The sequence below is a fragment of the Chiloscyllium punctatum genome, chromosome 36 (genome assembly GCF_047496795.1).
Source record: "Chiloscyllium punctatum isolate Juve2018m chromosome 36, sChiPun1.3, whole genome shotgun sequence".
Lineage (NCBI taxonomy): Eukaryota > Metazoa > Chordata > Chondrichthyes > Orectolobiformes > Hemiscylliidae > Chiloscyllium > Chiloscyllium punctatum.
Window position 1 is genome coordinate 334,545 of NC_092774.1, and position 144,179 is coordinate 478,723.

At 42.5% G+C, this 144,179-nt stretch overlaps 1 protein-coding gene and 2 long non-coding RNA genes across 3 annotated transcripts; all 3 read left to right on the top strand.

The window, feature by feature from the left end:
* The first annotated feature begins 9,667 nt into the window (after positions 1-9,667).
* On the top strand, positions 9,668-76,222 carry LOC140461060 (scavenger receptor cysteine-rich domain-containing protein DMBT1-like). The gene is made up of 21 exons (XM_072555844.1): positions 9,668-9,678; positions 22,259-22,365; positions 26,371-26,403; positions 27,091-27,405; positions 27,966-28,280; positions 30,201-30,518; positions 35,545-36,012; positions 36,097-36,153; positions 36,240-36,557; positions 36,676-36,717; positions 36,903-37,004; positions 38,350-38,457; positions 40,066-40,179; positions 63,589-63,621; positions 64,299-64,613; positions 65,173-65,487; positions 69,778-70,095; positions 73,728-74,045; positions 75,136-75,603; positions 75,688-75,744; positions 75,831-76,222. The coding sequence occupies exons 1-21, from the start codon at positions 9,668-9,670 to the stop codon at positions 76,220-76,222; spliced, it is 4,524 nt and encodes a 1,507-aa protein (XP_072411945.1).
* Positions 76,223-76,265: 43 nt separating this feature from the next.
* On the top strand, positions 76,266-78,083 carry LOC140460149 (uncharacterized). Its single transcript, XR_011953886.1, has 3 exons — positions 76,266-76,308; positions 76,494-76,595; positions 77,955-78,083. It is a non-coding gene; the product is annotated as an uncharacterized lncRNA (long non-coding RNA).
* Positions 78,084-79,702: 1,619 nt separating this feature from the next.
* On the top strand, positions 79,703-84,359 carry LOC140460150 (uncharacterized). Its single transcript, XR_011953887.1, has 3 exons — positions 79,703-79,782; positions 81,210-81,332; positions 84,156-84,359. It is a non-coding gene; the product is annotated as an uncharacterized lncRNA (long non-coding RNA).
* The last annotated feature ends 59,820 nt before the right edge of the window (positions 84,360-144,179 follow it).

Consider the following 144,179-nt stretch of genomic DNA (forward strand, 5'->3'; position numbering starts at 1 on the left):
GCTGCCTGAACTGCTGTGCTCTTCCAGCACCACTAATCCAGAATCTGGTTTCCAGCATCTGCAGTCATTGTTTTTACCTCTATGGAAAGAGTAACCGTGTGATGGAATCTTCTCCAAATGTTAGAATGGCAAATGCTCGCCATTTGTCATTACTGTCCTGGAGGGCGAACGGGCTTGATCCTTTGTTCGACTGTTCTTTGTTTTTAGAGATTAATAGAGTTGTAGAGTTGTACAGCACGGCAACAGACCCTTTGGCCTGAGACATCCATGTCGACCAGGTATCCAATATTAATCCAGTTACAAATGCTCGCATATGGTCCATATCCCTCTAAACTAGTGCTATTCATATATCGACCTAGATGTTTTTTAAATGTTGCAATTGTAGCAGCCTCCACCACTTCCTCTTGCAGGTCATTCCACACTTAGCCACCCTTTGCATGATAAAGTTGCACCTTAGATACTTCTTAAATCCTTCCACCTGACCCTAAACCTTTAGTTCCAGACTCCCCCACTTCAGAGAAAAGATCTTGTCTTCTTTCCCAATATATGCCCCTGATTATTTTATAAACTTCTATAAGGTCACCCCTCAGCCTCCAAGATGGGACGGCGGGGGGGGGGGGGGGGGGGGCGGAGAGGGGTAATATTGTGGCTCAACGAACCGCTGCTTTTTGTGGCAGTTTAGTCATTGAAGCTGATCTCCTTGAATTCCAGATGTCGTAATTGAAGTTTCAAAAGTGGTTTGCATTGGTTTGATATTTTGGGTGAAAATGATCAAATGAATTCCAATTTAAAACGAGGAGGAGAGACATGGTCAATGACGGACAAAGAGAGAGGTGGGGGGAGAGAGAGAGAGAGAAAGTGTGTGTGTGTGAGAGAGAAACAGAGGGAAAGAGAAACCGACACTGCTGTCTGACACTGCAGTGAATAAACACTGCTTCTGTGTTTGTTGTGTGTATTCAAGTATTTTCAGCTCTTTGATGCATTGCTTGCAGGATTGCATAGCTCTATCGATCGCTTGCTGCTTAGAATGTTTGTCATGCAATTTTTCTTGTTTGTTAATTTCACCAGGTTCGCCTTTCGTTTTTAGGTGCGCTCTGAATATCCAAAACAAGCAAAAATGCTGAGACTCTGACTGTTGGGAAAATTAATCACTGCCAACAGAGCAAGGTGCAGCTTTGGGGTCTGGTGCAGAGTGTGGTGCAATATCGGCATGGTCTTTCAAATTGCTGCCTGGGATGGATGCGTGGGGACTGAATGTACAGGGAAAAACATATTTGTGGTCTTTGTCAAAATAGGGAAGACACACAATTTTGGAGTTCAACTTTGATGGGAAGGTGGTGCAAAATTGTGGAGAGGCCCAAATTCCAGGGCAAGGTAATTGTGGAAGTGTGAGAACTGACATGAAAACACTTGAGAGATAAAATTTGAGGGCAATATTTCGCGGGCAAAATTGCTACTCATAGAGAGCCAGAGAGAAATAAAAAAAAAGAACAGTGATATAGAGAAAATGTCTGTGCCTGTGCAATGAGGGTCTCTGTTGATTTTGAGTGAATCTGCTGAAATGGGTGAAACACCCACCCAGCGTTTTCTCTGCCTGTCCCTCTTTGTTTTTAGAGTGATACTTTGCTGATTGTCTTGCTGATGTCTATTTCCTCATATGTGTCCCTGTGTTTTTGTGTCTGTGCTTCAAACTCTGACTACAATACGACACACTTTGTAGAGGAGGGAAGTTTGAATGAATGAACGAATCAATGAATTAAAAAAAAACGAATCAAAGACCCAGAGTCTCCATCATTGTTCAAAGCGATTCAGTGTCACCCTCTGGTGGCCTCCCCACGATACTACACGAGAAGCATTTTGTTTTGAGAAAGAATCATCGCCTGTCAATCTCTGAAGTTGCACAATGCTTTCATACAATGTCTTTATTGAATTGAATTGAATTGAATTTATTGTCTTGTGTACCGAGGCACAGTGAAAAGCTTTATCTTGCGAGCAATACAGGCAGATCACAGAGTTAAGTAGCATAGATAAGTAAATAATAGGTAAACAGCAGCAAAAAACAAAAACACAGGTCCAGGCGGATGATAAGAGTTTGAGAGTCCATTCAGTATTCTAACAGCAGCAGGGTAGAAACTGTTTCGAAACAGGCTGGTGGGTGTGTTCAGGCTTCTGTACCTTCTTCCCAATGGTAGAGGTTGTAGAAAAGCATTGCCAGGGTGGGGTGGATCTTTGAGAATGCTGCTGGCCTTTCCTTGATAACGGGCCTGGTAGATGGATTCTATTGGTGGGAGGTTGGCCTTTGTGACTGCCCGGGCCAAGTTCACCACTCTCTGTAACCGTCTCCGATACTGAATGGTACAGTTGCCATACCAGGTAGTGATACATCTGGACATAATGGTGTCGATGCCGCACATACAAAAGTCGGCACGGGTATTCACCATCATGCCAAATTTCCTCAGCTGCCTGTGAAAGAAGAGACGTTGTTGGGCCTTTGTAAAGAGTGCGTCCACATGAAGAGTCCAAGAAAGCTTGTTGTGGATGACCACAATAGCAAGCAGTTTTATCCAGTCGGTGTCGCCCCGAAAAATGAACAGAAGCAGAGGGAAAAAACGCAGTGTTGGTTTCACTCCCTCAGTTTTGAATTCTTTCCTCACTAAGCAATTGAGAGAGTAGATTACAAGAAAAATTACAAATTGCTGAAAGTACGGGAAGGTTAATAATGTCTCCTGAAAGAGCGATTCACTTAGACGTACCTGGATACAGTTGCAATGAAAATACTCTTTTAAACATGCATAATTGTCAGAATACTGTTCAAAGACAAATAATTTCCACATTGCAGAGGAAACAGACACGTTTCTGAACATGACCATGTTTCATTCTGAGGGAACATTTAGTACAATTCCACTGCACTCCGAACCAGCATAGTCTTTGTGTATGTCTATGTGTGAGTCAATCTCAGTATGGTGTGTTTGTGTGTGTGCAGTGTGTGTCTTTCTTGCTGCTATAAGATACGCCCGCTCTCGCTACAACGTTTTTTCTCACTCCTTTTCTCTCCCACACGTCCCTCTCCATCTTCGCTCCTCTCTCCCTTCCTCTATCTCCCTCCCCCTTTCACTTGCTCCCTTTTCCTCTCATTTTCTACCATCCCCCACCAATCCACCTTTCAAGAGAAGAAAGAGCAAATCAAATTCACAGCCCAGGAGGAGGCCCTCCAAGCCTGTGCTGATTCAAATCCACTGTCTGAACCTATCGCCCAATTCTTAAGGATCTGTATCCCGCTGCAATCTATCGACTCAAGCATCCGTCCAGATGCACCTTAAATGAATCTACTGTACCTGCTTCTACTACCTCTCCTCGCAACGCGTCCCAGGCACCTATCACTGTCTGTGTAAAGTACTTTCTGCGTGCATTCCCCTTAAACTTTTCTCCTCTCACATTGAACGGGTGACATCTCGTTATTGAATCCCTTGCCCTGTGATAAAGCTTATCTCGATCTATCCTGTATATACCCTCCATGATTTTGTAGACCTCAATCACGTCGTCTCTCAATCTCCTTTTTGTTCTAATGAAATCAATCCGGATCTAAACAATCCCTCTTCATAGCACCTTCCATGCCAGGCAACATCCTCTTTAAATCTTCTCTGCACCCTCTCCAAAGCGTCCACATCCTTTTGGTAATGTGGCGACCAGAACTATACACAGTATTCTAAATGCAGCCGAAACAGTGTCTTGTACAATTTTAACAAGACCTGCCAGGTCTTATACTTCATGCCACGTGCGATGAAGACCAGCAAACCATACGTCTTCTTGTCCACTCTATCCATCTGTATAACCACTTTCAGGGTACAACGGGCCTGAACACCCAGATCTCCTTGATCACCAACGTTTTCTAAGGCTAGCGAGTTTTCAGAAGATTTGCAGCTCAGCGAGCAAACCTACATCCAAAAATTTTTCAAAGGCTCTTCCATTTATAGGACAGTTCGCTCTAGAATTAAACCTTCCAAAATGCATCACCTTATAATTTGCCCAGATTGAACTCCATCTGCCCCTTCTCTGCCCAACTCTCCAGTCTATCTATATTTTCCTGGATTCCCCAGGCTTTCTACTAATCCACTAACCTTCGTGTCATCTGTAAACGTACTGATCAGACCAACAATGCCCTCTTCCAGATCATTTATGTATATCACAAACAATAATGGCCTCAACACTGATCACTGTGGAACACCACTGGTCACCTTTCACTGTTTTGATAAACTCCCTTCAACTAATACTCTCTGTCTCCTGTTGCTCAACCAGTTCCTTATCCACCGAGTTAGAACACCATTCACACCATGTAACTTCACTTTTCCCAATAGTTTACACTGGGAAAACTTATTAAATGCATTACAAAGTTTATGCATTTGACATCTACAGCCTCTCCTTCATCTATCAACTTGGTCATTTCTTCACAGAACTCTATTAAGTTGGCAAGGTACGATCGCCCCTGCACAAAAACATGTTGCCTCTCACTGATAAGTCCATTCTCTTCCAAATATAAATAGATCCCATCCCTCAAAAACTTCTCCATCATCTTTCCGACCACTGACGTTAGGCTCACTGGCTGGTAGTTACCTGAGCTATCCCTACTGCCTTTCTTGAACAGACGGACAACATTAGCAACTTTCTGGCACTCCACCTGTGAATAAAGATGTTACAAAGATATCTGTCAAAGCCCCAGCTATTTCCTCTCTCGCCTTTCTCAGAAACTTGGGATAGATCCCTTCTGGTCCTGGGGATTTGTCCACCTTAAAATCCTTCAGCCTATCCAACACATCCTCCCTCCTGATGTCATCATGATTTAGAGTAAGCAAAACTCTATCTCTAATCTCAACATTCACAGTGTCCCTGTCCTCAGTGAACACTGATGCAAATTAATCATTGAGAATCTCACCCATTTTCTCACATTCGACACGCATCCTTCCTTCCTTATCCTTTAGTTAATCAACTCTTTGGCGAGTTACCCTCTTGCCTCTTACATGTGAATGAAATGTCTTGGGATTCTCCTTTATTCTGCTCGCTAAAGTTACTTCATCACCCCTTCTAGCCCGCTTGATTCCTCGTTTACGATTTGACTTACTGTCCCGATATTCCTCCAAGGCCCGTTCCTTTCTTAGCTGCCGGGACGTTATGCACGCTTCCCTTTTCCTCTTGGTTCGTCGCACAATTTCTCCTGTCATCCAGGCTTTAAGAACCTTGCCTTTCCTATCCCTTGTTTTCAAAGGACATACCTATTCTGCAATAACTACAACATATCTTTGAAAGCCTCCCACATATCAAAAGTGGACTTCCCTTCAAATAGCTGCCCCCAATCCACATTTTCCAGCTCCAGCCGAATTTTGATATAATTGGTTTTGGCCCAGTTTAGTACTCTTTCCTGAGGACCGCTCTCATCTTTGTCAACGAGTATTCTAAAGCCTAGAGAATTGTGTTCACTATTCCCAAAGAAATTCCCCACTTGAACTTCTACCACCTGGCCTGGCTCATTCCCAAACACTTGGTCCAACAGTACCCAGATGGACTATTGACATACTGCTCTAGAAAATTTTTCTGGAGGCTCCTTACAAATTCTGTCCCATCTTGACCTCTGACACTAAGAGTATCCTAAGTTTTGTTGGGATAATTAAAATATCCTATCACCACCCATTGTTGCCTCTACATCTTTCCATGATATGTTTACCTATTTATTCTACTACCTCATGCTCACTGTTGGGAGACCTATACTACCCCCGCACCCCCCAATAATGTACCTGCACCCTTCTTATTTCTCAGATCTATCCATAATGTCTCACTGCTTAAGCCCTCCATAGCGTCCTCCTTTAGCATAGCCGTGATATCTTCCCTGAGCAGCAATGCAATTCCTCCCTCCCCACTTTTAATTCCCTCCCTGACCAGTCTGAAGCATGCATATCCTGGAACATTTAATCGCCAATCATGCCCTTCCTTCAATCAAGAGGCTGTGATCGCAATAATGTCATAATTCGAAGCACTAATCCAAGCCCGAAGTTCGTCTACCTTACCACAATGTTCCTTGCAAGAAAGCGTTAACACTTCAGACCACCAGTCCATTTGCGTTCATCTGCTCTCTACCCACTCTTCCTCTTGGTAATGCTAACCTCATGTTCCTGATCCCTGCTGTCTCTGGTTTCCACCTCACTGTCTACTAGTCTTCTCTTCTGGGAAACAGCCCTCTGCCACATTAATTTAAACTCTCCACAACAGCAACCCCCCCCGCCCCGCCCCCATGGACATTAGTCCCAGTCTGGTTCAGGTGTATAAAATCTAATTTGTAATAGCCTTGAGTGTCAAGTCCATAACTCCCTCAAATTAGCCACGCAGTGGAAAGAACATAAGAAAAAAAACATGTGACATGCTTCCGTTTATTGGTCAGGGCATTGAGTCTAAAAGCCAGGGAGAAATATCGTAGCTTTATGAGACTTCAAGACATTGCGTTCAATTCTGGTCGCCACATTATAGGTAAGTGGTGGAGGCTTTGGACAACATACAGAAGAGGTTTACAAGGATGCTGGCTGGATTAGATGGTAAAACGAGAGGCCAGACCAACTTGGTCTGCTTGTCCTTGAACAGCAGAGGGTGAGTGGACACTTTGCAGAAATCTATAAAGTTATGGCATTCACATATACGTTTGACAATCGGAATCCTTATCCCAGAATTTAAATGTATAATATTAGGCGTCATGAATTTAAACGAAAGGTTCAAGGTTCAACGGACATATGGGGGCACGTTTTTTACACAGAGTGATCGGTTCATAGAACGCACTGCCATGCATCGTACTGGAAGCAGATGCGAAAGGGGAGTCTAAGAAGCTTTTTGATCATCACATGAACAAGCAAGGGGTGGAAGGGATTGACCATGAGATGGCAGAAAGGAAGAGTTTATTTTGGCGTTACAATCAGCTCAATATCATGGGCCGAAGGTCCATTCTCGTGACGTACTGATATATGTTAAATGTTCGAGGGCAGCTCATCATTTATCATGTCTTTCCCAGTGGGCTATTGCAAGTGGTTGAGCGGGCTGAAATTTGTTTTTAATCATTCACTGGATGAGGGCATCGCTGGCTTGTGCCGTTATTTCTTGTTCATCTATAATAGACCAGAGCGCAATTAAGAGACATTGCTGTCCGACTGGAGTCACATGGATGCCAGACCAGGTAGAGATGGCAGTCTCTCTCCCGAATGGACTTTATTGAACAAAATGGGATTTTCGTATCGTCAACGATGTTTTGGTCATCATTACAGTCTTAATTCCAGGCTTTTAAAAGGATTTAATTTCAAGTTCGATCCTTTGCCTTGGCGCAGCCTTAGAGTAAAAAGAACAACCTTCAGAACGGAGATGAGGAGAAGCATCATAAGTCAGAGGGTGATGAATCTATCGACCTTATTGGCCCTGAAGCTTGTGGACGCCAGATCATTGAGTTTATTTAAGACAGAGATACACAGGTTTTTGATTGCTGAACGGATCAAAGGTTATGGGGAGAAGGTGGAGGAAGGTGTTTGAGAAATTTATCAATCTTATAGAGTTTATAAAATCATGAGGGGCGTGGATGGGGTAAATAGGCAATGTCGTTTCCCTGGATTTAGTTCTGTTCAGAACTGGAGGGAATATGCTTTTGGTGAGGAGATAAAGATTAAAAAGAGATGTAAGGGGAAACTTTTTCAAGCAAAGAGCATTGCGTGTCAGGAATGAGTTGCCAAAAGAAGTGGTGGAGACTGGTACAATTGCAACATTTAAAAGACATTTGGATTGGTACATGAATAGGAAGAGCTCACAGGGATATGGGTTAACTGCTGGCATATGGGATTGAATTAATGTGAGATATCTGGTTGGAATGGACGGGTTGGATCGAAGGTTCTGTTTCCATGCTGAACATTTCTATGACTGTATGACTCCAAATATGCCTGAACAGCACAGCAGACTTAGAACATAGAACATAGAACATTACAGCGCAGTACAGGCCCTTCGACCCTCGATGTTGCGCCGATCAAAGCACCCCTAACCTACATTAAGCCACTATCCTGCATATACCTATCCAATGCCCGCTTAAATACCCATAAAGACGGAGAGTCCACTACTGCTACTGGCAGGGCATTCCATGAACTTACGACTCGCTGAGTGAAGAACCTACCCCTAACATCAGTCCTATATCTACCCCCCCTTAATTTAAAGCTATGCCCCCTTGATGGACGGAATGGCCTGATTTCTGTTTATGTATTTTATCGTCTTATGTTCTTAACTGGAAACTAGTACCAAAGAACATTACCTTGGTCTGGATTTAGAGTTTAGTGAAAATATCACTGGGCTATCAACTTGCACAATGAGGATGTCTTAATAAAACTGGAACATGAATGTTACCCCTGATGACCTGGAGATTGATAGCGGGATGGGGGAGTGACTGTCGGTAAAATTGGAGATGCAGATACTCGCAGTAGATTAGATACTAAGCAGAAAATGTTTCCATATGAATAGGCAATGAGCGTTCCCCACACCCTGACTTCTTTTTCCTGAGCAAGACAGCTTGCTCACCCTTAACAATGTAAGCCACTCACAATTCCCACCCCGCTTGTGTTAGCACTAAAATAAGCTTAAGGCAGTCACTGTCAAGAATGGTTTCACCTTAATCTTTTCTATAATAACGACAAGCTCTCCAGTTGGTCTGCTATCATGCAAATGTTTTCAAACCTTAACTCCAAACCCTCAGTTAGAGTTCGCATCATTTAGGTAGATGTTGCTACCCCCACAGGGAATGTGAGATGAATTGAAAAATTTGCTGGTATCTCCGTTGCCCGGTTTCTTTTCCCAGAACTATTGAGTACATCGAATAATTGAAGTAAAGGGATATTTCAATGCACTCTTCAATTGATTTCTGAACTTCGTTTGGGTCACTGCATAAATTATGGTGTTCGTGCAGCAACTCAGGAGCTGTAGCATGAAGCCTAATTCCTGGACAAAATCGTATATCCAAACAGACAGATAGCCTAAATGCGACATTCGGTTCCAAATCGAATGCAGCATTATCATTGACCACAAAATGATGAAATTTGCTGAGATAAAAAACAGCAAAATTATTGATTTCCTTCGACTCTCCATTTCTGGGTCTCTGGCACTCTGGCGAATGAGTCTCCTGCGGGCTCTGCTGCTCACCAGAATGTGACGGATGGTGAAAACATTGAGCAGCAGAATCAGGACGAACGGGAGATCTGGAGTGAGAATGTAATGGAGAAACTCGAGTATGACCCAGAACTGAGATTCCTGAATATCATTTGTGACACGACAAAACCATGGCCTGTTTATTAGCCAATACTGATCTGTCAGCATAAAATACCAGAAAGTATTATTTAAACAACTCAGTACAATCACTGTTCCTAGAAACACAGGTACTGTTTTCTCATTGCAATATTTGCTTTTGACCTTCTGGCAACAAATAGCCAAGGATCGATCGAAGGTGAAAGCGACGGTGAACCAGACAGAGCAGTCAGTGACTGCATAAAGCAAGACGGCGTGGATGTTGCACACGTGGACCGAATACAGGAAGATAAAATAGACATAGTAAACGATTGGTATTTTTCTCAATATCAAGTCGATGATAATGACCAGTAGATCTGTCACCGCCATGGCCATCAGGTAATAGTTGACACATTTGGAGAGGCCACACTTTTTGCGAGATAGGATCACTACCGTTACTATGTTAACTGTGGGAAAGGAAAATAACCAATAAAATTGCACACGAGGGACACAAAACTTGATACAGCACGTTAGGTCTGGTTTGACGAACACCTTATATGAGTGTATCAACACTTCTTTATTCACGTAACCCGGTCTATTGCAATAAATGGCAGATTTTCCTTTGCCTTTCCTATAATATGCTGCACTTGCCTTCACACTTTCTGTGATTCATTCACAAAGACACCCACATCCCTAGGCATTGACGCACCGTGAACTTGATTCTGATCTAAATAAGAATTTCCCCTTTCATCTTGGTGGCCCCATGGACAACCTCGCATTTGTCCATATTAAACTCCAACTGCCACATCCTGTATCATTCTCCGAGCCTATCACTATCCATCTATGTCTATCTCCTCATCACTGCCTGCTTCCCCATCCATTTTAGTATTATCCGTGAACATTGCTATGTTACACTCTGTCTGTCATTGCAGATCACTTATTTCAATTCTCAGTATTTGAGATCCCAGAAATGAACCCTGCGGCACCCCAGAAGTTACATTTCGCCGTCCAGAGAAGGACGCATTTATTCCGACCCTCTTCTTCTATCAGCTGAACAATCCTCTCTCCCAAACAAAAGGACTACAGAACTGTCCTTTGATCACTTGAATTCCTAGGATTAAAAAAAATCTCCGAATAAATCGTGTCGGATTTGACCTCCTTGACATGAGATATTGATACTAAAGCACCCCCATGCTTCATCCAGCTAAAACGTTTCCCTTCCACGTTACAACTTAAGCTGGCTGACTTCCCTCTTTTCCGAATCCACCACACTTGCACAACTGCACTCGTTATGGTCACAGTGGTCTACCAGCTCAGAAAAAGGCCCTTCTGGCCATTTAGACGATGCAGCTTAAAACAACGACTGAACAATTCTAATCATATTCCCTAGTCCTTGGCTCATGGCATGGACTGCTTTGGCATCACAATTAGTTCTCTAATATGATGAAGATTTCTGCCTCTTGCAGACACTGAGTTCCACATTGTCAAAACACTCATTATTCCTTACCTCCCTGCTCTGAACCTTATGCCCCAAATCTTAATCTGTCCCGCCTGTTCATTGATCCCTACGACAAGGGGAAAGGTTTCTTCCTGTCTACACTACCCATATTTTGTACATCTCAGTTTGCACGGACCCCAGTCTATCCAATCCGTCCTCATCACTGAATCTCTCTAGGCCGGTCAACATCCCACCTCCTCTCCAGTGTCATCAAGTAACGATTATAATGTGGATTCCCAAAAGATCCGTGACAGTAGGCATGAAGAAGGAAGGAGTGAGCCTACGGTGAACCTGACTTTCTCTGGCGGGCTGGCAAAAATGCTGGCTCTCTGAATGTAAAACAGAATGCAACGCTTTGGCAGCATCTTCAGACTGTCAACTAACTTGATGGGGTCATCAACCCGCTCAGAAAAGCGCCATAGGCTCAAAGATGCCCAAAGCTCAGGTAAAACATCTTCAGGCTATTGTCTCTCTCCAAGATGAAAAAAAAACTCAGTGCTTGAATCGTAGCATTGTACGTTGCACAGTGAAAATATTCCTCAATGTTGTGAGAGTTCCAGACTTGACAAGACTGGGAGGGTGGAGATTTGTTGATGGGTGTTTCCTCAGTTACTGAGGAACTCTCAAATGCAGATTTGTATTATTATCAAAATCAACTCCCTGCCGTGGCAGGATTAGGACCCAGCTCCCCAGAACATTAACTGGGAACTTACAGATTAATAGTCCTCAAAGCCATCGCCAGAACTCAAATTGACTCGAGGTTGAAAGAGCGAGTGTTTAAATCAGGAAAGCAAAATGAGGAGAAAAGCCAAGAAGTGGGAGTTCGGATCAGTCATTCAATGGACCGAAGCTCCTATCCATTCTGTGGTGTCGATCTCGATGAAATGGTGCTCGGGGCTAGTTCGGGGAAAGAGATGCGACTCTTCAGAAAATCTATTAAGGGGAAAACAGCACCTTTATTTGCATAGGCTGCCTTAGAACTGATGGACGCACGAAAATAGTGTCATCATCACACAGCACGAAGACAAACCCGTCATCTGACTCATCCATGCTGAACAGGTTTCCCAAACTGAACTAATATTATTTGGCTGCAATTGGCCCAAGTGCTTCTAAACCTTTCCGAGCCATGTAACCATTCAAATGTATTTTACATGTTGTAATTGCACCAGCTTCCACCACTTCCTCTGGCAGCTTGATCTGTGAGCGAACCGCCCTCTCTGTATTGCCCCTCAGGTCCCTTTCATATTTCTCCCGCCACCTTAAATCTATGCCCTCTAGCTTGAGACTCCCCGACCTCGGAGAAAGGATCTCGGCTGTTCACTTTATCTGCGACCCTCGTGGTTTTATAGACCTCATCTCTCAAACTCCTCCACTCCAGCGAAAAAATGTCGCAGTCTATCCAGCTTCCCTTTCTCTCTCGAACCTTCCAGACTTGATAACATAATTTCAAACCTCCTTTGCATCCTTTCCAGTTTATTAACATCCTTCCTATAGCAGGGTGAGCGGAATTGAACGTCATACTTATAAATTGCCCTCAGTGGATATTTTGGCCTCAACAGATACATATCAGGAACGCCAACTACAGCTAGAATAGGATAGTAGACGCCTTGAATAATCCAAAGCACGTCCTGAATTCGAGATGGTAGAGATATCCAGCCCTGGGAAATCCAGTAAAGTCCCTCATAGAAGCTTCGATCCATTGTTATACTGACCCCCGTCAGAGTTTGATCACTCCCAGTGTCTGGAAACGTTGTTCCTCTGTTAGTGGAGGAGCTGGCACTCCAGCCGACACAGCCGGATAACACGCTGTTAGGCGCCGTTTACTAATAAAGGAGGAGAGAGGCTTCAAGGGACACAGCGAGGATCCGTGGAGACTGACTTCAATGAGTGATGCAAAACAAACAGTTGAATTAACCTCTTTCAGTCCAACAGGTCTCTGCATCACTCAAAAAAGGAACATTTGACCAGTCTCAGCGCCATGTATGTGGGTGAACGAGGAAGTGGGTGGGGGCAAGGGTCGAGGCATTGGCCATCACGTTTCAACTATTGTTTGATACACGAGTGCATTCAGAGTGCTGGAGAATTATAAATTCCACATCTTGTTTGTGAAAGAACTGTTGAGTTGTTTTCTTTTAAAATAATTTATCAGATTTGGGGTGTCGCTGGCTGGGCCCAGCATTTGTCATACCCTCTTAGTTATCCCGAAGAGAAGGTGCTGGCATGCGACTAGGATGAGAGGTGGAAGGAGAAGGGACAGCAGTTACATGTAACAACACCCCCACGAAAGTTATCCTCTGAACCACTCACCATCCTGTCTTGGAAATACCTGTGTATCGCCACTCCCTCATTGTCACTGGGATTGCATTCCTGAAGTTCATTTTGGTTTCTGCTTTCAACACAGGGACTGCAGCGGTCCAAGAATATGACTCACCCAAAGGTTTTCCACACACAACTTAACATATATGGAGATATGCATATATACAGATACACACCCACAGGCACATTCAAACCAACGCTCTCACAAAAACATGCACATAACGTCTTTTAGTGTATTCTCAGGAAAGGGCTTCAGCCGCTTAAAAGGTTCATGTTCACTTGTACAATAAACTCATGATGATTTTCCCAAAGTATCCGTGCAGTCATTAAATGATCATTTGTGAACATAAATGTAAACATCCATGTTTATGTGTTAGAATCAATATCGGTGAGTGAGTATAAGTAAGAGTGGAAGTGTAACCGAGTGTATCAATGAGTGAGAGTGTGAGGACAATTGTGTGTGCTTTTGTGTCTGCCATTAGTGAGTGCGTGAATGCAATTATCAGTGCTCCTCTGAGTGTGTCAGTCAGTGTGAGTACGAATGCAATCGTTTTCCGGATGTGTGTGCAATTGAGTGAGCAAGTGTGTAATTGTTTGTGTTTCCGCGTGAACGTCAACGTGAGTGTGATTGTATCAGTGAGTGCCAGAATGTGAGTGTAATAGTTCTTGCTATTGTGAGCACGTACGTGTGTGTCAGCGAGTGTGTGTGAGTGAGTGCGAGTGTAATTGTCTGAGTTCTTACGAATATGTGCAGTTGCATCGCACGTGATGACGATGGAGTAAGAAGGTAACTGGGGAAACACTCCAGGACAAAGTCGGGAATTTATTTGTGGAGTTGGAGGAAGTGGATGAGTTACAAAATGAATACTTCACGTCAGGGCTCATAAAAGAGAATGGTGGCTACATTCGGCAAGAATACGTGGATATTCTGGGGCAAATCAATTTAAAGAAGACGGCAGTTTTGGCTGTCTGAAAAAAAAGGGATTTCTAGCCCTAGAGTGTGGCGGATTGCAGCCCAGAATATTCAGCGATTCAAGTGACCAGGAAGATATTGAGGCTTTGTCAGATCTTTAGATCTTTAGTCACAGGAGAGAAGCTGAAAGACTGGAGAACAGGTAATGTTTGTTTAAGAAGAGTGACAGGTATAATTGAGGAAATTATAGGTCACTGAGTCTTACTTCTGTGCGAGGGAAGTCAGGGGAGAAGATTCTTCATGGCAGAATTGACTCGCATTTGGAAACGAACAAGGGAAGTACACTGCAAATGGCCGGACACTGAGGAGCATTTATGGACTAAGTTTCCTCCTTCGTCATGGATAAGCTTGTAAAGAAAGCATATGGCATGCTTGCCGTCAAAGTTCGGGGTATTGTGTATAATAGTTGGAAGTCATGTTGCAATGTGTCAGACTTTGATTTGGCCCCATCAGGAGTGACTTTGCACATTTCTGATCACTGGACAATAGGAAGGATGTGAAGACTTTGCAGAGAATGCGGAAGAGGTAAGCAGAACGTTGCCTGGATTGAAGTATTTTACCTTTAACGAGATTTTGGAAAAACTTGGTTTGTTTCGTTAGAGCTTCAGAAGCTGAGCTGGTGACTAGATGGAAGCATTTAAAATTCTGAGAGGCATGAATAAAGAGGATAGTCAGAACCTCCACAGGGTTGAAATGTCAAAGGTTAGGGACATAGTTTTAAGATAGGAGATGGAAAGTTTAAAGGAAATGTGCGAGGAAAGTTTTCAACATTTAAGATCGTATGTGTCCGGAATGCATTGCTACTGGAGGTGGAAACTTTAAGTGCGTTGTGCAAGGCAAGTTTTCAACATAGTTTTCAAGATAGTAGGTGCCTGGAATGCATTGTCACTGGAAGTTGAATGAGCAGGTATGATAGCAACATTTTAAAGGCATTTAGATAGACACATGAACAGGCAGAGAACACGTGGATGCAGACCAAATGAAGGCAGATGGGATTATTTTAGAATAACATCATGGCCAGTACTGACATGTTGTCTGAAAAGCTTGTTATATGCTATCATTTCTCCATTGCATGTTGTGATCATATCATCCTACGACGTGAGACATCAGTGGTTTTTCTTCTGTGCCTACTTCCCATCCTTTGCTCCCCGCTTCTGATTAATGTGATTTCCCATTTGTGCATCTGCCCATGGCAATGATTTTCAGGAATTGTACATGCTCCATATCTCGACTGGATGCCCGTTCACGTGTCTGTGGAGATTTTCCAAACAATGAAAGTCTTGGACAGAGGACATGAGAGACAAACTATACGCTACCATGCATATGTCAAGAACAAGACAACACAACTTGGAGTGATGAGAACACGAAGAAACTGAGAAGTGACATTTTTTTTATTTTGCAGGGGGATATTAGGATATGGAGGGCACAGCCTGGAAATCTGGGGAAGGCCCATTTAAAGTTTTCATTTCAAAGAGCATTTAAAGTTTTTTTTTATAATTGTACTATATAATAAGGTTCACGTTGGATACTGTCATTTTTGATCATGGTAATTTGAAGAGCCAATACAGACACGATTGGCTGAACAGCGCCTTTCCACACTGTAACAACATTGCGATTCAGTGATTCTCTGATAAACAGATTCTCTTCAATATTACATGGTCATTCTTCAATCCCAGTGCACGTTTCTTCAAACTAACTGGACTTCAAACTCATTTTTTCTGACATGCTGAAAATGTTCTCTCATACGTTTTTGCTAGTGTGCCAAGGTTAATGGAAATCAGCATCTCGATTCAGAATTTAACGTCTTGACATTTTTACAGATCCCCAATTGTTGTGAGCCTAGTCCTGAGACGAGCTTGCCCTGATGAAATACTCAATGGGATTATTTGGAGCCTCAATTCTTAATCCAAATTGACTGCGTTCTCCGTCTGGATGTTTTAATTTTAAAGAAGAAATTGGCTACAAAGCTTGAGCACAGAATTTACCACGGTTCCAGTTGCATCCTGCAAGACGCACAGTGACTGTTCTGTGGTTCCGCAGACTGAGAAGCTTCTTTTTCATACATTGAGCCTTTCATAAATTTTGACAAGTTTCAAATTATGCTCTGCTGTAAGACATACTTCTGCGTTTTTCCCAACAGCATGTTATGGTCCTCTGTGCAGTTCATTGCTTGGGAATGTCCTGATACCAGGACGTGTGTCTGTGTATTTTGCTTCTTTCTGAGAGATCAGATTTCTTCAGATGGTTGGCAAGTTGCCCTCGATCGTAACACAACCCACATCTGATGTGAAATTCTACAGCACACCTGTGAGTCATGGCTCAGGCGCTGCTTCACAGACAAATAGGGTAAAACGGCAGATGTTAAACGGGAAACTGTTGATAAAGTGAACTAATATAGCCAAAAGCGCTAAACTGCACCCAGTTTCGTATCCATGGAAACACAATCAAATTTCTGACGAGGGTGGCGATTTGAATTTAGAACAGAAACCACTGCAGACACTTGTGATAATTATGGTTTGAATGTTTAGATTCCATTCACTGTTATTCAGAACTGGAGAGGGCCGGATAATGCTAGCTTATGTGTAGTTCATCTAAGATGCTCGAGGGAGAGATGTGGGGAGGAAGCAGAGAAAAAGACAGAGACAGGTCTTACATTTGTGAAGGAGCGCCGTGGATTCTAAATCGATATTAATGATAAGTGTGACATTCAGGAAGTCACTGATCGGAGCACCTACAGTTTTTGCCAAAACACTTTTGTATCTTAGAAACAACCATGGTCCCAACACTCACCCTTCATAACGTCACTGATCACAGACTTACAGGGAGAGAAAAAAAAGACACTGCCACAACTTTCTTTGTCTTCTGTGATCAATCCAATTTTGTATCACTCACTGTGTGATCTACGGTTCCATAAGAAGTGGTCAACTGTGAGAGGGTAATTGGGCACGTTGACCGTTATTTCAACGTCTCTGTACTTGTAAAGTCCACAAACAGTGCGGAAAATGCACCACATGTATTCCTATGTAAACCACATGACAAATCCAACCAGGCCAAATATTGTCTAAACCGCATTCTCTCTGTCAGCAGCAATGTTATTGAAGGGGTCATCAACAGTGCTGTCAAACAGGAACGGCATAGACAGTCTGAGTTCCACCAGAGCCACTCAGCTCTTAAGCAAACACCAGAATACTGCAAAAATCAGCATATCTCTCTGCATCTGTGGAGAGAGAAACACGGTGATGGAATGCTCCCCAAATACTGGACTGGATGCAACTCCGATAAAATTCAAGAAGCTTGACCCCATCCAGATGAAAGCAGCCCAAGTAAACGGGGCCACATTTCCCATTAAATTCCATAGACTTCACGCTGGCAGGAGAACGATGAATGAGCACAATGACATCCCAATCTTTTCGAGAATTCCACCCTCACATCACCGTGTGAGTGACGAAGTCTCTGCCACCCTTATCGAAATGGCGCACCCATATCCCAAGATCATGACCCCTTTTCCTGGATACTCTAAACCAGATTAAACATCAAATCTACATCGTGTTTTTCAAGGCCAATAGAATTATTTACGTTTCAATGAGATCCTCTCCGAGGAATATGGACCCAATAAATCCAATGTTTCCTTACAGGATATACCGTTCTCAACGGTACACAATAACTCAAGAGTCTCTGAAACGTCTTGTGCAAGCACTGTGAAAAGATGTCTTTACTCTTGGACTGAACCCCTTGTTCAAAGAAGGTCAAATTAGCACTCACCTTTCTGTCTTGTACTTGTTTCCTTCCTTCCAGTTACGGGTGTATCGGGTCATCCACCTCTCTTTGTTCGCCATCACTAACGGAATTCTTAAATCTGGTGATCTGTTCTCTCCAATTTTCATTCAATGTCATTAACCTTACACTGATTCAAACATGACTGCATCTTTCATGTATTTGCTCACTGGCCCAACTCATCCTGTAAGTATTGAAGTGTCTTCTCATCATCGAACATTGAAATGTCACCTTTGATCACTCTCAGCGAAAATAGCAGAAGTGTGTCGTGAATGGGTCAGGTCCCAGCGTCGATTTTCCATCCGCTCCATTGGTCAACTCCTTTCACTGAGTATGCGCTATTTTACCTGCCTGTGAACCAATGCTCCGTCCTGGCAAGTATATTTCCTCCAAAAGCTTGTGCTTCAATTTTGAACACAAGTCTATTATGTTGGATCTTTACATAGGTCTTCCAAAATCCGTGAACACAACTTGGCTAAGGTATCCAATTTTCATATAATAGGTCCACACTCAAAAATTGAGCGCTGTCTAAGATAATATCCATCCCTCGGATGTTACCTGGCCACTTGTGCTTTTCCAGCACCACTCGTTTCTACTCTGTTCTCCATAATCTGCAGTCCACACTTTCTCCAAAGAATTAACCAATCTGTGTGCATTGATATACAAGATGTGTACTCACAGAGTAGTAAGGGCGTGGATGGCACTCTTTGCAACAGTAGTACACTCGCCGACTTTAAGGGCTTTTAAATGGTCATTGGATAAATATGAATGAAAATGTAGTTGTGTAGCATGCATATTTTTCCACAGATCAGCGCAACATCGAGGGCAGAAGGGCCTGCATTACGCTGTCATATTCGGTGTTCTACACTCTATAGATTTAAAGTCACAGTTGCCATGATGTGAGGCCCCGCACGTTTGGAAGGTGAGGAGTATCAAGAGGAAATCTGATATTTGGCAAATTTTAATGATTGTGCAATGTTGCTGTATTACACTGTATCCGTCCCATAGGAGCTGACAATGACTGGAGGAAAATCAACGTAACTTGTAATTTGAGCAGAAGTTTCAGAGGAAGAGAAAAGGAAAACAATCATTTCCTCTCGCAAATACGTTGCTGAACAAATTCGACCAAATGATAATGATTAGTTAAATATTGGTAGGTATACTGAGAAAGATGAGTGAAGCAGTTTGTCAGAAGACAAATAGAAATCAAGATCTGTGATTAGAAGACAATATGATCCTTGGGGAGCTACTTTAGATTTTTTTAAAGTTGGTTCAATGATTAACAATTTTTGTAAATGGAAAAGTGAAACTAAAAACAAAGGCAAACTTTTCAGAAAGACACCAAGTCGGGCAGCATCTGTGGGCTCACAAAACGAGGTAATATTTTGAATACAATGTGACTGTTCCGGAGAATGACAGTTTTACAAACCGTGGACAGAGGGTGAGGAGGTGAGACTGGAACAGATGGTCAGCGTGCTCAGAGAATAAGACAACAGGCCGCCAGTTATAGTAAAGGACAGAATTACGTCTCAGAATAGGTTGTGTTGATTGGGGGCGACGAAGTGAATGTTGGTCTGCTCTGCTGAGACCAATGCTGACAGGAGACGGATAGACAAAGAAGGAAAGGGTGACTTGTAATCCAGAGAAAGGATAGATTTTCTGCTCTGAAGTTGTTGGACTCCATTTTGAATCCTGAAGAGTGAACAGTGCAGAAGTGTAAATTGAGATGTTTCTGCAGCTGCTCGAGGAGATGTTGAGTTTCACAGCGTCTTCAATGAATCCGCAACCAATAACCTCCTGTGGTAGAGTGATTATACGATATGGATTCCGGAGTGAGGACTCGCTTCTAAGTTAAAATCTTTAACGTCATTGATCTCTCAAGATGAGCTGATTTTTGGAACCCGGTGTCTTTGTGCCCATTAATGGTCACATCACTTGTCATTGGTGTAGAAGACAGTGTTCAGTTCACAGTCCGCACACATCACAATCTATTGGTTGTTGGAAAGAAACACGGGCCTCTGTTCAAGCCGTGTGAAGGAACTAACAGTGACAGAAATCGAGGAGTTACTTGATACATGAACTGCTGCAGAGTATCTGTGAAACAGCATTCAGCTGATGTTCCGATTTGATATGCTACCACCGGCTGGGACGATGATTGTAACCCTCGTGAACTTACTTCTTCTGCAGCTGTTGAACTGTGAGTTATGGTTTACTGAATACATTCTCTTAAACATTCATGGGCCAATAATTAGTGACATAGATGTGGCAACAATATCATTGTCAGTCTGTGCGAGATAGAATATTGACATGAAATGGAATAAAAAGTATTTTGTCTTCATTTCTCTATGACTGTTCCTGTGGTGTCAGAGCTCCCCAACCTCCACACTCCCTTAAACTTCCAATGTTTGCATGTATTCGTAGCTTCTGTACAGCTCACAGTGTTGAAGACCTACTCACACAATTCGGGTGTGTTTGGAAACTGTGTCTGTCGCTGGTTTAAACGATGTGTGTATCCGGGAAAACTGCTTAACGCGATCTCACTAATTTACTAGTCAATATTTGGGAGAATGTAAAATAGAAGCTGATTATTTTGAATTTCTAGAAACTTGATGTGCCACTGATTATGGTCAGTATTTCTTCTCTTTACAATCCAATACTTTCTCGATCGTGATGCATTTATACAGCGCCGTTCACATCCTTAGTGAAACAAAGGAGCTGTGTGCCACTATGATACATTTTGTGGTTGAGACAGTCCTGTAATTTTGGAATCATGACAGATAATTTGTTCCGAGAGAACTGTTGGACTGATTGCTGTGATAAAGGACCCAGTTAGCTGTTCATCTGCGAATAATTGAAGGGTCACTTCACGCAAAACTACAACACTGCTTTCTGTCCAAAAATGTTGCGAGATCTGCTAAGTTATACCAGAAATTTCTCTTTTGTTTCTGATTTCCAGCACCCACTGTCCTTTCACGTTCTTTTTTCAGCCAGTTTTCTTATTCACTGAATTTGATCGAATGATTGTCACTGCCCAGTTCAATATCAATAGCTCCATTTCTGTACCAGATAGTGGTTAAAAGTTCAGTCTTTCCCGAATGTTATTGTTTTTCTAAAAAAGTAAACTTTATTCATAAAGTAGCTCTACATGCATGCATCGTCCCTAGAACGGGTCACGTCTGTACAGTAGTCAAAAAGTGTGGTGCTGGAAAAACACAGCAGGTCAGGCAGCATACAAGGAGCAAGACAGTCGACGGTTCGACCATAAACTCTTCATCAGGAAAAAAGATCCTATTTTCCAAACGTCGACTGTCCTGCTCCTCCGATGCAACTTGTTTCGCTGTGCTTTTCCATACCCAACCTTCTTAACTCTGATCTCCAACATCTGCAGTCCTGACTTGCTGCTACTTGTATACAGTACTGAATGACGGAAAAAGCAAAATTGGAGTTTGACTGTTCAACAAACACATGAAAGGCATCTCTTACTTGGACTTGACTGTATTTATATATATTTGAAGCATCGGAATGGTCCGTAACATGAATGGACCTGAAATTTACATTCAACAGGAACACCTCAGACAGTTGCCTATCGCCATTGTGCATTGGCGGCAGATGCTGGAAGGTTTAATACATCCCTCAGCACGTAGCACGCGACCTTGAAAAGTGTCAATCTGAAACACTCGGTCGGGGTCAACTGCTTGGTCTGGAAGACCACCAAGTATCATGGAAACCAAAGAGCATTTTTCAACGAGTTGGTTCTGCTCCAGGTGCAGTCAATGTTTGTCTCGGTGGATGTGACGGGGAACCGACCGTATAGCACTGAGTCCTGAATCCCCTCCTGAATCCTGCATCTTTCTCCGAACATCAATTGCAAAGGACCCTTCCACAAGGATATGTTTGAAAGTCTCCATTAGAAAGCACCGAGGTTTGCCGCACACTGGCCAGTTTTAGATGAGTGTTCTCACAGGCCATTCTCACCACCAGCTAAGCGATGTATTCATGCTCGTTCGAAAGTGATCGCGAATATGCTTTCTGCCAAATGACTTGACGTTTGCTCAGAGAACAATCCGATTGGTACACCTGTCTTCTATTCCCGCAGAGCCTTGAGGAGGCACTCATCGGTGTTCCAGCTATTCTCAGGGTCGTACAGGTCACTCAATGCTGGTTTTATGCTCTAGCCGGTGGAAATGTGTTTGACCAATTCGCTTTCTCTGTCAGGGGCAAGACTACTACATGTTAAGGCAAGGTTGAACATGACATCAGTTTGCTGGCAGTGAGATCTGCGAAGATTTTAATTTATTTTAAACATGTTTCCACATCTCTGGTGAAAGATGAGCCAAACTTAGTTTTAGGGAAGATCTGAACAGAAATATCGAGGCACTTTACTGGTCTTGTCTATTTTTGACTTTTATTGTTCCCAGTGTTATCACTTCAGGCAAACAAAGAAATAAGCAACTTTCAGTCTTCTCAAGAAAATCTGAGCAGCTGGAATGGTTGTCTGTGACATTTGTGTGCACTGGATTCTGTGGTAAACAGTAAACTTAGTGTCAGTAAAACAACCATAAATGCTGTGCCTACTGTTGATTGACCTCATGCACACATGGACAATTCTCTCAGATTATGCCTATATTCTGTATGACCATGGTGTGATAGTATACGCAGACCTATGTTACTTGCAGTCATGTGCCCTGTATTCGAGATTGATACAGAAATGACATGTCAAAGGAAATGCTGTTCACGCCATAATTTTCATCTTGCCAAGAACTGAAATATCCAGAATGAACCCTTTGCCTAATTTGATCTTGAGTGATGAGTGTGTTCGGGGACGATTAAACTTAGGAAATTAAACCTATAACTCTTTTCCTATATTTAATAAAAATATAGAAACTTCATCAAGCATTAGTCAGGAAACAACTGTGTCATTCAATCAGGATGGGGACTTATCAGTCCGGTACGTTAATTTTCTGTGTGGCTTTTTAAATGGTGAGCCAGCAGTTTTGTTAGATTGCATGAAGGAGCTTAGTTGAGTTGTTGCAGTTAACTTTGATGATGCCAGTTCAAAACGGAACATTGGTGATGAATGCTTTAAGTTGTTAAGCTAATCAAAAGGTTATACATGTCGTTGATTTGCGACGGGTGCCGCAAGCCTTTCAAAGTATGGTGTAGTTTAATGCAGCAATGTCAGTAGCGAACATTCTTTCACAGTCCTAGCTTGTATATTGAACAATTAGGGAAGCACATGGAATATGACCGGTTCAAGTTACATAAACCAGTTCAAAATTCACCTCGTACCAAAGTAATGAATATCTGATTTCTGAATCCACTGTTGTTATTCTTACAATTCTTTATTTGTCAAGAACAAATAATTGGGAGAAGTACTTTCAGGCAACATTTTTCAATTAAAAGTTTTCTCTTTTACTGAGACTTGAATTCGCTATTCTCAATTTAATTCTGCCACTTGGGTATAACGCAAAATTTAGTCGATTCATTTATGCCATCAACGAGCGAAATCATATCAAATGGGAGTTGAACAGATTGTTTAGTGTCTAAGTTTAGGAATTAACATATGTTCGGTGACAATTCTCATTCAAAGATCACAACAATTCCGCATTTTCGTTGGTGTCAATGCTTTTATTTCTTTAGATATCCCACCTAGTTTTACATTTAAGTGAATGACGATATCTCAGTAAACTTGAGATTATTTTTTGAAATCTAAATAAATGCTAAAAACAAGTTCAAAAACGATGTTCATGGCCCTCATGTGTAGTTGAAACAGACTGGAAATCAACTTGCCATCTTGCTAGATATCGCGTTTCAGCTTGAAGTATTTAGCAATCTGTGTTGGTGAAATAGTGTACTCGCACTGGGGAAGGAGCGGAGAGTGTTCATAGCATTGATTCTGGAGATGAGCGGGTTCGCTTATGAGGAGAAGACCAGAATTGCACTTAATGGAATTGAGAAGAATTAGGAGGGAGTCTTATAGAAAAACATAAAATTGTGAAGGGAATAGACATAAGTGAAACATGGAGGTTGTTCCCACTGGGGGGTAGGGGGTCGGGGTGGGGGGCGGTTGTGTGGTAAGTACCACAACCATTATATTGCGATTCTGTGGAATTCCCTGTCCCGTGAAACAGTTGAGACTGAATTGTGGATGTGGTTAAGTCAAAGATATATGAAGTTTTGCACAGTACAGGAATTTAGGGTTGTGTTGAACCGGCGGCAAAGTGTAACTGAATCCAGGAAAAGATAAGCCAAGATCTTATTGAAACTGGAGCAGGATTGAGATGGCAAGTTCCTTACTCTTGCTTCGATTTCCTACGTTTTTGTGCTCTTATATCGGAGTGAAATGTACAGAACACTGTCATTGCATTGACTCTCGCCTTATTCTACGTCGAAAACTATGTCTTCCACAATGTTGCAAGAGAAATACAGCCTAGACATTAAATTTTTCAAAAGTAGTTCAAAGGGCCAGAGCAGTTACAAATCAACCAGGATTATTCCATAATTACACACTGTCTCAAATCGCAACCACTGGTGCTTCTGCAGCCTGAGTTTGCATCAGTTCTCCCATTAGTTTGGGTGTTCATTATGATGCCACTGATCTGACGTGGATTCGTTGTTTTCCAAAACTGTCCAGTTCGTGAGGAACATCAAATGTCTGATAATTCACATTAAATGTAACGGGCTGTCTTGTACAACCTTATGCAGTGCTTCAAAAGATTTTCAGAGTTGTATGCATCCCCTTCGTTCGAGTAAACCAACTGAGCTCTTGAATGTTCGAGAATCTTGAGATGTACGTTACAGTGGACAAAGTAATATATTCAAATTCTCACGAATATATCAATTACAGAAACGTAAATGGGACAGAACAGATTATATCATGAGTGGTTCAAGTCAGTCTGAAAAGGTAAAGGCTCAGAAAGGGCAAAGCCAGAAGGTTTTTTTTGGATGAATGAGGGCAATATCCCAGTAAACGCATCAGACTGCAATGTATTTTTTTCGAATTTTACTGTTCGTTTTCTACCACTAAGTACAACAAAAAAAACAAGCAATAAAGATTTACCATTGAATTGTAGCGATATTGCACACAATTCGTAAGGAGGTAAAACGATCAGTTACATCGGTGAATGCAAGGGATAAGAGAAGTTGCGTATCAGGGATTCAATGAATCAGAGTGAGTGACCATCTGTTAACACATTGATAGGTGGCCGGGTGTTGTCTGATTGCCTGAAAGTAGAAATGAAATTATCTCAAGAACCAAAGCAAACAAATCGAGCTGTTTAGAAGTTTCAAAAGTAAAGAATTCGGAGGAAACTAAAAATCAACAAAAGTTATCGAACTTTGGAAGAAATTTTAAATTTATTAAAATTGGACATACGTTTGAATTCCATTTTCAGCTTGGGAGAGGAACAAAATATATAATTAATGAACATCATTAACGGGGCAAGTTCAGTGAACTCCTAATCATTTTCTCCAAAAAATGACAATAGGTGTTCATCACCATCCTGTCCCCAGTGCAGAAGACCGTGGGGAAAAGATATTGACAACGACAATTTTGGGGGAATAAGGAAAGGTAATGGAACAAATTCAGCAGTTTGCACAAAGAGGTTCCCAACGGCACTTGGACCGCATGATCTCCTTCTTTTGTTCTGACAAGTGGTTTGTAGCCAGTTACATATACAACCGTTTCTTTTGATCCACCATAAATCCTTATGTTCTGGAAGTGGGGAAAAGGAGAATTCCTGCTGGATATTGTCGATGACTGAATCTCGTGATGTTGCCGCCATGTCGATAGGGGAACAGGATAAAGCCGAATTTTAACGGTAGTAAATGCAACACTTTAAATAGAAACATACTTTCGGCACTTAGTTGCTGACGAAGCATTGTTAGTCAACATTTATTTCAGCATTGCTGATTGAATAAATTTCTAAACTACTGAAATCTTTGGATGGGGGCACCTTGCTATGGTCACTGGAGAGCATTTCTGCTCTCTCCGGGGATCATCACAATGTTGAGTAAGTCGGCAGTGCAGTAACAAACAGAAAGGTCATTGGGTTGGCAGTGTGCCTCTCTGTGTGGAAACATTTCAGATAAATGTAGAAGAAAGATGACAATATTTGATCCCTGCTGTAAATATGTTTCCTGTGTTGTCGGCATTGCATGTAAGGAGGATGTCAAATTTCCAAATACCACAGACTCAAAGGGTCATATCACGGAGACAGGCCTTTCCCAATAATATGTTCCGTGCCGACCAAAATGTCCGCCCACATTAACTCAATTTCCCTACACGCTGCCCATGTCCTTCTGAACATTTTCTATCCAAATATTTGTCCAAATGCCTTTAAAATGTTCTTTACATATCTGCCACAACCATTTCCACTGGCACCTCATTCCATGTGCGAATCACCGTTTTTTAAACAACTTTATTTTGCAAATTAATGATAATTATTGCCCGTAGCTGTTGCATTTATTTTCTTTATTCTTCAGCATTGCGTTGATTTTTAACACTTTAATTCCCTTCTCTCTCTTTCAGACAGACTTGTCGATACCCAGGCCAACAGTGCAGGTAATCACATGTTATTTTTCCAGGGATTGGAACCGCTATATTCTGATGTTTCTGCTCAAATACGAAGTGCTGGTGATAACCAGCATGTGTTAATGCTCACTCGTTGATCAGCTGTCTGTTCATAACAAAAAGGGCGGTGGTTGCACGACTTCTTCAGGTCTCTCACTTCAGGATTCGTTGGGGGGGGGGGAGGAGGGTGTAAAAGAAGCGGTTCCAATGCACTCTGCCAGTCTCAGACAGAAAGACAATACATGGAGATGCTATGAAGATTAATCTGCACACACAGTGCTGCTGTCGGCAATGTATATCAACGATTTCGCTCACTGTTGCGCAGTAACGTCATGATCACATGACCATACAGGTGGAAGTACGTTTCAGTTTCAGATATTCTCAGAGCGTGTCAGTTGTGTTTATTCGCCATTCAGCGCACCCACATCCCATGAATCAGTAATGCACATCTTCTCATGGAAACATTTGCCTGTTCCTCTCTGTGAGTGAGCATTTTTTTTAAAAAAAAGATCTTTGCCTGTCACCATGCACAATACATATCCTAAGGTATATTGTGATGGAGTGTATTTTTACCGTGACCTCACTCGAATTGCATTGTGAGCGTGGAATGCTGGCTGCAATACAGAGCTTTCACAATTGCACATTGATCACTTTAATGACCATTTCTATATTTTTCAGAGCCGATGAGTCTGAGACTTGCGAATGGGGGCAGTCCTTGCGCTGGCCGAGTGGAGATTCACTACAGGGGACAGTGGGGTACAGTCGATCATGATCTTTGGGACCTGCCAGATGCTGCTGTTGTGTGTCGGGAGCTGGACTGTGGGACCGCAGTCTCTGCCCCGCGTGTGGCTCACTTTGGACGAGGATCCGGACCCATTGTGACCTGGAATGTTCAGTGCAGCGGGACCGAGCGCGCTCTGAAGGAGTGTAAATCAAAGGGTTGGGATCACTACAGCATCTCACACGACAATGATGCTGGTGTCGTCTGTTCAGGTAAAAAAAACCTGCTGTACTTTCTGTGTAATTTTATCAAATTCCGGGGCTGTCAAAACAGAAAAGGATGTGATAACTGTCCAATACTTATTAACATAAAAACAACAGAATCACTGGTTTATTCAGTATCATTATTTAAACTGTTGAATACTTGACGGTAATGGGAGAGGTAAGTACCTGTTACCCTTTCCACTCCGGTGAAGGGGCAAGACAGGTGTCCATTGTGATGTCACTGAAAGCCACATTGAGAGAGCTGCACCGCTGGAACTATCAGACTTACAAATCAATGTTTAATGAGTTTCAACATTGTGTTGGATGGCACAATCACTTTGTATCGTTTATTTGCTGGATGAAAGTCGCGTTAACTCAAACAGCTGAGGGTCAGGATTCTGGGTAATGAACATGAATGTGGTCGACAGGGCTACAAAGCCACACAGATTGATGGAACAATTTATATCCGAATGTGCCAGATCTGCTATTAATCCAATGAATGTTCATCATTCAATAATCTGAGTTCGTATTGTTTGAACGTTTTTCTGATTCAATGCTTTTCTTTTCAGACCACATCATTCCGAGGTTGGTCCAAGGAAGTTCCCAATGTTTCGGAAGACTAGAGGTCCTGTTTGGTGACACCTGGAAAACAATGTGTGGTCTTGACTGGGATTTGAAGAACGCCAATGTGGTCTGTGCGCAGCTTCATTGTGGAGTGGCCGTGTCTGTTTCAAGCACTGCTCATTCTGGAGGCAGTACTGTGCTCATGGGGACTGAGGTCTTTAAATGTACGGGCAATGAGACTCAGCTGGGGAAGTGCCCTCGGTCTTCAGACACTCACCAGGATTGCAGTGGACACAGCAATGTCACCCTGATATGTTCTGGTGAGTATCTATATAATGTAAAAAGAAAGACATACTTTGATTTAATGTTTGTTAGAATGGTGGTGCTGGCATTGGGGTAATTGCTGTTAAAGTGACAAATCTAAACTATTCCTCCTGGCTTCCCATGCTGTCATGCACGAATTATAATGTGGTAAAATAGACACACAAGTATTGGAAATGAAAATGTTTCGAATGCTTTATAGCTGTGTTGAAAATAAAATGTCTTGGAGATTGTAAACTGTCTGCACCCAACATATTTTATTGTTTTGATTGTCTAAAAGTCGATCATTGCCGATAATATTAAGCATGGGTCAATGTCGATATATGAAAGTGAAAATCAGACAATTACCTTTTTAACAAGCCAATAGATTGTCTTTAGCTCTATCTGCCCTGAAAAAGATTTCAGGACAGCATTTCTAACCTGTTTGGAATAATTGTACATCAATCTTCGAAACAATTTCATCAGCAAGACTTTCTAACTTGCAATGATTTTCTGTCTGAAATCTATCATCTTGGTCATACATTTAACCATGGCATCCTGGACTATTTATGGGAGGCAAAAGTGATTCAGCTGATTCCCTGGTCTTTGACGTTTGTTTGAATTTATCTTGCCTTAAAGCTATTGTGGGTTTTACAATAGTCTCTATACTATCACTGCCTGATTTACTGTCATTCAAATATGCACGGCACTTTTTTTGCCACAAACCTTGTCATTTGTCCCCAATGTTTTTCTAAGAACCAGCTAACTGGAGCAGTTTTTTTCTTCACCTGCTTTCGTCCAGTAGTCATATTCTCATATACCCACATTTGTTACAGCTCCCTTAATTCAGGGCTATCTACGACCTGTCCAATATATCCGTGTCAATACTAGAAGCAGCTTCATATTGCTCGTCTCCACCTCCTCAAGGACCATGACACCCTTTGTGAATGATGTGTTGCACATGCTGGAACACAATGCTTTTCTCGTGGTCAAAAGACAGCTGGATAACAATCACCACAATGTCTCTGCTTCTGCACCAATTCACTCCATTTACAAACAAAAGATTAAATTGCATTCCTAGTTACTCAGCCACGTATACTGTCAAATTCAAGTGTCAAAGCTGCTGAGGCGCTCAGCCTGACTGTTTAAGTGCACTTCTTCAAAAAGTGAAGAATGAAAAAGTCAAAACCTCAGAATACATTTTTTTTGATTAGATTACTTACGGTGTGGAAACAGGCCCTTCGGCCCAAAAAGTCCACACGGACACGCCGCCCACACAGACCCATTCCCCTCCATCTAACATTACGGCCAATAGATGTTGGAAAGTACCAACATTAAACTACCAGCAAAACGTTAAAGATACACCTTTGCAAGTCTAATATCTTGTCTTGAAATGTGTAAACAAGGGGATAGTTTTCTTTTTGTTTTAATTTGGCCAGAGTGGGAAGGCCAAAAATGAATGCACTCAGTTTCCAGTACGTTGAGGGAATTCTCTTTGTATAGAAATATTCGAAAATATTGGCAGCATATCAGGAGTTGGCAACATCAGAATAACCATGACAACAAATGTGAGGTTGACAGAATTGAGGAAAATCATCACAATATCTAATCAATTAGGAATGACCGATATAGATGAGGCAGGAAGCACTTCAATTCACTACTTCGGGGCTCCCATCAGCCCACTTCCCAAAATCCATCATGACCTGTTGACAATTCACTTCATTTCACTGTTGCTCCATGTCAACGGTACGTATTCCTCCATATCTCTCCCAAATATTTGGAAAAGAAAGGCGATAGTAAACATGAAACTGTCTGAAAAGCTATCGGATAAGCCGTGAAAAAATAGTTTTTTTTTTAAAATGAGACTATTACTTGTGATTGTTAATTCTTGAACGTTTCAATTCAGTTTAACCGTGGTCCTAAAACATTTCGTAATGCAGATGAAAATTGGTGGCCAAGACTGGTGAATGGGGGAAGCCGCTGTGATGGCCGAGTTGAGGTTTACTACAATGGAAGCTGGGGCAGAGTGCAGGACACCCTCTGGGATCTGAATGATTCCCACGTGGTTTGCAGACAGCTGGGATGCGGTCATGCCTTAGAAACTTCGAAGACTTCACAGTACGAGGAAAGTGATGGCCGTCCGTGGGTGCATGATATCCAGTGTCATGGACAGGAATCTCAGCTCCGGGATTGTAGGATCTCAGGCCCATTGAATTCATCTGTCACCGACAGCAGTAACGTCGTCATCCTCTGTTCAGGTAAGAAGACGCGAAACAGAAGACCTTGCTTAAAACGATCAAAACAGATATCTGTCTCCTCAGAATGTGTATCACACGTTCTTCAGTATTAGTCCAGGTGAAAGCAGGCATGGGCCAGATGAATGGGTGTGAAAAACTGAAACTTTGCTTTTGGAAGATTGAAGTTGCAAAGGTTTTATAAGCCAGAAGTAAAACTGACACATGAGAGAGTTATCAGGAGGGGAAGAGGGTCGAATTAAGATGAGAACTGTGTGTTTGGAAGACCTTGATTTCAATCAATAGAGGTTTTATTTAGTCGGAAGGATTGTCTGATTCTTTGCAGTACTGGGAAGACGAAAAGGACAGAATGAATTTATTCGATAATTTAATTGAAGATGAATATTTTTGGAAAACACGCGTTTTGAGATGTGAAATATTGACACTGATAGCATATGAGACGTATTGCATCAATAATGGATTTGAATTTAGGGGCTAGTGCGGAAACACTGAAGACTAGATACTTGGAAATAAATGTTGAAATATCGAGGCAATGATGGCCACATGACTGATTTAGATGAACATCAGCAGTGATGGAAAATGAAAATGAATGTAATTCAGGAAGAAATGTTTGGGTGAGATCAAATTTCTGAAGAATGCTGAATGGACGGCTGGACAGGAAACTACCAAAATGTTCAAACGGTTTCAGAGTGAATGTTGGAGGGTTGATCATAAATTCCTAAATTAACCTTAAATTAGGTGTATGCTAAATACTGATGAGAGAAGAGTTCGGTGACAGAACGAAATTGACGGATGGCCGGATAGGCTAGCCATTGGGAGATGGAATTCAATTTCCATAAGTATAAGGACACACACTTGGGCATGACAAGCAAAGGAAGGTACTCTTTGATGAATTGTAGAACATTTCAAAGCAGCGAACATCAGAGGGAACTTGATGGGTATGACCCATAGATCCTTACAGTAGAGGGACAGGTTGATAAACTGGTCAAGAAGGAATCTGGAATATTTGCCTTTATTGTCCAATACATTAAGTATAAGAGCGGGGAAGTCACACTGAAAGTATATTCAACTTCATTTAGGTCAAAGACCGATTAATGAATGTAACTTTGCAATCTAAAACATTGGAGCAGCACCGCCGCACTGGCGAGGGGTCTTTCCAGTATCTTCCTTGGGCTGACATTCCCAAATTATAGAGATTTAGGACAGTCTGTGTTTGTTTACCTTGGGGCAGAGGAGACGGAGCATTCGAGCTTGACTGAGAGGAAAAAAATTATGACAAATATTGATAGGATAGACAACAAAGAACATTGCCTGTTCAGCATTTCCTATGTGTGGTACTAAAGGCATCTTCTTTGGTTTCCATCACGACCATTTCCAGCTTGGTAGCGTAATCCTCGCCCTGCAAACTGTCGAAGCTGAATCTATTGGCACCATTTTGAAATACGTAACGACCATCCGTAATTCAACTGATGTCCACTTGGGATCCTGGGCTACTTACAGCCCTCCCAATGTCTCCCCACTCCCCCCGCTGCCTGGGGCAAGTTGATTTCATTCAAGTCTCTTCTCACCATGACCGAATTCGGACTATGTCCGATTACTCATCTGTTACGTACAAACTGCTTTCAATTCCATCCCACTAAACAAGCCTGACAAACGTTTTCAGTGTTTTCAGAAATTTCCCAGTTAATGTGTCCATTGTTACACACCCATCTGCCTAATCAATCGCCTCCACGGTTTTCAGTGTCTTCATATCCTGCAGATGGAGAACTCGCAGATCCCACTGTGCTGCAGTAAGTTTGGCTTTTGTCCATTCCAAATGTAATTGTTCCAATACAAGGCTGGTAGTATCATTTTCCAAAAGCAAAATATCGAAAATTCCCTTCGAAACTTCCCTTCCTTCCTCTCAACCTAGTTTTGTTTTATCCTTTTTGGTTAACACTTCACCATGCTTTTGGACAACTCGACGGGATTTCAGTGTCGGAGCTGCAATTTAACCACCCTGCTTTTAAACTTAGCCCCTTTAGCAATGAAGGAGAAAATCCCGTGTGTCTTCTGAATTACCTATTGCAATTACAGACTAACCTTGTGTGATTCAGGTCCCACTGCACAGCCACGTGCTGCAATTTCTTACCATTCAAGTAGTAGTCCTTGTCACTGTTATTCCCAACGAATTGGATGACTTCACCTTTACTTATTTTGTCCTCTATCTGCCAGAACCTTTCCACTAACTTGCACTATCTAGGTCCCTGTGCAACGTTTCACAGCCCTCTGCACGCATTACCCCGCCTCTCAACTTCGTGTCACATCCAAACTTTGACACACTACACGTGATTCGCATCTCCAAATCATTGTCGTAAACTGCAAATAATTGCGTTCCCAATTCTGATCCCTGAGGCACACCACTAGTTACTTATTGCCAACCAGAGTGCCACTCATTTATCCCCACACTTTGATCCTTGTCGGTTAACCAATCTACCATTCATGTTAATGCATTCTCCGTCATGGCTTGCATCTTTATCTTATGCAGCAACCTTTTGTTCGGCACCTTGTTGAATGCCGTTTGGAAATCTAAATACAACGGACCTACTGGGTCCCTGTTCTTTACTGTCTCTGTAATATCTTCATAGAACTCCAACAAATGGTTAGCCTGACTACCCTTCATGGTCCAATGCCAACAGGTAATTTTCATCCAGATGCCTTGCTATTTCTTCCTTGAAAATAAACTCAAGAATTTTCCCCTCTACGGAAGTTCAGCCAACTTGTCTATGATTCCCCATCTTTTATCTCCCTCCCTTTTTCAACATTTACTATTTTCCAGTCTGCTGTAACTACCCCAGAGCCCATTCAGTTTTGTAAAATTACAATAAATGTATTTGCCATATCCACACTATCTCTTTTAGTACACTGGAATGCAATCCATCAGGGCCAGGAGACTCCTTTAGCATGGCCAAAACAATCTCTAACGTCGTACTGATTGTTTCCTAACTTGTTGCCTAACTTCATCTCTTTCTCATTCACTGGCATGTCATTTGTGTCATCCACTGTGAAAACCTCGGCAAAATACCAATGCAATACCTCAGCCATTTCCTGATATATCCCATGACTAAACACCCTTCTCAACCCCAAAAGTATCCATTTTCAATTTAACGACTCATTTTTGTTATATGTATTTAAAGAAACATTCACGATCTGTCTTTATATCCTGGTTATTTTTGTCTCACGAAATATGTTGCTAAATTTAAAGCCTTTTTTGTGGCTTTCTGTTGGTCTTTAATGCTTTCACGGTTTTCTAGTTTCCCACTGACCTTTCTCACTTTGTATGCCTCCTCTTCCAATTTGATAGTCTCCCTGATTTCCTTAGACACAAATGACTGATTAATCCCTTTCCTACAATTCTTCCTTTTCACTGATGAGCATTTTGAAAGATTGCTCTGAAATTCCTCCACTGGTTCATCAACTGTCCCACCATAATATGTTTGCTTCCAGTCTACTTTAGCAAACTCCTCCATCATTCTATTGCATATTCCCTTGATTAAGCATGGCACGAATCAATATACTCTGCAGGACTAAATGAAGAAGGGAGTGTTTATTGAAAGTATAAAATTCCGTGTTTGTAATCTAACAGAACATATCCAGTTAAGGCTGTCAGATGGTGGAAGCCCTTGTGCAGGTCGAGTGGAGATTTACTACAATGGGACATGGGGATCAGTTTGTGACGACTCCTGGGATATGATAGACGCTGAAGTGGTTTGCAAACAACTGGGCTGTGGACACGTAATGGAAATGTCATTTCCTTCCTCGTATGAACCGGGCTCAGGCCCAGTTTGGTTGAAAGATGTGAAGTGTTCTGGAAATGAATCATTTCTCTGGGAATGTCCTTCAGCACAATTGGGTCACCAAGACGATTGTTCTCATAAAGAGGATGTGAGAATTATGTGCTCCGGTAAGGCCACGCCATATTATTATTCACCTTTTTTTGATGTAAGACTTTATGGACTGTTGTGTGGGAGTTAGGGAATATGTGCAGCAAAGATAGCAACTGAACTTAGTGCGACATGTGCCTCAGTGTTTCACACCGCTGCTTTAATGCGCTCGGGATTCAGGCACCTGTGTGTGTGGGGTCGCATATTCTCCCCGTGTCTGCGTGGGTTTCCTCCGGGTGTTCCGGTTCGTTCCAACAATCCAAAGATGTGCAGGTCAGGTGAATTGGCGGTACTAAATTGCTCATTGTGTTAGATGCGTTAGTCGGGGTAAATGTTGGTTCGGGGAAAAGGTCTGGGTATGTTACTCTTCCGAGGGTCGGTGTGGACTTGTTGGGCCGAAGCGTCTCTCTCCATACATGAGGGAATCTAATCGGGAGTATATTCCTAGTTCAAGTGCATACAATTGTCTGCATTAAAGACATCATTAATGGTCCATTGTCAATATTCTGGGAAAAGTGAATATTCTCTAAACTATTCCAAACAAAAGGATTCAAGAGAAACTGTTAGTCATGTTCTTTAGTTTTGTACCCAGCGATGAGGATTGTGATCCTGTCTGTGTATCCCTCGATCGTTCTGCGGCTCTAAATCGGATTGATTCTTAATTTTCCTTAAGTGTATGTTCTCTTTATACTTTCCTCCAGATTTCCCCAATTTAGACTTAACCATTTTTTTAAAAAAATCACGTACTGGGCACACATACTGGCCACTTATTCTGATATACCTGCTTTGTCCGTGATCTTTTGAACTGTAACCATACTTCCTATTTGATTGCGAATCAGAATGTTTCAAATTGCCTTGGGATTACCAAATCCAAATTGCTCACCTCAATATTTAACAGACATGATATCAGCCCCTTTCCCAGTGGATCACCACTTCCACTCGTTGGAATCTGAAAATCTACTTTGACCTCAGACTTTCTATTTGCTGTCGGTTTCGATCTGGCTCCAACCTTAGAAACTGAATCCTTCAACATTTTACCAGCACATTGTTCGAATGTCTTTTGAATTTCCGTGGACGTTGCATCTTCTGCCCTTCTTCTCCTTTAGATGTCCGTGCTTTCTGCCAAATGTTTAGTGAGGAATCTCATGTACCTTATTCATTGACAAGACCTGAGTTGAATGTCAGAGGAGAGACATGGGAATATATGCAAGACATAAACAATCTATCAACCTGGCCATCTGTTATTGTACAAACAGAGCACAAGGAGATGCGGCTGGTGAATGGAAAGAATCGCTGTGAGGGAAGAGTGGAAGTGTTCTATAACAAGACGTGGGGAACGGTGTGCTTGGAAAGTCTGGATTTCCACGATGCTACAGTTATTTGTAAACAGTTGCACTGTGGTGTCCTGGTGGATGTTAGTTATGATAATAAATTATTCGGAGCAGGAACGGGACCTATTTGGCTCGGTGAGATTGATTGTCCATCACAGGAGTCAACCCTTTGGCAATGTCAGAGAAATCCATGGGGTCAACACAACTGTAACGGCAGGAAAGATGCAGGTGTCCTTTGTTCAGGTAACACGACAAACCTTCTCAATATTCACGTGTCATTCCAAACACTGATTACTACTAGAGCCGGCATCTCTCTCCTCTTTTCAGGGAGTGATGAAATAAAAGACCAGCCTCTCAGTTCACATTTCTGCCGTCAACAATCAGGTGCGTCATCATCATGAATGTGCTAACTCTTGGACCGATCTTTCTGCTTTATTCCGCATTCAATACTAATCAATTCTGTGCCACAGATTGGCAAGACAGGGTGCGCCTGGATGGAGGAAGAAGCAACTGTTCTGGGAGAGTGGAGATCATGTGTGATACACGCTGGGGCTCGGTGTGTGGTGATTCCTGGGATATAACTGATGCCAATGTCGTCTGCAGACAGTTGGGATGCGGCTTCGCTCTGTCGGCCCGAGGAGGGCACTCTGTCCCCCAGGGTAACGATGTGATCTGGCAGAATGACGTGAAGTGTAAGGGAGGTGAATCCTCTCTGTCTGACTGTCTGTCTCCAGCACTAGCTCAAAGGCACTGCAATTACAAGGAAATTGCCAGCGTGATCTGTTCTGGTAAGCAGGATGCTGACTAGTGCCGACCAGTTATCATTATTGTGCCAACTCAGTGCCGTCATTTGTCTTCCTGAAGTCAGTTTCACTTTCATGAATATTTGTTCCATCTCTTCCCCAGAATCCGATTTGTTACAAACTTCCCCTTCAACACCACCTGGAGGTATTTATGATTGAAACTATTATTAATGTTTCTGTTACCGTTACATTCCTGTTGAGTGACGTTGATGCATGTGGCACTTTCACGACTTTGGAGCTAATGTCAGTGTTTTCTTATTGATGGGTTCTTCGCAATTGCACAAGGCAGCTCTTGTCTAAGATAAATCTCTTTGTCATCTCCTCCCTAAGGGCTGCAAGTCCCTATTGTCGTCTGCATAACCTTGGGAGTCCTGCTCACCTGTGAGGTGTTCGTATTACTGGTGGTAATGCAGAGGAAATTTCAAATGAAAGGTAAGCCTCACAAGTGAGCTAATACTGATCTACTTTTGTTATTCCACATGGTTTTGGATCTTTACATTGTCATTCCGCGTTTCCATCACTTGGCCTTAATGGTGATGAATACGAGGCCTTTTTTAGAAGAGCCTTTATCTGCTAAAACACCACGTTTACACTTTTACACTGATGCAAAGGCAAAATATTTAAACACAGTAAGTAAAACTTAAAACCAAATCAAAAAAGTATTGAACATTTATCAAGGCCCCACAACTTGCAAAGAGAAACGGAATTAACCTTTTACATGGATTTGTCCCATATAGGCAAGAACGGGAAATAAACGTAAAAACTGAATCTGTCTTTTCTTTCAGTTAATCTGTGCATTTCATTTCCAAAGCAAGTTATTTATGGCATCAATGTGCCTTGAAATTTCATTGAGACGTTTGCTCTCTCATCAGTTAATTTTCCTTTACAGCTCATCAGTTGCTGGTTGCTGATACTAGAACCCAAGATCCGCGAGAGGGTTAAGTGCTCTTTTCAGTCATTCGACAACTGGGTTGTCTTGTCTGACCAGATGACACCTGTGCACTTTTTACACTAATTTAAATGCATTTGCTTGAGAAATCTATACCACTACATGGCAACGATGGTCAATGCGAATTACATAATGCATCAGCTCCTATATGTTGAAATTGCATTAAGTGCAGCTTACACCTATTCCTACAAAGAAGTATACTTATTTAATGGTTATCACTTCACTAAGGTACTCCTTACTTCATATGCCTAACTTTTTTGTTCAATTAATATTTACAACGATACAGTTGTTGGGTTACTATAACTATTTTGTAAAATATTGTTTTTCAAAGCATTGTCTTTGAAGAAATGTTGTTTGAAACATTGACATGTGACCCCCGTCCCCGTTTTCATCAATGTTTTGTTTGTCCAAAAATAATTAACACAAAAGTTAATTGCCTCAACTAGTTTTAACTTTGGCAGATAGCATTTATTTCTCACATGCGTCCTTGTGGGCGAGTATTTTCTTGTTTAAACAGTGCATATGGAAATGACGATTCCTCACGGAAACAAAATTGACCATACACATCACGACAAACAAATTTCCAGTTTCTATCTTTAATATACGATGTTTTGCACACTGATGAGACATGAGAATTCATCACGGTTTGTTCATTTGCTTTTCCAAATCGATTCTGCCCTCACTGGCCAATCAATATTGCACTGAGATTCTCTATTCCTGGGTTTCATGAACAACTAGTGATTTGCGCTAATGTTGCTTCACAAATAACGAAACATTGCTGCAGCAGTTTAGCGACAAATGTTGACCAGTCAATCCTTCCTTCAACAGAATTTTACACTGTTGGCAGGGGCTCAAGTCTTGGTCTGTACCAAGGAATTTATGAAGAAATTGAGAACATTCCCACCGGCAAGAGGGTGGATCAGAAACATGGAGCAGGTATGTATTTCCGAACTCATAGGAAACCATTCAAGGAGAAGAAGAACCTCCCTTCAATTTCCAGTTGTCAATGATCAGTGAAATGGATGAACATGATTAGTTATCAAATCACTGTTTTTGTGTTAAGGCAGCTATCACAGTGAGTGTGGAGTCTTTCTGTGTTTAGAGAGCATAGAACATAGAAAAGTACAGCACAGAACTGGCCTTTTGGCCCACGATGTTATGCCAAGAAAAGTAAAAGGAAGACTTCCTGCATGATAATTGTTGTTGACATTAATTTCTGAAAGTATATTTCTGATGTTTATAGGTAAGTATGTGCCGAACGGCACGTGCTAAATCCACCTTAGTTCCCCACAGACTCCATTAGGTATCTGAAACTGAGACTAATTTATCCATTCACCGATTGAATTTACAATAATAAAGTTATCGTCATTAGTTTTGGTTTCACAACAATTCATATCAGAACTATTGAGCAATTCATAAACAAATAAATATGAAAAAATACATGGTTGGAATCCATGGAGACAAATGTCCATTGCCCCATGTTGGGTGTAGCGGCGCTTATACCTGGTGCCAAACACGTGCCATTCCTCTGTGGTGCTGGAATCCAATTAAATAAAGCACAGAATCATTATTAACCGAGATGTTTTACATTTTTGTGACTTAACTGGAAATGTGAGAAAAGCAGATAGACGAACACTAATCAAAATACATCAGATAAGGGTGCATGGTCGGTACTGCCTACTTAACCTGTTGATGACAAACAAGTTAAATCACACAGATGGTGACATTAAGGTTGCAACTGAATGTTTTGGTCTTGATTTAATTGTCATAACGATAAATCTGAGAAGGAATATCACTTGATCATATCTGAAATGATTGAATAAGTTTACGAACTGAGAATAATACTGAGAAAAAAAATTGAATGAAAGCATTTGCACAAACGGCATATACAATTCAACAAATCCGTGGAAATTACATTTAATTTATTCAAGAAATGTGCATTGTTTTACTGTTTTAAGAACAGCGAAAGGCGAACCAGAAAAAAAGAAGTTGCTTGGGAGACTTGAGAATTAAGTCATTAAACGTACTGTTTGTGAAATTGTTTCCACGATTTAAGGATGAAAGCTTGTTTCTCATTTCTGATTGCAGTTGTAATGAAATTGAGTAAATTTGTGTATTGAATGATTTTATAGTGTAGCTCGCCAATTTAAAATATTCCAGTTATTGCTGCAGAGAAGATGAAAGGATTATGTTTTCTACTTCGATGCTCCAGTTAAGATCATAAACCATAGCACCATAGACTATTAGACAAAGAGGTACACGTGCAGAATTAGGCCATTCGGCCCCTCGGATCGGCTCCGCTTTTTGACCATGGCAGGCATGTTCTCAACCTCTTTCTCTTGCCTTCCCAGGAACCTTTTAATCCCTCACTCATCAAGAAACTCTGTATCGCTGTTTTAGTTGACAATCGTAGCTCTCTGTGGCAAAACTTTCTACAGATTCACCACCAGTTGTATGAAGTAATTTCGCTTGATCAAACCTCTAATGGGTCGTGCATTCACGCTGACATTAAACCCGATAATAACTCTCCATTTCTGTTTTTAGTAATTTCTGCTTCCGTTGATTCACTTAATCATATCGAATACTACACCAGCCATGGCTTGAGTGGCAATCATCCAGGATCAGAAATTCTTGAGGTGAATGCAAACAGTACTTCGGGTGCGTATGAATTCATTTTCTGTCCGTTCACTTTTGTCCTTGTCTCTCTCTCTCTGCCATCCCAACATAGTCATAGAGCCATAGAGATGTACAGCATGGCAACAGACGCTTTGGTCCAACCTGTCCATGCTGTCAAGATATCCCAACCCAATCTAGTCTCAACTGCCAGCACCCGTCCCATATCCATCCAAACCCTTCCTATTCATCTATCCATCCAAATGCCTCTTATATGTTGCAATTGTACCAACCTCCACCACCTCCTCCAGCAGCTCATTCCATACACATACCACCCACTGTGTGAAAATGTTGCCCCATAGGTCTCTTTTATATCTATCCCCTCTCACCCTAAAACTATGCCCTCTCATTCTGGACTCCCCAAGCCCAGGGAAAAGATTTTGACTGTTTCTCCTATCCATGCCTCTCATACATGAGCAATGTTAAATTCAAAGAATGTTGCTGGATTGGAGTCGAAGAGGCATGATCCATTGAGCCCTGGCCAGTAAAAATCAACTACCTAACTATTCGAACTCCATTTGCCCGCACTTTTTTCATTGTTTTTGTGTGGCCTGAAAGCACAAATGTACCACTGAGTACTGCTTACATGTCGTGAGGATCTTTTAATTCTAACACTCTGACTGTCAGAGAGTCCCAGATTCCAAACAGCTTCCAGGCGAACACAAGTTATCTCAAAAAACTTTCATTCTTCCTCCCTTCCCCTGAAATCCACACCCCTGATCTTTGACCTCGCCCTCCCAAGAGAAAAGTTACTTCCTGTCTACACTAATTGCGTACCTTCGTAATTCCTTGCAGCTCAATCATATGTATCCCTCACTGCCATCGGCCGGAAGGAAACAAATAGGGATGGAGGGACAGGAATAAGCTATTCAGCCCCTGAAACCTGTTCTCAGAGTCAGTAAGATCATGGCTGGCTGTTGTGTGGTCTAAATACAGATACCTGCCTTTGGCCCAAACACCTTATGGACTTTATTGAATAAAATATCTAATCTGTCTCATATTTAAAACTGACACTTTATCTGAAATCAACTGTTTTGAGAGGAAGTCAATTCGAAATCCCTCTCAGCCTTTCTTCTTCCATGATGCCTTTTGAGTTGCCTCTTGATAAGTCATGGATTATGTCCCTGGGAGCTGGAATGTCCAACAATTGGAGGTAGTTCTTCTTTAACAATTGCTTAATGAAAATTTTCCTACCTTATTGGATCCACTTAGCGTTCTAATTTAGAGATAAAGCAGACCTAATTTGCTGTTGATCTCTGCAAATGCCTCCGACGTTGAACTCCCATGAGAAAAACCTAACTTCGAATTCCACGTTGCAGCTTTAATGCTGTAGTCTAGCACGAATCTTCTCTTCTCGCTCTTGGTGTCGTGTGTTACAATTTCTATCGGAGATAATCATTTGTTTTCCTTCAAGATCGAATTCATGGCAGTTACGATGACATTGAAACTGAATCTCAGGATGGCCAGTCACAAATGGACAGTGATCCTGATGAGCCCCTCGCACTGACAAATGCTGACAATTTTCTTTGTTCGCTCAGAAAGTTGAATTACAGTCTCTCGCATCACAACCACCAATTTGTGTGTCCACACTGTCTTCATCCCTTTCCATTCTATGATTGATATTGCATTTACTGAAAATTGAAGAACATGATTCAAAACTATCAGCGTCTTGTCCCCAGAAACTGTTAGTGAGAAAGTGTGGTATTCCTGGACAGGATCTTAATGCCAGCACATTGAGAAATTACCCTTTTTTTAACAAATGAAATACTTTGATTTTGATCAGACACTGCCTTTTGTCAGCTCCTTTCATAGCTCTACTTTCAGCCACTGTGAGATTGACAGTCCATAAAACTCCGGTGTACAATGAATCAGGTACTGGCTGATTGGTAAATATATAACATGGGGCTTGAGGTGGTCTGTGTTTTTAATGTTGTAGTTCTTGTTGCTCACTGGGAAGACAGAGCCAATGGATTTTATTTGTAAATTGAAAGAGACCTGGGTTTGATCTGATCATTCTGTGCAACCGGTCTCAAATCAATTGGCGTCAATTAATGAGCTTTTCCAGTTTCAATATTATACCTGTCACTAGTTCATGGTGTCATTGTCCTAAAAACCAGACGACCCGATCAGCTGCTCAGCCATTTACGACATTTCCAATAGGCCACTGAATCAAACTTACTCCAATGTTCCTAACCTCCCCAGTGACCAACTCGAATCATTCTCTTGCTCATCCCCCAGCCCTTCTGAGGTTCTTTTTCGTTGATTTACTTGTCAAGCGATCTGTCCTTTAACATGTCGGATTGATCACACTGCCAACCAAGCGACTGCATCTCATCAGATTCCTTTCCCACTTTAACGTCACTTAATGCTAATCTTTCCCAAATGTGAAACATAGCATTTCATATTCGATTTTTTTCCAATTATTGTTCCAATTGCTACAATACTTAAATATATCTTAGCAATGACACAAATAAAATCCGAAGTGATTGTGAAAATTATGAACAAACCTTGATCCTCATTATCAACCTGACTAAAGGGTCAATAACTAGTTTGACATAATTTAAACGAGAATGTCAGGAGGTTTAGAAGTAATTTGAGGAAACTAATCACCACCTAGAGGGTGCTGGGTTACTGGAATGCACTGTCTCTGTGTTAGGTGAGGCAGGATAGCACAAAACATTTAAAACTTGGATGAATGCTGGCAATATTATGACATTGACGGACATGGGTCTACTGCAGGAACTTGAGATTAATATCAAAAGTAGCATATTTTTGACAGTGCATACTCCATGGACCGAAGGGCCTCTTCTCTACTATATGATTGAATGCGTCTAGGATACATCCTTTGACAAGGCCTCTCCATCTTCCTGATCACGATCAGCATTGTCCAGTTTCCTGGACAGCTCTGACGGGTACCAATTCTTACCTGAATCATCTCAGCCTCAGGCAGCATATGCTGTAGTAGGTCTTGCAGCGTTTACTCTGATGCCCTTTCAGGAAATTGATCCTTTGTCTGCGGATAGCTCACGTATCAACCATGCCTTCAGTGTTGCCATTCACTGAAAGTGTGATGCCACATTTTGCAGTTGACACATCTAACTGATAAGACCCACCTGTAATTTTTAGCTCCAATGTTTCTGATGCAGAGGAGATAATGATCTGCCTCTGCGCAAAATTGTGAAATTTAATGGGCGTTTTGTAGTGTTGAAAGTCATCACAGAGAGCACGGCATCATTGACCTTAGAGAGAGAGTCATTAAACCAGACCCTCCGGTCCTGCACAGAACCAGACCCTCCGGTCCAACTCGTCAGTGAGGACCAGAAACCAACCTAATCTGATCCCGTTTGCCAACATTTGGCCCATATTTCTGTGAATCGAGAATGTGGTGTTAGAAAAGCTCAGCAGTTCAGGCAGCATGTGAGGAGCAGGAAAATCGACGTTTTGGGCAAAAGTGCTTCATCAGGAATAAGGCCTCATTCCGGATGAAGGACTCTTGTCCAAAACGTCAGTTCTACTGCTCCTCGCATGCTGCCTGACCTCCTGTGATTTTCTAACACCACATTCTCGATTATGATCTCCAGCACCTGCCGTCCTCACTTTATCCATATCCCGCTAAACTCTTTCTTTTCATATAATCAACCAGATGCCTTTTAAACACCGTAATTGTAACAGACTCCACCACTTCCTCTGGCACCATCTTCCATCCATGTACAAGCCACTGCGTAAACAATTTGCCCTTTAGTTCCCTTTCTTATCTTCCCCCTGGTTATTTGTAATGGGCACTTTCTAACTAGTGAGATAATGTTATCTAGTCACAGCGATCATTGAAATTGTTTTACCAGAGCAAAAGGAAAAAAGATTTTTCTTAATGTTGCACTTTTCATCACCAAATGGTGTGCAAAATCACGCATGGCCAGTGATGTACGTTTAGTAATGTCCTCTCTGCTGTAATTTAGGATAAGGTACACCCAGCAGATAACCCCTCACCGATCATAAGTTAATGATTACTTTAAAATTAGTTCAGCGAGATTGTCAATTGTAGAATAAGTATTGTCCGAGGGATAATTGCTGCCCACTTCTCTGCTACTGTTCGAGGTATGCGGCACGCTGGCACAGTGTTTGTTATAAATTTCAGGCTGTCCTTTACAACGAGCCGAGTGCGCAGATGCAGAGACCCATCATTGCCCCCTTTGCAATAGGGCCTTTAATCAGCCTGATGTTTTAGAGACAGACATTATCATTTTCGCCAAACCTTGGAGTGAAACGTTTCACTGGGGATTCACAGTTCTCAGGATGTAAGGCGAGTCACAGGTGACATTTCTTCAAGTGGACTCAAACTACTGTCTTTACCGTTTCAGATAAATAATGAAGTCTATTTCAACATGGGGCGTCCTGAAGCACGTAATATTGCGAGACGGCATCTACCATCATGAACCAAATGCCGAATGTTTTTCTCAGTATCTGCTGTAATTGATTATAATTCGCCAACATGTGCTTTGTCTTGAAATGCCTTCATTCGTATTCTTTCCTTTTGATCATGTGTGTTGGTAAACGGGAAGCTGACAGAGTGTATCGAGATTATTTTTGGTTAATTAATCAGATGATTCATTTCACTTCATGGATCAATTGACTCTCTCTTAAGGGCGACGTCCCGATCATTTATGAATGAGGCTTTTCTCCTCGGAATTCCATTTGAAAGTGCTTTGATTTTTCATACACTTGATGTACAATGTAATTTGCATTTCATCAATAAAAATGCGGTGATTATACATATGGGTTGGGATTCTGTGTCACTTTGTTGATGTCAGTGACACAGTCAATGTGTGCGAGTTTCAGTGAGTGATTGGCTGTGGGTGTAATCTGTGAGTGTGTGACCGTGACATGGGTGCGAATATAATTTTGTGTGAGTATTTAGGAAGCCGGACTGCAGGACAGAACTATACAGTCCACTGTGAAATTTGAGTAACATTAATGTACAGAGGGATCTGGGCATACAGGCACACAGCTTCTGAAAGTGGAAACACAGTGGTACGGTGATTAAGAAGGCGGTTGGCATGCTTACCTTCACCAGTCAGGCCACAGATAATGATTTTTAAAAGTCAGGTTGTTTTCTGTCGAACTTTATGTAGACCACATTTGGAATATTGTGTTCATGTGTGAAGGCCACACAGCCAAAGGAATGTGGAAGGTTTGGAGAGGCCACAGAAAGTGTTTACCAGAATGCGGCCTGGTATAGAGGGTAGAAGTTGCAAGTCGAGGGTGGACAGAATTATATTGTTGTCACTTGAACATCAGAGGCTGGCGGGGGTCCTAATAGAACTTTAGAAAATGGTGAGAGGCAGGGAAAAAGTGTCCAGAGTCATTTTCTACTCGGGTGGAAATGTCAATTGGGGTGAGAGTGTGGTAATAGATTTAAGGTAAAAGAGGGTAGGAGTTAAATGTTTGAAGGGGCACACATTTGTGGTGGATGTTAAACTTAAGAAGGGAGTTTTGGAGAAGCAAAAATTCGGGAAGAGGAAAAAGTTGGAATGGTATGAACTGTGAGCTAATCTTTACAGGGTAGAAATTTGTGTGGTAATACTTTGGAGGGCGAGCATTGTGGAGGATGTATACGGAAACAGAAGGAAACAAAGAAAAAGATACACAGGTCTGTGCATCTGTGTCTGTGCAGTGTGGTCTCTGATGTTTTTGGGGTGAAACTGTTGAAATGGGATAAAACCCTACTACCCTTTCTCCATCTGTATGCCTTGTATTTAAGAGATGCGATGATGATGGTCAGGTTGATGTGTGTTTCCATATGTGTGTCTATGTTAATATGTGATCATGCCTGTGTGTCCAAATGTGGCGACAGTGGGCTTTTTTTATTTAAAGTGATACAATACCACCCTCTGGTGGCCACCTCATGCCATTACTCAAACCGCAGAATTTTTTGTCAGCGAAATCATTAAAGCCTGTGAATCTCTCAGGTTACACAATTATTCCCTTCTTGAAACAACATCTTCGTAGATCCAGTTCAGCTTTGTAGAGGAGATGTTGCCCCTGAGATGTGATGAACCAATCCTGTACGCATCTTAGCAGCTCACCACAGATCCCATATCATAGAGTCATAGAGATGTACAGCATGGAAACAGACCCTTCAGTCCAACCCGTCCATGCCAACCAGATATCGCAACCCAATCTAGTCCCACCTGCCAGCACCCGGCTCATATGCCTCCAAGCCCTTCCTATTCATATACCCATCCAAATGCCTCTTAAGTGTTGCAATTGTTCCAGCCTCCACCACATTCTCAGGCAGCTCATTCCATACATGTACCACCTTCCGTGTGAAAAACTTGCACCTTAGGTCTCTTTTATATCTTTCCCCTCTCACCCTAAACCTATGCCCTATAGTTCTGGACTGCCCGATCACAGGGAAAAGACATTGCCTGTTTATCCTATCCATGCCCCTCAAAATGTTGTAAACTTATATAAGGTCACCCCTCAGCCTCCGATGCTCCAGGGAAAACAGACACAGCCTGTTCAGCCTCTCCCTGTAGCTCAGATTCCCCAACCCTGGCAACATCCTTGTAAATCTTTTCTGAACCATTTCAAGTTTCACAACATCTTTCCGATAGGAAGGAGACCAGAATTGCAAAAATATTCCAACAGTGAACTAACCAATCTCCTGTACAGCAGCAACATGACCTCCCAACTCCTGTACTCAATACTCTGACCAACAAAGGAAAGCATACCAAACGCCTTCTTCACTATCCTATTTACCTGCGGCTCCACTGTCAAGGAGCTATGTGACTGCATCTTCTGAACTGCATCAGCCTGCTATGAGGGACATTGATTAAGGCCTTGCTAAAGTTCATACAGATAATACCTACCGCCCTGCCTTCATCAGCCATCTTTACCACTTCCTCAAAACAATCCTTACCACATCAAGAATCTTCTCCAATAAGCCTTCATTAAGATGAGACAAGATGGACAGTGAGACCCTTTATCCTCGGGGCGCGGGGATGGCTGGCACGCGGGAACATAGCTTTAAATTGAGGAATGACACATATATGACTGATGTCAGAGGTAGGTTCTTTACTCAGGGAATATGAAGGGCGTGCAATGCCCTGCCAGCAATGGGAGTACACTCACCAACTTTAAGGGCATTTAAATGGTCATTGGATAAACATATGAATGGTAATGGAATAGTGTACTTGAGATGGGTTTCAGATTGATTTCACATTGTCTGATAAGGCTCACTCGCCTGTAATTTCCGGGTTTGTCCTTCTTAAAGGAATAACATTGGCTATTTGCCAGTCCTCTCCTGTGACGAAAGGAGGATATAAAGATTTCGTACAAAGCCCTAGCAATTTCCTCACCCGCCTCCCTAAGCATTCATGGATAGATCCCATAAGATCCTGAAGACTTGCCAACCTCCGTCCTTTCCAAAACCGCCTTGAGATTGTCCTTAATCCCGTCTGCCAAAGCGACTTCTTAATCATTTTTAGCACTCCAATTTCCGTGTTTGAGTTCTTTTCGATTTTCTTTGTACTTTCCAGGTCTCTGCCTGGCTTCAAGTTTCCCAAACTTTATATATACTTTTTTTTATTTTTGACCAAGCTTGCAATTTCTCTTGTCATCCAAAGTGCCCGGATCTCACCGTCCCTATCCTTCAATTTCACAGGAACATTCTGGTCCTGAAATCTCTATAACCAGCCTTTAAAAGATTCATACGGGCCAAATTTGGATCTACCCACAAAGAAAACCTGTCCCTACTGAACATTCCCAAGCTCTCTCTCCTCGCTTTTGGGAGAGGGTTGAGAGGGGGGCGAACAGTTAATAGGAGTGGGATGCGGGGGTGGGGTGGTGGGTAGCTCGGGATTGATTTTAATTTGGTTTTGTTACTTTTCTGACCGCAGAAAATGTTTTCGTTTTTCCAAATGTTAACCAATGTTGTGGGTGGAGGGACTACTGATGTCCCTCCTCCCACAATACACACACCACCTCACCATGGAAATGAATGATTTCAGTCTTCCCCATCCCAAAACACTCAAGTGGATTGAGCTAGTTCTGTCGACTCTGCACCCCACACCCCAACCGAACCCAACTCAAATCAAAATGGACATGATTTTTTTTTGCCTGTGGACACAAATTCAGTGGCACTGGGGGTGTGTTGTTCCTTAAACGGGGCACCACGGTTCAGTCTGATGAAAATGAATGGAGCATAGCTCGGGATGCACGTTGCCATCAGGTGATGGTGAAGGGGCATCGCAGTGTGGTGCACTCTGACGTCAGAGTTAAGTCCTGGAATATGGCGGTGGCTGGAGACTGAGGGGAGAGCGAGAGCGGCAGAAGTCCTCCTTCTGACCGGGGGGTAGTGCAGAATTCAGAGCTGTGGCCAGAGGATGTTGCTAGGTCAGCTGCTGGAATGGGGGCTGGTGAGGCTTGCTGGCCCTGTTGTGAAGATGGGGAAGGTCCTGTAATAAATATATGTGCATGTATGTCGATATAGAAGAACCTCGCATATCTGAATACCAATTATCCAAAAATTGGTTTCTCCGAAGGAGGTCTCGAACTCGCGATAGACACATCACATAAAAGACGTGTTTCCATCAGTGATCACATCTTTTGTTTACAATGATTAAACAGGCACCTTCTGCAAATGATTGACCTCCCGCCCACTCTCTCTCCTCATACTTTCCCTGAAGATCTACAGAGGGATGTCCCCTAACCACACCCCTTTCCCAGATAATCCCTCCAACATTGTCCTGTACAAGGCAGAGGTGTAGCCCGTCAAAACGGTGCAGCAAATATCGTGCGTGTGGCTGTGTGTGTGTGTGTGTGTGTGTGTGTGTGTGTGTGTGTGTGTGTGTGTGTCGGTGTGTGTGTGTGTGTGTTTGTGTGTGTCGGTGTGTGCACACACACGTGTCTTTCGAGATTTACCCCACAAAGGCAACTGCAGCAGTCCTGTTGTTGGTGAACAGTCCAGCTGCCCCAGAGAGGCTTGTGGGGATAATATTGGAGGGGGGCGTTTTTGGGGACAATGGCGGCGTTGAATGGGGTTTAGGGGCGGGGGTGGAGTCGCATATTTGCGGGGAGCGTGATGGTGGTGTTGGAAATGATATCAGCGCGGGTCATATTTGGGGGGGGAATGGGAGTGGTGTTGGATGAGGTTGAGGATCGGGGGCGCTGTTGGACGGGGTTGGATTGTGGGGGGTGGTATTGGACAATTGAGGTGTGGGGAGGTGTTGAATGTTTGGGACAGGGAGGGGATCGTTGTCAGTGGGCGTGGGGAGATGTTGGATGGGTTTGTGGGGCTGGGAGCGGGTGTGGGCCTTGTTTGGCAGGTGGGGTGGGGTCTCGCGCGCTGTGTGCTGCAGCTGGTGTCTGAAATGGGGAGCAGACTTTTAAAACTCCAAGCCTCAGTGGAAAGGCATTTCATCGATCTAGCGAATCATCGATTATCCACACAAAATAGTGCCTGCCCATCTCGTTTGGATAATCGTGGTTCCCCTGCATATCGGGAGGGGCAGGGGAGAGGGGAACTCACCTGCGGGATGGGTTTGTGGGAGACCCTGAGACCAGAGGCTGTTGCTAAGCTGTGCCCCAGAAAGCATCAGCTCGCTCCGTCTTGTGGAGGGGTGAGTGTGGCAGGGGTGTAATGTATGTATGCATGTTTGTCAGTATATGGAAGGGTTAATCATCCCAGAGGTGAGTTGGGCACCCAGGGGCAAGAAGCTGTTGCTAGATTGAGCCCCACAACATGGCAACTCTCTCAGTGTTATGGGGGGTGGGGGAATGGTGTCGCAGGGGACGTATTATGTTGACAGAGCAGCTCGCTCAGTCTTGGGGTGGTGTGGCATGTTTTTCAGTATATGGGAGGGGCCAGTGTTTCTGTGGACTTTACTCTGGGACAGGTCAGCTGACAGGAACATTGTGGAACAGGGTAGTAATATGTGTCCACATGGTGGTAAGTATATGTGGAGGGGCAGGTGAGTGGGAGACGCTAGGGCCAGAGGCTGTTGCCAGCTGGGACGCAGGACTAGGGAAATGTGGGTATTGCAGATGCTGGAGTTTCGAGCCAAGATTAGACTGGTGCTGGAAAAGCACAGCAGGTCAGGCAGTAACCGAAGAGCAAGGAAATCGATGTTTCAGGACTGCTCAGCTCACTCAGTCTTGGTGGGGTGATGTGGTGTAACGCATTGTAACATGAGTCAATATATTACCAGGATCTGCTCAGACGGTATTCATCACTGGTGTGAATGGGAGATCTTGGGGCCAGAGGCTGTTGCTCGGCTGGCCCGCAGGATGGGGAAAATCACTAAATTTGGTGGACGAGAGTGTTGGTCATTGCGTCTTGGCTGTGGAAAGTGGTGGGTTAATGCATATATGTTGATATATTGAAGGGGCACATAAGAAGGGTATTTGTCCTCGGGGCAGTTGGAGACCTTGGGTCGGGAGGCTGTTGCTAGGCAGCATCCTTTGATTTGGAAAGAATGCTGCAAACGAATGGGGCAGGGGTTTGGGAGAGGTACAATATAAATACATTTATGTCAGTGCAGAGGGAAGGGGCAGTTGAGTGTCTGGTATATTCCTGGGGTGTGAGGCTGTTGCTACGCTTAGCTCTCAGATGGGCAATGTTGAATGAGACCTGGGGTGGGTGGGTTGTATACACATGTCAATATATGGGGAAAGTTAATTAAAGGTGTTCAGCACACTCTTACTGAACCCGAGGCTGTTCTGGACTGGCTCTCAGGACGTAGGGCGTGGATGAGAATGGTTGAGATGGTTGGGGAGTAGAGGGCTTTCGGAGAATATAAATACATCCACATTCGTCAGTGTATGGGGACGGACAGGCGAGAGGGTTTGCATATGTTAAATGTTATTTCTGGGGAAGTGGACAAAGGCTGTTGGCAGGTTGCCCCTGGGAGAGAGGCCAATGTGAGGTTGTGGATTGGGGCTGAGGTTGAAATGTAGATAGGTGAACAAATATATTGGATGATTTTTGAGAGACTAAGGCCTGGAATGTAAATATTAATGAATAAATGTAGAGGGATCAGTGTGTCACGAGGTTGCTAAGGAGATTTGAGATGGGAGCTGGGGGAACAGGGATGGGTGGGCTGGGATTTGGACGGGCGGAGTTGATTGACGTGAGTATCGCTGGCTGGATCCAGCATGGATCGGTCCCAATCCTAGTTGGCTCCCTGGAGAAGCGGGTAGTGAGCTGGTTCTTGAAACACTGAAAGTAGACCCACAATGTCCCGCAAGTAAGACATTCCAGGATACTGACCCAGTGACGCTGAAGGATTAGCCTATACATTTTGGAGTTGGGGTCGGACAGGGACTTGCAGGGTCTGTTATTCCCGTGTATCTACTGCATCTTGTCGTCTGAGATGGAAGTGGCTGTGGGTTTTGAGAAGGTGCTTTCTGAGGAGCCTCGGGGAGTTTCTGCAGTGCATCAATTCGATGGTACACTCTGCTGCTACAGGCCGTCGGTGGGTGAAGGGAGGGAGAGAGGGAGTGGTTGGTTGTGGGTGTGGGGCCAATCGAGTGGGGGGCTGCTTTGTCCCTGGATGGTGTCGAGCTCCTCGAGTGTTTTCGGAATAGTCCACGTCCAGGGCATATGGGGAATATTCCCTCACCGTCCTGACTTGTGCCTAGTCGATGGTGGGACAGGCTTCAGGGAGGGGAGTCAGGAGTGGAGTTACTCACTGAGGAATTCCCAGCCTCTGACCTGCACTTGTCGCTGCTGTGTTTGTATAGGGCTGGGTCCGGGTCAGTTTCTGGTCAATGATAACCTCCAGGATGTTGATAGTGGGGGGGATTCAGTCATGGTCACACCAATGAACGTCACCGGGGTGAGGGTTATAATCTCTCTCAATGGTAACCCCCAGGATGTTGATAATGGGGGGGGTGGGGTGTGGTTGTAATTCAGTAATGGTAACACCATAGAACATCGGAGGGTGAGTGGAGCGTGGTGATGGTTCGATTCTCTCTTGTTGGACTTGGGCATTGCCTGGAATTAATAGGTAACATACTCTACCCAGAGTGTGTCTTTCTTCCTCATTATTGAGGTTATGAACGGGGACCTCCAGACAGGCATAGCTTCACTTGGATCAGAAACTCCAGCCTCTGCTCATCGAGTCAACATAACCCTGCTCAACATCAACATACCCACGTTTGAGACGGAGTAATATTCCCTCTACACTGTCCCCCATCAAACACTCCCAGGGATATCACAGGGTCAAATACAGAGTAAATCTCCCTCTGCACTGACCCTCCCATCAAACACTCCCAGCACGGGATGAGAGGCAGAGTAAGGCTCCCTCTACACCGGAGTGTAGAGGCTGCAGCATGTTCCTGGTTGGGAGGGGGTGCAGGGGCTGGATGGGCTTATCGAGATATGGAGTGGATGTAGGGGACTGGAGGGGGTGACAGAGATAAGGAGGTGTAGGAGCAAGAGGAGGTTACAGACATACACAGGTGGTGCAAGGGCTGGAGGGGGCTTGGGGCTGGTGGCGGGTACACAGATAGAGAGGTGGGTCTAGGGGCTGGAAGGGAGTAGTGAGATAGGGAGGTGTGTGGGGACTGGAAGAGTATACAGAGATCGGAAGAGGGAGCGGCTGTTACAAGCCGGATACTGGCAAGAGTTGATCATAGTAATTTGAAGAGCCAGTGCAGACACGATTGGCTGAACAGCGTCATTCCACATTGCAACGCCACTGTGTTTCAGCAAATGTCAAATAAAAAGTTTTTCACCAAATGCACAGTGTCCATTCTTCGATCTTAGTGCACGTTTCTTCTAACTAAATGGACTTAGAAATTCGTTTATTCTGACATGCTGAAAATGTTCTTTTATGCATTTCTGTTGTTGTGCCAGGATTAAGGGAAATGTGCATCACGATTTAAAATTTAAGGCCTTGCCATATTTACAGATTCCCTGTTGCTGTGAGTGTGGTGCTGATATGAGCTTGTCCTGATGATATACTAAATGGGATGGTTTGGAGCCTCAATTCTCATTTCGAATTTATTGCGTTCTCCATCTGAGTGTTTTATTATGAAAGAAGAACAGGGCTACAACACTTGAGCACACAATTTACCACGGTTCCAGGTGTTTCCTGTTGATTCGACAGAAGGGCAAGACGCACACTGACTGTTCTGTGGTTCTGCAGACTCAAAAGTTACTTTTTCATACATGAATCTTGCCAAATTTCAAATTATGATCTGCTGTAAAACCTGCTTTTGCGTGTCTTCTAACAGCATTTCATGGCTGCTTGTTGCAGTTCATTGCCCGGGAGTGTCCTGAAAACCGTATGTGTGTCTGTGTATTTTGCTTCTGCCTGAATGATCAGATTCCTTCAGATTGCCATCTATCGTAACACAACCACTTTTCATGTGACATTCTGCAGCAGCCCTCTGAGACATGTTTCAGGACGCTGTCACAGAGACAAAAGTGCAACACAGCACAAGTTCAACCGGTAATTATTGATAATGCGACTAAACCTAGCCAAATACGCTAAATGCATGCAGTTCCGTAACCATGGTAACACAATCAAATTTCTGACGAGGTTGGCGATTTGAATTTAGAACAGAAACCACTGCAGAAACTTGGGGCAATTATGATTTGAATATTTAGATTCCATTCACTGTTAGTCAGAACTGGAGAGGGCCGGGTAATGCTGGCTTATGTGTAGTTCATCTAAGATGCTCGAGGGAAAGAGATGTGGGGAGGAAGCAGAGAAAAAGACAGAGACGGGTCTTATATTTGTGAAGGAGCGACGTGGATTCTAAATCGGTATTAATGATAAGTGTGACATTCAGGAAGTCACTGATCGGAGCACCTACAATTTATTCCCTGAACACTTAGGTATTTTACATACGACCATGGTCCCAACACTCACCCTTCATAACGTCACTGATCACAGACTTTCAGGGAGAGAAACATAACTACACTTCCACAACAATCTTTGTCTTCTGTGATCAATACCAATTTGTATCACGCACTGTGTGATCTACGGTTCCGTAAGTAGTGGTCAACTGTGAGAGGGTAATTGGACACGTTGACCGTTATTTCTATGTCTCTGTACTTTTAAAGTCCACAACAGTGCGGAAAATGGACCACATGTGTTCCTATGTAAACTACATGACAAATCCAACCAGACCAAATATTGTCTAAACCGCATTCTCTCTGTCAGCAGGAATGTGATTGAAGGGGTCATCAACAGTGCTGTCAAACAGGAACGGCATAGACAGTGTGAGTTCCACCAGAGCCACTCAGCTCTTAAGCAAACAACAGAATACTGCAAAAATCAGCATATCTCTCTGCATCTGTGTAGATAGAAACATAGTGATGGAATACTCCCCAAATACTGGACAGGCTGTAGCTCCGATAACATTCAAGAAGCTTGACCCCAGCCAGAGGAAAGCAGCCCGAGTGACTGAAGGCCACATTTCTTATGAAATTCGATAGACTTCACGCTGGCAGGAGAACTATGAATGAGCACAATGACATCCCAATCTTTTTGAGAATATACTCTAACATCATCCTGTTAGTGACGAAGTCTCTGCTACCCTTATCGAAAAGGCGCACCTGTATCCCAAGATCATGACCCCTTTTCCTGGATACTCTAAACCAGATTAAACATCAAACCTACATCGTGTTTTTCAAGGCCAATTGAATTATTTACGTTTCAATGAGATCCTCACCAAAGAATATGGACCCAATAAATCCAATGTTTCCTTGCAGGACACATCTGCATTGTTAGAAATCAGTCTGGCAGATTTCATTGCAGCCATTCCAACGCAATGCACTGTACTTGAGGCAAGGCGTTTTCAACGGCACACAATAACTCACGGGTCTCTGCAACGTCTTGTGCAAGCACTGTGAAAAGATGTCTTTACTCTTGGATTGAACCACTTGTTCAAAGAAGGTCAAATTGGCACTTACCTTTCTGTCTTGTACTTGTTTCCTTGCTTCCAGTTACGGGTGTATTGGGTCATCCACCTCTCTTTGTTCGTCACCACTAACGGCATATCTGGTGTTCTGTTCTCTCCAATTTTCTGTTCAATGTCATTAACCTTACACTGATTCAAATGTGACCTCATTTTTCATGTGTTTACTCACTGGCCCATGTCATCCTGTAAGTATTGAAGCGACTTCTCATCATCAAACATTGCGATGTCACCTTTGATCATTCTCAGCCAAAATAGCTGAAGTGTGTTGTGAATGGCTCAGGTCCCAGCGTCGATTTTCCATACGCTCCATTGGTCACCTCCTTTCACTGAGTATGCGCCATTTTTTCCTGACTATGAACCAATTCCCTGTCCTGGGAAGTATATTTCCTGCAATAGCTTGTGCTTCAATTTTGAACACAAGTCTATTAAATTGGATCTTTACATAGGTCTTCCAAAATCCGTGAACACAACGTGGATCAAGTTATCAAATTTTCATATAATAGTTACCCACTCAAAAATTGTAGCGTTCTCAAACACAATTTCCATCCCATGCATCATGAAAATTTTGCCTGATCCCAATTGAAGCCTATTATTACACTGCTTATGGTAGACACTGTCATGTCCCAAGTAATGCCTTGATCACGACAGCCTGTACATCGTGATTTCTCCCTTCCTCAAACTTAGAAATGTTAGGTCACATTTTGCATCCCGAATCTGCCAGATTTGTGTTTTTTTTCAGAATCTGTAAACTTTTGCATTGAGATAGATCGAAACATGGATTGAATCTTTTGCCATTTCAATTCGTCCCAATAAATGCGTTGACCAGGCCCCCCGCCAAATTCCCAAAGAAGGCCTTAAGTCCAAATTGTCAATTCTCCTGCACATCGAATGCTACCTGACCACCTGTGCCTTTACAGCACCACACGTTTCGACTCTGTTCTCCAAAATCTGCAGTCCACACCTTCTCCAATGAATTGACCAGTCTGTGTATATTGATGTACACTATGTGTACTCACAGAGTAGTAAGGACGTGGAGCGCACTGCTTGCAAAAGTAGTGCAATCGCCAACATTTTAGGCATTTCAATGGCCTTTCGATGAACATTTGTATGAAAATGAAATACTGTACCATAGATATTTTTCCACAGTTCAGCGCGACATCGCGGGCAGAAGGGCCTGCATTATGCTGTATTATTCTATGTTCTGCACTCTGTATATTTAAAGTCACATTGCCATGATGTGAGGCCCCGCACGTTTGAAAACTGAGGCGTATCAAGAGGAAATCTGATATTTGGCAAATTTTAAAGATTGTGCAATGTTGCTGGATTACACTGTATCCGTCCCATAGGAGCTGACAATGATAGGTGGAAAATCAACGTAATTTGAAATTTGAGCAGAATTTTCAGAGGAAGGAAAAAAAGGAATGCAATAATTTCCTCTCGCAAATACGTTGCAGAACAAATTCGACCAAATGATAATGATTCGTTAAATATTGGTAGGTATACTGAGAAAGATGAGTGAAGCAGTTTGTCAGAAGACAAATAGAAATCAAGATCTGTGATTAGAAGACAATATGATCCTTGGGGAGCTAATTAACATTTTTTAAAAGTTGGTTCAATGATTAAGACTTTCTGTATCATGGCAAAGTGAAACTAAAAACAAAGGCAAACATTTGGAGAAGACATCAAGTCCAGCAGCATCTGTGGGCCCAAAATGCGAGGTAATATTTTGAATACAATGTGACTGTTCTGGGGAATAGCAGTTTTCCACACTGAGGACAGAGTTTGAGGAGGAGAGACTGGAACAGATGGTCAGTGTGCTCAGAGAGTAAGCCAACAGGCCGCTAGTTATAGTAAAGGCCAGAATAAAGTCTCAGAATAGGTTGTGTTAATTGGGGGCGACGAGGTGAATGTTGGTCTGCTCTGCTGAGACCAATGCTGACAGGAGACGGATAGACAAAGAAGGAAAGGGCTCACTTGTAATCCAGAGAAAGGATCGAGATTCTGCTCTGAAGTTGTTGGACTCCATTTTGAATCCTGAAGAGTGAACAGTGCAGAAGTGGAAATTGAGCTGTTTCTGCAGCTGCTCGAGGAGATGTTGAGTTGCACAGCGTCTTCAATGAATCCGGAACCAATAACCTCCTGTGGTAGAGTGATTATATGATACGGATTCCGGAGTGAGGACTCGCTTCCAAGTTAAAATCTTTCACGTCATTGATCTCTCAAGATGAGCTGATTTTTGGAACCCGGTGTCTTTGTGCCCATTAATGGTCACATCACTTCTCATTGGTGTAGAAGACAGTGTTCAGTTCACAGTCCGCACACATCACAATCTATTGGTTGTTGGAAAGAAACATGGGCCTCTGTTCAAGCCGTGTGAAGGAACTAACAGTGACAGAAATCGAGGAGTTACTTGATACATGAACTGCTGCTCAGTATCTGTGAAACAGCACTCAGCGAATGTTCAGATTTGAACTGGTACCACCAGCTGGGACGATGATTGTAACCCTGGTGAACTTACTTCTTCTGCAGCTATTGAACTGTGAGTTATGGTTTACTGAATCCATTCTCTTAAACATTCATGGGCCAATAATTAGTGACATAGATGTGGCAACAACATCATGGTCAGTCTGAGCAAAATAGAATATTGACATGAAATGGAATAAAAAATATTTTGTCTTCATTTCTCTATGACTGTTTCTGTGTTGTCAGAGCTCCCCAACCTCCACCCTCCCTTCCTCCCTTAAACTTCCAATCCTTGCATCTATTCGTAGCTTCTGTACAGCTCACAGTGTTGAAGACCTACTCACACAATTCGGGTGAGTTTGGAAACTGTGTCTGTCTCTGTTTTAAACGGTGTGTGTATCCGGGAAAACTGCTTAACAGTATCTAACTAATTTACTAGTCAATATTTGGGAGAATGTAAAATAGAATCTGATTATTTTGAATTTCTAGAAACTTGATGTGCCAATGATTATGGTCAGTATTTCTTCTCTTTACATTCCAATACTTTCTCGATCGTGATGCATTTATACAGCGCCGTTTCCATCCTCAGTGAAACAAAGGAGCTGTGTGCCACAATGATACATTTTGTGGTTGAGACAGTCCTGTAATTTTGGAATCATGACAGATAAGTTGTTCCGAGAGAACTGTTGGACTGATTGCTGTGATAAAGCACCCAGTTAGCTGTTCATCTGCGAATAATTGAAGGGCCACTTCACGCAAAACTACAACACTGCTTTCTGTCCAAAAACGTTGCGAGATCTGCTAAGTTATTCCAGAAATTTCTCTTTAGTTTCTGATTTCCAGCACCCATTTCTTTGATGTTCTTTTTTCAGCCAGTTTTCTTATTCACTGAATTTGATCGAATGATTGTCACTGCCCAGTTCAACATCAATAGCTCCATTTCTGTACCAGATAGTGGTTAAAAGTCCAGTCTTTGCCGAATGATGTTTTTTTGCTAAAAAAGAAAACTTTATTCATAAAATACCTCTACATGCATGCATAGTCCCTGGAACGGGTCATTTCTGTACAGTAGTCAAAAAGTGGAGTACTGGAAAAGCACAGCAGTTCGGGCAGCATACGAGGAGCAAGACAGTCGACGGTTCATCAGGAAAAGAGATCTTATTTTCAAAGCGTCGACTGTCCTACTCCTCCGATGCTGCTTGTTTCGCTGTGCTTTTCCAGCACCACCCTTTTTAAATCTGATCTCCAACATCTGCAGTCCTGACTTGCTCCTACTTGTATACAGTACTATATGACAGAAATAGCAAACATTGGAGTTTGACTCTTTTCAACAAACACACGAAAGGCATCTCTTACTTGACTTGACTGTATTTATGTATATTTGGAGCATTCTGCCAAATGACTTGAAGAGTTTGCTCAGAGAACAACCCGATTGGTACACCTATCTTCTATTCCCGCAGAGCCTTGAGTAGGCACACATGGGTGTTCCAGTTATTCTCAGGATCGTACTGTTCATTCAATGCTGGTTTTATGCTCTAACCGGTGGGAATGTGTTTGACCAATTCGCTTTCTCTGTCAGGGGCAAGACTGCTGCATATTAAGGCAAGGTTGAACATTACCTCATTTTGCTGGCAGTGAGATCTACGAAGATTTTGATTTATTTTAAACGTGTTGCCAAATCTCTGGTGAGAGTTATGCCAAACTTAGTTTTAGAGAAGATCTGAACAGAAATATCGAGGTACTTTATGCGTCTTGTCTATTTTTGACTTTTATTGTTCCCAGTGTTATCACTTCAGGCAAGAAAAGAGAGAAGCAAATTTCAGTCTTCTCAAGTTAATCTGAAGAACTGGAATGGTTGTCTATGACATTTGTGTGCACTGGATTCTGTGGTAAACAGTAAACTTAGTGTCATGAAAACAACCAAAAATGCTGTATCTACTGTTGATTGACCTCATGCACACATGGACAATTCTCTCAGATTATGCCTGTATTCTGTATAACCATGGTGTGATAGTATTCGCAGACCTATGTTACTTGCAGTCATGTGCCCTGTATTCGAGATTGATACAGAAATGACATGTCTAAGTAAATGCTGTTCACGCCATAATTTTCATCTTGCCAAGAACTGAAATATCCAGAATGAACCCTTTGCCTAATTTGTTCTTGAGTGATGTGCGTGTTCGGGGACGATTAAACTTGGGAAATTAAACCTATGACTCTTTTTCTCTATTTTTTTAAAAATATGGCTCGGCCAGCATTACTGAAAATCCCAAATTTGCTGCGTCGATCCAAGTTCTTGATCCACTTGATCCATTGAGGATAGGGACTTCAACATACGTGAAGATGAGTATTACAGAATCTTTATCAAACATTAGTCAGGAAACAACTGTGTCATTCAATCAGGATTGGGACTTATCAGTCTGGTACATTAATTTTCTGTGTGGCCTTTTTGATGCTGAGCCAGCAGTTTTGTTAGATTGCGCGAAGGAGCTAAGTTGAGTTGATTCAGTTAACCTTGATGGTTCCAGTTCAAAACGGAACATTGGTGATGAATGCTTTAAGTTGTTCAGCTAATCTAAAGTTTATGCATGTCGTTGATTTGCAACGGGTGCCGCGAGCCTTTCAAAGTATGGTGTAGTTTAATGCAGCAATGTCAATCGGGAACATTCTTTCACAGTCCTAACTTGTAGAATCAACAATTAGGGAAGCACATGGAATATGACTGGTTCAAGTTACATAAACCAGTTCAAATTTCACTTCGTACCAAAGTAATTAAAAGCAGACTGATTTATCCGCTGTTGTTATTTTAACAATTCTTTATATGTCAAGAACAAATAATTGGGAGAAGAACTTTCAGGCAACATTTTTCAATTAACAGTTTTCTATTTTACTGAGACGTGAATTCTTTATTATTAACTTTATTCTGCCACTCGGGTATAACGCAAAATTTAATCGATTCCTTTGTGCCATCAACGAGCGAAATCATATCAAATTGGAGTTGAACAGATTGTTTAGTTTCTAAGTTTAGTAATTAATATATGTTCGGTGTCACTTCTCATTCAAAGATCACAACAATTCCGCATTTTTGTTGGTGTCAATACTTTTATTTCATTCGATAGCCCACCTCGTTTTACATTTAATTGAATGACGATATCTCAGTCAACTTGAGATTATTTTTTGAAATCTAAATAAATGCTAAAAACAAGTTCAAAACCGATGTTCATGGCCCTCATGTGTAGTTGAAACAGACTGGAAATCACCTTGCCATCTTGCTAGATATCGTGTTTCAGCTTGAAGTATTTAGCAATCTGTGTTGGTGAAATAGTGTACTCGCACTGGGGAAGGAGCGGAGAGTTTTCATGGCATGGATTCCAGAGATGAGCGGGTTCGCTTATAAGGAGAAGACCAGAATTGCACTTAATGGAATTTAGAAGAATTAGGAGGGAGTCTTATATAGAAACATTAAATTGTGAAGGGAATGGATATGACTGAAACATTGAAGTTGTTCCCACTGGGGGGTAGGGGGTAAGGGGGTGGGGGTCGGTGGGAACTACCACATCTATAATATTGCGATTCTGTGGAGTTCCCTGCCCCGTGAAACAGTTGAGGCTGAATTGTGGATGTGGGTAAGTCAAAGATATATGAAGTTTTGCACAGTACAGGAATTAAGGGTTGTGTTGAACAGGCGGCAAAGTGTAACCGAATCCAGGTAACGATCAGCTATGATCTCATTGAAAATGGAGCAGGACTGAGGTGGCAAGTTCCTTACTCCTGCTTCGATTTCCTATGTTCTTGTGTTCTTATATCGAAGTGAAATGTGCGGGACACTGTCGTTGCATAGACTCTCGCCTTATTCCACGTCGAAAATTATGTCTTCCACAATGTTGCAAGAGAAATATAGCGTAGACATTAAATTTTGCAAAAGTAGTTCAAAGGGCCATAGCAGTTACAAATCAACCAATATTATTCCATAATTACACACTGTCACAAATCGCAACCACTGGTGCTTCTGCAGCCTGAGTTTTCATCAGTTCTCCAATTAGTTAGCGTGTTTATTATGATGCCACTGATCTGACGTGGATTTGTTGTTTTCTAAAACTGTCCAGTTAGTGAGGAACATCAAATGTCTGATATATCACATTCAATGTAACGGCCTGTCTTGTACAACCTTATGCAGTGCTTCAAAAGATTTTCAGAGTTTTATATCTCTCCTTTGTTCTCCTAAACCAACAGAGCTCTTGCATGTTCGAGTGTCTTGACATGTACGTAACAGTGTACAAAGTAATAGATTCAAATTCTCACCAATATATCAATTACAGAAAGGTAAATGGGACAGAACAGGTGATTTGATGAGTGGTTCAAGTCAGTCTGATAAAGTACAGGCTCAGAAAGGGCAAAGCCCGAAGGTTGTTTTTTGGTGAATGAGGGCAATATCCCAGTAAACGCATCATACTGAAATGTACTGTTTTCGGTTTTTGATGTTCGTCTTCTACCACGAAGTACACTAAAAATATACAAGCAATGAAGATTTAGCATTGAATTGTAGCGATATTGCACACACATCGTAAGGAGGTAAAAGGATCAGTTACATCGGTGAATGCAAGGGATAAGAGACGATGTGTATCAGGGATTCAATGAATCAGAGTGAGTGACCATCTGTTAACACATTGACAGGTGGCCGGTGTTGTCTGATTGCCTGAAAGTAGAAATGAAATTATCCCGAGAACCAAAGCAAACAATTCGAGCTGTTTAGAAGTTTCAAAATTCGCATGGTAAAGAATTCGCAGGAAACTAAAAATCAACAAAAGTTATCTAACTTTGGAAGAAAGTTTAAATTTATTAAAATTGGACATACGTTTGAATTCCATTTTCAGCTTGGGAGAGGAACAAAATATATAAATAATGAACATCATTAACGGGGCAAGTTCAGTGAACTCCTAATCATTTTCTCCAAAAAATGACAATAGGTGTTCATCACCATCCTGTCCCCAGTGCAGCAGACCGTGGGTAAAAGATATTGACAACGACAATTTTTGGGGAATAAGGAAAAGTAATGGAGCAAATTCAGCAGTTTGCACAATGAGGTTCCCCACGGCACTTGGACCGCATGATCTCCTTCTTTTGTCCTGACAAGTAGTTTGTAGCCAGTTACATATTTAACAATTTCTTTTGTTCCATCATAAATCCCTATGTTCTGGAATTGGGAAAAGGAGAATTCCTGCTGGATATTGTCGATGACTGAATCTCGTGATGTTGCCGCCATGTAGATCGGGGAACAGGAGAAAGCTGAGTTTTAATGGTAGTAAATGTTTCTCTTTAAAAAAAACATACTTTCGTCACTTGGTTGCTGACGAAGCACTGTCAGTCAATGTTTATTTCAGCATTGCTGATTGAATGAATTTCTAAACTCCTGAAATCTTTGGATGGGGGCACCTTGCCATGTTCACTGGAGAGCATTCCTGCTGTCTACGGGGATCATCACAATGTTGAGTAAGTCGGCAGTGCAGTAACAAACAGAAAGGTCATTGGGTTGGCAGTGTGTCTCTCTGTGTGGAAGCAATTCAGATAAATGTAGAAGAAAGATGACAATATTTGATCCCTGCCGTAAATATATTTCCTGTGTTGCCGGTATTGCATGTAAGGAGGATGTCAAATTTCCACATATCATACACTCAAAGGGTCATATCACGGAGACAGGCCCTTCCGAATAATATGTTCCATGCCGACCAAAATGTCCACCTACATTAACTCGAATTCCCCACACGTTACCCATGTCCTTCTGAACATTTTCTATCCAAATATTTGTCCAAATGCATTTAAAATGTTCTTTACATATCTGCCACAATCATTTCCACTGGCAGCTCATTCCACCCTTTTGTAAACAACTTTATTTCGCAAAGTAATGATAATTATTGCCCGCAGCTGTTGCATTTGTTTACTTTATTCTTCAGCATTGCGTTGATTTTTAACACTTTAATTCCCTTCTCTCTATTTCAGACAGACTTGTCGATACCCAGGCCAACAGTGCAGGTAATCGCATGTTATTTTTCCATGGATTGGAATTCCTATATTCTGATGTTTGTGCTCAAATACGAAGTGCTGGTGATAAACAGCATGTGTTAATGTTCACTCGTTGATCAGCTGTCTGTTCATAACAAAAAGGGTGGTGGTTGCACGACTTCTTAAGGTCTCTCATTTCAGGATTCGTGGGGGGAGGAGGGTGTAAAAGAAGCGGTTCCATTGCACACTGCCATTCTCAGACAGAAAGACAGTACATGGAGATGCTATGAAGATTCATCTGCACACACAGTGCTGCTGTCGGCAATGTATATCAACGATTTCACTCACTTTTGCACAGTGACATCATGCTCACATGACCATTCAGACGGAAGTACGTTTCAGTTTCAGATATTCTCAGGGGGACCAGTTGTGGTTTTTCGCCATTCAGCGCGCCCACATCCCATGAATGAGTAATGCACATCTTCTCAATGTAACATTTGCCTGATCCTCTCTGTGAGTGAGCATTTAAAAAAAAATGATTATTGCCATTCACCATCCACAATACATATCCGAAGGTATATTGCGATTGTGTGTATTTTTACCGTGACCTCACCCCCATTGCATTGTGAGCATGGAATGCTGGCTGCAATACAGAGCTTTCACAATTGCACATTGTTCACTTTGATAACCATCTCGATATTTTACAGAGACGGTGAGGCTGAGACTTGCGAATGGAGGCAGTCCTTGCGCTGGCCGAGTGGAGATTCACTACAGGGGACAGTGGGGGACAGTCGATCATGATCTTTGGGACCTGCCAGATGCTGCTGTTGTGTGTCGGGAGCTGGACTGTGGGACCGCGGTCTCTGCCCCGGGCGGGGCTCACTTTCGACGAGGATCCGGACCCATTGTGACCTTCAATGTTCAGTGCAGCGGGACCGAGCGCGCTCTGAAGGAGTGTCAATCAGTGAGTTGGGATCATCGCTCCTGGTCACACAGCAATGATGCTGGTGTCGTCTGTTCAGGTAAAAAAAAACTGCTGTATTTTCTGTGTAATTTTATCAAATTCCAGGGCTGTCAAAACAGAAAAGGATGTGATAACTGTCCAATACTTATTAACATAAAAATAACATAATCACTGATTTATTCAGTATCATTATTTAAACTGTTGAATACTTGAAGGTCATGGGAGAGGTAAGTACCTGTTACCCTTTCCACTCCGGTGAAGGGGCAGGACAGGTGTCCATTGTGATGCACTTAAAGCCACGTTGAGAGAGCTGCACCGCTGGAACTATCAGACTTACAAATCAAGGTTTAATGAGATTCAACATTGTGTTGGATGGCATAAACACTTTGTGTCGTTTATGTGCTGGATGACAGTCGCGTTAACTCAAAAAGCTGAGGGTCAGGATTCTGGGTAATGAAGATGAATGGGGTCGACAGGGCTACAATGTCACACAGATTGATGGGACAATTTATATCCGAATGTGCCAGATCTGCTATTAATCAAATGAATGTTCATTATTCAATAAGCTGAGTTCGTATTGTTTGAACGTTTTTCTGATTCAATGCTTTTCTTTTCAGACCACATCATTCCGAGGTTGGTCCAAGGAAGTTCCCAATGTTTCGGAAGACTAGAGGTCCTGTTTGGTGACACCTGGAAAACAATGTGTGGTCTTGACTGGGATTTGAAGAACGCCAATGTGGTCTGTGCGCAGCTTCATTGTGGAGTGGCCGTGTCTCTTTCAAGCACTGCTCATTCTGGAGGCAGTACTGTGCTCATGGGTTCTGAGGTCTTTAAATGTACGGGCAATGAGACTCAGCTGGGGAAGTGCCCTCGGTCTTCAGTCACTCACCAGGATTGCAGTGGACACAACAATGTCACCCTGATATGTTCTGGTGAGTATCGATGTAATGTAAAAAAAAGACATACTTTGATTTTATGTTTGTTAAAATGGATGTGCTGGCATTGGGGGAATTGCTTTAAAAGTGACAAATCTAAAGTAATCCTCCTGGCTTCCCATGCTGTCATGCACGAATTATAATGTGGTAAAATAGACACACAAGTATTGGGAATGAAAATGTTTCTCAAGCTTTATAAATGTGTTGAAAAAAGAGATTTCTTGGAGTTTTTTAACTCTCTGCACCCAACATATTTTATTGTTTTGATTGTCTCAAAGTCGATCATTGCCGATAATATTAAGCATGGGTCAATGTCGATATATTGACGTGAAAATCAGACAATTACCTTTTTGACAAGCCAATAGATTGTCTTTAGCTCTATCTGCCCTGAAAAAAGATTTTAGGACAGCATTTCTGATCTGTTTGGAATAATTGTACATCAATCTTCGAAACAATTTCACAAGCAAGACTTTCTAACTTGCAATGATTTACTGTCTGTAATCTAACATCTTGGTCATACATTTAACCATGGTATCCTGGACTATTTATGGGAGGCAACAGTGATCCAGCTGATTCCCTGGTCTTTGACGTTTGTTTTAATTTATCTTGCCTTCATGTTGTTATGGGTTTTACAATAGTCTCCATACTATAACTGCCTGATTTACTGTCGTTCAAATGTGCACGGCACTTTTTTTGCCACAAACCTTAACATTTGTCCCCGATGTTCTTTTAATAACCAGCTAACTGGATCAGTTTTTTTGTCGTTACCTGCTTTCGTCCAGTAGTCATATTCTCATATACCCGCATTTGTTACAGCTCCCTTAATTCAGGGCTATCTACGACCTGTCCAATATATCCGTGTCGAAGCGAGAAGCAGCTTCAAATTGCTCGGCTCCACCTCCTCAAGGACAATGAAACGCTTTGTGAATTATGTCAACACAAAATCTCTGCTTCTGCACCAACTCACTCCATTTACAAACTTAAGTTTAAATTGCATTCCTAGTTACTCAGCCACGTATACTGTCAAATTCAAGTGTCACACCTGCTGAAGCCCTCAGCCCGACTGTTTAAGTGCACTTCATCAAAAAGTGAAGAATCAAAAAGTCAAAACCTCAGAATACATTTTTTTGATTAGATTACTTACAGTGTGGAAACAGGCCATTCGGCGTAACAATTCCACAAGGACCCGCCGCCCACACAGACCCATTCACCTACATCGAACATTACGGGCAATGTAGCATGGCCAATTCACCTGACCTGCACATTTTTGGAGTGTGGAAGGAAACAAGAGCACCCGGAGGAAACACACGCAGACATGGGGAAAATTTGCAAACTCCACACAGTCAGTCGCCTGATGCGGGAATTGAACCCCGGTGTCTGTGAGGCAGCAATGCTAACCACTGTGCCACCATGCCGCTCACACGTTACATGTCATTTTCCAAGCTGCCAAAAAGTATCCCCTCAGTTGTCTTTGCAATAAGTTTCTTCTACCACTTGTCTATCCTCTGTATGTCATTCTAAAGTTGGGATCTGTCATAATTAATAGTTTTAACTTATCAATATCTGGCACTGTGACCTAATTTTTAAACGTTACACTGTTTCTAAATGCAAACTTGCGGCTCTCTTCATAAAAAAGCAACGACCCAAAACATCTAATTGCTTTCTTTACTATGTCACGTGACTCTTAATAATCTCTCCTTTCCGATATTCAATTTGCAAATTGAGTTATTTACCTTTCTCGAGTAAAGTTAAATGGATGAATTGCAAAACAAACACATGAAGCAGAGGGGAGCACAAGGTTAGAGAAACAAGATTAGTAGACTCTGAGGTAAGATGACAGGAGATCGATTGGCCTCTACTGAAGCTTCCCTGATAGGGATCAGTTAGCTCAGTTGTCCGAATAGCTGGGCTGTGACGTATGGTTATAACAACAGTGAGAATTCATTACCCCCACAATCTGAAGTTGCCATGGAGCTCCTAACCTTCTCAGCTCACTCCCCATCTTAGGAATGGAGACCATCAGGTTAAATCACCACCAGTCATCTTTCTCTCAAGGGAGAGCAGTCATCAAATCAATCCAGATCATGGAGCATCGGAACTGTCACACGTGTCCAGGCAGAAACCTCATGCATTATGAATACTTTTCAAAGACATTGACATATAAATAGGAGGAGGAATTCTTTGAAAGTGAAAATACATGCTTTCTGTCAGAGGTGTTGCGACTGAGTAAAGTTCTCAGATTTCAAACATTTATGAGCCACCTTGTTATGCCACAAGAGATTGGGACATTCAATCCATCTTTTAAATACCGACCATCAATCTTCATTTTTCTCAGAATTTTTTTTGTAATACCCTTCACAAGAATTCATGCAGAGTGGAATTCTCATTTTTGTCAAGAGGAAAGTATAGATTTTCGATAGATGATTAAGTTAGGCTTTATGGATGAAGACCGGAGGGGCAGAGAGTGAAATGAAGCAGGGAACTCGCCCTCTCAGCTAATACCTAATTTAATGTTTTTTTTTGTTGAAGAAGTGCATACATACCAACGCTTCTGAACGTCTTACGAAAAGGAGAAGAGAATTTCTGCAGAAAATGCAATTTCCGGGTAGAATAACCAAAAATATTCAAAATTAAATGGGAACCAGGAGTATGACATTATCTTGTCGAACTCGTTGCTAACATAAAAAGAATTCATTAAACAGGAACAATGCAGGAAATACGGAAATCCATTTGCATGTGCAGCTCGTGTCTTGCATTACAATGACTCACAACGTTATGCTTCAGTTCTTTCTTGTAGAGTGAGAGAATTCGATTCCAAATTGTCGACGAGGAAATATGAACAAAATTGCTGGAGAAACTCAGCAGGTCTGACAGCAACTGCGGAGAGACATCAGAGTCAACATTACGAGTCCAGTGATCCTTATTCAGAACTGTACTTAATTATCACATTTTAGTGTAATATCATTGCATTGTTGATTTCATAGTGTGGAGAGAAGGCAAGACCACACTTGGAATATTGTGTTCCTTTCCGTACGCCTCATTATAGGAGAAATGTTTAACCCTGAGAGAAGATGCAGAGGACATTTAATTGGATGCTGTAAGGACCGGAGGGTATGTCTAATGAAGAAAGGTTGAGCACTCTAGAAGCAAGAAGGATGAGAGGTGAATTGATAGAGGTGTACAAGATGATGAGAGGCAGAGATAGAGTGGATCGCCAGAGACGTGTCTCCATTGCACACATGTCTATTACGAGGGAGCATAATTTTAAGGATGAAGGTTTAGGCGAGATGTCAGAGTCTGCTCTTTACAAAGAAGTGGTGAATGCGAGGAATGCACTGCCGGCAGTGCTAGTACACTCAAATACATTAGGGACATTTAAGCGACTCTTGGATAGGCACATGGAAGTTAGCACATTGAAGGGTATAAAGGGTAGTCTGATCTTAAAATAGGAAAAAAGGCTGGCACAACATGGGGGAGTGAAAGACCTGTACTGTGCTGAAAGATTCTGTGTTCTATGTTGTTGTGCAATCGTGTACACATGAAGTTGACCGAGGACGAAGGAGGCTATTGGGAAATCTTTTCGAATTTGGTCAGCATATCATTGTGAAATTATATCTTTCGATACCCACATTTTGTTTTTGATGGGGATCGATGTTGGAAAGTACCATCATTAAACTAACAGCAAAACGTTATAGATACACCTATCCAAGTCTAATGTCTTGTCTGGAAATGTGTGAACAAGTGGATGGTATTTTTTTAAATTTGGCCAGAGTGGGAATGCCAAAAATGAGTGCACTCAGTTTCCAGTACGTTGGAGGAATTCTCTTTGGATAGAAATATTCGAAACTATTGGAAGCATATCAGGCGTTTGCAACATCAGAACAACCATGTCAAAAGCAGTGAGGTTGGAAGAATTGAGGAAAATCATCGCAAAAATTGCCTGTGCCAATATCGAATCAATTAGGAATGAAGGACAGAGATTAGGCAGGAAGCACTTCAATTCACTACTTCGCGGCTCCCATCAGCCCACTTCCCAAAATCCATCATGACCTGTTGACAATTCACTTCATTTCACACTTGCTCCATGTCAACAGTACGTATTCCTCCATATATCTCTCAAATGTTTGGAAAAGAAAGGCGATGGTAAAAATGAAACTGTCTGAAAAGCTATCGGATAAGCCATGATAAAATAGTTTTTTTTTAAAATGGTACATTTAATTGTGATTGTTAATTTTTGAACGTTTCAATTCAGTTTAACCGTTGTTCTAAATGCATTTCGTGTTGCAGATGAAAATTGGTGGCCAAGACTGGTGAATGGGGGAAGCCGCTGTGATGGCCGAGTTGAGGTTTACCACAATGGAAGCTGGGGCAGAGTGCAGGACACCCTCTGGGATCTGAATGATTCCCACGTGGTTTGCAGACAGCTGGGATGCGGTCATGCCTTAGAAACATATAAGTCTTCACAGTACGAGGAAAGTGATGGCCGTCCGTGGGTGCATGATATCCAGTGTCATGGACAGGAATTTCAGCTCCGGGATTGTAGGATCTCAGGCCCATTGAATTCGTCTGTCACCGACAGCAGTAACGTAGTCATCCTCTGTTCAGGTAAGAAGACGCGACACAGAAGACCTTGCTCAGAACTATCAAAACAGATATCTGTCTCCTGAGAATGTGTATCACACGTTCTTCAGTATTAGTCCAGGTGAAAGCAGGCATGGGCCAGATGAATGGGTGTGAGGAACTGAAACTTTGCTTTTGGAAGATTCAAGTAACAAAGATTTTATAAGCCAAAAGTACAACTGACACATGAGAGAGTTATCAGGACGGGAAGAGGGTCGAATTAAGATGAGAACGATGTGTTTGGAAGACCTTGATTTCTATCAATAGAGGTTTCAATTAGTCGGAAGGATTGTCTGATTCTTTGCAGTACTGGGAAGACGAAAAGGACAGAATGAATTTATTAGATAATGTAATTGAAGATGAATATTTTTGAAAACCACGTGTTTTGAGATGTGAAATAGTGGCACTGATATCATATGACACGTAATGCATCAAAAATGGATGTGAATTTAGGGGCTGGTGCGGAAACACTGAAGACTAGATACTTGGAAATAAATGTTGAAATATCGAGGCAATGATGGCCACATGACTGATCGAGATGAACATCAGCAGTGATGATAAATGAAAATGAATGTAATTCAGGAAGAAATGTTTGTGTTGAGATCAAATTTATGAAGAATGCTGAATGGACGGCTGGACAGGAAACTACCGAAATGTTCAAACGGTTTCAGAGTGAATGTTGGAGGGTTGACCATAAATTCCTAAATTAACCTTAAATTAGGTGTACGCTAAATACTGATGAGAGAAGAGTTCGGTTACAGAAGGAAATCGACGGATGGCCGGATAGGCTAGCCAGTGGTAGATGGAATTCATTTTTCATAAGTATAAGGACACACACTTGGGCATGACAAGCAAAGGAAGGTACTCTTTGATGAATTGTAGAACATTTGAAAGCAGCGAACATCAGCGTGAACTTGATGGGTATGTCCAATAGATCCTTACAGTAGAGGGACAGGTAGTTTAAGTGGTCAAGAAGGAATATGGAATATTTCCCTTTATTGTCCAATACATTAAGTATAACAGCGGGGAAGTCACACTGAAAGTATATTAAACTTCATTTTGGTCAAAGACAGATTAGTGAATGTGACTTTGGAATATAAAGCATTGGAGCAGCAACGCCGCACTGGCGAGGAGTCTTGGGCTGACATTTCCAAATTATGGAGATTTTGGACAGTCTGTGTTTGTTTACCTTGGGGCAGAGGAGACTAAGCTTTCGAGTTTGACTGAGAGGAATAAAAGTATGACAACCATCGATCGGATAGACAACAAAGAACATTGTCTATTCAGCATTTCCTATGTGTGGTCCTAAAGGCATCTTCTTTGGTTTCCATCACGCCATTTCCAGCTTGGTAGCCTAATCCTCGCCCTGAAAACTGTCGGAAGCTGAATCTATTTGCACCATTTTGAAATATGTAACATTCACCCGTAATTCAACTGATGTGCAGTTGGGATCCTCGTCCTGTTATCTGGGCTACTTACAGCCCTCCTAATGTCTCCCACCTCCCCACCCCCCCACCCCCCGATACCTGTGGCAAGTTGATTTCATTCAAGTCTCTTCTCACCATGACCTACTTCGGAGTATGTCCGATTACTCATCTGTTACGTACAAACTGCTTCCAATTCCATCCCAGTAAATATGCCTGACAAACGTTTTCAGTGTTTTCAGATATTTCCCAGTTAATGTGTTCATTGTTACACACCCATCTGCCTAATCAATCGCCTCCAATGTTTTCAGTGTCTTAATATCCTGTAGATGGAGAACTCACAGATCCCACTGTGCTGCAGTAAGTCTGGCTTTTGTCCATTCCAAGCGTATTGTCCCAATGCAAGGCTGGTCGTATCATTTTACAAAAGCAAAATATCGAAATTTCCCTTCGAAACTTCCCTTCTTCCTCTCAACCTAGTTTTGTTTTATCCTTTTTGGTTAACACTTCACCATGCTTTTGGACAACTCAATGGGATTTCAGTTTCGTAGATGCACTTTAATCACCCTGCTTTTAAACTTAACCCCTTTCGCAATGAAGGAGAAAATCCCATGTGTCTTCATAATTATCTATTGCAATTACAGACTAACCTTGTGTGATTCAGGTCCCACTGCACAGCGGCGTGCTGCAATTTCTTACAATTCAAGTAGTAGTCCTTGTCACTGTTATTCCCACCGAATTGGATGACTTCACCTTTACATGCACTGTCCTCTATCTGCCAGAACTTTTCCCACTAACTTGCACTATCTAGGTCCCTGTGCAAGGTTTCACAGCCCTCTGCACTCTGCCTCTCAACTTCGTGTCACATCCAAACTTTGACACACTTCACGTGGTCCCCAGCTCCAAATCATTGACGTAAATTGCAAATAATTGCGTATGCACTGATCCTTGAGGCACACCACTAGTTACTGATTGCAAAACAGAGTACCACTCATTTATCCCCACACTTTGATTCTTGTCGGTTAACCAATCTACTGTGCATGTTAATGCATTGTCTGTCATGGCTTGCATCTTTGTTTTCTGCAGCAGCCTTTTGAGCGGCACCTTGTTGAATGCCGTTTGGAAATCTAAATACAACGCACCTACTGGGTCCCTGTTCTTCACTGTGTCTGTAATGTCTTCATTGAACTCCAACAAATGGTTAGCCTGACTACCCTTCATGGTCCAATGCCAACGGGATAATTTTCATCCAGCGGCCTTGCTATTTCTTCATTGAAAATAAACTCAAGAATTTTCCCCTCTACAGAAGTTCAGCTAACCGGTCTATGATTCCCCATCTTTTGTCTCCCTCTCTTTTTAAATAGTGGCGTCACATTTACTGTTTTGCAGTCTGCTGTAACTACCCCAGAGCCCATTCAGTTCTGTAAAATTACAATACATGTATTTGCCAGATCCACAATATCTCTTTTAGTACACTGGAATGCACTCCATCAGGGCCAGGAGATTCCTTTCGCGTGCCCAAAACAATCTCTAACGTAGTACTGTTTGTTTCCTAACTTGTTGCGTAACTTCGTCTCTTTCTCATTCAGTGGCATGTCATTTGTGTCATCCACTGTGAAAACCTAGGCAAAATACCGAATCAATACCTCAGCCATTTCCTGATACATCCCATGACTAAACACCCTTCTCAATCCCAAAAGTATCCATTTTCAATTGAACGACTCCTTCTTGTTATATGTATTTAAAGACACGTTTGCGATCTGTCTTTATATCCTGGTTATTTTTTGTCTCACGAAATATGTTGCTTAATTTAAAGCTTTTTTGTGGCTTTCTGTTGGTCTTTAATGCTTTCACGTTTTCTAGTTTCCCACTGACCTTTGTCACTTTGTATGCCTCCTCTTCCAATTTGATAGTCTCCCTGATTTCCTTCGACACACATGACTGATTAATCCCTTTCCAACAGTTTTTCCTTTTCACTGATGAGCATTTTGACAGATTGCTCTGAAATTCCTCCACTGTTCATTAACTGCCCCATCATAATGTGTTTGCTTCAAGCCAACTTTAGCAAAACCCTCCATCATTCTATTGCATATTCCCTTGATTAAGCATTGCACGAATCAATATACTCTACTGGACTAAATGAAGAATGGAATTTGTATTGAAAGTATAAAATTCGTGTTTTTAATCTAACAGAACATATCCAGTTAAGGGTGTCAGATGGTGGAAGCCGTTGTGCAGGTCGAGTGGAGATTTACTACAATGGGACATGGGGATCAGTTTGTGACGACTCCTGGGATATGATAGACGCTGAAGTGGTTTGCAAACAACTGAACTGTGGACACGTAATGGAAATGTCGCTTCCTTCCTCGTATGAACCGGGATCAGGCCCAGTTTGGTTGAAAGATGTGAAGTGTTCTGGAAATGAATCATTTCTCTGGGAATGTCCTTCAGCACAATTGGGTCACCAAGACGATTGTTCTCACAAAGAGGATGTGAGAATTATGTGCTCCGGTAAGGCCACGCCATATTGTTATTCACCTTTTTTTTGATGTGAGACTTTATGGACTGTTGTGTGGGGAGTTAGGGAACATGTGCGGCAAAGATAGCAACTGAACTTAGTGCGACATGTGGCTCAGTGTTTCACACTCCTGCTTTAAAGCGCTCGGGATTCAGGCAACTGTGTGTGTGGGGTCGCATATTCTCCCTGTGTCTGCGTGGGTTTCCTCCGGGTGTTCCGGTTCCCTCCAACAATCCGAAGATGTGCAGGTCAGGTGAATTAGCCATACTAAATTGCTCATTGTGTTAGATGCATTAGTCGGGGTAAATGTCGGTTCGGGGAAAATGTTTGGGTATGTTACTCTTCAGAGGGACGGTGTGGACTTGTTGGGCCGAAGCGCCAGTTTACATACACGAGGGAATCTAATCAGGAGTATATTCCTAGTTCAAGTGCATGCCAATCTCTGCATTAAAGACATCATTAATGGTCCATTGTCAATATTCTGGGAAAAGTGAATATTTTCCAAAATATACCAAACAAGAGAATTAAAGAGAAACTGTTAGTCATGTTCTTTAGTTTTGGACCGAGCGATGAGCATTGTGATCCTGTCTGTGTATCCCTCGATCGTTCTGCGCCTCGAAATCGGATTGATTCTTAATTTTCCTTAAGTGTATGTCCTCTTTATACTTTCCTCCAGATTTCCCCAATTTAGACTTAAGTAATTTTTATAAAAAATCACGCACTGGGCACATATACTGGCCACTTATTCTGATTTCCCTGATTTGTCCGTGATCTTTTGAACAGTAACCATACTTCCTATTTGATTGCGAGTCAGAATGTTTGAAATTGCCTTGGGTTTACCAAATCCAAATTGCTCACCTCAATATTTAACAGGTATCACATCAGCCCCTTTCCCAGTGGATCACCAATTCCACACGTTGTAATCTGAAAATCTACTTTGACCTCAGACGTTCTATTTGCTGTCATTTTCGGTCTGGCTCCAACCTTAGAAACTGAATCCTTTTCATGATGTTACCAGCACATTGTTCGGATGTCTTTTGAAATTCCGTGGACGTTGCATCTTCTGCCCTGCTTCTCCTTTAGATGTCCGTGCTCTGTGCCAAATGTTTAGTGAGGAATCTCATGTACCTTATTCATTGACAAGACCTGCGTTGAATGTCAGAGGAGAGACATGGGAATATATGGAAGACATAAGCAATCTATCAACCTGGCCATCTGTTATTGTACAAACAGAGCACAAGGAGATGCGGCTGGTGAATGGAAAGAATCGCTGTGAGGGAAGAGTGGAAGTGTTCTACAATAAGACGTGGGGAACGGTGTGCTCGGAAAGTCTGGATTTCCACGATGCTGCAGTTATTTGTAAACAGTTGCACTGTGGTGTCCTGGTGGATGTTAGTTATGACAATAAATTATTCGGAGCAGGAACGGGGCCTATTTGGCTCGGTGAGATTGATTGTCCATCACACGAGTCAACCCTTTGGCAATGTCAGAGAAATCCATGGGGTCAACACAACTGTAACGGCAGGAAAGATGCAGGTGTCCTCTGTTCAGGTAACACGACAAACCTTCACAATATTCACGTGTCATTTCAAACACTGATTACTAACAGAGCCGGCATCTTTCTCCTCTTTTCAGGGAGCGATGAAATAAAAGACCAGCCTCTCAGTTCACATTTCTGCCGTCAACAATCAGGTGCGTCATCATCATGAATGTGCTAACTCTTGGACCGATCTTTCTGCTTTATTCCACATTCAATAATAATCACTTCTGTGCCACAGATTGGCAAAACAGCGTGCGCCTGGATGGAGGGAGGAGCAACTGTTCTGGGAGAGTGGAGATCATGTGTGATACACGCTGGGGCTCGGTGTGTGGTGATTCCTGGGATATAACTGATGCCAATGTCGTCTGCAGACAGTTGGGATGCGGCTTCGCTCTGTCGGCCCGAGGAGGGCACTCTGTCCCCCAGGGGAACGATGTGATCTGGCAGAATGACGTGAAGTGTAAGGGAGGTGAATCCTCTCTGTCTGACTGTCTGTCTCCAGCACTCGCTCCAAGGCACTGCAATGACAAGGAAATTGCCAGCGTGATCTGTTCTGGTAAGCAAGATGCTGACTCGTGCCGACCAGTTATCATTATTGTGACAACTCAGTGCCGTCATTTGTCTTCCTGAAGTCAGTTTCACTTTCATGAATATTTGTACCATCTCTTCCCCAGAATCCGATTTGTTACAAACTTCCCCTTCAACACCACCTGGAGGTATTTATGATTGAAACTATTATTAATGTTTCTGTTACCGTTACATTCCTGTTGAGTGACGTTGATGCATTTGGCACTTTCACGACTTTGGAGCTAATGTCAGTGTTTTCTTATTGATGGGTTCTTCGCAATTGCACAAGGCAGCTCTTATCTAAGATAAATCTCTTTGTCATCTCCTCCTTAAGGGCTGCAAGTCCCTATTGTCGTCTGCATAACCTTGGGAGTCCTGCTAACCTGTGAGGTGTTCGTATTTCTGGTGGTAATGCAGAGGAAATTGCAAATGAAAGGTAAGCCTCACAAGTGAGCTAATACTGAGCTCTTTTTGTTATTCCACATGGTTTTGGATCTTTACATTGTCATTCCGCGTTTCCATCACTTGGCATTAATAGTGTTGAATACGAGGCCTTTTTTCGTAGAGCCTTTATCTACTAAAACACTACGATTACACTTTCACACTGATGCCCACACTGATGCAAAGGCAAAATATTTAAACACAGTAAGTAAAACTTAAAACCAAATCAAAAAATCATTGAATATATATCAAGGTCCCAAAATCTTGCAAAGAGAAACAGAATTATCCTTTTACATGGACTTGTCCCATATAGTTCAGAATGGGAAATAAACGTAAAAACTGAATCTGTCTTATCTTTCAGTTAATCTGTGTATTTCATTTCCAAAGCAAGTTATTTATGGCATCAATGTGCCTTGAAATTTCATTGAGACGTTTGCTCTCTCATCAGTTAATTTTCCTTTACAGCTCATCAGTTGCTGGTTGCTAATACGAGAACCCAAGATCCGCGAGAGGGTTAAGTGTTCTTCTCAGTCATTCTGCAACTGGGTTTTCTTGTCTGACCAGATGACACCTGTGCACTTTTTACACGAATTTTAATGCATTTGCTTGAGAAATCTATACCACTAGATGGCAACGATGGTCAATGCGAATTACATAATGCATCAGCTCCTGTATGTTTAAATTGCATTCAGTGCAGCTTACACCTATTCCTACAAAGAAGTATACATATTTAATGGTTATCACTTCACTTAGGTACTCCTTACTTCATATGTCTAACTTTTTTGTTCAATTAATATTTACAACTATACAGTTGTTGGGTTACTATAACCATTTTGTAAAATATTGTTTTTCAAAGCATTGTCTTTGAAGAAATGTTGTTTGAAACATTGACATGTGACCCCCGCCCCCAATTTTCATCAATGTTTTGTTTGTCCAAAAATAATTAACACAAAAGTTAATTGCCTCAACTAGTTTTAACTTCGGCAGTTAGCATTTATTTCTCACATGCGTACTTGTGGGCGAGTATTTTCTTTATTAAACAGTGCATGTGGAAATGACGAATCCTCACGGAAACAAAATTGACCATACACATCACGACAAACAAATTTCCAGTTTCTATCTTTAATATACGATGTTTTGCACACTGATGAGACATGAGAATTCATCACGGTTTGTTCATTTGCTTTTCCAAATCGATTCTGCCCTCGCTGGCCAATCAATATTGCACTGAGATTCTCTATTCCTGGGTTTCATGAACAACCAGTGATTCACGCTAATGTTGCTTCACAAATAACGATACATTGCTGCAGCAGTTTAGCGACAAATGTTGACCAGTCAATCCTTCCTTCAACAGAATTTTACACTCTTGGCAGGGGCTCAAGTCTTGGTTTGTACCAAGGAATTTATGAAGAAATTGACAACATTCCCACCGGCAAGAGGGTGGATCAGAAACATGGAGCAGGTATGTATTTCCGAACTCATAGTAAACCATTCAAGGAGAAGAAGAACCTCCCTTCAATTTCCAGTTGTCAATGATCAGTGAAATGGAAGAACATGATTAGTTATCAAATCACTGTTTTTGTGTTAAGGCAGCTATCACAGTGAGTGTGGAGTCTTTCTGTGTTTAGAGAGCATAGAACATAGAAAAGTACAGCACAGAACTGGCCTTTTGGCCTACGATGTTATGCCGAGAAAAGTAAAAGGAAGACTTCCTGCATGATAATTGTTGTTGATATTAATTTCTGAAAGTATATTTCTGATGTTTATAGGTAAGTATGTGCCGAATGGCACGTGCCAAATCCACCTTAGTTCCCCACAGACTCCATTTGGTATCTGAAACTGAGACTAATTTATCCATTCACCGATTGAATTTACAATAATAAAATTGTAGTCATTAGTGTTGGTTTCACAACAATTCATATCAGAACCATTGAGCAATTCACAAACAAATAAATATGAAAAAATACGTGGTTGGAATCCATGGAGACAGATGTCCATTGCCCCATGTTGGGTGTAGCGGCGCTTATACCTGGTGCCAAACACGTGCCATTCCTCTGTGGTGCTGGAATCCAATGAAATAAAGCACAGAATCATAACTAACCGAGATGTTTTACATTTTTGTGACTTAACTGGAAATGTGAGAAAAGCAGATAGACGAACACGAATCAAAATACACCAGATAAGGGTGCATGGTCGGTACTGCCTACTAAACCTGTTGATGACAAACAAGTTAAATCACACAGATGGTGACATTAAGGTTGCAACTGAATGTTTTGGTCTTGATTTAATTGTCATAACGATAAATCTGAGAAGGAATATCACTTGATCATATCTGAAATGATTGAATAAGTTTACGAACTGAGAATAATACTGAGAAAAAAATTGAATGAAAGCATTTGCACAAACGGCATGTACAATTCAACAAATCCGTGGAAATTACATTTAATTTATTCAAGAAATTTGCATTGTTTTACTGTTTTAAGAACAGCGAAAGGCGAACCAGAAAAAAAGAAGTTGCTTGGGAGACTTGAGAATTAAGTCATTAAACGTACTGTTTGTGAAATTGTTTCCACGATTTAAGGATGAAAGCTTGTTTCTCATTTCTGATTGCAGTTGTAATGAAATTGAGTAAATTTGTGTATTGAATGATTTTATAGTATAGCTCGCCAATTGAAAATATTCCAGATTTGCTGCAGAGAAGATGAAAGGATTATGTTTTCTACTTCGATGCTCCAGTTAAGATCATAAACCATAGCACCATAGACTATTAGACAAAGAGGTACACGAGCAGAATTAGGCCATTCGGCCCCTCGGATCGGCTCCGCTTTTTAACCATGGCAGGCATGTTCTCAACCTCTTTCTCTTGCCTTCCCAGGAACCTTTTAATCCATCACTCATCAAGAAACTCTGTATCGCTGTTTTAGTTGACAATCGTAGCTCTCTGTGGCAAAACTTTCTACAGATTCACCACCAGTTGTATGAAGTAATTTTGCTTGATCAAAACTTTAATGGGTCGTGCATTCACGCTGCCATTAAACCAGATAATAACTCTCCATTTCTGTTTTTAGCAATTTCTGCTTCCGTTGATTCACTTAATCATATCGAATACTACACCAGCCATGGCTTGAGTGGCAATCATCCAGGATCAGAAATTCTTGAGGTGAATGTAAACAGTACTTCGGGTGCGTATGAATTCATTTTCTGTCAGTTCACGTTTGTCCTTCTCTCTCTCTCTGCCATCCCAACATAGTCATAGAGCCATAGAGATGTACAGCATGGCGACAGACGCTTTGGTCCAACCTGTACATGCTGTCAAGATATCCCAACCCAATCTCGTCTCATCTGCAAGCACCCGTCCCATATCCATCCAAACCCTTCCTATTCATCTATCCATCCAAATGCCTCTTATATGTTGCAATTGTACCAACCTCCACCACCTCCTCCAGCAGCTCATTCCATACACATACCACCCACTGTGTGAAAATGTTGCCCCATAAGTCTCTTTTATATCTATCCCCTCTCACCCTAAAACTATGCCCTCTCATTCTGGACTCCCCAAGCCCAGGGAAAAGATTTTGACTGTTTCTCCTATCCATGCCTCTCATACATGAGCAATGTTAAATTCAAAGAATGTTGCTGGATTGGAGTCGAAGAGGCATGATCCATTGAGCCCTGGCCAGTAAAAATCAACTACCTAACTATTCGAACTCCATTTGCCCGCACTTTTTTCATTGTTTTTGTGTGGCCTGAAAGCACAAATGTACCACTGAGTACTGCTTACATGTCGTGAGGATCTTTTAATTCTAACACTCTGACTGTCAGAGAGTCCCAGATTCCAAACAGCTTCCAGGCGAACACAAGTTATCTCAAAAAACTTTCATTCTTCCTCCCTTCCCCTGAAATCCACACCCCTGATGTTTGACCTCGCCCTCCCAAGAGAAAAGTTCCTTCCTGTCTACACTAATTGCGTACCTTCGTAATTCCTTGCAGCTCAATCATATGTATCCCCCACTGCCGTCGGCCGGAAGGAAACAAACAGGGATGGAGGGACAGGAATAAGCTATTCAGCCCCTGAAACCTGTTCTCAGAGTCAGTAAGATCATGGCTGGCTGTTGTGTGGTCTAAATACAGATACCTGCCTTTTGCCCAAACACCTTATGGACTTTATTGAATAAAATATCTAATCTGTCTCATATTTAAAACTGACACTTTATCTGAAATCAACTGTTTTGAGAGGAAGTCAATTCGAAATCCCTCTCAGCCTTTCTTCTTCCATGATGCCTTTTGAGTTGCCTCTTGATAAGTCATAGATTATGTCCCTGGGAGCTGGAATGTCCAACAATTGGAGGTAGTTCATCTTTAACAATTGCTTAATGAAAATTTTCCTACCTTATTGGATCCACTTAGCGTTCTAAGTTAGAGATAAAGCAGACCTAATTTGCTGTTGATCTCTGCAAATGCCTCCGACGTTGAACTCCCATGAGAAAAACCTAACTTAGAATTCCACGTTGCAGCTTTAATGCTGTAGTCTAGCACGAATCTTCTCTTCTCGCTCTTGGTGTCGTGTGTTACAATTTCTATCGGAGATAATCATTTGTTTTCCTTCAAGATCGAATTCATGGCTGTTACGATGACATTGAGACTGAATCTCAGGATGGCCAGTCACAAATGGACAGTGATCCTGATGAGCCCGTCGCACTGACAAATGCTGACAATGGTCTTTGTTCGCTCAGTAAGTTGAATCACAGTCTCTCGCATCACAACCACCAATTTGTGTGTCCACACTGTCTTCATCCCTTTCCATTCTTTGATTGATATTGCATTTACTGAAAATTGAAGAACATGATTCAAAACTATCAGCGTCTTGAAAACCCAGAAACTGTTAGTGAGAAAGTGTGGTATTCCTGGACAGGATCTTAATGCCAGCACATTGAGAAATTACCTTTTTTTAACAAATGAAATACTTTGATTTTGATCAGACACTGCCTTTTGTCAGCTCCTTTCATAGTTCTACTTTCAGCCACTGTGAGATTGACAGTCCATAAAACTCCAGTGTACAATGAATCAGGTACTGGCTGATTGGAAAATATAGAACTTGGGGCTTTAGGTGGTCCGTGTTTTTACTGTTGTAGTTCTTGTTGCTCACTGGGAAGACAGATGCAATGGATTTTATTTGTAAATTGAAAGAGAGCTGGGTTTGATCTGATCATTCTGTGTCACCGGTCTCAAATCAATTGGCGTCGATGAATGAACTTTTCCAGTTTCAATATTACACCTGTCTCTAGTTCATGGGTGTCATTGTCCTAAAAACCAGACGACCCTATCAGCTGCTTAGCCATTTACGACATTTCCAATAGGCCATTGAATCAAACTTACTCCAATGTTCCTAACCTCCCCAGTGACCAACTTGAATCATTCTCTTGCTCATCCCCCAGCCCTTATGAGGTTCTTTTTCGTTGATTTACTTGTCAAGCGATCTGTCCTTCAACATGTCGGATTGATCACCCTGCCAACCAAGCGACTGCATCTCATCAGATTCCTTTCCCACTTTAACGTCACTTAATGCTAATCTTTCCCAAATGTGAAACATAGCATTTCATATTCGATTTTTTTCCAATTATTGTTCCAATTGCTACAATACTTAAATATATCTTAGCAATGACACAAATAAAATCCGAAGTGATTGTGAAAATTATGAACAAACCTTGATCCTCATTATCAACCTGACTAAAGGGTCAATAACTAGTTTGACATAATTTAAACGAGAATGTCAGGAGGTTTAGAAGTAATTTGAGGAAACTAATCACCACCTAGAGGGTGCTGGGTTACTGGAATGCACTGTCTCTGTGTTAGGTGAGGCAGGATAGCACAAAACATTTAAAACTTGGATGAATGCTGGCAATATTATGACATTGACGGACATGGGTCTACTGCAGGAACTTGAGATTAATATCAAAAGTAGCATATTTTTGACAGTGCATACTCCATGGACCGAAGGGCCTCTTCTCTACTATATGATTGAATGCGTCTAGGATACATCCTTTGACAAGGCCTCTCCATCTTCCTGATCACGATCAGCATTGTCCAGTTTCCTGGACAGCTCTGACGGGTACCAATTCTTACCTGAATCTTCTCAGCCTCAGGCAGCATTTGCTGTAGTAGGTCTTGCAGCGTTTACTCTGATGCCCTTTCAGGAAATTGATCCATTGTCTGCGGATAGCTTACGTATCAACCATGCCTTCAGTGTTGCCATTCACTGAAAGTATGATGCCACATTTTGCAGTTGACACATCTAACTGATAAGACCCACCTGTAATTTTTAGCTCCAATGTTTCTGATGCAGAGGAGATAATGATCTGCCTCTGCGCAAAATTGTGAAATTTAATGGGCGTTTTGTAGTGTTGAAAGTCATCACAGAGAGCACGGCATCATTGACTTTAGAGAGAGAGTCATTACACCAGACCCTCCGGTCCTGCACAGAACCAGACCCTCCGGTCCAACTCGTCAGTGAGGACCAGAAACCAACCTAATCTGATCCCGTTTGCCAACATTTGGCCAATATTTCTGTGAATCGAGAATGTGGTGTTAGAAAAGCTCAGCAGTTCAGGCAGCATGTGAGGAGCAGGAAAATCGACGTTTTGGGCAAAAGTGCTTCATCAGGAATAAGGCCTCATTCCGGATGAAGGACTCTTGTCCAAAACGTCAGTTCTACTGCTCCTCGCATGCTGCCTGACCTCCTGTGATTTTCTAACACCACATTCTCGATTCTGATCTCCAGCACCTGCCGTCCTCACTTTATCCATATCCCGCTAAACTCTTTCTTTTCATATAATCAACCAGATGCCTTTTAAACACCGTAATTGTAACAGACTCCACCACTTCCTCTGGCACCATCTTCCATCCATGTACAAGCCACTGCGTAAACAATTTGCCCTTTAGTTCCCTTTCTTATCTTCCCCCTGGTTATTTGTAATGGGCACTTTCTAACTAGTGAGATAATGTTATCTAGTCACAGTGATCATTGAAATTGTTTTACCAGAGCAAAAGGAAAAAAGATTTTTCTTAATGTTGCACTTTTCATCACCAAATGGTGTGCAAAATCACGCATGGCCAGTGATGTACGTTTAGTAATGTCCTCTCTGCTGTAATTTAGGATAAGGTACACCCAGCAGATAACCCCTCACCGATCATAAGTTAATGATTACTTTAAAATTAGTTCAGCGAGATTGTCAATTGTAGAATAAGTATTGTCCGAGGGATAATTGCTGCCCACTTCTCTGCTACTGTTCGAGGTATGCGGCACGCTGGCACAGTTTTTGTTATAAATTTCAGGCTGTCCTTTACAACGAGCCGAGTGCGCAGATGCAGAGATCCATCATTGCCCCCTTTGCAATAGGGCCTTTAATCAGCCTGATGTTTTAGAGACAGACATTATCATTTTCGCCAAACCTTGGAGTGAAACGTTTCACTGGGGATTCACAGTTCTCAGGATGTAAGGCGAGTCACAGGTGACATTTCTTCAAGTGGACTCAAACTACTGTCTTTACCGTTTCAGATAAATAATGAAGTCTATTTCAACATGGGGCGTCCTGAAGCACGTAATATTGCGAGACAGCATCTACGATCATGAACCAAATGCCGAATGTTTTTCTCAGTATCTGCTGTAATTGATTATAATTCGCCAACATGTGCTTTGTCTTGAAATGCCTTCATTCGTATTCTTTCCTTTTGATCATGTGTGTTGTTAAACGGGAAGCTGACAGAGTGTATCGAGATTATTTTTGGTTAATTAATCAGGTGATTCATTTCACTTCATGGATCAATTGACTCTCTCTTAAGGGCGACGTCCCGATCATTTATGAATGAGGCTTTTCTCTTCGGAATTCCATTTGAAAGTGCTTTGCTTTTTCATACACTTGATGTACAATGTAATTTGCATTTCATCAATAAAAATGCGGTGATTATACATATGGGTTGGAATTCTGTGTCACTTTGTTGATGTCAGTGACACAGTCAATGTGTGCGAGTTTCAGTGAGTGATTGGCTGTGGGTGTAATCTGTGAGTGTGTGACCGTGACATGGGTGCGAATATAATTTTGTGTGAGTATTTAGGAAGCCGGACTGCAGGACAGAACTATACAGTCCACTGTGAAATTTGAGTAACATTAATTTACAGAGGGATCTGGGCATACAGGCACACAGCTTTTGAAAGTGGAAACACAGTGGTACGGTGATTAAGAAGGCGGTTGGCATGCTTACCTTCACCAGTCAGGCCACAGATAATGATTTTTAAAAGTCAGGTTGTTTTCTGTCGAACTTTATGTAGACCACATTTGGAATATTGTGTTCATGTGTGAAGGCCACACAGCCAAAGGGATGTGGAAGGTTTGGAGAGGCCACAGAAAGTGTTTACCAGAATGCGGCCTGGTATAGAGGGTAGTAGTTGCAAGTAGAGGGTGGACAGAATTATATTGTTGTCACTTGAACATCAGAGGCTGGCGGGGGTCCTAATAGAACTTTAGAAAATGGTGAGAGGCAGGGATAAAGTGTCCAGAGTCATTTTCTACTCGGGTGGAAATGTCAATTGGGGTGAGGGTGTGGTAATAGATTTAAGGTAAAAGAGAGTAAGGTGAAAGGAGATGTGAGAGGCAGCTTTTGTTTCACACCGAAGGTGGTAAATACCTGAAACGTGTTGCCACAAAGGTTTGGAGACGGATACAATAGCAACTTTTAAAAGCATTCTTCACAGATACATGAACAGGCAGGGATTAGATAGATATGCAGAACGTCGAACGGAAATGTTTTTAATTTAGAAATGCGTTATGTGTCAGTACAATCTTGGTGGGCCCAAGGACCTGTTGCTATGCTCGACTGTTCTTTGTTCTCTGATCCGTTGGTTATGTGATCCTTAACTCTGTCTATCACTTCTTACTCGTACTATTTCTCATGCAAATAATCTTGTTGGTAACTTCACTTAGTTTGGCCTTTCATTGTTTGTGCGTCCACTCAGTATCCAAAAACAAAACTCAAGACCAACCAGATACTGACCGTTCTGAAAATCCAACGTCGGCCAATGGAGAAGGATGCAGCTGTGGGACACTGCACAAGTCGTGGTCTCACAAACTGGGGACGGATAGGAGTTAAATGTTTGAAGGGGCACACATTTGTGGTGGATGTTAAACTTAAGAAGGGAGTTTTGGAGAAGCAAAAATTCGGGAAGAGGAAAAAGTTGGAATGGTATGAACTGTGAGCTAATCTTTACAGGGTAGAAATTTGTGTGGTAATACTTTGGAGGGCGAGCATTGTGGAGGATGTATACGGAAACAGAAGGAAACAAAGAAAAAGATACACAGGTCTGTGCATCTGTGTCTGTGCAGTGTGGTCTCTGATGTTTTTGGGGTGAAACTGTTGAAATGGGATTAAACCCTACTACCCTTTCTCCATCTGTATGCCTTGTATTTAAGAGATGCGATGATGATGGTCAGGTTGATGTGTGTTTCCATATGTGTGTCTATGTTAATATGTGATCATGCCTGTGTGTCCAAATGTGGCGACAGTGGGCTTTTTTTATTTAAAGTGATACAATACCACCCTCTGGTGGCCACCTCATGCCATTACTCAAACCGCAGAATTTTTTGTCAGCGAAATCATTAAAGCCTGTGAATCTCTCAGGTTACACAATTATTCCCTTCTTGAAACAACATCTTCGTAGATCCAGTTCAGCTTTGTAGAGGAGATGTTGCCCCTGAGATGTGATGAACCAATCCTGTACGCATCTTAGCAGCTCACCACAGATCCCATATCATAGAGTCATAGAGATGTACAGCATGGAAACAGACCCTTCAGTCCAACCCGTCCATGCCAACCAGATATCGCAACCCAATCTAGTCCCACCTGCCAGCACCCGGCTCATATGCCTCCAAGCCCTTCCTATTCATATACCCATCCAAATGCCTCTTAAGTGTTGCAATTGTTCCAGCCTCCACCACATTCTCAGGCAGCTCATTCCATACATGTACCACCTTCCGTGTGAAAAACTTGCACCTTAGGTCTCTTTTATATCTTTCCCCTCTCACCCTAAACCTATGCCCTATAGTTCTGGACTGCCCGATCACAGGGAAAAGACATTGCCTGTTTATCCTATCCATGCCCCTCAAAATGTTGTAAACTTATATAAGGTCACCCCTCAGCCTCCGATGCTCCAGGGAAAACAGACACAGCCTGTTCAGCCTCTCCCTGTAGCTCAGATTCCCCAACCCTGGCAACATCCTTGTAAATCTTTTCTGAACCATTTCAAGTTTCACAACATCTTTCCGATAGGAAGGAGACCAGAATTGCAAAAATATTCCAACAGTGAACTAACCAATCTCCTGTACAGCAGCAACATGACCTCCCAACTCCTGTACTCAATACTCTGACCAACAAAGGAAAGCATACCAAACGCCTTCTTCACTATCCTATTTACCTGCGGCTCCACTGTCAAGGAGCTATGTGACTGCATCTTCTGAACTGCATCAGCCTGCTATGAGGGACATTGATTAAGGCCTTGCTAAAGTTCATACAGATAATACCTATCGCCCTGCCTTCATCAGCCATCTTTACCACTTCCTCAAAACAATCCTTACCACATCAAGAATCTTCTCCAATAAGCCTTCATTAAGATGAGACAAGATGGACAGTGAGACCCTTTATCCTCGGGGCGCGTGGATGGCTGGCACGCGGGAACATAGTTTTAAATTGAGGAATGACACATATATGACTGATGTCAGAGGTAGGTTCTTTACTCGGAATATGAAGGGCGTGCAATGCCCTGCCAGCAATGGGAGTACACTCACCAACTTTAAGGGCATTTAAATGGTCATTGGATAAACATCTGAATGGTAATGGAATAGTGTACTTAAGATGGGTTTCAGATTGATTTCACATTGTCTGATAAGGCTCACTCGCCTGTAATTTCCGGGTTTGTCCTTCTTAAAGGAATAACATTGGCTATTTGCCAGTCCTCTCCTGTGACGAAAGGAGGATATAAAGATTTCGTACAAAGCCCTAGCAATTTCCTCACCCGCCTCCCTAAGCATTCATGGATAGATCCCATAAGATCCTGAAGACTTGCCAACCTCCGTCCTTTCCAAAACCGCCTTGAGATTGTGCTTAATCCCGTCTGCCAAAGCGACTTCTTAACCATTTTTAGCACTCCAATTTCCGTGTTTGAGTTCTTTTCGATTTTCTTTGTACTTTCCAGGTCTCTGCCTGGCTTCAAGTTTCCCAAACTTTATATATACTTTTTTTTATTTTTGACCAAGCTTGCAATTTCTCTTGTCATCCAAAGTGCCCGGATCTCACCGTCCCTATCCTTCAATTTCACAGGAACATTCTGGTCCTGAAATCTCTATAACCAGCCTTTAAAAGATTCATACGGGCCAAATTTGGATCTACCCACAAAGAAAACCTGTCCCTACTGAACATTCCCAAGCTCTCTCTCCTCGCTTTTGGGAGAGGGTTGAGAGGGGGGCGAACAGTTAATAGGAGTGGGATGCGGGGGTGGGGTGGTGGGTAGCTCGGGATTGATTTTAATTTGGTTTTGTTACTTTTCTGACCGCAGAAAATGTTTTCGTTTTTCCAAATGTTAACCAATGTTGTGGGTGGAGGGACTACTGATGTCCCTCCTCCCACAATACACACACCACCTCGCCATGGAAATGAATGATTTCAGTCTTCCCCATCCCAAAACACTCAAGTGGATTGAGCTAGTTCGGTCGACTCTGCACCCCACACCCCAACCGAACCCAACTCAAATCAAAATGGACATGATTTTTTTTTGCCTGTGGACACAAATTCAGTGGCACGGGGTGTGAGTTGTTCCTTAAACGGGGCACCGTGATTCAGTCTGATGAAAATGAATGGAGCATAGCTCGGGATGCACGTTGCCATCAGGTGATGGTGAAGGGGCATCGCAGTGTGGTGCACTCTGACGTCAGAGTTAAGCCCTGGAATATGGCGGTGGCTGGAGACGGAGGGGAGCGCGAGAGCGGCAGAAGTCCTCCTTCTGACCGGGGGGTAGTGCAGAATTCAGAGCTGTGGCCAGAGGATGTTGCTAGGTCAGCTGCTGGAATGGCGGCTGGTGAGGCTTGCTGGCCCTGTTGTGAGGATGGGGAAGGTCCTGTAATAAATATATGTGCATGTATGTCGATATAGAAGAACCTCGCATATCTGAATACCAATTATCCAAAAATTGGTTTCTCCGAAGGAGGTCTCGAACTCGCGATAGACACATCACATAAAAGACGTGTTTCCATCAGTGATCACATCTTTTGTTTACAGTGATTAAACAGGCACCTTATGCAAATGATTGACCTCCCGCCTCTCTCTCCTCACACTTTCCCTAAAGATCTACAGAGGGATGTCCCCTAACCACACCCCTTTCCCAGATAATCCCTCCAACATTGTCCTGTACAAGGCAGAGGTGTAGCCCGTCAAAACGTTGCAGCAAATATCGTGCGTGTGGCTCTGTGTGTGTGTGTGTGTGTGTGTGTGTGTGTGTGTTTGTGTGTGTCGGTGTGTGCACACACACGTGTCTTTCGAGATTTACCCCACAAAGGCAACTGCAGCAGTCCTGTTGTTGGTGAACAGTCCAGCTGCCCCGGAGAGGCTTGTGGGGATAATATTGAAGGGGGGCGTTTTTGGGGACAAGGGCGGCGTTGAACGGGGTTTAGGGGCGGGGGTGGATTCGCATAGTTGCGGGGAGCGTGATGGTGGTGTTGGAAATGGTATCAGCGCGGGTCATATTTGGGGAGAGAATGGGAGTGGTGTTGGATGAGGTTGAGGATCGGGGGCGCTGTTGGACGGGGTTGGATTGTGGGGGGTGGTATTGGACAATTGAGGGGTGGGGAGGTGTTGAATGTTTGGGACAGGGAGGGGATCTTTGTCATTGGGCGTGGGGAGATGTTGGATGGGCTTGTGGGGCTGGGAGCGGGTGTGGGCCGGGTTTGGCAGGTGGGGTGGGGTCTCGCGCGCTGTGTGCTGCAGCTCGTGTCTGAAATGGGGAGCAGACTTTAAAAACTCCAAGCCTCAGTGGAAAGGCATTTCATCGATCAAGCAAATCATCGATTATCTACACAAAATAGTGCCTGCCCATCTCGTTTGGATAATCGTGGTTCCCTGTATATGGGGAGGGGCAGGTGAGAGGGGAACTCACCTGTGGGATGGGATTGTGGGAGACCCTGGGACCAGAGGCTGTTGCTAAGCTGGGCCCCAGAAAGCATCAGCTCGCTCAGTCTTGTGGAGGGTTTAGTGGGGCAGGGATGTCATGTATGTATGCATGTTTGTCAGTATATGGAAGGGTTAATCATCCCAGAGGTGAGTTGGGCACCCAGGGGCGAGAGGCTGTTGCTCGATTGAGCCCCACAACATGGCAACTCTCTCAGTGTTATGGGGGGCGGGGGAATGGTGTCGCAGGGGACGTATTATGTTGACAGAGCAGCTCGCTCAGTCTTGGGGTGGTGTGGCATGTTTGTCAGTATATGGGAGGGGCCAGTGTCTCTGTAGACTTTGTCTGGGACAGGTCAGCTGACAGGAACGTTGTGGGAAGGGGTAGTAATATGTGTCCACATGGTGGTAAGTATATGTGGAGGGGCAGGTGAGTGGGAGACGTTAGGACCAGAGGCTGTTGCCAGCTGGGACGCAGGACTAGGGAAATGTGGGTATTGCAGATGCTGGAGTTTCGAGCCAAGATTAGAGTGGTGCTGGAAAAACACAGCAGGTCAGGCACTAACCGAAGAGCATGGAAATCGATGTTTCAGGACTGCTCAGCTCACTCAGTCTTGGTGGGGTGATGTGGTGTAACGCATTGAAACATGAGTCAATATATTACCAGGATCTGCTCAGAGGGTATTCATCACTGGTGTGAATGGGAGATCTTGGGGCCAGAGGCTGTTGCTCGGCTGGCCCCCAGGGTGGGGCAAATCACTGAATATTTGATGGACGAGAGTGTTCGTCATTGCATCTTGGCTGGGGAAAGTGGTGGGGTAATGCATATATGTTGATGTATTGAAGGGGCACGTAAGAAGTGTATTTGTCCTCGGGGCAGTTTGAGACCTTGGGAGTGGAGGCTGTTGCTAGGCAGCATCCTTGGTTCTGGGGAAGAGTACTGCAGACGAATGGGGCAGGGGTTTGGGAGAGGTACAATATGCATACATTTATGTCAGTGCATAGGGAAGGGGCAGTTGAGTGTCTGGTATATTCATGGGGTGTGAGGCTGTTGCTAGTCTTAGTTCTCAGATGGGCATTGTTGAATGAGACCTGGGGTGAGTGGTTTCTAAACATGTCAATATATGGGGAAAGTTAATTAAAGGTGTTCGGAACACTCTTACTGAACCCGAGGCTGTTCTGGACTGGCCCTCAGGATGTATGGCGTGGATGAGAAAGGTTGAGATGGTTGGGGAGTAGAGGGGTTTCGGAGAATATAAATACATCCACATTCGTCGGTGTATGGGGACTTCCAGGCGAGAGGGCTTGTATATGTTAAATGTTAATTCCTGGGCAGTGGAAAAAGGCTGTTGGCAGGTTGCCCCTGGGACAGAGGCCAATGTGAGGTTGTGGATTGGGGCTGAGGTTGAAATGTAGATATGTGTTCAAATATATTGGATGATGTTTGAGAAACTGAGGCCTGGAATGTGAATATTAATGAATAAATGTAGAGGGATCAGTGTGTCACGAGCTTGCTAAGGGGATTTGAAATGGGAGTTGGGGGAACAGGGATGGGTGGGCTGGGAGTTGGACGGACGGAGTTGATTAACGTGAGTATCGCTGGCTGCATCCAGCATGGATCGGTCCCAATCCTAGTTGCCTCCCTGGAGAAGCGGGTAGTGAGCTGATGCTTGAAACACTTTAGGTGGAACCACAATGTCCCGCAAGTAAGACATTCCAGGATAATGACCCAGTGACGCTGAAGGATTAGCCAATACATTTTGGAGTTGGGGTCGGACAGGGACTTGCAGGGTCTGTTATTCCCGTGTATCTGCTGCATCTCGTTCTCTTAGATGGAAGTGGCTGTGGGTGTTGAGAAGGTCCTATCTGAGGAGCCTCAGGGAGTTTCTGCAGTGCATCAATTCGATGGTACACACTGCTGCTACAGGCCGTCGTTTGGTGCATGGATGGAGAGAGGGAGTGGTTATTTGTGGTTGTGGGGCCAATCCAGTGGGGGGCTGCTTTGCCCCTGGATTATGTCGAGCTCCTCGAGTGTTGTCGGAGTAGTCCACGTCCAGGTATATGGGGAGAATTCCCTCACCCTCCTGACTTGTGCCTAGTCGATGGTGGGACAGGCTTCAGGGAAGGGAGACAGGAGTGGAGTTACTCACTGTGGAATTCCCAGCCTCTGGCCTGCTCTTGTCGGTGCTGTGTTTGTATAGGGCTGGGTCCGGGTCAGTTTCTGGTCAATGATAACCTCCAGGATGTTGACAGTGGGGGAGATTCAGTCATGGTCACACCAATGAACGTCACCGGGGTGAGGATTATAATCTCTCTCAATGGTAACCCCCAGGATGTTGATAATGGGGGGTGGGGGTGTAATTCAGTGATTCAGTGATGGTAACACCATAGAACCTCGGAGGGGGAGTGGAACGTGGTGAACGTTCGATTCTCTCTTGTTGGACTTGAGCATTGCCTGGAATTAATGGGCAACATATTCCACCCACAGTGTGTCTTTCTTCCTCAATATTGAGGTTTTGAACGGGGACCTCCAGATCGGCATAGCTCCTCTTGGAACAGAAACTCCAGAACCTGCTCATCGAGTCAACATTACCCTGCTCAACATCAACATACCCACGTTTGACACGGAGTAAAATTCCCTCTACACTGTCCCCCATCAAACACTCCCAGGGATATCACAGGGTCAAATACAAAGTAAATCTCCCTCAGCACTGACCCTCCCATCAAGTACTCCCAGCACTGGAAGAGAGGCAGTGTAAGGTTCCCTCTATACCGGAGTGTAGAGGCTGCAGCACTTTCCTGGTTAGGAGGGTGTGCAGGGGCTCGATGGGTTAATAGAGATAGGGAGCGGATGTAGGGGACTGGAGGGGGTGATAGAGATAAGGAGGTGTAGGGGCTAGAGGAGGTTACAGACATAAGTAGGAGGTGTAAGGGCTGGAGGGGGCTTGGGGCTGGTGGCGGATACACAGATAGAGAGGTGGGTCCAGGGGGTGGAAGAGGGTAGAGAGATAGGGAGGTTTGTGGCGGATGGAAGAGAAAACAGAGATCAAAAGAGGGAGGGGCTGTCTCAACCCGGATACTGGCAAGGGTTGATGATGGTAATTTGAAGAGCCAGTACAGACACGATTGGCTGAACAGCGTCATTCCACATTGAAAAGCCACTGTGTTTCAGCAATTGTCAGATAAAGAGATTTTCACCAAATGCACGGTGTAATCGATCTTAGTGCACGTTTCTTCTAACTAATTGGACTTATAAATTCGTATATTCTGACTTGCTGAAAATGTTCTCTTATGCATTTCTGTTATTGTACCAGGATTAATGGAAATGTGCATCACGATTTAAAATTTAAGGCCTTGCCATATTTACAGATTCCCTGTTGCTGTGAGTGTGGTGCTGAGATGAGCTTGTCCTGATGATATACTAAATGGGATGGTTTGGAGCCTCAATTCTCATTCCGAATTTACTGCGTTCTCCATCTGAGTTTTAATTTTAAGAAGAACCAGGCTACAACGCTTGAGCACAGAATTTACCACGGTTCCAGGTGTTTCCTGTTGATTCGACAGAAGGGCAAGACGCACAATGACTGTTCTGTGGTTCTGCAGACTCAAAAGCTACGTTTTCATAGATGAATCTTGCCAAATTTCAAATTATGATCTGCTGTAAAACCTGCTTTTGCGTGTCTTCTAACAGCGTTTCATGGCTGCTTGTTGCAGTTCATTGCCCGGGAGTGTCCTGAAAACCGTATGTGTGTCTGTGTATTTTGCTTCTCCCTGAATGATCAGATTTCTTCAGTTTTCCTTCTATCGTAACACAACCACTTTTCATGTGACATTCTGCGGCAGCCCTCTGAGACATGTTTCAGGCGCTGTCACAGAGACAAACAGGGCAAAGCAGCACAAGTTCAACTGGTAATTATTGATAATGTGACTAAACCTAGCCAAATACGCTAATTGCATGCAGTTCCGTAACCATGGCAACACAATCAAATTTCTGACGAGGTTGGCGATTTGAATTTAGAACAGAAATCACTGCAGACACTTGGGGCAATTATGGTTTGAATGTTTAGATTCCATTCAATTTTAAAAACAGAACTGGAGAGGGCCGGATAATGCTGGCTTATGTGCAGTTCATCTAATATGCTCGAGGGAAAGAGATGTGGGGAGGAAGCAGAGAGAAAGACAGAGACAGGTTTTACATTTGTGAAGGAGCGACGTGGATTCTAAATCAATATTAATGATAAGTGTGACAGTCAGGAAGTCACTGATCGGAGCACCTACAGTTTTTTCCCTGAACACTTATGTATTTTACAACCAACCATGGTCCCAACACTCACCCTTCACAACGTCACTGATCACAGACTTTCAGGGAGAGAAACAAAACTACACTTCCGCAACTTTCTTTGTCTTCTGTGATCAATCCAATTTTGTATCACGCACTGGGTGATCTACGGTTCCGTAAGAAGTGGTCAACTGTGAGAGGGTAATTGGACACGTTGACCGTGTTTTCAACGTCTCTATGCCGATAAAGTCCACAACAGTGCGGAAAATGGACCACATGTGTTCCGATGCAAACTACATGACAAATCCAACCAGGCCAAATATTGTCTAAACCGCATTCTCTCTGTCAGCAGGAATGTGATTGAAGGGGTCATCAACAGTGCTGTCAAACAGGAACGGCACAGACAGTCTGAGTTCCAGCAGAGCCACTCAGCTCTTAAGCAAACACCAGAATACTGCAAAAATCAGCATATCTCTCTGTATCTGTGGAGAGAGAAACACAGTGATGGAATACTCCCCAAATACTGGACTGGGTGCAACTCCGATAAAATTCAAGAAGCTTGACCCCATCCAGATGAAAGCAGCCCGAGTGACTGGGGTCACATTTCCCATTAAATTCCATAGACTTCACGCTGGCAGGAGAACTAAGAATGAGCAAAATGGCATCCCAATCTTTTTGAGAATTCCACTCTCACATCATCCTGTGAGAGACGAAGTCTATGCCACCCTTATCGAAATGGTGCACATATATCCCAAGGTCATGACCCCTTTTTCCTGGATACTCGAAACCAGATTAAACATCAAATCTACATTGTGTTTTTCAATGCCAATAGAATAATTTACGTTTCAATAAGATCCTCACCAAAGAATATGGACCCAATAAATCCAATGTTTCCTGACAGGACACATCTGCATTGTTAGAAATCAGGCTGGCAGATTTCACTGCAGCCATTCCAACGGAATGCACTGTAACTGAGGCAAGGCGTTCTCAACGGCACACAATAACTCAAGGGTCTCTGAAACGTCTTGTGCAAGTACTATGAAAAGATGTCTTTACTCTTGGACTGAACCCCTTGTTCAAAGAAGGTCAAAATAGCACTTACCTTTCTGTCTTGTACTTGTTTCCTTGCTTCTAGTTACGGGTGTATCGGGTCATCCACCACTCTTTGTTCGTCATCACTAACGGCATGTTAAATGAATGCTGAAGTCTGGTGTTCTGTTCACGACAATTTTCTGTTCAATGTCATTAACCTTACACTGATTCAAATTTGACTGCATCTTTCATTAATTTGCCCACTGGCCAAACTCATCCTTTTAGCACTGAAGCGTCTTCTCATCATCAAACCTTGCAATGTCGCCTTTGATCACTCTCAGCCAAAATAGCTGAAGTATATTGGGAATAGCTCAGGTCCTAGCGTCAATTTTCCATACGCTCCATTGGTCTCATCCTTTCACTGATTATGCGCTATTTTTCCTGCCTATGAACCAATGCTCAGTCCTGGCAAGTATATTTCCCAATAGCTTGTGCTTCATTTTTGAACGCAAGTCTATTTTGTTGGAACTTTACACAGGTCTTCCAAAATCCGTGAACACAACGTGGACTAAGTTATCCAATTTTCTATAATAGTTGTCCACTCAAAAATTGTAGCGTTCTCAAACACAATTTCCATCCCATGCATCATGACAATTTTGCCTGATCCCAATTGAGGCCTATTATTACACTGCTATGGTAAACACTTTCATGTCCTAAGTACTGCCTTGATCATGACAGCCTGTACATCGTGGTATCCCCATCCTCAAATTTAGCACGGTTAGTTCACATTTTGCTTCCCTAATCCGCCAGATTTGTGTGTTTTTTTTTTCAGAATGTGCAAACATTTGCATTGAGATAGATCGAAACATGGATTTAATCTATTTACATTTCATTTAGTCCCAATAAATTCAATTGACCAGCCCCACCGCCACATTCCCAAAGAAGGCCTTAAGTCCAAAATTTGAAATCTTCTGCACCTCGAATGCTGCCTGACCACCTGTGCCTTTCCAACACCACACGTTTCGACTCTGTTCTCCAAAATCTGCAGTCCACACCTTCTCCAATGAATTGACCAGTCTGTCTACATTGATGTACACGATGTGTACTCACAGAGTAGTAAGGGCGTGGAGCGCACTGCTTGCAACAGTAGTACACTTGCAAACATTTTGGGCATTTAAATGGCCATTGGATGAACATATGTATTAAAATGAAATACTGTAGCATAGATATTTTTCCACAGATCCGCGCAACACCGAGGGCAGAAGGGCCTGCATTACGCTGTATTATTCTATGTTCTGCACTCTATAGATTTAAAGTCACAGTTGCCATGATGTGAGGCCCCGCACGTTTGAAAACTGAGGCGTATCAAGATGAAATCTGATATTTGGCAAATTTGAAAGATTGTGCAATGTTGCTGTATTACACTGTATCCGTCCCACAGGAGCTGGCAATGATAGGAGGAAAATCAACGTAATTTGACATTTGAGCAGAATTTTCAGAGGAAAAAAAACGGAATACAATAATTTCCTCTCACAAATACGTTGCTGAACAAATTAGACCAAATGATAATAATTAGTTAAATATTGGTAGGTATACTGAGAAAGATGAGTGAAGCAGTTTGTCAGAAGACAAATAGAAATCAAGATCTGCGATTAGAAGACAATATGATCCTTGGGGAGCTACTTAACATTTTTTTAAAGTTGGTTCAATGATGAACACTTTTTGTATCCTGGAAAAATGAAACTAAAAACAAAGGCAAACATTTGAAGAAGACACCAAGTCGGGGAGCATCTGTGTGCCCAAAAAGCGAGGTAATAGTTTGAATACAATGTGACTGTTCCGGAGAATGACAGTTTTCCACACTGAGGACGGAGGTTGAGGAGGAGAGACTGGAACAGATGGTCAGCGTGCTCAGAGAATAAGACAACAGGCCGCTAATTATAGTAAAGGACAGCATAAAGTCTCAGAATAGGTTCTCTGGATTGGGGGCGACGAGGTGAATGTTGGTCTGCTCTGCTGAGACCAATGCTGACAGGAGACGGACAGACAAAGAAGGAAAGGGCTGACTTGTAACCCAGAGAAAGGATTGAGAATCTGCTCTGAAGTTGTTGGACTCCATTTTGAATCCTGAAGAGTGAACAGTGCAGAAGTGGAAATTCAGCTGTTTCTGCAGCTGCTCGAGGAGATGTTGAGTTGCAGAGCGTCTTCAATGATTCCGGAACCAATAACCTCCTGTGGTAGAGTGATTATATGATATGGATTCCGGAGTGAGGACTCGCTTCCAAGTTAAAATCGTTAACGTCATTGACCTCTCAAGATGAGCTGATTTTTGGAACCCGGTGTCTTTGTGCCCATTAATGGTCACATCACTTCTCATTGGTGTAGAAGACAGTGTTCAGTTCACAGTCCGCACACATCACAATCTATTGGTTGTTGGAAAGAAACACGGGCCTCTGTTCAATCCGTGTGAAGGAACTAACACTGACAGAAATCGAGGAGTTACTTGATACATGAACTGCTGCTCAGTATCTGTGAAACAGCACTCAGCTAATGTTCAGATTTGATCTGGTACCACCACCTGGGAAGATGTTTATATCCCTCCTGAACTTACTTCTTCTGCAGCTCTTGAACTGTGAGTTATGGTTTACTGAATACATTCTCTTAACCATTCATGGGCCAATAATTAGTGACATAGATGTGGCAACAATAACATTGTCAGTCTGCGCAAGATAGAATATTGACATGATATGGAATAAAAAATATTTTGTCTTCATTTCTCTATGACTGTTTCTGTGGTGTCAGAGCTCCCCAACCTCCACCCTCCCTTCCTCCCTTAAACTTCCAATCCTTGCATCTATTCCTAGCTTCTGTACAGCTCACAGTGTTGAAGATCTACTCCCACAATGCGGGTGTGTTTGGAAACTGTGTCTGTCGCTGATTTAACGGTGTGTGTATCCGGGAAAACTACTTAACACTATCTAACTAATTTATTAGTCAATATTTGGGAGAATGTAAAATAGAAGCTGATTATTTTGAATTTCTAGAAACTTGATGTGCCAATGATTATGGTCAGTATTTCTTCTCTTTACATTCCAATACTTTCTCGATAGTCATGCATTTATACAGCGCCGTTCACATCCTTAGTGAAACAAAGGAGCTGTGTGCCACTATGACACATATTGTGGTTGAGACAGTCCTGTAATTTTGGAATCATGACAGATAATTTGTTCCGAGAGAACTGTTGGACTGATTGCTGTGATAAAGGACCCAGTTAGCTGTTCATCTGCGAATAATTGAAGGGTCACTTCACGCAAAACTACATCACTGCTTTCTGTCCAAAAATGTTGCGAGACCTGCTAAGTTATTCCAGAAATTTCTCTTTTGTTTCTGATTTCCAGCACCCACTGTTCTTTGACGTTCTTTTTTCAGCCAGTTTTCTTATTCACTGAATTTGATCGAATGATTGTCACTGCCCAGTTCAATATCAATAGCCCCATTTCTGTGCCAGATAGTGGATAAAAGTTCAGTCTTTGCCGAATGGTATTTTTTTCTAAAAAAGAAAACTTTTTTCATAAAATAGCTCTACATGCATGCATAGTCCCTGGAACGGGTCACTTCTGTACAATAGTCAAAAAGTGTGGTGCTGGAAAAGCACAGCAGGTCAGGCAGCATACGAGGAGCAAGCCAGTCGATGGTTCGACTCTAAACTGTTCATCAGGAAAAAAGATCTTATTTTCCAAACGTCGACTGTCCTGCTCCTCCGATGCTGCTTGTTTCGCTGTGCTTTTCCATGCCCAAAGTTTTTAACTCTGATCTCTAACATCTGCAGTCCTGACTTGCTCCGACTTGTTTCCAGTAGTGTATGACGGAAAAAGCAAACATTGGACTTTGACTCTATTCGACAAACACACGAAAGGCTTCTCTTACTTGGACTTGACTGTATTTATGTATATTTGAAGCATTCTGCCAAATGACTTGAAGAGTTTGCTCAGAGAACAACCCGATTGGTACACCTGTCTTCAAGAAAATCTGAACAACTGGAATGGTTGTCAGTGACATTCGTGTGCACTGGATTCTGTGGTAAACAGTAAACTTAGTGTCAGGAAAACAACCATCCATGCTGAGTCTACTGATGATTGACCTCATGCACACATGGACGTTTCTCTCAGATTATGCCTATATTCTCTATAACCATGGTGTGATAGTATTCGCAGACCTATGTTACTTGCTGTCATGTGCCCTGTATTCAGATTGATACAGAAATGACATGTCTAAGTAAATGCTGTTCATGCCATGATTTTCATCTTGCCAAGAACTGAAATATCCAGAATGAACCCTTTGCCTAATTTGTTCTTGAGTGATGAATGTGTTCGGGGACGAATAAACTTAGGAAATTAAACCTGTGACTCTTTTTCTATATTTTTTAAAAAAATATGGCTCGGCCAGCATTTCTGAAAACCCAACTTTGCTGTGTTTATCCAAGTTCATGATCCACTTGATCCATTGAGGATAGGGACTTCAAAATACGTGGAGATGAGTATTACAGAATCTTCATCAAGCATTAGTCAGGAAACAACTGTGTCATTCAATCAAGGTTGGGACTTATCAGTCCGGTACGTTAATTTTCCATGTGCCCTTATAGATGGTGAACCAGCAGTTTTGTTAGATTGCGTGAAGGAGCTTAGTTGAGTTGTTGCAGTTAACTTTGATGGTTCCAGTTCAAAAGGGAACATTGGTGATGAATGCTTTAAGTTGGAAGCTAATCTAAAGGTTATACATGTTGTTGATTTGCGACGGTTGCCGCGAGCCTTTCAAAGTATGGTGCAGTTTAATGCAGCAATGTCAGGAGCGAACATTCTTTCACAGTCCTAACTTGTACATTCAACAATTAGGGAAGCACATGGAATATGACCGGTTCAAGTTACATAACCAGGTTCAATATTCACCTCGTATTAAAGTCATGAATATCTGACTTCTGAATCCACTGTTGTTATTCTTACAATTCTTTATTTGTCAAGAACAAATCATTGGGAGAAGTACTTTTAGGCAACATTTTTCAATTAACAGTTTTCTCTTTTACTGAGACTTAAATTCTTTATTTTCAACGTAACTCTGCCACTCGGGTATAACGCAAAATTTTATCGATTCCTTTGTGCCTGAACGAGCAAAATCATATCAAATGGGAGTTGAACAGATTGTTTAGTTTCCTAGTTTAGTAATTAATATATGTTCGGTGTCAATTCTCATTCAAAGATCACAACAATTCCGCATTTTTGTTGGTGTCAATACTTTTATTTCTTTAGATATCCCACCTCGTTTTACATTTAAGTGAATGACGATATCTCAGTCAACTTGAGATTACTTTTTGAAATCTAAATAAATGCTGAAAACAAGTTCAAAAACTTTGTTCATGTCCCTCATGTGTAGTTGAAACAGACTGGAAATCAACTTGCCATCTTGCTAGATAGAGAGTTGAAAGAGTTGAGGCAGAATTGTAGGATGTGGTTTAGTCAAAGATATATGAAGTTTTGCACTGTACAGGAGTTTAGGGTTTGTATTGAATAGGCGGGAAAGTGTAACCGAATCCAGGAAAAGATCAGCCATGATCTCATTGAAAGTGGAGCAGGACTGAGGTGACAAGGTCCTTACTCATATTTCGTTTTCTTTTGTTTCTGTGCTCTTCCTTCGGAGTGAAGTGTGCAGAACACCGTCATTGCATTGACTCTCGCCTTAGTCCACGTCGAATATTGTGTCTTCCACAATATTGCAAGAGAATTATAGCGTAGAAATTAAATTTTGCAAAAGTAGTTCAAAGGGCCACAGCAGTTACAAATCAACCAATATTATTCCATAATTACACACTGTCTCAAATCGCAACCACTGGTGCTTCTGCTGCCTGGGTTTGCATCAGTTCTCCCATTAGTTTGGGTGTTCATTATGATGCCACTGGTCTGACGAGGATTTGTTGTTTTCCAAAACTATCCAGTTCGTGAGGAATATCAAATGTCTGATATATCACATTCAATGTAACGGCCTGTCTTGTACAACATTATGCCGTGCTTCAAAAGATTTTCAGCGTTGTATATGTCTCCTTCGTTCTAGTAAACCAATAGAGCTCTGGCATGTTCGAGTATCTTGACATGTACGTAACAGTGTACAAAGTAATAGATTCAAATTCTCACGGATATATCAATTACAGAAACGTAAATGGGACAGAACAGGTGATATGATGAGTGGTTCAATTCAGTCTGATAAAGTACAGGCTCAGAAAGGGCAAAGCCCGAAGGTTTTGTTTTGGATGAATGAGGGCAATATCCCATTAACGGATCAGACTGCAATGTACTGTTTTCGATTTTTAATGTTCGTTTTCTACCACTAAGTACAATAAAAATATACAAGCAATAAAGATTTAGCATTGAATTGTAGCGATATTGCACACACATCGTAAGGAGGTAAAACGATCAGTTACATCGGTGAATGCAAGGGATAAGAGACGATGTGTATCAGGGATTCAATGAATCAGAGTGAGTGACTATGTGTTAACACATTGACAGGTGGCCGGTGTTGTCTGATTGACTGAAAGTAGAAATGAAATTATCCCAAGAAACAAAGCAAACAATTCGAGCTGTTCAGAATTTTCAAAAGTTGCATGGTAAAGAATTCGCAGGAAACTAAAAATCAACAACAGTTATCTTACTTTGGAAGAAATTTCAACTTTCTAAAAATTGGAAATACGTTTGAATTTCTTTTTTTAGCTTCGGAGAGGAACAAAATATATAATTAATGAACATCATGAACGGGGCAAGTTCAGTGAACTCCTAATCATTTTCTCCAAAAAATGACAATAGGTGTTCATCACCATCCTGTCCCCAGTGCAGAAGACCGTGGGTAAAAGATATTGACAACGACAATTTTTGGGGAATAAGGAAAGGTAATGGAACAAATTCCGCAGTTTGCACAAAGAGGTTCCCAACGGCACTTGGACCGCATCATCTCCTTCTTTTGTTCTGACAAGTGGTTTGTAGCCAGTTACATATTAAACCGTTTCTTTCGATCCATCTAAAATCCTTATGTTCTGGAATTGGGTAAAAGGAGAATTCCTGCTGGATATTGTCAATGACTGAATCGCGTGATGTTGCCGCCATGTAGATTCGGGAACAGGATAAAGCCGAATTTTAACGATAGTAAATGCAACACTTTAAAACAAACCATACTTTCGGCACTTAGTTGCTGACGAAGCACTGTCAGTCAATGTTTATTTCAGCATTGCTGATTGAATAAATTTCGAAACTCCTGAAATCTTTGGCTGGGGGCACCTTGCGATGTTCACTGGAGAGCATTCCTGCTGTCGACGGCGATCATCACAATGTTGAGTAAGTCGGCAGTGCAGTAACAAACAGAAAGGTCATTGGGTTGGCAGTGTGTCTCTCTGTGTGGAAACAATTCAGATAAATGTAGAAGAAAGATGACAATATTTGATCCCTGCTGTAAATATATTTCCTGTGTTGTCGGTATTGCATGTAAGGAGAATGTCAAATTTCCAAATATCATGCAATCTTAGGGTCATATCACGGAGACAGGCCCTTCCGAATAATATGTTCCATGCCGACCAAAATGTCCGCCCACACTCACTCCATTTGCCTACACGCTGCCCATGTCCTCCTAAACATATTCCATCCAAATATTTGTCCAAATGCCTTTAAAATATCCTTCACATATCTGCCCCAACCATTTCCACTGGCAGTTCATTCCATGTGCGAATCACCCTTTTTAAACAACTTTATTTCGCAAAGTAATGATCATTATTGCCCGCAGCTGTTGCATTTATTTTCTTTATTGTTCAGCATTGCGTTGATTTTTAACACTTTAATTCCCTTCTCTCTATTTCAGATAGACTTGTCGATACCCAGGCCAACAGTGCAGGTAATCGCATGTTTTTTTCCAGGGATTGTAATCCTTATATTCTGATGTTTCTGCTCAAATACGAAGTGGTGGTCATAAACAGCATGTGTTAATGCTCACTCGTTAATTAGCTGTCTGTTCATAACAAAAAGGGTTGTGGTTGAACGACTTCTTAAGGCCTCTCATTTCAGGATTCGTGGGGGAGGTGGGGAGGGTGTAAAAGAAGCGGTTCCAATGCACACTGCCATTCTCAGACAGGAAGACAATACATGGAGATGCTATGAAGATTCAACTGCACACACAGTGCTGCTGTCGGCAATGGATATCAACGATTTCACTCAATGTTGCGCAGTGACGTCATGGTCACATGACCATACAGGCGGAAGTACGTTTCAGTTTCAGATATTCTCAGGGCGGACCAGTTGTGGTTATTCGCCATTCAGCGCACCCACATCGCATGAATGAGTAATGCACATCTTCTCATGGAAACATTTGCCTGATCCTCTTTGTGAGTGAGCAACTTTTTTTAAAAAATGATCTTTGCCTTTCACCATCTACAATACATATCCTCAGGTGTATTGCGATAGTGTGTATTTTTACTGTGACCTCACTCCCATTGCATTGTGAGCGTGGAATGCTGTCTGCAATATCGAGCTTTCACAATTGCACATTGTTCACTTTGATTCCCATTTCGATATTTTACAGAGACGGTGAGGCTGAGACTTAAGAATGGAGGCAGTCCTTGCGCTGGCCGACTGGAGATTCACTACAAGGGACAGTGGGGAACTGTGGATGATTATGAATGGGACCTGGCAGATTCTGCTGTTGTGTGTCGGGAGCTGGACTGTGGGACCGCGGTCTCTGCCCCGCGCGGGGCTCACTTTGGACGAGGATCCGGACCCATTGTGATCATGCATGTTGAGTGCAGCGGGACCGAGCGCGCTCTGCGGTACTGTCAATCAGCGAGTTGGGATCGCTACAGCATCTCACACGACAATGATGCTGGTGTCGTCTGTTCAGGTAAAAAAAACTGCTGTATTTTCTGTGTAATTTTATCAAATTCCGGGGCTGTCAAAACAGAAAAGGATGTGATAACTGTCCAATAGTTACTAACATAAAAATAACAGAATCACTGATTTATTCAGTATCATTATTTAAACTGTTGAATACTTGACGGTAATGGGAGAAGTAAGTACCTGTTACCCTTTCCACTCCAGTGAAGGGGCAGGACAGGTGTCCATTGTGATGTCACTTAAAGCCACATTGAGAGAGCTGCACCGCTGGAACTATCAGACTTACAAATCAATGTTTAATGAGTTTCAACATTGTGTTGGAAGGCACAATCACTTTGTATCGTTTATTTGCTGGATGAAATTCACGTTAACTCAAACAGCTGAGGGTCAGGATTCAGGGGAATGAACATGAATGGGGTCGACAGGGCTACAAAGCCACACAGATTGATGGGACAATTTATATCCGAATGTACCAGATCTGCTATTAATCAAATGAATGTTCATCATTCAATAATCTGACTTCGTATTGTTTGAAAGTTTTTCGAATTCAATGCTTTTCTTTTCAGACCACATCATTCCGAGGTTGGTCCAAGGAAGTTCCCAATGTTTCGGCAGACTGGAGGTCCTGTTTGGTGACACCTGGAGAACAATGTGTGGTCTTGACTGGGATTTGAAAAACGCCAATGTGGTCTGTGCGCAGCTTCATTGTGGAGTGGCTGTGTCTGTTTCAAGCACTTCTCATTCTGGAGGCAGTACTGTGCTCATGGGGACTGAGGTCTTTAAATGTACGGGCAATGAGACTCATCTGGGGAAGTGCCCTCGGTCTTCAGACACTCACCAGGATTGCAGTGGACGCAACAATGTCACCCTGATATGTTCAGGTGAGTACAGACATAATGGAGAAAGAGGGACGCATTTCGCTCTAATGTTTGTAAAGGTAATACCGCTGGCATTGCTGACATTGCTCTAACGGTGCCAGATTTCAAACTGTCCTTGTCGTTTCCAAACTAGTCAAGCACTAGCTGCAATGTGGCATAGTGAAAACGCAGTTATTGGGACATAAGGAAGTTCAAAAATATTGCAATTATGTCAGAAAAGAGATTTCGTCAAGTTTGTAAATTGTCTGCACTCGACATGTTTTATTGTCTACATTTTGTAAACGTCGAATCATTAAGATAGTAGTGAGCAGGCGTGAACGTAGGTAAATTGAAGTGAATATCAATTCAATTCATGTCAGGCTTTTCTTTTAACTTTTCCGGCCCCCTTAACATTTTTGAACTGTGTATCTAAACTGTTTAAAATAATGAAACAGCACTCGCTCTGACAAATTCTTCAGCATTCATTTACAGCTCACAATACCTCATGATATAACATTTGTCATCATGGACATTTGTTCAACCATCGCATTCTGAACCGAACATGGCGTCTGGAGGATATCCCACTCATTCGGTCACCATCACGCCGGTTTGAACTGACCTTTCTCAAGACCACTGTGTAATTTATAATAGTGTCCATATTATCAGTTATCCAGTTCAGTGTCATTCCAATGCACACCACTCCTCTTGCCCGAACCTTAACCATTGTGCCCATTACTCTTCCGAAGATCGGCTAACGGAAGCAATTTCTTTTCCTCAGCTGCCTTATTTGAGCAATCACATTCTCGGGTAACTTCAGCTCCATTGCTTCAATACAAAGTACAGCTGTCTCATACAATCTTCTCGAAAATAGAAGCGTCGTTGTAAGTCTACTCCAGTACCGCTTGCTGGTATCTCCTCAAAGACCATGACATCCTTTGTGAATGATGTGTTGCACATAATTGTACACACCGCTTTTTATTATCCTAAAGACAACTGGATAACAATCACCGTGGCTTCTCTGCTTCTGCACTAATTAACTCTAATTCCACATTTCAGTTAAAGTTGCAAAACTGATTAGCGTGTCATGTACTGTATCAACCTGAAGCCCTCAGCCCTTCTTTCTGTATGCACTTATTCAAAATCCGAATAGAGAAAAAAGTGAAAACCTCCACATATAGGTTTCCTGTCACTTTCCTGGCTGCCAAAATATGCCCCTAATGCTTTCTTGAATTAAGTCCCGTTTGTCACTTGTCCATCCATTCTGCCGTCCTTTCATTGCCCGATTAAAGTTGACAGCTACCATACTTAATGGTTTGAACACATTGATGTCCTGTATCATGAGCTATTACTTTGCATCTTAATGCAATCTTGGTAAATTCCATATCCCCTTCTTTCAAAACCACAAATGCGTGGTTGTTATTAGTATCCTTACTATGCCTTTACACGTCATGAATGTCTCAATTATCTCAAGCTGCTAAACTCCCTTGCTGACCATATTTAATTGAAGTGTTTTATTATAGAAAATATTGGTAACTTCTGCCATTCGAGTCGCATTGTAGTGCAGCATTTCAGACGGAGATCCATTAACTCAGTTGGCCGAATGGCTGGGATGTGATGTAAATTGACAGCTTTGGTGCAATTGCTACTTGGCCTGAACTTGGCCCAAATGTCTCCATCGTTCGCCCTTCAGCTGCTTAGTGGTAACCTTCAGGCTCAATCGCCATCAGATGTCTCTCTCTCTCTCATGGGCGTGTAGTTATATGATCATCTTGACTTTGGTGACTTCTCCTTGAAAGCCAATCCAACTTCGCGAGCACTCATCACCAAATGCAGCACAGATTTTCACTGAGCACGGAGTGTCAAAACGCATCCTCAGTATTTAAATTCGACAGGACTCGGCATGAGTCATCATAAGCAGTCTGTTAGGAAGATTATTTCACTGTGAATGTTACAAGCAGGTTCGTGAGTAAACTAAATTATTTTAGAACATAGAACAGTACAGCACAGAACAGGCCCCTCAGCCCACGATGTTGTGCCGACCACTGATCCTCATGTATGTCCCCTCAAATTTCTGACCATATGCATGTCCAGCAGTCTCTTAAATGTCCCCAATGACCCTGCCTCCACAACTGCTGCTGGCAACGCATTCCATGCTCTCACAACTCTCTGTGTAAAGAACCCGCCTCGGACTTCCCCTCGATACTTTCCTCCAACCAGCTTAAAAGAATGAGCCCTCGTGTTAGTCATTTCTGCCCTGGGAAATAGTCTCTGGCTATCGACTCGATCTATGCCTCTCATTATCTTGTATATAAGGTCCCCTCTCCTCCTCCTTTTCTCCAATGAAAAAAGCCGGAGCTCAGTCAACCTCTCTTCATAAGATAAGCCCTCCAGTCCAGGCAGCATCCTGGTAAAACACCTCTGAACCCTCTCCAAAGCATCCACATCTTTACTATAGTAGGGTGACCAGAACTGGACGCAGAATTCCAAGTGTAGTCTAACCAAAGTTTTATAGAGCTGCAACAAGATCTCACGGCTCTTAAACTCAATCCCCCTGTTAATGAAAGCCAAAACACCATATGCTTTCTTAACAACCCTGTCAACTAGGGTGGCCATTTTAAGGGAGCTATGTACCTGCATACCAGATCCCTCTGTTCCTCCACACTGCCAAGAATCCTATCCTGAATCCTGTACTCAGCTTTCAAGTTCGACCTTCCAAAATGCATCACCTCGCATTTATCCAGGTTGAACACCATCTGCTACCTCTCAGCCCATCCCTGCATCCTGTCAATGTCCTGCTGCAGCCTACAACAGCCCTTTATAATGTCAACATCACCTCCAACCGGTGTGTTGTCTGCAAACTTGCAGACCCATCCTTCAATCCCCTCATCCAAGTCATTAATAAAAATTACAGAGAGTAGAGTTGCAAGGAAAGAGCCCTGTGGAACACCACTTCCAGACAGAATATTTTCCTTCTACTACCACTCACTGTCTTCTCTTGGCCAGCCAATTCTGTATCCAGGCAGCTAAGTTCCCCTGTATCCCATTCTTCCTGACCTTCTGAATAAGCCTACCATGGGGAACCTTATTAAATGCCCTGCTGAAGTCCATATCCACCACACCAACAGCTCTATCCTCATCAACGTTTCTAGTCACATCCTCAAAGAACTCGATAAGGTTAGTGAGGCATGACCTGCCCCTCACAAAGCCGTGTTGACTGCATTGAATCAAGCCATGCTGTTCCAGATGGTCATAAATCCTATCCCTCAGAATCCTTTCTAACACCTTGCAGACGACAGACGTGAGACTTACTGGTCTGCAATTGCCGGGGATTTCCCTATTCCCTTTCTTGAAGAGAGGAATTACATTTGCTTCTCTCTCCAGTCCTCAGGTACGACTCCAGTGGAGAGCGAGGATGCAAAGATCTTCGCAACTGGCAAAGCAATTGCATTTCTCGTTTCCCAAAGCAGCCGAGGACAAAGCTGGACCGGGCCTGGCGACTTGTCAATCTTAATGTTTGACAAAACTTTCAGAACATCAGCTTCCTCTATCTCTGTCCATTTTGAAGAAATTAAATCTCTGTTGTTAGGATGTTAAACGGATAAGATACTATTGATTTTCTGTTTTGCATCTTGCAGAGTGTCTGTAATAATAGGGATTTGCAAACACTTGTAATTTATTTGGTTCCAAAACAGGAAACCATGGACCGCGGTTGGTTGGAGGGGAGCACCGGTGTTCTGGGCGAGTGGAGGTCCTGCACGGGGAGCTGTGGGGAACGCTGTGTGATGATTACTTTGACGCACAAACCGCCAGCGTGGTCTGTGAGCACCTTCAGTGCGGGACTGTAAAGTCGATACCCAGAGATGCTCGATTTGGGAGGGAAACCGGGCCAATGTGGAAGCAAAACTATAAATGCCGTGGAAACGAGAGACGATTGGGGGACTGCACAGTTTTGCATGAGGAAAATTTCAACTGTTCCCATGGAAATGTGGCCAATGTCATATGTTCGGCTGTGTCTGGTAAGTCTGGCAGATGTCCTTCCTGACGAAAGATAATTAAGTGGATGCGCTTTGGGATCAAGTGATGCTGGTTTCTATGTCATCATTACTCAGACAAAATGTCCGTTCTTGATTACCCACTGAATTTGAACTCCACCACCGGCCATTCTGTAATGTGTGAGAAATACTCTCTCCTCACCACACTTTCCATTATGGTACTGGTCAAGATGGAATGCTTGTTATAACGCAACCATATTCTGAGATAAGACAGCAGACAGTTTTACTTAACTTTGACATAAATCCACACTTGGTTTTTCAAAATGTTAACGTTTCATAAATACCATCTAAGATGACAATTATTTTTCAGAACTTCTGCATGTATCTGGCTCGTTCATTAAACGTCAAACCTGTCTCTCTGTCCACGGATGTTTGCAGATTCAGTGGGGTGTTGAAGAAAATTCTGTTAGTGCTTCTGAAGTGGTGTGGGACTCTGAGTGATAATACTCAGACGTATCGGTAGCGCGTCGGGAGAGTTTGCAAAATCAGAACAGACGTGATAAAAAGAGATAATTTGACAGCTTTGAGTGGAATTCTCACAAGTGTTGCCTCTGACAAAGTATAGCAAATCAGCCACCATGCATTAGGGATAACCAGGGAACATTTCAATTCCCTGTTTCTCAGATCAGTCCCACCACTTCCCGACAATCACGGGGTACGTCATTTCCCCATTGCTCCAGATTTACCAGACGTATTGTTCCACAGCTTTCTCAAATGGTTGGAAAGGGAAGGTGATGCAAAGCTGTTGCAGAAGCCATCATTGACGATTTTTAAGATCATAATTTTCGTTTGATTGTTAATTCTCGTTGTTCTCAATAAACCTCTTGTTACAGATGAGAATTTCTGGCCAAGACTCGCGAATGGGGGAAGCCGCTGTGATGGCCGAGTTGAGATTTACTACAACGGTAGCTGGGACACAGTGCAAGACAACCTGTGGGATCTGAATGAAGCCCACGTTCTCTGCAGACAGCTCGAATGTGGACATGCTTTGTAAACGTATAACACCTCAAAATATGGAGAGAGTGGTGAGCGTGGGACCGTACACAGTGTCCAGTGTCACGGACAGGAATTGTATCTCCGGGACTGCAATATCTCCAACACATTGAACCAGTTTGTCTCTGACAGCATTGATGTTGACGTCATCTGTCGAGGTGAGGAGCCAGTTCACGGGCTAAACATTTCTTGTTGCAGCTGCGCAAAAGCTCTGGTGTGGCAACTTTGGAGTATTGCATACAGTTCTGGCCACCACATTGTAGGAAGGATGTGAAAGATTCGGAAAGAGTTCAGAGGCGATGTACATGGATGTTGCCTCGAATGGAGGGAAGTTCTAATCAGTAAAGGCTGAAAGACTCGAAGCTTTTTTTCACAGAGATAAGAAGTTTGAGAGGAAACTTAATTGAAACATATAAGATTAGATCGGGAGGACAATGAGAGGCTTTTTCCTCGGAATGTGATGGCCAGTGCGGGAAGACATTATACAAAATTGAGGGTGATAGGACAGATGTTAGAGGTAGTTTATTTCCTCAGAGTGTAGGAGGGACATGGAACACTCTTCCTGCAACAGCAGTAGGTTCACTGACTTTCAGGGCTTTTCAATGGTCAATGGATAAACATGTGATCGAAAATCGATGAAATGGACAAATGTATGAATGAAAATGTAGTAGGGGAGGATATTTAGTCTTCAGATTGTTTTCACTGGTCAGCACGACACTGAGGGCCGAAGGTCCAGCTCTGTGCTGTAATGCTCATGTTCTATGTTTTACACCTGCTGGAAGACATCAAATCAGATTTCGTTCTTCTGAGCAGATTGAATATATGCTGGAATTGTTCTTCAGTATTACCCGGAACAATGATGTAACACTGTGGTGGAAGCAGACATGGGCCAGATGGATGCTTATGACGAACTGAGCATTTTTTGCAAGATAAAAACCAAAACAATTTTATGATTCAGAAAGTAAAACTGAGATAGATATATGATAGAGTCGTTAGCCTGGGGAGATGTTTCAGGAGGAAAATCTAAACCTGTTCGCTACGAGCTGAAGTTCGTATTTGATGCACAAGTAGACACATCATGTATACAACAGTTGTCTTGAGATAATCAGCACAGGAAACTGATTTGAAATGACACATGGGGTATAAGTGCATAGAGGAGAGAATGGCTTGTGAGATTCACCGAACACAAGACACCAAGACATAAATGTTGACACTTCAAGGCACCTATGACCATGTGACTATTTCTCCATCACAAGCATTTCCATCTTGTTATCATCGTCTCCTGCCATGCAATAAATCGAAAGGTGAATTATTCTGTCCTGAACCAAGACATTTACATTTGACCAGAAGGTGAGTTTCCTGTCCATGCCATATCTAATTCCCTTCATTTGCACCATTTTAACATTGGTTAACCTCACCTTTAATTCAACTGATTTACAAGCTGAGATTCGCATCCTATTGCCTGGACTAATCCATTGCTCTCCGACTACCTCCCCTCATGTTACCTTCTGGAAACTTGTGTTAATTAATAACTACTGTGTCCTTGAGCTATCTCAGTCTATGTCTGGTTCCTTAATTGCCATGTGCACAGTGCTGTACATTCCGTCGCAGTTATCAGAGCTAATAAATTCCTATCACTCTGACCATTGTTTCCCACTTAATGTACCGATCATTGACTTCCTAAACCTACAATAGGTTTAGTGTTATACTTAACAGCAGGTAATACGATGGCCTAAGTCTGCCAGCATCGAGATTTCTCTTCGAACCCCCCATTTGCCTTCACCTGTCTTTACTTCAACCTGAACAGCGAACACTTGACTATGTATTGTATATTGTTTTATATGAAGTTTGGAGCAGTGTCCCTTATGTCTCTGTGTTGTAATGTTTTATTCTGATTTACCTGTAGTTTTAAATGTTGAAGTTGAAGGACGATGAGACAGGCTTTATATCGGGCGTAATGTGATGGGTACAGTCAAATGACAATCAATTGGTCAAGACTTGTATTGAGACGTTGATGCAATAATTATTTGATGAAATCATTTCATTGCTGCACAGTCATGGAAAAATAACTGAGTTTATCTCTTAACATTGACAGCTGTTGCATTTCATGCTTTTATGCACATTTCACAGGAAATTATGAAACCCTATTTTGCCCGATTCTGTGCATATCGCTGGAATGAATAAACAGGGCAGTGGGGATTGAAACTAAAATCGTCTGTGTTATTGTCTAACAGAACACATCCAGTTAAGGCTGTCGGATGGAAGGACCCGCTGTGCTGGTCGATTGGAGATTTACTACGGAGGCATATGGGGCTCGGTGTGTGATGATGCTTGGGATGAGATAGATGCTGAGGTGGTCTGTAAACAACTGGGTTGTGGAAAGGCCCTGGATATGACACCGCATTTTTCCTTTCAACCCGGCTCAGGCCCAATTTGGTTGAAAGCTGTGAAGTGTTCTGGAAATGAATCACTTCTTTGGGAATGCCCGTCAGCACAACTGGGTCAGCAAGACGACTGTTCTCATAAAGAGGATGTCAGAGTTGTATGCTCAGGTAAGAAGACTCAGTGTTCTTGCTCTCCTTCAATGCAATATCCAATGATTCATACAAGCATCAATCTCGTGAATTCGTGAGGATGCCCAACAGAGGCAGCATGTGAAAGCAGTGGTTCATGTCAGGGTCCAGATTGCACAATGTGATCAGAGCTATTATTTTATCTATACTGAACAATCTTTAGATGAAACCAAATCTCTATCTGACACGTGCAGAGCCAAGCGTCAAAGGCGCCTTTGAGGCCCATCGTCACGACTCAGAGTGAAGTAAATACTCTCCAAACTGATTTATTTGTAATAAGCTCTAATTTATGATCTTCAGACTTGTACTCAAAGACTAGAAATGTGGTTTGTATCTATATATAACTCAATCGTGTCACTTTTCTACAACAGTTTGATGTTTATTTTGTGATAAGTATCTGCACTCATCGCATAATCAGCCAAATAATTTCCACTGAACAGAATTAATTTTTTCCTCACTCACTACCGTGTTTCTTGTCCATTGGAAATGATGCACAGTTCTTGCCTTTTCAGCGATTTTTCGGAACTGTAACTCCATAATTTGTTGTCAATGAGAATGCTTGAAATTGCTTCTGGGTCACCAAATGCAAATTGTTGCTCGCAATATTAAACCGCCATGACGTCTTCACCAGTTCAAAAAATGGATCGCCCCACTCAGTATTCTAAAAATCTGACAATCTACTTTGAACACAGACCTTCCTTTTTCTGTCAGGTTTATTCTCCACTATTTTTGCACTCTCAATCACTTCAAGGTTCCAGTTGCACATTTTTGAAAGACTTCTGAAACTACATGCACGGTCCAGTTTTTTTTTGTCCTACTTCTACTTGGAAATTCCACAAATTCTTAGCGACGTTTCCCAAGTTATCGTGTATACCATATTCATATGTCTCACTTGAGTTGCACCTCAGAGGACAGTCACAGTTATGTACTGAAGACGTTGTCAATCTCTCAGTTTGGTTACCTGTTATTGTGTGAACAGAACACAAGGAGATACGGTTGGTGAATGGAAAACATCGCTGCCAGGGGAGAATAGAAGCGTTCTACAATGGGACCTGGGGAACGGTATGCTTGGAAAATCCAGATGTGCAGAGTGCTGAACGAATTTGTGAAGATTTCGACTGTGGTGGCCTTTTGTCCATTGATTTTGACGCTCGGTCATTCGGAACAGGGACGGGACCTGTTTGGCTCGATGGGTTGGAGTGTCTGTCGTACAGGTCGGCTGTGCGGCAATGTCAGACAGATCCTTGGGGCCGTTGCAGCTCTGGACAGTTGGAAAATGCAGGTGTCTTTTGTTCAGGTAACACAAAAAACCTTCTCAATGTCTGGCTGTCAGTTCGGCAGTGACTTCCAATGAGCTCATCAGGTTTCTCCTCTTAACAGAGAGAAATGTGGCAAAGGAGCAGAGCCTCAATTCAAATTCCTGCGATCAACGATCAGGTGCGTCCTCTTCATGAGTGTGTCAGCTCTAGGAATGGGGTTTCTGCTTTGCACTTTGTTCAATAAGAATCAATTCTTTTCCACAGAGCCACAACACAGCGTGCGCCTGGATGGAGGACGCAGCAACTGTTCTGGGAGAGTGGAGATCATGTGCGACAAACGTTGGGGCTCGGTGTGTGGTGATTCCTGGGATATAACTGATGCCAATGTTGTCTGCAGACAGATGGGATGTGGGTTTGCTGTATCGGCTGGAGGAGGGCCCCCTGTCTCTCTAAGTGAAGGTGTAATCTGGCAGAATGATGTGAAGTGTAAGGGAAGTGAATCCTTTCTCTCCGACTGTCTCTCCCCACCCCCAGCTCAAATGGAGTGTAATCACAAGGAAATTGCCAGTGTGATTTGCTCTGGTAAGAACAAAGCTGACTGGCGCCGACCAGTGGTTATTAAATGCTGAAAATTAGTGCAAGCCTTTGTCATTCTAAATTAAGTTTCACGTTCATGAATATTTATGCAATCTCTTCCACAGAATTCGAGTTGCTGCTGACTTCCCCTTCACCTCCACCTGCGGGTATTTATCATTGTTACTTTTATTAATATTTATGTCAGAGTTACTTTCATTCTAGTGGCATTGACGCTGTTGGCATGTTTCGATTTCCAAATTTATGTCAATGTTTTCTTATTGTTGGATTCTTTCGAACCATACACGCAGATTGTATCTAATATGAATTTCTCTGTCATCTCTTCTTCAAGGACAGGAAAGTAAACCTATTTCTACACCTGTTGTCGTCTGCTTAACCTTGGGCGCCCTGTTAATCTGTGAGTTGATCGCACTACTGGTGGTAATGCAGAGAAAGTTAGAAATGAAAGGTGAACCTCATATCTACTGACTTAGCTTACACTGAGACAGTTTTATACTTCCATATGGTATGGGGGCTGATGCATTTTTATCGCAACTCTCCATTACTTGGCTTCAGTTGTGGCGATTGTCGGGCGTTTTCTAGATTCTTGCTGTCTTCAAGAAGCTTGACCCGTTGAAATGTTAAATTTAAAATTGAGACTAACACTTCAACAGTGTAAATAGGCGTTAAAATATGACACAAATCACATTAAATATTTATCAAGTTCTTTCACATCGAAAGAGAGAACAAAATGTAACATTAGCGTGGTGTTCTCCGAATCGTTGTCAATAAGAAAGTTACGCAATGATTAAATTACTCTTATCTTTCCGTTTGCATGTACATGACATTCCAGAACATTTTACTCATCATTGCACTGTGTCTACAAGATCCTTTAAGATGTATACCCAGTGCGCTAGTTATTTATTCATCAGTTAGTTTTATGGTCCTTCACTTCTTGGGTGCTGATGGCAGAACCCAAGATCAGCGTAAAGATTAAGTTTTTTTTTGGTTCGTTCAGTCATCCAACAACTGGCTTCTCGTCACCGATGAGATGACACGTGTTTACTTTTTACACAGGCTTCAAAGGATTTACCTTGGGGCAATTCACCTCTTGATGCCCAAAACAATAAAGACAAATAACAAAAGATATCTGCTTGAATACTTTTGTACGTTTTCTTAAGTTTAGTTTACATTAGCAAACAAAAGCATGCACTTAGTTTATTATTTTCAATGTTAGTAAGGTTCTCCTGATTTCACGTTTCTCACGTTATTACATCTAACTAATTACAATAAATACACACTTGGCTGATTACAACACCTGAATTCTAACAAAGCAACTCCCCCCCCCCCTCTTTTTTTGCTATGTTTATCTTCAGCATTGAATTATGACCTCCTATGGCCATACACATTCTTAAGCAATTGTCTACAAATTATCGATAGGTTCTCCATGTTCATTAAGTTGAGAAATTTTAATTTCAGTCGTCAGTGTTTTCCCTTACATGCACGATTGTGAGCTGAGAATGCTCTTAAACAAGCATTTACATAAGTCAAGTTCGAATAGAACTGGCCACACACATCCCAACAAGCAGCATCTTTCTTTGTGTGGTTAACATAGTAAGTATCAGTGATCTTTCCACGTTGTGCCAAGATTCACTTCTCCAGGACTGCATGAACTACAACTCTTCACACTAGTGTAGCTTCAGAGGTAAACACCGTGTTGCTGCGAGTGGTCAGCTACAAATGCTGAGCTGTATATTCTTCTTTTAACAGAACCTCACACTGGCGACAGAGACTCCAAGCTTGGTTTGTACCAAGGAATTTATGAAGAAATTGAAGATATTCCCCCTGCCCAGAAGACGGATAAGAAACATGGATCAGGTACGTATTTCCTAATTTATAGTCAGTCATAATTCGATAAGGATGGCTTTCATCGAACTTCCAGTTTTCAATCATCAGTGAACTGAAAGGACATGATTAGTTATCAATTAATTGTGTCGAAAGTTATCACAGTGTATGAATCACAGTCTGTGTTGAATGAGATGAAGAATTGCACTTTGACAATTCTCACTGCCTTTCATTCCTGAAACATTATTTCTGACATTTGTTTGTAAATACCAACAGAACTACCCTTCCTAATTCGATACTGGCTCCACTCTGATTACTTCAGATATCTGAACATTAAATTAATTCCCTGACTTATTTTGCACTGATAAAATTATTGTCACGACTCTCAGTTACACAGCACCTAATATTGCAAGCTAAGCTGAGGAATTCCTATGCAAATAGATACGAACAATCACAGAGGTGCAAACAGTGCAGACCGCAGCGCTTTGCTTCATCGTGTCTACACCAGTTCCAATATCTATGAATAGCACTAAAACGAGATGTTTAACTTCTATAATGTTTCGTGATTGATAATGTGGGTTGTATATATATGTAACAAATGCATAGACACGATTCCTGCCCACCAAGAGTGCAAAAAACCCCAATGGGGTTTCCCTTGTGAATCTGGTGACGGGCATTGAGATGCATCAACTAGAAAATAGAATAAAGTAAACAACGGGAGATTGTGACCTTTGGCCTAAGAATTGTGACGATACAAATGGAAAGTAACATTACATGATCAGAGATAAAAATGATTGATTAATATTTCCAACACAGAATACTACAGAAAAGAAAATTAAATAAAAGCATTCTCAAAGATTGGCACACTGCCATAATCAGATGAGGTTAAAGAACATTTAATAGATTGAAGAAATTTACATTGTTTTACAGAAATAATAACACTTTAAGACAAATTGGACAACATTGAAAGTAGTAGTCAGGGAAACTGAAGCAATTCGATTTACTTGATCATATATGCTGAACAAATGTCAAAGACTCCAAATTAAGTGATTAAGTGTATTGTGTGTAAAATTGTGTTATCGTTGTGAGAACTGAAATTTGTTTCCCACCTCTCATCACAGTGATTTTGCATTGAAATTCACCTTAAAGCGGTGCAATTTGTGCTTCGAGGACTTTCCCATGATATGCTCCATTGACGGTATTCTGGCTGTCATTACCGTGATGATAAAATAATTATGTTTTCTTATTTTAACGCTCTTCCATTAACTGTAAAGCCATGGTCTATAACACTGAGAGATATAGGATTAGACCTTGATCATTTTGGTCAGTGAGCCTGCTGTGTTCGTCAATTGCGGCTGACAGGTTTCTCAAACCCAATCTCCTGCCATCTCCCTGGAAGCTTTTGTTCTCTTCGTCATCACGAAGCTAATTGTCTCCACCTTGAAGACACTCGGTGATCTCGCCTCCACAGCCTCTGTATCAATGAGTTTCACAGATTCATTACCCTGTGGCTGAAGGGATTTTGGTTCATTGCAGTTTCCTCCGGTTGTGCCTTCACGAGATTGAATTTTACATTAACTCTCCCCTTGTTATTTTTAGGAATTTCCGTTGACTCACTCAATCACATTGAATACTACACCAGCCACAACGGAAGTGACAATAATCTGGAAGCAGAAAATCCTGGGGTGAACTCCAACAGTATTCCAGGTGTGCATGTGTTCACTTTCTGTCAGTTCACACTTGTCTTTCGATCAATCCGCCATCCAAAACAAAAACTGTCAATGTTCACAATCATCTAGAATGATGCCGCCACAAACGGCTGCTGCATTAGCATTGTCAGTGAAAAAAAGTTTGCTGGTTTGGAGTTCGAGAGACACGGCCCACGAGTACTTCTCTGTGAAATGCTTTAATTATTCCATCTGCTATAATTAACTATTCTAATCCCATATCCCAGCACTTGGCCCGTAGACTTATACGACTTGGATTCACACCATCTCGATGGGTGCATCAATAAGGAAGATTGGAAGGATATGGGCCTTGTGCTGTCTAATGAGGTTAAATCCCTTCAGGATATGGTCAGCACGGACACTTTGGCCTGAAGGAGCTGTTTCCATGTTGTGTAATTCTCTGACTCCATGTACGAGTAAACACTTCTTAAATCGTATGAGAATTTGTTCTTCTACCACGCTTACAAGTGGTTAATTCCGAATTTACAGTGGCGTCCGTCTCAAAACATTCTCCCTCATTGTTTCTTGATTTCTCCCATCGCTTACCTTACCTCCTCTAATCTTACATCTACACCTCCGTTCTTTGAGCACTCCATCAAAGAGAAAAGTTCCTTCCTTGCCACCCCACCCGTGTCCATCATAATTTCATAATGCATTTCAACGTGTCCCCCTTTAAAGTCCTCAATTCCACTGAAAAACAAAAAATAGAAACAGCTTTCGGCAACTCATCCCCTAAGGAGTGTTCCTTTAATCAGTGAGATTATTCCCGACTGCTGTATGCCGAATATTCCAGCATCTGTCTTTGACCCACACTTCATAATAGCTTTGATTAACAATAACATATCGCAAATTTAAAATTTAAAACGGATCTAATATCAACTGCCTTTTAGAGAATATAATTCTCTCATAGATTTTGTTCATCCACACGTCTCCCCTGAAGGTTGCGACTTTAGTTCTCAGAATGTGTCTCCAAACCGAGAATCGTTCAACCTTTGAAGTGGTTAATCTTTAAGTACCATGCCTTATGCCGTGAATACCTTGAAGAATTTAGTCAGATACTCTTAATTTTTAGAGAAAACAGTTATCGGTTTCATTGCCTCTGCTAATACAGTGATTCCTGAGGAACACTGAAGTATCAAACTCTTTAAAAATCCCTTTCCAGAACTAAGATTATATTACAACACACATCTCCTTTTCCAGGTCTCAATGCTGTGTGTTACAGCTTGTGTCAGTGAAACTCATTCTTTTCCTCCAAGGTCCACTTCGTGCTGTTTACGACGACATTGCTACTGAAGATGTTGAATCCCAGGATGGCCAGTTACAATTGGACAGTGATCCTGATGAAGCCCTCACACTGACAAATAACAGCAATGGCCTTTGCGTACTTGGTGAGTTGAGTTATAGGTATTCGCACATCAACTAACACACTGTGTGTTTGCACTGTTTAATTCCGTTGCATTGTTTGATTAATACTGGACCTGCTGAAAATCTAAGACGACCATTCAAAGATTATCACAGCCTTACCTCTACAAGCTGCCATTGTGGAAAAGTTGTATTACTGGAGAGGGTTCTTCATTTCAAGGCAATGAAGAATTGTGTATCAAACATTATATTGATTATACACTGAGCTTGATCAACTCTTTGAATATCCGTCACTATGTTCACCCAGTTGTGATGTTAAAAGTCGATAATACTCCTGTTTTAAACAAATCGCCACATGGCTAAACAGACAAAAGAAAAACCCGAAAGGGGCTCTTACATGCTCGATGTTTTCAATGTCGTCATTCTCTGTCCTCACTGGAAAGACAAACGCTGGGGATCTTTATTTACAGAGAGGTATGTTTGATAGTGTTGTTCCGTGAAACTGTACTCATCCCAGTTCCGGAGGGGGAATGATTCTCTCTCATGTGAACATCATCAGAGCCATTGGTGCTCTTGCAACTAATATCCAGACTATCTAAACAGCTGCTCAGGCATTTCAACATTTCCAATTGGCCTTTGGAAAATCTTACTCCATAATATTCTTACTTTTCGTGCTCCAATGTTTCCCCAGACATCATCCCGCATCAATCCCTAATTTATATCCTCATACCCACTGACGTAGTTTCTCTGAAGCATTTATGTACCCTTTGTGTGAACTTCCCACCAAAATGAGATATTCAGCACACTGTTTCACACCCTACTGTGTCTTCTCGAAAGAAGAATCTCTGCAGCCATGGCGTCCATTCGGCTTTCTGTCCATTGATGCTGCCAGCCCTGCTGAGTTGTGCCGCAATTTCTGCTCTTATTCCTGATTTCCAGTGCCCGCAGTTCTTTCAGCTTGCGATATCTACTTTCACACTTTTCCATCTTTAGAGTCACAAAATGTAAGGTCTCCAAAAATATCTCTGCTAAATATGGATTGTATCAGTGTATTTCAATTCCTCCAATTAGAGTTCGCAAATGTTTCAATATTGAGATATCATTGATCAAAGCTACAAGTAAAATCCTCGGTGACTGTGAAAATGATTATTAATCGTTGCTCATCGTTAGTAACCTGACTAAAGGCTTATTAACAAGGAAGACATAAGTTAACAGTGAAAAAGAGGAAATTAGAGTGGATTAGAGGACAATATTCAATGCGATGTGACAGGTCTGCAATACTCCTGTTTCAATGAATCGCCATCTGACTGGGCAGAAAATATGAAAGGGGATCTTACAATCTCAATGTTTTCAATGTCGTATTGCAGAAGAAGATTTAGTCTTTTCCCCAATCCCTGGAGTGAGAAACCTCAGCTGGGGCTTGAAAGGTTCACGTGCTGCAAATACACCCACAGGTGCCTCAAGTGGGCTCAAGCTATTTTCTTTATCGTTTCAGGTGAACGTTAGTCTGTTTCAACATGGGACGTCCTGAGGCTGATAATCTTTGAGAAGTCGTCTACAATCGTTTCCCGAATGCTGATTTTTTTTGTTTCCCTTCAGTACAAGGTTAACATCATTGTAATTCATCAACATTTGACGTGTATTGACCTGACTATATTCCTATTCTCTATTTCTTGATTTGATTGCGTACATTGTTCTGAGTTAAAATGGGAAATTATTAGATTGCACACATAACATTTCAATCTTTGGATTAATGTTGCGATTCATGCCTCTGTATTGCTTTATAGACTCGGAACTGGGGACGACATACCCATGGTTTATCTCTGAATTATTTTAAGGCATTCCATATGTAATTGCTTCAGTTTTTTCATACCTGATGAAGAAATAAATAAAATGTGGGAAATCAAAATATTATCTGAGCTGCTCTTTCACTGTTTAATGGATGAATATGCTTTGCCATATACTTGATTAACTGGCAATCTTTCTGGTCGTGAGAATGTCTAATGTAATTTGGATTTCATCAATAAAAATGTGGCGATATGATGTTTGTGCTGGAAGTCTGTGTCTCTTTTTGAATGTCAATGCCACAGTGACTGCGTGAGTGCCAGTGAATGTGAGTATGAATGTATTTGCATGCAATTGTGTAGATGTGTGTGAATGAGAACGTGAGTATGGTTGTCTGTGTTTGTGTGAATACATGTGAGTGTCAGTGAGTAAGTAAGTGTGGCCAAAATTTGTGTTATTACGTAACTCGGTGTGCGATTGTGAATGTGAGTGTAATTGTTTGTGCAAGTATTTTGGAAGGCGTAATGAAGGAATGAAGTACACATTTAATGGCAGAAATCTCAGAAACGTTAAAATACAGAAGGTCGTCGGTGTTCAGAGGTACAGTTACCTGAATGTATCAACAAAGGTTAATGAGATGGTCAAGAAGGCAAATTGCATTCTTGTCTTTATCAGTTGGGGTGTAGAACATATAGTTTGAAGTCAAGTATCTTCAAATGAAATTGACACCGGCACGTTTGGAATATTGCATACAGTTCTGGTTGCCAGACTATTGGAATAATATGGTGGCTTTGGAGAGGCTGCAGAAACGGGTGACCAGGATGTTGCCTGGTTTGGTGGGTATCAGCTGCAAGGAGAAACGAGAAAAAGTTTGTTCATCGACCCTTGAATGTCGGAGGTTGAGGGGCGACCTGGCAAAACTTTACAAAATGATGAGATGCCCGTGCAGAATGGATCATCGGAGTCATTTTTCCTCAGGGTCGAAATGCGAATTATTTGGGAACACAGTTTCCACGCAAAAGGGGTTATGTTTGAAGGAGATGTAAAAGACAGGTTTTGAACACAGAAAGTGATAAGTGCCTGAAATGGCTGCCAGGGGAGTTGGTGGTGGCAGAAGCGATAGGAACTTTAAAGAGACATCTTGATAAAAGAATAGGTATGGAATGGAAGGATACAGACCACCTGGAGGCAATAGGCCTTAAATTTAGAAATGTGTCATGTGTTGGTCTTTCCTTTAAAGGCCGAAGATCTGTTTCCAGCTTAGGACAGTTCTTTGCTCTTTGGTCAATTTTCTGTGGGATTGAGTACTTGCGTCCATCAATTGGTTTCGAAAGACTTTGTCGTGCTAGTAGTCTGGGTTGGTAGCTTCACCATGTTGGCACATCGTTTTTAGGTGTGCAGCCCTGCTGTCTAAGTATGTGGGGGAAATAACGCACCCAGGTTCTGGAAGTTCGAAAAATTCAAAGCCGTGGATGGAGCAGGGTGCATCTGTGGGATCCAGCACAGGAATTGGTGCAAAACCTGGAGAATCTTGCAAACTGGGGCGAATGATGGCGTGGTTGTGGGGGTGTTCATGGAGGCTGATCAGATGGAGGGAGAAACCTCTGTGGTTGAATGCTAAAACAGAGCAGAGGACAAATCTGTTAGCGAAACGCTGGGTGCTATGCTTGGCAATGTTTTGAGGGCACAAGATCAGAGTGGAATGGAATATTGGAATGGCACAAATTGGGTGGCAATATTTCAGGGGCAGATATTTGGAGGGTATTTATCTTAAGGGACAAACATTGATGGGGCAAATAGACAGAGAGAGTTTTTCTTGAATGAAGTTTAAAGAAATGACTGACCAGATAATGTATCGAATCCACGGCTCAATTTCTCTACCACTTACTCTTCCTTCCCACCTCTCCCCCCCCCCCCCCCCCCCCCCGTTTGAAGTGAGACAAAGCCATCTTCCAGTGACATCCACACACCACTACTCAAACAGTGGGTCTTTTTTGAAAAAAACATGAAAACCTGTGAATCTCTCAGTTTACCCCACTTTTTTAGTTCTTCAAGTCATGTCTTTGGACATACGCAGCATATTTGTCTGGTCGATGTTGTGTCTGATTTATGAGCAGAAGGAGATGAACTCCACCTCCATTTTAGAATTCTTTTCTCACTTGGCGTCTGAGAGAGTAGTTTACAAAACATAGAAATTGCAGAAATTCCAATAGACTTCACCATGACTCCTTTGGAAATGATTACTCGGAGGTCCCTGGCAACAGTTGCAATGGAAATGCAGGTCTATCTCCTATTGCACACGTTTCTACAACATGAATTGTTTATAACAAGTTCAGACCAATATTGATGGAACGCAAACTTTCCTTACTTCTATTGGCTAGAACACGATTCTGGCCCCATTCATACAATGGTGCTGGCAATACTCCATTTTCCTGAAGGCCGAGATCGCATCGGAAACCAAACTGGAGTGTTATAAGAATGTTACATGCACTTTATTTAATAATGCCAGGAATATTGACCAAACGCAAATCATTTCGACACACATTACAGAGGAAACACACATCTTTCTGAACATAAGGATGCTTCATGGTGAGGCAACTTTTACGGCAATTGCAATCCGCTCCACACCAGAATTGTGTGTGTGTGTGTGTGTGTGTGTGTGCGTGTGTGTGTGTGTCTGTGTGTGTGTGTCTGTCTGTCTGTGTCTGTGTGTGTTGATGTTGCTTAAGCTAATATCTCTGTCTCTCTCTCTCTCTCTCTCTGACTGAACACCGAAGGATTTTTACCCTCCACCAATCTCGGTGCAGTGTTGGAAGGAGGCCAGCAAAGGGTGGCATTGTATCGCTATAAACACAACAGGGACAGATAGAGAGCATAGGAGAGCGCGAGAGACTCTAAGGCTTTCCCTGTGCATTGTCTTTCTCTCCTCCACCCCTCTCGCTCTCACTCTCTCTCTTTATGTTCCCCATTCTATGTCGCATCTTTTGCTCTCCCCCAATTTTCTCTCCAGTTTCTCTGTCTCTCTCCTTTTTCGGTCTGAATCTTCGGGTATGTTTGTTCAAAGTACATTTGCAGCCTCTTCTCTTCTGTAACTGATCATGATGGTAATGAAGTGGAAGGTCATTACGGCGTTCACAATGGTATCTGACTTCATAACTACAGAAAGAACTATGGATACTGTAATTCAGAAACAAAAATAGAGATTGCTGGTAAAGCTCCGCAAATCTGACTGGTTCCGCCGGGAGAAATCAGAGTTAATGTTTCGGATCGAGTGACCCTTCCTCAGAATTGGAATCTGGCTTGTTCTGCTTTCGCCCTCATGCGGGGTGGCCCCGTGGCTCAGTGGTTAACACGTCGCCTCACAGCACCAGGCTCTCAAGTTCCATTCCAGTTTTGGGCGACTCTCTGTGGGGTTCCCCTCGAGTGCTCAGGTTTCCTCCTCCTGTCCAAAGGTGTGCAGGTCAGGGTGAATTGGCCATGCCAAATTGCCGGTCGCCTTTTATGCATTCGTCAGAGGGAAACGGGTCTGGGTGCGTTGCTCTTCGGACGGTTGGCGTGGGTTCGTTTTAACACTGTATGGAATCTAATCTAATCTAATCTAATCTCGCTGCTGCCTGCCTCATGTCTGTTATGTGCCGCCCTCCCATTCGTGTCAAATCAGCTTTCGGAACTCCTCTTTACTGTATTATGTCTGCTTCTGTCTAGTTGTAATGGTTTTTGTCTGACCTCCTCTTCCTCTATCTCATTCTCTAAAGAGCTCTTTCAGTTTCTATCTGCCACATGTTCCTACAATGTATGTTTCACTCTCCCTTTCTTTCTCTCTTTGTTTTTTTCTGCCTTGCCAGCTCTCTCTCCATATATTTTTGCCTCACGCTCACTTTCTTTATGCCACTCCCTCTCCCTCTCTCTCCCCTTCCATCTCTCTGTATTTGCATATTTTTCTCTCACAACATGCTTGCTTCTCTGCCTGCTGTTTGTATTCAATTATGGGATTTGGGCGTCACTGGCTGGGCCAGCAGTTATTGCCCGTGCACAATTGCACAAAAGGCAGTAAAGAGTCAAACACGTTGCGTGGCCTCTAGATTCACATGCAGCCCAGAGCCGTTGAGGTTGCCAGATTTCCTTCCCAAAAGGGCATGAGTGAATCAGATAGTCGACAATGGATCCATGATCATCATGGATTTATAGTTTCACAATAAAACAGCTGTGCCATTGGCTCCCCTCGTTCACTCTCTCAGATGTTTTTACACACTAGCTTTGTGCCACGTTATATATTTCTCAATTACTACCTCTTTTCCTCCTTCTGCCTCTGTCTCTGTCGCTCTTCCTCTCTGTCTCTGTTCATCTCATGTCTCTCCATTTGACTTTTTCTGTATCTTTGTCTGTCTGTCTGTTTGTCTCTTTCTCTCTCTGTCTCTATCTGTCTCGTTGTATGACTCTGCCTCGATTTGTGTCGCTCTCTGTACCTCTGACTATCTCCATGTCTCTTTCTTTCTGACTTTCTCTGTCTCCCTGTCTATCTGTCTCTCTTTGTCTCTTTCTCCTTTCCAATTCTGTCACTGTCTGCCTCTGTCTGTCTTTCTGTTTCTATGTTTGTATGTCTCTCTGAATGTCTCTGTCTCTCTCGCTCTCTCTCTCACTCTCGCGTGTCCCTTTCCGTCTGTCTCCCCTTCTCTCTCTCTCTGTCTCTCTGTGTCTCTCTTTGTCTCCCTGACTCTCGGCTTGTCCCTTTCCGTCCCTCTCTCCCTCTCTCTCTCTCTGTTTCTCTGTCAACCCCGATGTGTCATTCACACTCTTGCTCTCACTATCTCTCACTGTATCCCTTTCTCTCTCTCTGAGTTTGCATTTAGGACTTGGAAGTTGGCCTAGGCTGTGGCATCTTCTTCTCACTGCGACCCTACTTCACCTCTCCAATCACACTTCTCGTCTGCCCCACATTTGCACAGTGACGCGCTGTTGGAATTTACTGATTAATGAATGGTTGAAGAATTGTATTGAAAGGATGTTTTGGTACCTTCTGGAACTGCTCTCTGAACGTAGTCTGGGTCACAGCATATATCCCAGTGTTTGTGCAGCAGCTCAAGAGCTGCAGCATGAAGCCGAAGTCAAGCACATATCTATCTATCCGGACAGACCGATATCCCAAGTGCCACATCCGTCTCCATATGGAATAAACCATGAAGATTGACCGCAACAGGATGAAATTGGTCGACATAGCGAACAGTAAAATGATCGATTTTTCTCGACTCTCCATCTCTGCGTATCTCGGTCTCTTCCCACTGCTTCGAGCCCACAGTCTCTGGCGAGCTCTGCTGGCTATTGCAATGTGCGTTACAGTGAGGACATTGATCAGCAAAATTAACGCAAATGGGATACAGGGGTTGAGGATGTTGTGGGCGAGCTCAAATGCTGCCCAAACTGGAGAATTGGTAACATTCACCCTGATTAAACAAAACCAGGGGTAGTTCGGCATCCAGTACCAGCCACTGAACATAAAGTACCAGAAAATGTTCTTTGAAGAGCTCAGCACAGACACTGTCCCCAGAACCACTGCTGCTGTTTTCTGAGTACAATATTTCATTTTCAGCTTTTGGCAACAAATGGCCACAAATCGACCAAAAGTGAAGGTGATGGTGAACCAGACAGAACGGGTGGCACGGTGCCACAGCGGTTAGCATTGCTGCCTCACAGCGCCAGAGACCTGGGTTCAATTCCTGCCTCAGGCGACTGACTGTGTGGAGTTTGCACATTCTCCCCGTGTCTGCATGGGTTTCCTCCGGGTGCTCCGGTTTCCTCCCATCGTCCAAAGATGTGCAGGTCAGATGAATTGGTCATGCTAACTTGTCTGTAATGTTAGGTAAGCGGTAAATGTAAATGTAGGGTAATGGGTCTGGGTGGGTTGCGCTTTGGCGGTTTGGTGTGGACTTGCTAAACCGAAGGGCCTGTTTTCACACTGTAAGGTAATCTAATCTAATTTAATTAGTCCGTGGCTGCACAGAGGAGGTGAATATTACACACGGGGATTCTGCGAAGGAAAGCAAACTGTTTCCGACAAACAATCGGAATGTGTCTCATTATCAGGTCAAGGATAACCACCGGTCGATCTACCACCACCATAGCCGCCACGTAAAATGTTGCATCTTCAGAGAGTCCACATTTCTTGCAGGATAGAATCGTAATCGTCAGAAAGTTAACTGTGAGGAACGAGAAAAAAAAAACAAACAAAATACAACCAATTTTACATCTGGCTGGTAGAAAGTTAACAGATTGAACGAGGACGTATTCAGACTTTTATGAGGACGCACTACTTTCAGTGAGAAATTGAAGTAACAGTAGGTGATGGAACAAAGAAAAAGGAGCCATTGTCAGGTGGGAGAAATTAAATTACGGTAACTATAAGTAAGTTATCAATAAAGTCAGGAATGCTGTTTGGACGTAGCGTAGAGATTTGAGTTGATGGACTGCAAAATAAAAGTAAGGGCAATTGGACATTGAGGAGGATGCACGTGGGTTCAACATGGACGCTATGGCAATGGTGAAGATCAGAGGAAGCGAACGGTTTTTGTGGTGAAAGACACCAGCTGCATACCAAAACTGAAAATGAGTGAGGAGGAGAAGAGAATATACTGGTCAGCACTCAGCAGAAAATGCTGGGAGAGTTGGATAAATTTTCTGGACCAGAATTTTACCAGAATCACTCAGGGTACTCTCTGCAGCCCTCATTCTATTTCGTATCTTCTGTTCTAATACGCTCATGTATATGTGTCAGGCATGGACAAGGTGAGGACTGCAGATGCTGGAGATTAGAGTCAAAAAGTGTGGCGCTGGAAAAGCACAGCCGGTCAGGTTGCGTCCCAAGAGCAGGAGAGTCGACGTTTTGAGGACAAGTTCCTAATGAAGAGCATTCTTGAGCATGCACCTGAGGATATGAATTGGGAAGGGATGCTATTTATCTCCCTTAGCCTACTTTGTCATTCAGCATCATGCTTGATCTGATTACTCCACATTTCCTGACAACTCCCCAAACTCCGGCAATATTTCACTCCATTTTATTGTGAAGAATGCATTTACTTTCGCCAGAAAATCATTCCAAGTGCTCTGTTTCAAGCAACTTTCCAGTAAAAGACGACACACCGAAAGAAAAAAAAATGCCATCCTGACTGAAGTGAGCGAACTTTGATTCTTTTCAGCTGGGGCAATGTCTCCTATATTCCCAAAACTACAGAAAAAACAAAAGAAAGACAGAGAAAAGTCGTGGTGAAATATAATCTCCGGGTATAGAGACTCACCAGGCAGTTCAACGAGAGCCAGGAGTGGATAATAACCTGCTTGAATAACATAAAGTATCGACATGATCCGATATGTTCGTGTTATCCAATAATTCGAGGAATGCCAGCAACTTGCCATGGATAAACTCCTCTCTGTTCTCGTGACATTTACCTCCATTGCTCCCAGATTCTGATCTCACTTCTCCCTTTCTCTGTGGAACCAACGATTACTGGCAGTTTGCGAGCTCTTTCTCTCTCTCGCATTGAGATGCAAGCACACTGGAAACGCTCCCTCATTAGTTGAAGTAGCAATCTCCCCAGTGACACCTGCAATGAGGATGACTGGGGAGAATCAATGACAGTCAGTGAGCACACAGGCTGAGTAAACCCCTTCCAACCCGACAATGTTTTTATTAGCACCACAATGTGGTAAAGATCCTTGTTCTGTGTGGGATGTAGGAACAAACTGTTTATATTCAAAGTGTCAGTCAGTGCAGAGAGGGGACCACAGTGTGCCGTGGTAGGACCCCATATATTCACTAGACAGTTGACCTAGAGGAGAGAAGTGAATTCAGCATCTACAGTTTACAGATTATGCTGCTCAGACCTCCGTGTACAGGAATTGGAACGTCATGTTGAGGTGTTAAATAACGTTGGTGAGGCCTCTTGTGGAATAATGTGTCCACTTCTGGTCTCCTCTCTTATTAGAGAAGATGTTATTAAGCTGGAAAGGCTTCAGAAGAGATTTATCGTGTTGTTTCTGGCATTGCGGGCTTTAAATGTTGGGGAGAAGTGGGGACATTTTCATTAGAGTGGAGGAGCTAATGCACAACATCATGGAGGTGTATGAAGAACTGTGGGATATCGAAAAGGTGAATGGCCGGTGCTTTTTTTCATAGGCCAGGGGAATTCATGCCGAGGGGGCATAGTTTCAAGGTGAGAGGAGAAAGACTAATTAACTGCACGAGGGAGATCCTTCTACAGGGAATCGTTTGGATGTGGGAGGAACGACTGGTGGAAGTGAAGAATGTGGCCGCACTTGCTGGAAGACTATTAGTTAAGTACATGAGTAAGAAATATTTGGATGGATAGGAGCCAAGCGGAGGCGTCTGGAATTATTTCAGTTTGGGATTATGTTCGGCATGGAGTGTCAGCACATCTGAATACTTCGCAAATGTGATGACGTATTCTGCTTCTACAATCCTTACAGGCAGTGAGATCCCGATTCCCACTACCCACATGGTTAAAAAAAATAGTTCTTAGTGCTTGCCCCAAACCTCCACTCCTTAACTTAGATTCATTCCTCACCATCAGTAATTCTTCCACAAATTATTAATGTTGCTTCCTCTCTTCCCTATCTGTCCTCCACAGAATTTTATGCATCTCAGTTCAGTCCCCAATGAAATACTAAATAGCATCGGATATTATTTGAATCCTATTTCTGAACTTACTTTCTCTTCAACCTTTCATTTTTAATTGCAAAGGGACAACGCTTGATCATAGAATTTACCACGTTGCCAGGTGTTTCCTGTTGATTCCAGAGAAAGGCAATATGTGCAGTGACCGTTCTGTGGTTCTGCACACTGAGAATAGTTTATTCATACATTGAGCCTTCCAGAAATCTTGCCGATGTCCAAATTATCATCTGCTGTAAAGTATGATTCTGTGTGTTTTCAGGCAGCAGGCTGTATCTAACCTGATGTAGTTCAATGAATCGGAATGTCCAGCATTTTTGTCCAGAGTACGCGTGTTCGTGTACTTAGATTCTCTTGCAAGATTAGATTCCCTACGATAACACATCCCATACATGGTGAGAAATTCAGCAGAACATCTGTGAGACATTGCTCCGGAGCTGTCAGGTGGACAACTGGAGAAAAGCAGCACAAGTTAAACAGGATACTGCTGGTCATGTAGAGAAACGTGATTGAAAATGCTAAACTGGATTCAGTTTTGTAACCATGGGAATGCAATCAAAGTTCTGAGGGTGTTGGAAGTCTGAATTAAGAACCGAAAAAGATTCAGCCACTCGAGAGCAATATAGATATAACATGTAAGGTCTATTAAATATTATTCACCACTGAAGAGGCCTTTATGATGTTGGCTTGTGTGCTGTTCACCTAAAATGCTCTTGGGAAAGACATGGGCTGGTATACAGATCAAAAGACAAAGGCAGGTCTTATGGTCATAAAGGACCGATGCAGGTTCTAAAAGGGTATTACTGAAAAGTTGAGCTGTTATGAAGTTACTGATCAGATCACCTGCATTTTCAATCAAATTCCATATGAATATTACAAGCACCCGAGGTCCCAGCACTGATCCCAGAAATGGTCAAATGCTTTCAGCGAGAGCAAAAATAAACAAGAAAAAAAGACTCATGCAACTTGCATTTGTCTTTTGTGAACCAGCCGATTTTGTATCACATACAATGTGCCCCAAATTTCAACAAGAATTGGTTGACAACGGAAGGGTAATTGGATACATTGACCTTTGTTTCAATTTCTCTGTACTTATACAGTGCGTCAAATCGATTACATAAACTGTAGAACAAATGTGAGGGAAATTATTGTCTAAACGGTATGCTCTCAATAAGTAGAAATGCGTTGAAGTCGTCATCAACAGTGTTATCAAGTAACACTCACATGGCAATAACTTGCACACTGACTCCTAGTCTGAGTTCCACTAGGGCCACTTAGCTCCGAATCAAAGTTAGAGAATGCTGGAAAAACTCAGTATATCCAGCTGCTTCTGCGATTAGAAATAAACGATTGAATTAAGAAGTCCCAAGTGGCCTGGAAAAAATGAAGGAAACTTATGCAGGTTAACGTCATTTTAAACAAAACAGCCGCCGTTTGATGTGCACCACATCCACAAACATCCATTCCCTCCACCATCGATGCTCAGTAGCAACCATGTGTTATATCAACAAAATGCAATGCAGACATTCACCAAGGCCCCTCAGACAGTACCGCCCAACCCTCAGCCACTTCCATGTGGAAGGAGAAGGGCAGCGGATACATGGAAACACCAGCCCCATGCAAGTTCCCCTCCATCATCTGACTTGCAAATATATCATCGTTTCTTCTCTGCCGCTTGGATTTCCTTGTCTCGCTGCCTTGTCGGACTACCGCCAGCAGATGCACTGCTGGGATTCAAGAACGCAGCTCACACCATCGTCTCAAGGGGAAAACAAATGTTGGCCGAGCTAGCGATGCCCATTCATTGTGGGCGGCACGGTGGCACAGTGGTTAGCACTGCTGCCTCCCAGCGCCAGAGTCCCGGGTTCAATTCTCGCCTCAGGAGACGGACTGTGTGGAGTTTGCACATTCTACCCTTGTCTGCGTGGGTTTCCTCCGGGTGCTCCGCTTTCCTCCCAGAGTCCAAAAATGTGCAGGTCAGGTGAATTGGCCACGCGAAATGGCCTGTAGTGTTAGGTAAGGAGCAAACGGTGGGTTGCGGGTCGGTGTGGACTTGTTGGGCCGAAGGGCCTGTTTATGTAATCTCATCTAATCTTATTGTTGCGTTATCATGCTCTTACCAGTCAATAGAGGTGAAATTTTCAAAATGTATCCAGCAGACAAAAATACCTCCATAAACCCTAGCCACTCTTCCCGACATCAAAGACATCTCGAAAATCACTGCCAGACCACTCAGACCCCTTTGCATTCTGGTAGACCGCAAACCCACCAACACAATAAAACAGCAGCTAATGAACTTGATCGACCCGACACAGACAAGAAGCAAAACCAATGTCATTTACAAAACACCGTGCAATAACTGTAACAAACATTACTTTGGACAAACAGGCAGAAAACTAGCCACCAGGACACATCAACACCAACTAGCCTCAAAACTACATGGCCCTCTCTCACTAATATCCTTACATAGGGAGAAGGAAGGACATCACTTCCACTGGGACAACACATTCATCCTAGGACAAGCCAAACAGACACACACACGAGAATTCCTAGAATAATGGCATTCCAACATCGATGGACAAGCAGATCGACCTGGACCCCATTTATCAACCCTGAGAAAAATAACAGGAAATGACATCACCATAGGAAATGATGTCACCACAGAAAATGACATTTCCAACCCAAGGAACCACAAATTAAATATAGAAAGCCTGAAACACCAGCAGTGCTTCGTCCGAGGCTCAATGAAGGTGATACCTAGTGTGGTAACGAAACGTCTGAAAATGAACCTTCCAGCTCAGCGAGCAAACCTGCATCCAGAACCTCAACCTGAGCTACAAATCTTCTCAAAACGTGCTTACGTTTCCATCTAGTGCGTGCTTCCTTGTTTGCAGTTACTGGTGCACAAGGTCATCCACAGCATTTTGTTACTCATGACCTCCTCAAGTTTAAATATTTAAACAACACTCTCATTTTCTGTTCTTTCTTATTTTCCATTCGCTGTGGTTTACCTCACCCTTATCCAAACTGGACTGCATCCTCCATAGAACGTAAAACATAGAAAAGCACAACACAGAAGAATCCCTTAGACCCACGATGTGCCGAGGTTTAATCCTAATGTAAAATGTTGTGGTTCTGTTCGCCAAGCTGGGAATTTGTCTTGCAAACGTTTCGTCCACTGTCTCGGTGACATCCCCAGTGCTTGGGAGCCTCCTGTGAAGTGCTTCTGTGCTGTTTGTTCCGGCATTTATAGTGGCCACTATAAACTATAAATGCCGGAAGAAACAGCACAGAAGCGCTTCACAGGAGGCTCCCAAGCACTGAGGATGTCACCTAGACAGGGGACGAAACGTTTGCAAGACAAATTCCCAGCTCGGCGAACAGAACCACAACAACGAGCACCCGAGCTACAAATCTTCTCCCAAACTTTGAACTAAAGTAAAATATAATAACTTAACCAACGCACCCCTGAATTCAGTGGTATTCATGTGCATGTCCAGCAGTCGCTTTTATGTCCCTAATGACTTTGCTTCCACCACCAACCCTGGCAACGCATTCCATGCATTCACAACTCTCTGCGTAAAGAACCTACCTCTGATAACTCCTTTATACCTTTCCCCTCATACCTTAAAACTATGATCGCTCTTACCAGTCAATCCTGCCCTGGGAAAACGTCTCTGGCTAATGACTCTATCGCTTCCTCTCATTATCTTCTTTATCTTGATCAGGTCTCCTCTCTTCCTCCTTCTCTCCGGAGAGAAAACCCGAGCTTATTCAACCTCTCTTCATAAGGCAAGCCCTCCAGTCCAGGCAGCATCCTGGTGAACCTTCTTTGCACCCTCTTCAAAGCCTCTGCATCTTTCCTTCATGTGTTGCTCCCTCACCCAACCTGACAGGAAGGCCTTGAAACAAAGTTGGCACATCACATTAGATCAACAATCAAAATCATTGATAAACATGGTAAGGTCTCACCTTCAAGTTCTCACACACACTATTTATTACCGCCTTCCAGTGAAAATGCTCATCTGTTGCTGTTGGTGAACCAATTCTCTGTGCCAGTTCATTATATAACATACAGTAGCGTGAGCTTCAAGGTCGAACACAAACCTCTGATGTGGGATTTTATGAAAAGTGTTCTAAAAGCCATTAGCACCACGTGGACTGTTCTCCCACATTTAATATAGCTGTCACCACCTCAAAACTTATAGTGCGCTCAAGCATGACTCCCCTCCCGTCAAATCACGATGTTTTGACTGATCCCAGTTGATGACTCAGAATGTTCCTGTAATCCCATTATTTCTATGGACAGTATCACAGAAATTTACCCAATGAAACGCCAGGGTGAAATTAGCAACAATGCAAAATCCATCAAGACCATGGATCGGAGTTAAAGAACATTTTGAATGCGTTAAATATTGACTAAATCGATCAATATTAACGTTTGAAACGGAGTTGCCCCAAGTCATTGTCACTCAGAAAGAAATGTAAAGACTGTACATTCTTATGTTTCAGTTAACCTGCGCACGACAGTTCAGAACAAGTTGATGATTGCAGCGAGATGTCTTGAAGTTTCACTGAATCATTTTCACACTGCCTCTAAATGCTTATTCATTATTTACTAATCATTTGTGCCTCGTCAGTTTCCGGGTGCTGATGCCAGAACCAAAGATTAGTGGCTGGTCCTCTAATGGGAACTTCCAGTCAAGTACCAACTAGGTTCCCTTGACTGAGCAGCGGACCCTTCTTTACACAACGATTGAAGAATCCTTGAGCTGAGAGCCATTTTCGACCATGTGGCAATGACAACCAACACCAATAATGATTCGGAGATGCCGGTGTTGGACTGGGGTGTATAAAGTTAAAGATCACACAACACCAGGTTATAGTCCAACAAGCTTAACTGGAAGCACACTAGCCTTCCATGTGCCGTTCCACCTGATGAAGGAGCGGTGCTCCGAAAGCTAGTGCTTCCAATTATACCTGATGGACGATAACCTGGTGTTGTGTGATTTTTAACTTTGAATACCAATAACGATTATCTTCTATACATTTTACATAGTGTTAAATTTACTTTGCATGTACTAATGAAACGTATGGACATAGTTTATCCTTACCACTCTCAAAAAAAAGTTCTCCTTATTGCATTTGTCTCAGATTTTTACAGTTATCTAATTGAGATAAGTATGTACTTGTATCATTAAAACATTCCAACAGCATTGTTATCCACTATTTTTTGACGGAACACTATCTAAACACTGATTTGCACCCACCTCACGGTGCCAAAAGTTTTTAAAATTGCCCTCAAATTATTAAACTTTTGGTTTGTTCATTGCATTGCGGAGTTTCAATTTCTGCAGTCAGCCTTTACGTTCACAAGTAGCATTGCGAGCTGTCAATTTTCTTGAATAAACTTGTGCCTTTGCAAACTTATAACAGTACTGCCCAGACACATCTCAACAAATAACACCTCACTCTTTATGTTTAAAGTGCTAAGTTTCACTTACTGATGAGACACGATCATTAATCACGGCCTGTTCACCTGTGTTTACCAAAGTGGTCTTGCCCTCAGTGATCAGTCAATGTTGTGTCAAAAGTCTCTTCTCTGGGACTGAATGAACCAGCGCTTCTCACTAACGGTGCTTCAAAAATGATTGCAGTGTTGACGTGGGTATTCAGCGACAAATGCTGATCAGTCTATTCTTCCTTCTACAGAACTTTACATTGGTGGGAGAGGCTCAAGTCTTGTTTTGAACCAAGGAATTTATGAAGAAATTGAAGGTATCCCCCTGGTGAGAAGGCGGGTCAGAAACTTGGGCCTGGTATGTATTTCCTACGTCACGATGAATCGTTGTTGGGTAAGTATGGTTTCCCTTCAGTTTGCAGTTTTCAATGATCAGTGACTGAATAAATATGATTGATTGTAGAATCATTGTTTTTCTGTGAGGGAACCTATCACAGCAAATGTGTCACTGCCTGCGTTATGTGAGAGGAAGAATTTCAGTATGCGAATTCACACTGTCTTTCATGCATGATTGATTATTTCTGACATTCATTTGCAAATAAAGACCGAACTACTCTTTTTCACTACGACCCTTGTTCCACGCTGACCCCTTCAAATATCTGAACAGTTGATCCATTCGTGATTGGTCTCACAATAATATCATCTTTGCAATAACTCTTGGTTACACAGCAAAAATTAGTGGAAGCAAAATTCAGGAATTAATGCGCAAATATGTGTGGTGAATTTCAGAAATGTGAAAAGCGCAGACTGAAGCCTTTTGATACATCGTATCTATTTCGATTCTCTGCAACCAAAGAAAAATACTCAAATGAGTTTTTTTAGCTTCTATGATTGTACTAGACAGCTAACGTGGTAACATTGGATACGTGGATGCCTATCTCAAATAGTGACATGATTCATGTCTGCAAAGTTTGTGGAATTGATGATGGTGAACGAGAAATATCACTATAGAGAATGGAATTAAGGGAGCAACTGGGAATTTTGAGCTTGACATAAACATCATGGAACATTGAACACTGCAGCGCAGTACAAGCCCATTGGCGCTCGATGTTGCGCTGACCTGTGGTATCAGTCTAAAGCCCTTCTAACCCACTTTATTCAGTTCACGTACATACGTGTATCCAATGACCATTAAATACCCTGAAGTTGCAGGCAGTGCGTTACACGCCCCCACTGCTCTCTAAACAAAGAAACTACCTCTGACATCTGTCCTATTTTTATCACATCTCAATTTAAAGCTATGTCCCCTCATTCTAGCCATCACCATCCAAGGAAACAGGGTCTCACTATCCATCCTGTCTAATCTCCTGATTGTCTTGTATATCTCAATTAAGTCACCCCTCAACCTTCTTCTCTCTGCCGTTGCTATGAAAATAGGACGTTCCATTACAGGATCGCAATCGAAATTATTGAGTCAGTTTTGGAACTCAACATACCACTGAAAAGAAAGTTAAATTAAACCATCCTCACAGGACAGCACACAACAATAATCACAGGCATGAACATGTGGTGTAGTAGATTCACAAAATATGCACTTTGTCACAGAAATGATATCAGTTCAATTCGAATCAGACACGTTGGCTCTGCTGGGGAAACAAAAGGCATTCAGTGGTCTTCACTTCAGTTTTCTCTGAACAAATCGTGGGGATTTCGAATTAAGTCATTAAAAATACTTTGTGCAGAAGTGTCTCATTGCAATGATTTAACATTTCACTTCATCTTGAACCACTGCAATATGTTTATTAAATGCTGTCAGTGACGAATGGCATGCCACAGGGATCAGCTTTGGGACCACAACTCGGCAAAAATTATGCAAGACGATTTGGAGTTGGAGACCACGTGTAGTGTGTCTACGCTAGCGGATGATGCTGACATGAGTGGTGGAGCAAAATATGCAGAGGACATGAACCTCTGCAGGGATGTGCAGACTGTTTCAGTGAATGAGAAAAGGTCTCATCGATGGATTGCAATGTTGATAAATGTGAGTTCCTCCATTTTGGAGTCTCTTGAGCTCGTTGATTAGGACAGCTGATTTCCTTGAGAAGCTGATGTCCTGGAGGATTTCTGAGAGGTCGGCTCATCATTGTCTGGATGTTCCAACTTCCCAGTTTTCGAGCTGGTCTCTTTTGTTGTTTTCTTTTGTTGCTGGGTGCGGTGATTGCAACCGGCTGTTTGGATAATTCCCAACCTCTGTGCACCCAATGAGGATAACAGGTTGTGGCAGGACAGCATGTTCCTGGCGGGGGCCTGGCCAACTTGAGGCAAGCGGTAGCTATCCCAGTGGGATCCAAAAAATCCCTCCCACCGCCGGCGCAACCGCTGGCGTCATGCAGTACGTCAATCTAGCGATGACTTTTACTGGTATCTGCAGCCCACCCCACCCCACCCTCCCGTGTTGTGTTGACGCTGCAGGCGAAACTGGAGTGTCCTCTTCAGGTGCAGTCATGGCAGGATGTAAGCCGAGGTGGTGTGGTTCACCCTCTCCACGACACTGGCTAGTCCAAAGGGACAGCAAAGTTGTTACTGTTTGGTACCAGAGCCGTCACAGGAACTGCCAGAATGAGGTTGTAGATAACGACGAACTACCTTTGGGGCCCCGGCTCTGAATTTTTCCTCGAGGTTTACTCCTGAAGCCTTTCCCATCTATGGTTCTGACAGCAAGGCAGCGGAGGTTTGAAATTAGAATTTTCCTTCTCTTTGCCAGGAAACAGCCCGCCTGTGGGTGGGTGGGGTGGGGCGGGTGGTCGATGCCTCTCCTAACCCTCCTTATCGACATCTTTCCGAAATCTTCTTATCCGCACCTCTCCCAACCCTCCTTATCCACATCTCTCGTAATCTTCCTTTCCTTACTCAACTCCAATATCTTTTATATCCCCATTCCCCCTACTTACCCAACTGTCCCACATAACTTACATCATTGTAAGTCTCACTCTCACGCCCCCACCCCCAAACCAGGTCTCTGCCCCACTCCCATCTTTCTCTCTCCCTCACCCTCCACCATCTGCCCATGTTTCTCTACCCCAGATCCCATTCCTCTTTCTGCAAAATTGACCCCTCCCCATCTCACCTGCTGTTGCCCCCAGACCCCAACCCCACACCGCCACCCCTCTGGATCACTTTCTGTCTCTCACCCCCGCCTTCAATACATTTGTAGAGCCGGGTAATGGTAATGTTCGAGTTCTAGAAGCACAGCCTCTCAGGCTCTGGCTCCTGTCTCTTGTCCTCCCCCAGGCAATGGCCTTCCAAGCCAGACAACCAGATTTCGGTGCCATGCCCCGCTGTACCGGAGTCATTGGGAGCCTTGGCCTTATCCATGAGTGGCCGTGCACCGTCTGGTGCCTGGACCTTTTCCTCTGTCTGTTTTCGATGTTTGCGCAGTCCCTAAGGTTCGACCGGTTTCTGGTCTTCCGAAATCTCAATCAAATACCAGTTAAGAGCATAAAACGTTCATCCATAGACCATGTGTATACGAGATATAGGAGCAGAAGCAGGTCGTTTGGCCCATCGAGTGTATTCTGCCATTCGATCATGGCTGAGATGTTTCTCAACGTCTTCCTTCTACCTTCTGCATGGAAATTCTTACCCCTTGTCCATTAATAACCATTCTATTTCTGTCTTAAAGATGCTCACTGACTTGGAGTCCATAGTCTTTTGTGTTGCATAGATTCGCCACCCTTAGGCTGAAGATATTTTACCTTATTACAACTCGAAAGCGCCATGGCTTCACCAGAATATTGAACTTAACAATAACTCTCCATTTTTGATTTTATCAATTTCTGCTTCCATTGATTCACTCAATTTCTTTTGAATACTGCACTTGAAAGAAATGATCCAGAAATGGAAAATCCTGAGGTCAACTTCAACAGTATTCCAGGTGTGTACGTGATCACTTTCTGACAATTCACTTTTGTCCTTCACTTTCTGTGCCGTCCAAACTTTAAAGATGTGAAACGTCACAAGACTGAGGAATGGCAATGTCACTACTGGTTGTTTCATGAGGCGGATCAGGTAGAATGAAAGTTGCTGTTTTTGTACCACGTGTTCATGGACATGATTCATCCAGTCACAGCCTGTCAAAAGCATACTCAAATTATTCTAATTGCAATTACCAGCACACTTGACCCACAGCCTTGTATGTCTTGGCATCTCACGTATACCACTGAATACTTCTTAAATGTTATGAGTGTCTTTTGTCCCTATCGCCCTTTCAGGTGGCGAGTCGCAGATTCACAACAGCTTCTGGGGGAAAATAATTTACCTCACATCCTCTTTACTTCTCCCATCACTTCCCGAAAATCGATTACCCTGATCTTTGATCTCTCCACCAAAAAGATATGTTCTTTCCTGTCCTCACCACGCATATCCATCATAATTTTATCATGTACCTCAACTATGGCCGCTACTCTGTGAGCACTGCTCCATGTCATTCAACAGGAAGATATGTGCAGCTGGAAGTTGCTGAGCAGCTCGAAGCTCTTCCTCCACTCAATGAGATGATTTTTGTCTATGGTGTGACCTAAATCCAGATATCTGTCTTTGAACCACATCCCTTAACACATTTGATACACAATAATCTAGCTTGCATTTAAAATTAAGAACTGATCTGACATCAACTGTCTTTTGGGGAACATAAGACATAGAACACAGAACGGAGAACAAAGAACAATTACGCGCAGAACAGGCCCTTCAGCCCTCGATGTTGCGCCGACCTGTGGAGTATTCTCAATACAATCCCTAAATCATCCATGTGCTTATCGAAGGACTGTTTAAATCTCCCTAATGTGGCTGAGTTGACTACATTAGCAGGTAGGGTACTCCACGCCCTTACCACTCTCTGCATAAAGAACCTGCCTCTGACATCTGTCTTAAATCTATCACCCCTCAATTTGTAGTTATGCCCCCTCGTACAAGCTGACGTCACCATCCTAGGAAAAAAGTCTTTCACTGTCTACCCTATCTAATCCTCTGATCATCTTGTACGTCTCTATCAAATCCCCTCTTAGCTGCCTTCTTTCCAATGAGAATTCTAAACTTTGATTAGATCCTTCCTCTTGGTTGGATCTTTGCTGAACGGTCTGACATTAGCTATTAAAATATACCCCCTGGATCTGGAATAGCCCAACCAATTGATATTGGTTTTTCTTCATCCACCCAATCTTAGCCGCTTAATATCTGGAACATTTCGATCAGTTAACACTGAACTTTCTCTTTCCTAATTTGTGTACTGTCTGCTCGTGCTGCTATTGCTGAATTATGTTAAACTACCTAACTCTTCGGATCTCACATTCCAGCACTTATCTGCCAGCATGCAACTCCATTTCTTGTTCTCAGTGTTGTGGGTTGCAATCTCTGTCAGTGTTACTCATCTTTTCCTCCATGTCAAATTCGTGGTGCTTATGACGATGTTGAGGATGAAGACGCTAAATTGGAGGAAGGCCAGTTCCAACTGGACAATGATCCTGATGAACCCCTCATATTGACAGATGCTGACTGTTGTCTTTGTTCACTTGTGAGTTGAATTTCCGATACTTGCATCTGATCCATCTCTCTGTGCATTTACACTGCCTTCACTCCTTTCCATTTTGTGATCAACATCATTTTTAGTGAAAATCCAAGACCATCATCCAAAGCTATCTGAGCCTTATCTCCACAAGGTGTCACGAAAGAAGCGCTGGAACACTTGGAAGCGAACTTAATTTCAATAACATGAAGAATTACCTTTGAAAAACCAGGTTCGATGATCTTGACCATACACTCCGTTTTATAGCTCTTTGAATTAATTCCAAATCTGCAAAACAATGAATCATCAAGTGGCTGGTTGGAGAATATGAAAAATGGGGTTTTAAGTGCTCGGCATTTTAAATGTTTTAGTTCTTTGTAGTCACTGGAAATTCAGAGCCTGAGGTCCTTCACTTGTAAAGTACAAATAGAGGCGTGTTTGATCTGTTTATTCTGGGGCACTGTACTCATACCCATTCCCGAGGAAGAATGAATCTCTCTAAGTTGAACATCATAAAGGCCAGCAACTCGTGCCATCCAGATGAAAACCCAGACCATCCAATCAGCATCTCAGCTATTTAAATATTGAGAACTGACCATTGGAAGAAATTTGTTACAATATTCCTGATTCCCTACTGATCAGCTTGCACCATTCTCCACATTCTCTCCCACTGAGTTGGATTCTCTGACTTGTTTATTTGTGGTATCTCACCTTCATCATGTGCCTTTCATTACACTGCGAACTAAAGGTCATGGGAGACAGAACATCAACTCTGCTGTCTCTCTATTGATGATGCCAGACCTGCTGAGTTTTCTAGCAATTTCCTTTTCCGTTTCTGTTTCTGTTTGCCACCATCCATATTTCTTTAAGAGTTCTGCATCTCCTCTCAAACTTGCTTCCTCTTTCAATTCACTGTATGTAAACAAGCTGGCTAAATCTCTGCGAATTCTATAATGTAATGGTGTGTTTGAATCACGTCGATTCATTTTCAAATGTTGCAATACTTCCATTAATCCTATCTAAGTCACAGATAAAAACCTAACTGACCGTGAAAATGATTAAATATCGTTGATCATTATTATCAAATTGGTGATCGTGTCGATAACAAGGAGACAAAGGTTAACAATGAAAGACAACATTTTCGAAGCGATTTGAGGAAATTATTCATTTCACAGAGGCTGGTGGGTGTCTGGAATGTCTGGAATGCAGGAATTTGAGACAGTCATAGGTCATAACAGTTTTGTTGACAGTACAGACTCGATGCTCTGAAGGAAATTTACTGGACTGCATGATTCGATAGCTTCATAAAACAGCCTGTGATTTGGCTGCAATCCTCCTGAACGCCAAGCCAGCATAGTCTGGAAACCTCTGAAAGGAGTCATTTTGTGATTTGAATCATACCAGCCCAGGTTACCACTTTGAATGGCGAGCCTTGCAATGTTACTTCTTTTGCCCTCTCAGAAAACCCATCCTTTTCCTGCTGATAACTCATGTATCTATGGTACCTTTGGTATTGACATACAGTGAAATTGTGATGCAAACTTTTACAACGTAACCATCCAACCAATAAGAACTACCTTTCACTAAAAGTTCCAGTGTTTCTGATGGAGAGGAGAGAATGGGATTCCTTGGCTTTCTACTGAATTCTGAAACGCACTGAGCATTATTTAATGTTGAAAATCACCATAGAAAGCTTGACATTTATTTTTCAGTCAACCGATTGATGGATGCAATGGGAATTTTCTAATTCGTCAGCAAAACAATTTTTACCGTGTCACAGAGATTATTGAAATTGTTTCATCAGTGTGAAAGAAAGCACAGACACTTCTTTTTACCAACTTTTTACCAACATCCTGTCTGCAAAATCATGCATGAGGCATGTGATGTGTTTTTGGAAATGTCATCTCTGTTGTAATTTAGTATAAGTCATAGTCAGCATATGCACAGTAAACTCCTGCAAATCTGATGGCGATAATTGCTATATAATAACTTCAGTGACTGTTGTTTGTAGAATCAATATTGACCGCGTGATCCCTTGCTGGTCACTCCTGTGCCACTCTTCAGAATAGTTTCCAGGATGTCTTTTGCAAACAGAAGGGTGCACAGATAGAGATACAAGTCGACGTGCCTTCCAAATATGGCCCATCATCAGACAGACATTGCAGAGGCAGATTAAACCTTTTATTCCCCGAACTCCTGGAGTGTCAGCTTCAGCTGGGAATTAGCAGGTTCATGTGCTGTTAATGGAGTCACGGGTGACTTGAACTCAAATGGACTCAAATTATTATATTCATCTTTTCAGGTAAATGTTAGAGTGTATTTCCACACGGGATGGCCGGAGACAGATAATATTGCGAGAAAATCACATTATCGTTTCGAAACGACTAAATAATTTTCTCAACACAAACTGCATCTGATTGTAATTCATCAGTATCTACTTTGGCTTTGAAATGACTATATTTGCATTCTCTATCCTTGTAAACTTCAAGTTTTTGTGTTTTAATGAGTTGGAAGTGAAAATAAACAGATTGCTTTTTAGTTATTTTTATGTGTATAAATAGATATATATATATATTATGCAGATCATTTCTCAGTGTGAATTAATTTGCTCACTGTTGTGGATAGTGGTCCTATGGTTTATCAAAGAAATATTGCAGAAATTCCATGTGCAACGCTTTACTTTCTCATACTCCATGAAGGAGGTTTTCAAACATGTCGAGTCAAAACGTTCTACGACTTTTCTTTTCACTGTTTATTGAATGAAATGTTCCCCTCCATCGCCATACTCTCGATGGACTGGGGTTATGTCTCTAAGTGATGATGCATAATGCAGATTGCAGGTCATCAGTTAAAATTCGGTGATTACAAGTTTGTGTTGGGATTCTGTGCCCGTTTGTGGATTTCAGTGCAGCAGTGCACATGCGTGAGGGGCAGTGAGTGAGTAAGAGTGGATAGAATTATCTATGATTGTGTGACTGTATCTCTGAGTGTGAGTGTATTTGTTTGTGTGAGTACTTTGGAAGCCTCATTGAAGGAAGTAAATGGATGGGAACTTCGAAAAATTAACGTACGGATGGATCTCAGCCTCAGGGCTGCAGTTCTCTGAAAGTGGCAACATGCACGGGTAGCATGGTCAAGTTGTCATCTAGCAACATTCTGGACATACGGTCTAATGTTTATGAAGTCAGGTAGATTTTTAACAAACATTAATGAGGCCTCGTTTGGAATATTGCACACAGTTCAGGTCGCCATATTGCCGGAGGTATATGGAGCAGCAAATGTATTGCTGGAAAAGGGCAGCAGGTCAGGCAGCATCGAATAAGCAGCAGAATCAACGTTTCGGCCATGAGGCCTTCTTCAGCCCTTCTTCTCCTGCTCCTTGGATGCTGCCTGACCTGCTGCGCTTTTCCAGCAGCA

Excerpts from the sequence above, each read along its gene's own strand:
- LOC140461060 (XM_072555844.1), top strand. Across the intron at positions 30,519-35,544 it reads CGTCGTCATCCTCTGTTCAG|ATGTCCGTGCTTTCTGCCAA; the intron begins GTAAGAAGACGC and ends CTTCTCCTTTAG. Across the intron at positions 40,180-63,588 it reads GAATGCAAACAGTACTTCGG|ACAGACTTGTCGATACCCAG; the intron begins GTGCGTATGAAT and ends TCTCTATTTCAG.